The sequence below is a fragment of the Lathyrus oleraceus genome, chromosome 2 (assembly GCF_024323335.1).
Source record: "Lathyrus oleraceus cultivar Zhongwan6 chromosome 2, CAAS_Psat_ZW6_1.0, whole genome shotgun sequence".
Lineage (NCBI taxonomy): Eukaryota > Viridiplantae > Streptophyta > Magnoliopsida > Fabales > Fabaceae > Lathyrus > Lathyrus oleraceus.
The window spans coordinates 46,493,931-46,638,109 of NC_066580.1; positions in this window are offsets into that span (position 1 = coordinate 46,493,931).

Sequence of the window (144,179 nt, forward strand, 5' to 3'; positions counted from 1 at the left end):
CCGGTCGTTGCTTCAAAGTTAGAAGAGACATTGACTCAATTTATGCAAATGTCGATGGCTAATCAAAAGAGTAACGATGCGGCAATCAAAAATCTCGAGACTCAAGTCGGTCAACTTGCTAAGCAACTAGCGGAACAACAACCCGGACCATCTTTTTCGGCGAACACGCAAACGAATCCAAAGGAACATTGTAAAGTGATAACGACGAGAAATGGAAGGGAGTTGATTAGTGAGAGTGAAAAAAGAGAGGTTGAGAAAAATGATGAGGAGAAAAGAATAGAGGATACTATTGATGGTGAAGTTGGGGAGTGGAGTGAGGATAAAGTTGAAAAGAATGAAAAAAATGGTGAAGTTGAAAATAAAGAAAGTGTGGAAGTAGAAAATAAAAAGAGTGATGAAGTGATGGTGGAGGGAGTGAAAAAGCCTAGAGCAAGGAGTTCAAGAGTTGCTAAAGGAAAGGAGGTAGTGAGCGCTACTCCAATCCAAAACCTTCCGTATCCTCATGCTCTATCTAAGAGGGAGAATGAACGGCATTACGCCCGGTTCATGGATATTTTCAAACAACTTCAAGTGAACATTCCGTTTGCCGAAGCATTGGAGCAAATGCCTAAGTATGCCAAATTCATGAAAGACATACTTACTAAAAAGCGGAGGTATACGGAACTGGAGACCATTGTCCTAGATGCGAGTTGTAGTGCAATCATTCAACGGACGCTTCCGAAAAAAGAGGTTGATCCGGGACGAGTTACTTTGCCGGTTAAAATTGGTGATGTCTATGTCGGAAAGGGACTAATTGATTTGGGGTCAAGCATAAATCTAATACCATTGTCCATTGTGAAGAGGCTTGGCAACATTGAAATGAAGGCCATCCGGATGACTTTGCAATTGGCCGATAAGTCGACTACCCATCCTCATGGGTTAGCCCAAGATGTTTTGGTCAAAGTTGACAAATTTTTCTTCCCAGTTGACTTCATTGTAATTGATATGGAAGAGGACGATGATGCGCCGCTCATTCTTGGACGACCGTTCATGAAAACCGCACGCATGATGATAGACATGGACGACGGTTTGATGAAGGTGAGGGTCCAAAACGAAGAAGTTACTTTCGATCTATTCGAAGCCATGAAGCATTCAAAGGATAGAAGCGATAGCTTTCACATTGATGTGATCGAAGAGGCGACTTTTGAGGTTTCTAAGCATATTCATGAGATATCTCCTATGGAGTTAGCTCTTGATGACTCATTTAAAGTGTTCACAGTTGAAGAAGAGCAAGCTCTTGATGAATGTCTAAGGGAGCTTGATAGTCTAGAAGAGTTGAATCCGTGGGAAGTTGAGGAGGAAGACTTGAAGAAGGAGGTTAATGAAGAAAAATCGCCTATTGAATTGAAATTGTTACCTTCTACTTTAAAGTATGCATTCCTCGACGAGACCGAAGCAAAGCCGGTCATCATAAGCAACCTTTTGGCCAAGGATGAAGAAGCCCGTTTGATCAAAGTATTGAAAAAGAATCAAGAAGCCATGGGTTGGACTCTTTCCGATCTCAAAGGAATTAGTCCTTCCTATTGCATGCACAAGATCTTAATGGAAGAGGATTTTAAGCCGGTAGCTCAACCACAACGCCGCTTAAATCCTACTATGAAGGAGGTTGTTAGAAAGGAAGTTGTTAAGTTGTTGGACACGGGAATGATTTACCCGATTTCGGATAGTCCATGGGTTAGTCCTGTGCATGTGGTTTCGAAGAAAGGTGGAATTACCGTGATCCGAAATGACAAGGATGAGTTGATCCCTACAAAAGTTGCAACGGGGTGGCGAATGTGTATTGATTATAGGCGGTTGAATATCGCAACTCGAAAAGATCATTTTCCACTCCCGTTCATGGATCAAATGCTCGAAAGACTCTCGGGGCAACAATACTATTGTTTCTTGGATGGCTATTCCGGGTATAACAAAATTACGGTTGACCCGGCCGATCATGAAAAGACGGCTTTCACATGTCCGTTTGGAATTTTCGCATACCGAAAAATGCCCTTTGGGTTGTGCAATGCACCGGCGACTTTCCAAAGATGTGTGCATGCCATTTTTGCCGACCTTATCGAGAAAACAATGGAAGTCTTCATGGATGACTTCTCAGTATTTGGTGGTTCCTTTAGTTTATGCTTGGCAAACTTGGAAACGGTCCTTGAAAGATGTTGGAAGACCAATCTTGTGCTTAATTGGGAGAAGTGCCACTTCATGGTGACCGAGGGAATTGTGCTTGGCCATAAAGTCTCTTCAAGAGGGCTTGAGGTCGATCGTGATAAAGTCGAAGTGATTGAAAAGTTACCTCCTCCGGTGAATATGAAGGGAATCCGAAGCTTTTTGGGGCACGCCGGTTTCTATCGGCGCTTTATCAAAGACTTCTCAAAGGTAGCTAGGCCTTTGAGTAACTTGCTTGCTAAGGATCAGGTATTTCTTTTAACCGATGAATGTTTGCAAGCTTTCGAGATTTTAAAGGAAAAATTGGTTACCACTCCAATTATAGTCGCTCCAAACTGGAATTTAAATTTTGAGCTCATGTGCGATGCGAGCGACTATGCAATCGGAGCGGTATTAGGCCAAAGAAAAGAGAAAAACTTTCATGCGATGCACTACGCGAGTAAAGTTCTTAATGAGGCTCAAATTAACTATGCCACCACCGAAAAAGAATTACTTGCGATCGTGTATGCGCTTGAAAAGTTTAGGTCTTATCTTATAGGGTCCAAAGTCGTAGTGTATACCGACCACTCGGCGATTAAATTTCTGCTCACCAAACCGGATTCGAAGCAAAGGCTCATCCGTTGGATCCTCTTGTTGCAAGAATTTGATATTAAAATCAAAGACAAGAAAGGATCGGAAAATTTGGTCGCGGATCATTTATCTCGCCTAGTGAATGTGGAGGTTACCGCTTCTGAAAAGGAAATCCGGGAAGAGTTTCCTGATGAAAAACTTTTTAAAGTTCAAGTTAGGCCATGGTTTGCGGACTTTGCGAACCACAAGGCTAGTGGTTTTGTGCCTCACGACCTAACTTCGAACCAAAAAAGGAAATTCCTCTCGGATGCGAAGTATTACGTGTGGGACGACCCATACTTGTTTAAGTTGGGTGGTGACAACCTTTTGAGAAGGTGTGTTACCGGCGATGAAGCCCAAAGCATTCTTTGGCATTGTCACAACTCGCCTTACGGCGGACACTATAATGGGGTAAGAACGGCCACTAAAGTCCTTCAATCAGGATTTTATTGGCCCACTATTTTCAAAGACACACATGCCCATGCGCAAAGTTGTGATAGTTGTCAGAGAAGTGGTGGGATTGGGAAGAGAGACGAGATGCCTCTCCAAAACATCCAAGAGGTTGAGGTATTTGATTGTTGGGGTATCGATTTTGTAGGACCATTCCCACCCTCTTATGGTAACGAGTATATGCTTGTGGCAGTTGATTACGTTTCTAAGTGGGTTGAGGCGATTGCCTCACCTCGGGCGGATGCGAAAACGGTAATAAAATTCTTAAAGAAAAACATCTTTTCCCGTTGCGGAACCCCCCGAGTGTTGATTAGTGACGGAGGGTCACACTTTTGTAATGCACCGTTAGAAAACGTTTTAAAACATTACGGTGTATCACATAGAGTGACGACTCCATATCACCCACAAGCTAATGGTCAAGCCGAAGTCTCTAATCGCGAGATTAAGAGAATTCTGGAAAAAACCGTGTCAAATTCGAAAAAAGAGTGGTCACAAAAATTGGATGAAGCGTTATGGGCATACCGTACCGCTTTCAAAGCTCCAATTGGGCTAACTCTGTTTCAATTGGTGTTTGGTAAAACTTTCCATTTTCCGGTTGAATTGGAGCACAAAGCATTGTGGGCCCTGAAATTGTTAAACTTTGATAAGGATTTGGCTGGTGAGAAAAGGAAGGTGCAACTACTTGAGTTGGAAGAGATGCGCAATGCCGCATATCACTCAAGTTGGTTGTATAAAGAAAAAGTAAAAAAGTATCATGACAAAAAGCTGCGAAAAAAGGAATTTGTGCCCGGACAGTTGGTCCTATTGTTCAATTCCAGGTTGAAGCTATTCCCTGGAAAGTTGAAATCTAAATGGCCCGGGCCATTTCGGGTCAAGGAAGTCAAGGAATATGGAGCTATTGTCATTGAAGACTTAGAAATGAAAGAGAGTTGGACGGTGAATGGCCAACGATTGAAGGTTTATCTCGGCGGTCATGTGGATCGCGGGAGCTGTGCTATTCCCTTGGATGCTCCTCTGTGAGCATCGAACCGTCGAGCTTATCCGATGTTAAACAAGCGCTTGTTGGGAGGCACCCCAACATTGTAAGTATGTTAAAAGCTTTCTGTTATGTTGTATTGGTGTCCATTTTGAAAAACATTGCTGAATGTTCTTTACCTGCTGTTATGAAAAAAAAAACAAATTGCTGTCATGCTCGCTAGCTGCTCGCTAGGCGAAGGCAGTAGCGAGCTGATTCGCTATCTGCTCGCTAGGCGAAGCAGCAGCGAGCGCTGCATGGCAGCACTTTATTTCTGTTTCACAGGGCCACTCATTTGGGCCCAAACACTTGTTATTTCGTTTTTTCAATAGCACTCTCAAACACTCTCTCACTTTTCATCTCACTCAAACCCTAAACTGTTACATTGCTTAGAACAACCTCATTGTGCATTTCAATTTCGATCTATCTCTCTACTAAGGTTTGTCCTATCTCATTACTTTATGCTTTCACAATTGAAATTTCTGAATATGAGACATTTAGGGTGAATTTGGGGGAATGGGTACATTAAGTTTTGCATGTGGGTGTAGATTTGCATGTACCTTAGAACGATGCCTTTCATGATAAATCATTTTGTTCTGAAATAGATACCATGAGACCTTGGGTTTTTCTGAAATTTCAGTGTTAACAAGGAAGAACCCAAAAACCCGTAAGATTCGCTAGCATCTCGCTAGGAGAATCAGTGGCGAGCATTCGCTGCCACTTCGCTAGGCGAACCTGTAGCGAAGCTTCGCTAGGTTCTCGCTAGGTGAAGCAACAGCGAACATGACAGTAGTTGGAATTTCTGTTTTGCTTTCTAATATGTTTTGTGTTTGTGTTGTTTCTTTTCTTTGTCTTTACAGATGGCATCCAGATCTAGCGCGTCTAAAAAGAGAAAGGGGAGCACTTCCCGTCCCGTGCCCATACAATTCGACACCGACAAATTTGTCGGGCCAAAGCAAGCGGCTAGATACGTGGCTTTGGAGAAGAGAAAAATTTTGCCGGAGAAAAGGTTCATAATCAACCCCGAAGGCACCTACCGTACATTTGTCGGGTTGATTCACAGCAAAAAGTGGGACCGATTGATTTCTCCCCTTGAGCACTACGACATCGAAACAGTGCGTGAGTTCTACGCGAACGCACTACCTGACGACGACGAGCCGTTCACATGGACGACTAGAGTGTCCGGCCGTCCGGTGGCTTTCGATCGGGATACAATTAACCGTGTCTTGGGTGAACCGCTCCATCTGGGGGCAAATGAGAGAGACACTTACCATAGGGATTTAAGGCTTCACCGAGATACTGATTCAATTTCTGCTGCCCTATTATTGGAAGGGAAATCAGTTGAGTTGAACCCATCTGGGGTTCCGATGAGATATCATAGGGAAGACATGATTCCCATGGCTCAACTGATCCTTTTGTTGGTTCTAACAAATATAAAACCAAAGTCTCACACCTCAACAGTGCCGATCCCAGTGGCACACTTGGTTCACTGCATCCTCACGAACATTCAGATTGATGTGGCGAGGATTATTGCTTTAGAGTTGAAGTCCGTGATTGAGAGCGGACTAAAGTCGGGGGCACGAGTTAACTGTCCCCTTGCTTTCCCGTCTCTCATCATGGCTTTGTGCCAACATGCGAGGGTGAAGCTACCCTCCCGGAGTCAAGTAAGAATCCCGCCAGCCATCGATGACAGATACGTGGCCAAGTACTGCAAACCGAAGAATTTCAGGAGCAGTGCACCTGCTGATGTTACCGGGGCTTCTGATGGTCCTGGTACTTTTGCTCATGGATCCGATCCTTTCCAGCAGGCTGTCTGCAACTATAATTGGGATTGGATGGCGGCAACTCAGCGCGCCATGCTTGATATGCATGATTCTATGCAGTTGTTGCAATTGCAGGTGCGTGACCCCTCCGGTGAGCATTCAATGATGACACGTGAGCAGTTTCTGCAGAACGCGAGCTGGCCTGTGGACAGGCCTGTGTTTGGAGAGGGGGCGGGTGCCGACGCTTCTGGTGCCGGTGCTTCTGGTGCTGCTAATGATGGTGATGACGATGACGATGATGATGATGAGGCTACCGGTTCTGAAGACGGTAGTGATGAGGGTTCAGAGTCCTATATGGACTAAGTTTTTATTGTTGTTATGTTTTATTTTCTTTGTATTTTTAAGATATTGGTTATGTACTTTTGGGGTGTTTTGTCCCCCATGCACATTTTAAAACTTTGAAGTAATAGTTTTTATTTATGTTTTAAATTATTGTGTTTGGTTTAATTTCTTTTGTTTAATAAAATTGTGGTTGTGAGTGTCAAACCTTCTAGATTGGTTGCTCCTCAAAGAAGTATCCAATGAAGGTGCATCCGAACTTGGATGGCAATGATAAAAATAACAAGAGAATAATGCTAAGGTACATGGTTACCTTCGGTTAGAATTCTATAATGCATTAAGAACTTTACTCTTTTTGTAATTGAATATTGTTCTTTTTGCAACATAATGGAATGAATGATTCACTTAGGACTTAGAACCACAAATTGTGAAGAAACCTCCATTGTACACTTAAATGTTGGATTCTAATAAACTTTGTTGATTCATTTGATTCATGCTTGGTCTTTTATTATTGTGAATATCTGGAAGCAATTAGAAATGATCAAGGCGCTTGTTTTCTATCGAGCACAACCAATTCCAAATACAACTTACCCGTGAGCAGAGAGAGTATTCGTTAACCCCTTTGAGCTTAAACAGTTGAATCTCAGCTTGAAATAAAGCGAGATGTCAAAAATCTTTTTTCTTGAAACCCGGAAAATTTTGATAATTGTTCTTTTGCCGTAAAAAGTCAAGAGCATTCACTTAGGGTGAGTAAGAAATAAAGTTGGGGAGAACGAAAAAGAGAATCGGTAAGTGCCACAACTCTTGAAAAACCGAGCAAGCATTGAAAAAAAATAAAAGAAATTAAAAAAGAGAAACATCTGTTTTGTAAATATGATGTAAAAGAAAAGAAAAAAATAGAGAAAATGAAAATGAATGCTTGCTTGGATGAAAAATAGTGAAAAACAAAATTGAGTTGTGAAATAAGAGTTGTAAAGGTTTCAAATGAGAAACAAATGGAACGAAGTTGAGATGTGTGAATAGTGTACAGTAAATGTCTCTTTTGCATCGGCAATTTCGTTTTCAATGGCCTTAGAAATGACCCTTGTATATAAACCTAACCAAGCTACAATCGAAAAGTCCTTAGTGATCTTCGTGCTTCCGCATTTTCATTTATAATTGCTAGACATTGTATGAATTGAATTGATTTCTTCATTGTTTGTTGGAGAGAGAGATTGTCCCCGCGGTTGCAAACGCGTAATTTCTTCAATCCTTATTCGAAGAGGAGAGATAGGGTGATTCATTCAAGATAATATTGTTGTGGATAGATACATATTTCGCATTGCTATTAAGTTTTAGTTCTTGTGCATTATGTTATTCTAACCATTGGGAACTTGTACCTAGTTGATTCTCTTGTGTTTGAGCCGTGTTATCCGATTTCGGAGAAACCTTTTTCTTAAAGCAAATCCTCTTGTCCTTCAAGAGGCATACTTTGCTTGAGGACAAGCAAGAATCTAGTTGGGGAGAGTTGTTAGATGCCCAAAAGTGCTTATTTGAGCTATCATATGTGGGCATCTTTCACTCGTTTTTGTTGCTAAAGTGTTCGAAACCGCCTTTGTTTTAGATGAATTGCAATACAATGATAAACGATCTTGGTACCTTTAATGTGTGCGTTATTGTGCAGGAATTAGGCATGAAATAATAGGAAATGAAGGCACAAGAAAGTTGGCAAAGGGACCAAGAAAAGATTGTATTCTTCAGCCTGCTCGCTAGGCAAGTGTTGTGGCGAAGTGCTCGCTAGGCGAGCACCCAACGAGCTGCTAGCGAGCATTCCCAGGATTTTACAGTAGCAAACATCAACGTGCTCGCTAGGCGAGCACCCAGCGAAGGAGGTAGCGAACACTCCCAGACTTGGCCAAAAGAGCAGCCAACACTCACTCGCTAGGCGAGCCTCTAGCGAGGTTGCAGCGAGCATTCCAGTAGCAAAACCACCAAAACTCGCTGGAGCGAAGGTGGAAGCGTGGGCTTCGCCTAGCGAAGGTTTCTTCGCCTAGCGAACATGTGAAGTCTGAAGTTAGATATTTCTGGGCGCAGGTGCCTTTGGTGCCTGTTGATTGTAATTTTAAGTGTCGGGTTTTTGTTATCGTCTCCACAGGGATTGTGAGATATCACCGCCTTTCGACAGTTGTTTTAGTTCTTAGCTTAAGGTAACAATGGGGTTTTGGTAGTTGTCACGGTATCTTGCATAAAAGTGTAATAAAATGCGGTAAAAGTTTTGGTTTGAATATTTGAGAAATATTGCCAAAGTTAGGGTTTGACGATCACTTTGCATGTATATGTTCGATCAACAAATCTTATAAACTCCTTTAGATGATAAACTATTTCACAAAGTCCTCCCAATGTGTTTATCTCTAACACACATTGTGAGTTTTCCCATTTTGATCGATTGTTTATCTCTAACACAATCTATCAAAATGACAACTTTTTGGTTCAACCTTATGGTGAACAAAATCATTCATTACTATCTCTAGCTAACAAACAAGATTGGATGAAAACCTAGGTTAAGAGTTGGTAAACATCTCTCGATCATAAACCAACACAAAGAGTTTTGAATAAGAACAAAGTTTTCATCATATATTCACCATTAAAGAGTTTACAAATGAAGATCCTTACATTTACACACAAAGCTAATGATCATCTATATCTAACCTTGACAAAATGAAGGACTTAGCTACTCATTTTCATGGTAGCTTGGTCAACAAGTTTCGGAAGAAGGTTGATCAACATCCGAGTCGAATAATCGAGATTGGATGGGAATCCACCTTCTTTTTGTGAAAGATGGTTAAGAGATGAAGAGAAATGATTTCTAGGTCACAAAAGATCTCTAGAGCAAAAGCTGGAAAATATCTAAAAAAAGTACAAAAGTATGGAAGGTAAGGTATGGTTCCAAAAAGTAGCCTCTGCTACTTATAGTGCTGCTACTGAGCTGTCATGCTCGCTAGGCGAGCAGACTGGCTCGCCTAGCGATCCCCTAAATGAGGCACCTGAGGCACCTGCGCCCAGAGAAATAACCTTTGCCAGACTGTCATGTTCGCTGAGCGAACAAAACCTTCGCTAGGCGAAGGTCACGCTTCAACCTTCGCTCCAGCGAGCTTGAGAGGTTTTGCTACTGGAATGCTCGCTGGGAGCTCGCTAATGGCTCGCCTAGCGAGTGAGTGCTGGCTGCGCTTTTCACCAAGTCTGGACGTGTTCGCTACACACCTCGCTGGCAGCTCGCCTAGCGAGTTTGTTGATGTTTGCCACTGTAAAATACTGGAGCTTTTCGCTGAGTTCTCGCTGGGCGCTCGCCTAGCGAGCCCTTCGCCACAGCCCTCGCCTAGCGAGCAAGCTGATGAATGCATCTTTTCTTTGGTCCCTTTGCCAACTTTCTTGTGGCTTCATTTTCTATTATTTCATGCCTAATTCCGGCACAATAACACACAAATCAAAGGTACCAAGATCGTTTATCATTGTATTGCAATTCATCAAAAACAAAGGTTGTTTCGAACACTTTAGCAAGGAAACGGAGTGAAAGATACCCATATTTGATAGCTAAAAGGTTTCTTGCTTGTCCTCAAGCAAAGTATGCCTCTTGAAGGACAAGAGGATTTGCATTAAGAAAAAGGTTTCTCCGAAATCGGATAAAACGGCTCAAACACAAGTGAATCAGCAGATACAAATTTCCAACGGTTAGAATAAAATAATACACAAGAACTAAAACTTAGTAGCAATGCGAAATATGTATCTATCTACAACAATATTATCTTGAATGAATCACCCTATCTCTCCTCTTCGAATAAGGATTGAAGAAATTACGCGTTTGCAACCGCGGGAATAATCTCACTCTCCAACAATCAATGAAGAAATCAATTCAATTCATACAATGTCTAACAATTATAAATGGTAATGTGGAAGCACGAAGATCACTAAGGGCTTTTCGGTTGAAGCTTGGTTAGGTTAACAAACAAGGGTCATTTCTAAGGCCATTGAAAACGAAATTGCCGACGCAAAAGAGACATTCACTATACATTATTCACACATCTCAACTTCGTTCCATTTATTTCTCATTTGCAACCTTCACAACTCAATTTTTTTGTTTTTCACTATTTTTCTTCCAAGCAAGCATTCATTTTTATTTTCTCTATATATATATATATTTTTTTTTTCACATCATATTTACAAAACAGATGTTTCTCTTTTCTATGTTATATATATATATATATATATATATATATATATATATATATATATATATATATATATATATATATATATATATATATATATATATATATATATATATATATATATATATATATATATATATATATATATATATATATATATATATATATATATATATATATATATATATATATATATATATATATATATATATATTTGTTTTTTTTTTATGCTTGCTTGGTTTTTCAAGAGTTGTGGCACTTACCGATTCTCATTTTTGTTCTCCCCAACTTATTTCTTACTCACCCTAAGTGAATGCTCTTAACTTTTTACGGCAAAAGAACAATTATCAAAATTTTCCGGGTTTCAAGAAAAAGATTTTTGAAATCTCGCTTTATTTCAAGCTGAGATTCAATTGTTTAAGCTCAAAGGGGTTAACGAATACTCTCTCTGCTCACAGGTAAGTTGTATTTGGAACTGGTTGTGCTCGATAGAAAACAAGTGCCTTGATCATTTCTAATTGCTTCCACATATTCACAATAATAAAAGACAAAGCATGAATCAAATGAATCAACAAAGCTTATTAGAATCCAGCATTTAAGTGTAAAATGGAGGTTTCCTCACAATTTGTGGTTTTAAGTCCTAGATGAAACATTCATTCAATTATGTTGCAAAAAGACAATACTCAATTACAAAAAAGAGTAAAGTTCTTAGTGCATTCTAAAATTCCAGCCGGAGGTAACCATGTACCTTAGCATTGTTCACTTGTTTATTCTTATCATTGCCATCCAAGCTCGGATGCACCTTCATTGGATACTTCTTTGAGGAGCAACCAATCTAGAAGGTTTACACTCAACCAACCAAAAATTTATTAAAACAGAAGAAATTTAAAACATAAATAATAACATTACTTCAAAATTTAAATTTGTTCATGGGGGACAAAACACCCCAAAAGTACATAGCCAAAATCAAAATACAGAATTCTGAAAATACAATAGAAATAAAACAAAATATGAAAAATAAAATAACTTAGCCCTCCAAGGACTCAGAACCCTCCTCACTACCGGCTTCAGAACCGGTAGCCTCATCATCATCATCATCATCTCCATCAGCAGCACCAGAAGAAGCACCAGCACCCGCCCCCTCTCCAAACACAGGCCTGTCCACAGGCCAGCTAGCGTTAAGCAGAAACTGCTCACGCGTCATCAACGAGTGATTACCGGAGGGGTCACGTCCCTGCAGCTGTAACAGCTGCATAGAATCATGCATATCGAGCATGGCACGCTGAGTAGCCGCCATCCAATCCCAGTTGTAATTGCAGACAGCCTGCTGGTAAGGATCGGGTCCGAGAGTAGAAGTACCAGGACCATCAGAAGCCCGGGTACCCTCAGCAGCTGAACTACCTCTAACATTCTTCGCCCTGCAATACTTGGCTACGTAACGGTCATCAATGGGTGTCGGGATCCTTACTTGACCCCTAGAGGGTAGTCTCACCCTCGCTTGCAGGCACAAACTCATGATTAGGCAAGGGAAAGCCAGGGGACAATTCACTCGTGCCCCCGCCTTCAGCCCGCTTTCAATCACGGACTTTAATTCCAAAGCAATAATCCTCGCCACATCGATCTGGACGTTAGTGAGGATACAGTGTACCAAGTGTGCCACTGGGATCGGCACGGTAGAAGTGTGGGACTTAGGTTTGATGTTTGTAAGAACCAACAAAAGAATCAGTTGAGCCAAGGGAGTCATGTCCTCCCTATGGTATCTCATGGGAACCCCAGATGGGTTCAGCTCAACTGATTTCCCTCTCAAAAGCAGGGCAGCAGAAATTGCATCAGTATCCCTGTGAAGCCTTAATTCCTGGTGGTAGGTGTCTCTCTCCTCGGCTCCCAGTTGGAGCGGTTCACCAAGGACGCGGTTAATAGCATCCCGATCAAACGCAACAGGACGACCGGACACCCTAGACGTCCATGTGAATGGCTCGTCATCATCCGGAAGTGCGTTCGCATAGAACTCACGCACCGTTGCGATATCGTAATGCTCAAGGGGGGAAATTAACCGATCCCACTTTTTGGTGTCAATCAACCCGGCGAATGTTCGGTTCGTGCCTTCAGGGTTGATGATGAATCTCTTTTCCGGTAGAATTTTTCGCTTCTCCAAAGCAACGTATCTTGCGGCTTGCTTCGGCCCGACAAATTTGTCGGTGTCAAATTGTATTGGTACGGGACGGGAAGTGCTCCCGCCCTTTCTCTTCTTTGAAGCTCCGGATCTGGATTCCATCTGCAAAACATAGAGAGGAAACCAACACAACACAAAAACAGATTAGAAAGCAACACAGAATTTAAACTACTGCCATGCTCGCTGCTGCTTCGCCTAGCGAAGTGGCAGCGAATGCTCGCTACTGGTTCGCCTAGCGAGTTGCTAGCGAACCTTACGGGTTTTTGTTGATTGTAATGTTTACAGTGAAATTTTCGCAAAACCCACGTTCTCATGGTGTCAATTTCAGAACAAAATGATCTATCAAGAAAAGAATCGTTCTATGTTATATGTAATTACAAACCCACATGCAAAACCCTAAGTTCCCCACATGCAAAACCTAAAGTCTCCATTCCCCCAAATTCACCCCAAATGACATGCAAATCAGAAATATACAAAGTTCAAACATAAAGAAATGGTATTAGGGCAAACCTTAGTAAAATGGATTGATTGAATTTGAAGTGCAGTGAAGTTTGCAATGCTTCAGTTTAGGGTTTGAGTGTTTGTGAGAGAAATGAAAAATGAGAGAGTGTGGTAAGTGTTCATGCGATTGCCTCAGCAGAGTTGTAAAAAAAAGAAAATTGTGTTTGGGCCCAAAATGAGTGGCCTGCTGATAATTTAAATTAGTGCTGCCACGCAGCGCTCGCTGCTGCTTCGCCTAGCGAAGTGCTAGCGAATCTGCTCGCTACTGCTTCGCCTAGCGAGCATCAAGCGAGCATGACAACATTTGGCTTTTCAAAAACAGAATTCTTGGTACATTCAGCAAGGTTTTAACAATTGGAATCCCACTACAACAGAACAGAAAAACTGTAAATACTTACAATGTTGGGGTGCCTCCCAACAAGCGCTTGTTTAACGTCAGATAAGCTCGACGGTGCGATGCTCACAGAGGAGCATCCAAAGGAATAGCACAGCTCTCGCGATCCACATGACCGCCAAGATAAACCTTCAAACGTTGGCCATTAACGGTCCAACTGTCCTTCTTTTCCATGTCCTCAATGACAATAGCTCCGTACTCCTTAACTTCTTTGACCCGAAATGGCCCGGACCATTTTGATTTCAACTTTCCGGGGAATAACTTCAACCTGGAATTGAACAAGAGGACCAACTGTCCGGGCACAAATTCTTTATTTCGGAGCTTTTTGTCATGGTATTTTTTTACCTTCTCTTTGTACAACCAACTTGAGTGATATGCGGCATTGCGCATCTCTTCCAACTCAAGCAGTTGCACCTTCCTTTTCTCACCGGCCAAATCATTTTCAAAATTTAAAAATTTCAGAGCCCACAAGGCTTTGTGCTCCAATTCGACCGGCAAATGGCAAGTTTTACCAAACACCAATTGAAAAGGAGTTAGGCCAATTGGAGCTTTAAAGGCGGTACGGTATGCCCATAACGCTTCATCCAATTTTTGTGACCACTCTTTTTTCGAATTTGACACAGTTTTTTCGAGGATTCTCTTAATCTCACGATTAGAGACCTCAACTTGCCCATTAGCCTGTGGGTGATACGGAGTTGCCACTCTGTGTGATACACCGTAATGTTTTAAAATGCTTTCCAACGGTGCATTACAAAAGTGTGACCCTCCGTCACTTATCAACACTCGGGGGGTTCCGAAACGGGAAAATATGTTTTTCTTCAAAAAATTTATCACCGTTTTCGCATCCGCCCGAGGTGAGGCAATCGCCTCAACCCACTTAGAAACGTAATCAACTGCGACAAGCATATACTCGTTACCATAAGAGGGTGGGAATGGTCCTACAAAATCAATGCCCCAACAATCAAATACTTCGACCTCTTGGATGTTTTGGAGAGGCATCTCGTCTCTCTTACCAATCCCACCGCTTCTCTGGCGACTATCACAACTTTGCGCATGGGTATGTGCGTCTTTGAAAATAGTGGGCCAATAAAATCCTGACTGAAGGATTTTAGTGGCCGTTCTCACCCCATTATAGTGTCCGCCGTAAGGCGAGTTGTGACAATGCCAAAGGATGCTCTGCGCTTCATCGCCAGTAACGCATCTCCTTAAAAGGTTATCACTACCCAACTTAAACAAGTACGGGTCATCCCATACGTAATACTTGGCATCCGAAAGAAACTTCCTTTTTTGGTTCGAAGTTAGGTCGGGAGGCACAAAACCACTAGCCTTGTGGTTCGCAAAGTCTGCAAACCACGGCCTAACTTGAACTTTGAACAGTTTTTCATCAGGAAATTCTTCCCGGATTTCCTTCTCTGACGCGGTAACCTCCACATTAACTAAGCGGGATAAATGATCCGCCACCAAACTTTCCGATCCTTTCTTGTCTTTGATTTCAACATCAAATTCTTGCAACAAGAGGATCCAACGGATGAGCCTTTGCTTCGAATCCGGTTTGGTGAGCAAATATTTAATCGCCACGTGGTCGGTATACACTACGACTTTAGACCCTATAAGATAAGACCTAAACTTTTCAAGCGCATACACTATCGCAAGTAATTCTTTTTCAGTGGTGGCATAGTTAATTTGAGCCTCATTAAGAACTTTACTTGCGTAATGTATCGCACGAATTTTTTTTTCTTTTCTTTGGCCAAGTACCGCTCCGATTGCATAGTCGCTTGCATCATACATTAGCTCAAAATTTAAATTCCAATTTGGAGCGACTATAATTGGAGCGGTAACCAATTTTTCTTTCAAAGTTTCAAAAGCTTGCAAACATTCATCGGTTAAGAGAAATACCTGGTCCTTAGCTAGCAAATTACTCAAAGGCCTAGCCACCTTTGAGAAGTCTTTGATAAAGCGCCTATAGAACCCGGCGTGCCCCAAAAAGCTTCGGATTCCCTTCACATTCACCGGAGGAGGTAACTTTTCAATCACTTCAACCTTAGCACGATCAACTTCAAGCCCTCTTGAAGAGACTTTATGGCCAAGCACTATCCCCTCGGTCACCATGAAGTGGCACTTCTCCCAATTAAGCACAAGATTGGTCTTCACACATCTTTCAAGCACCGTTTTCAAGTTTGCCAAGCATAGACTAAAGGACCCACCAAATACCGAGAAGTCATCCATGAAGACTTCCATTGTTTTCTCAATAAGGTCGGCAAAAATGGCTTGCACACATCGTTGGAAAGTCGCCGGTGCATTGCACAACCCAAAGGGCATTTTTCGGTATGCGAAAACTCCAAACGGACATGTGAAAGCCGTCTTTTCATGATCGGCCGGGTCAACCGCAATTTGGTTATACCCGGAATAGCCATCCAAGAAACAATAGTATTGTTGCCCCGAGAGTCTTTCGAGCATTTGATCCATGAACGGGAGTGGAAAATGATCTTTTCGAGTTGCGGTATTCAACCGCCTATAATCAATACACATTCGCCACCCCGTTGCAACTTTAGTAGGGATCAACTCATCCTTGTCATTTCGGATCACGATAATTCCACCTTTCTTCGGAACAACATGCACGGGACTAACCCATGGACTATCCGAAATCGGGTAAATCATTCCCGCATCCAACAACTTTACAACTTCTTTTCTAACAACCTCCTTCATGGTAGGATTTAAGCGGCGTTGTGGTTGAGCTACCGGCTTAAAATCCTCTTCCATCAAGATCTTGTGCATGCAATAGGAAGGACTAATTCCTTTTAGATCAGAAAGAGTCCAACCCATGGCTTCTTGATTTTTTTTCAGCACATTGATCAAACGGGCTTCTTCATCATTTGACAAAAGGTTGCTTATGATGACCGGCTTTGCTTCGGTCTCATCTAGGAATACATACTTCAAAGTAGAAGGTAATATTTTCAATTCAATAGGCGCTTTTTCGTCATTAACCTCCTTCTTCAAGTCTTCCTCCTCAACTTCCCACGGTTGTAGTTCGTCTAAACCATCAAGTTCCCTTAAGCATTCCTCAAGGGCTTGCTCTTCTTCAACTGTGAAAACTTCCAATGAGTCGTCAAGAGCTAACTCCATAGGAGATATCTCATGAATATGCTTAGAGACCTCAAAAATTGCCTCTTCGATCACATCGATGCGAAAGCTATCAATTCTATCTTTTGAATGCTTCATTGCTTCGAATAGATCGAATGTAACTTCCTCATTTTGGACTCTCACCTTCATCAAACCGTCATCAACATCTATCATCATTCGCGCGGTTTTCATGAACGGTCGGCCCAGGATGAGCGGAGCATCATCATCTTCTTCCATATCAATAACAATAAAATCGACCGGGAAAAAGAATTTGTCGACTTTAACCAAAACATCTTGGGCTACGCCATGAGGATGGGTAGTCGACTTATCTGCCAATTGCAACGTCATTCGGATGGACTTAATTTCAATGTTGCCAAGCCTCTTTATAATAGACAAAGGTATAAGATTAATGCTTGACCCCAAGTCAATTAGTCCTTTCCCGACATAGATATCACCAATTTTAACCGGCAAAGTAACTCTTCCCGGATCAACCTCTTTTTTCGGAAGCGTCCTTTGAATAATTGCACTACAGCTCGCATCTAGGACAATGGTCTCCGGTTCCGTATACCTCCGCTTTTTTGTAAGTATGTCCTTCATGAATTTGGCATACTTGGGCATTTGCTCCAAGGCTTCGGCAAACGGAATGTTAATTTGCAGTTGTTTAAAAATATCCATGAACCGGGCGTAATGCCGTTCATTCTCCCTTTTGGATGGAGCATGAGGATAAGGAAGGTTTTGGATTGGAGTAGTGCTCACTACCTCCTTTCCCTTTGCAACTCTAGAACTCCTCCATCTAGGCTTTTTCACTTCCTCCTCCATTACTTCATCACTCGTATTTTTCTCAATCTCCACACTTTTTTTCTTTTCAACTTCACCATTCTTTTCGTTCTTTTCAACTTTTTCCTCCTCACTCCACTCCCCCACTTCACCATCAATATTTTCCTCCAATATTTCCTCCTCATTTTCTTTCTCATCTCTTTTTTTATTCTCACTGATCAGCTCCCTCCCACTTCTCGTCATGATCGCTTTACAATGTTCCTTAGGATTTGTTTGCGTGTTTGCCGAAAAGGAAGGACCGGGTTGTTGTTCCGCGAGTTGCTTAGCAAGTTGCCCAACTTGAGTCTCGAGATTTTTTATAGCCGCGTCGTTGCTCTTTTAATTTGCCATTGACATTTGCATGAATTATGTCAATGTCTCTTCCAACTTAGAAGTTACGACCGGCGGTTGTTGAGGTTGATAAGGATTTTGGGGAGGGTTTTGACGGCTAGAAGAACCACCTCCATAACCTTGGTTATGGTAATAGTTACTCCTAGGTTGGAACCCTTGGTAATGTTGTTGTTGATTTTGAGGGTGTGGTTGATAAGGTTGTTGTTGTTGTTGTCTCAGTTGGTAGTCCCGTTGATTTTCCATGTAGTTCACGTCTTCGAACCCCGGAGGTGGACAGAATCCAGTGTCATGCTCACCTTTGCAAAGCTCACAACAAGCTATTTGTTTAGCTTTAGAAGGTTCTCTCAACTCTTTTATTTGTTGCGTTAAGAGTTCCACTTGTTGTGAGATGAGTTTGTTTTGGGCAAGGATGGCATCGTTCGTCCCAAGTTCAAGCACTCCCGGCTTTTTCAAAGAGTTGCCTCGACTTTGACTCTGAAGATCATTTAGAGCCATTCGATTTATGATATTTGTAGCTTCTTCGGCACTTTTAGACAATAAAGAGCCACCCGAGGTAGCATCCAACAACGTCTTGCAATTTGGTTGAAGTCCATTTTTGAAAATATGGATTTGAGTCAATTCATCAAATCCATGCCCTTTACACTTCCGAAGCATGGATTTGAATCTTTCCCACGCTTCATTTAAGGATTCATTGATTCCTTGTGCAAACACTGAGATGGCCGTCTTGGATTCCATGAACCGGTTATGGGAGAAAAATCTCTCGATGAACTTCTCTTCTAACACGTTCCAGTCTGTCATGACGGCTGGTGTTTGATCTAAGTACCAATCTTTTGCTTTGCCGAGCAAAACGTGGGGAAATAATCTTCTGAACAACGGAAGTTCCTGAGCCTGATCCACTCCGGCCGCCAATGCCATCTCATAAAATTTTGTGAGAAAAGCAAAGGGATCTTCATGGTCCATTCCGGTGAATGGACTTCCATATAATAAATTGAGAGTTCCCGTTTTCATCTCAGCTTGCCTTCCCGTGTGGTTGGCAAACTGAGCAGTGTTTCTTGGACTGTTTATGCATGGAGTAGAAATAGGCGGTGGTGGTGGTGGCTCCATGTTAGGTATGAATGGTGGTGGATTTGTGGTAGAAGAACTTTCTCCTTGTTCTTGTCGATGTCTCGCTTGTTGCCTCCTTCGTCTCGTTTTGCTATTAAGCCTCCTTGCGGTTCTCTCGATCTCAGGATCAAAAAGAAGTTCGTCCACAGGGATTTGCCCTCGCATAAAAGGTAAGCTGCACACTAAACCAAACAAATTACAAGCACAAGTCAAAAATTCGAAAGCTAAAAATTAAGCAACCATTGCGATGCTCGCAATATCAATTCACAATCCCCGGCAACGGCGCCATTTTGTTGATTGTAATTTTAAGTGTCGGGTTTTTGTTATCGTCTCCACAGGGATTGTGAGATATCGCCGCCTTTCGACAGTTGTTTGAATTCTTAGCTTAAGGTAACAATGGGGTTTTGGTATTTGTCACGGTATCTTGCATAAAAGTGTAATAAAATGCGGTAAAAGTTTTGGTTTGAATATTTGAGAAATATTGCCAAAGTTAGGGTTCGACGATCACTTTGCATGTATATGTTCGATCAACAAATCTTATAAACTCCTTTAGATGATAAACTATTTCACAAAGTCCTCCCAATGTGTTTATCTCTAACACACATTGTGAGTTTTCCCATTTTGATCGATTGTTTATCTCTAACACAATCTATCAAAATGATAACTTTTTGGTTCAACCTTATGGTGAACAAAATCATTCATTACTATCTCTAGCTAACAAACAAGATTGGATGAAAACCTAGGTTAAGAGTTGGTAAACATCTCTCGATCATAAACCAACACAAAGAGTTTTGAATAAGAACAAAGTTTTCATCATATATTCACCATTAAAGAGTTTACAAATGAAGATCCTTACATTTACACACAAAGCTAATGATCATCTACATCTAACCTTGACAAAATGAAGGACTTAGCTACTCATTTTCATGGTAGCTTGGTCAACAAGTTTCGGAAGAAGGTTGATCAACATCCGAGTCGAATAATCGAGATTGGATGGGAATCCACCTTCTTTTTGTGAAAGATGGTTAAGAGATGAAGAGAAATGATTTCTAGGTCACAAAAGATCTCTAGAGCAAAAGCTGGAAAATATCTAAAAAAAGTACAAAAGTATGGAAGGTAAGGTATGGTTCCAAAAAGTAGCCTCTGCTACTTATAGTGCTGCTACTGAGCTGTCATGCTCGCTAGGCGAGCAGACTGGCTCGCCTAGCGAGCCCCTAAATGAGGCACCTGAGGCACCTGCGCCCAGAGAAATAACCTTTGCCAGACTGTCATGTTCGCTGAGCGAACAAAACCTTCGCTAGGCGAAGGTCACGCTTCAACCTTCGCTCCAGCGAGCTTGAGAGGTTTTGCTACTGGAATGCTCGCTGGGAGCTCGCTAATGGCTCGCCTAGCGAGTGAGTGTTGGCTGCGCTTTTCACCAAGTCTGGACGTGTTCGCTACACACCTCGCTGGCAGCTCGCCTAGCGAGTTTGTTGATGTTTGCCACTGTAAAATACTGGAGCTTTTCGCTGAGTTCTCGCTGGGCGCTCGCCTAGCGAGCCCTTCGCCACAGCCCTCGCCTAGCGAGCAAGCTGATGAATGCATCTTTTCTTTGGTCCCTTTGCCAACTTTCTTGTGGCTTCATTTTCTATTATTTCATGCCTAATTCCGGCACAATAACACACAAATCAAAGGTACCAAGATCGTTTATCATTGTATTGCAATTCATCAAAAACAAAGGTTGTTTCGAACACTTTAGCAAGGAAACGGAGTGAAAGATACCCATATTTGATAGCTCAAATAAGCACTTTTGGGTATCTAACAGTGCCTCATTTGGGGGCTCGCTAAGCAAACCATTCTGCTCGCCTAGCGAGCATGACAGCTCAGACCATAGTACTATAAGTAGCAAGGGCTACTTTTTGGACAAGATACTTAGATTTTCTTAGATATTTTTCTGCATTGCTCTTAGGATATTTTTGTGACCTAGAAACCCTTTTTCTCATATTTCTTCACCTCTTAACAATCTTTCACAAAAAGAAGGTGGATTCCCATCCAATCTCGATTCTTCGACTAGGATGTTCATCAACCTTCTTTCGAAACTTGTCGACCAAGCTACCATGAAAATGAGTAGCTAAGTTCTTCATTTTGTCAAGGTTAGATGTAGATAATCATAAGCTTTGTGTGTAAATGGGATGATCTTCATTTGTAAACTCTTTAATGGTGAATATATGATGAAAACTTTGTTTTATCGATAACTCTTTGTGTTGGTTTATGATCGAGAGATGTTTACCAACTCTTTACCTAGGTTTTCATCCAATCTTGTTTGTTAGCTAGAGATAGTAATGAATGATTTTGTTCACCATAAAGTTGAACCAAAAAGTTGTGATTTTGATATATTGTGTTAGAGATAAACAATGGATCAAAATGGGAAAACTCACAATGTGTGTTAGAGATAAACACATTGAGAGGACTTTATGAAATAGTTTATCATCTAAAGGAGTTTATAAGTTATGTTGATCGAACATATGCATGCAAAGTGATTGTCGAACCCTAACTTTGGCAATATTTCTCAAATATTAAAACCAAATCTTTTACCACATTTTCTTACACTTTTATGCAAGATACCGTGACTAAAACCAAAACCCATTGTTACCTTAAGCTAAGAATTAAAACAACTGTCGAAAGGCGGTGATATCTCACAATCCTTGTGGAGACGATAACTGTAGGTGTTTAATTGGCTGCATTGTATGGTAAAACACTAGCTGGATTCCAATGTCTTGACTGATGTCATGACATGCTGTGGAGGTGTTTGTGTGACTGCTTTGTAGGTTAGAATATCTAGCTGTACTCTGATGTCTTGACTGATGTCATGACATACTTGAGTAGTTTACTGCAGGATTAGCTAATACAGGATTTATTGAATGTCAAATTGGATGTTGTGACATTCATCCCTGTCAGCAGATACTGAGGAATAGAACAGTTGGTGTTCTGTTAGAACTCAGTATTTATTTTCAGTCTGGTTATCAAGGAAATACCAGACCTGGCATAAGGCCTACTGTCTGAATGTCAAACTGGATGTTATGACATTCATCATTGACAGTATATACTGAATAATAGACAGAGTGGTGTTCTGCTACACTTCAGTATGGTTCTCAGTCTGTTCTTCAGGAGGATAACAGAACTGACTTAAGGCTAAATGTGTAAATGACAAATTGGATGCTTTGACATTTATTAATGTAAGCTGTTGCTGTAGAATGGACAGATTGGTCCTGTACAGTTCAGCAAATTTGTACTGTCTGTTTTCAGGAAAAACAGACTTAGCATATGGTCCTGGACTTGGATGTCAAACTGAATGTTGTAACATTCATTCCTGACAGCGTATGCTATATTGTAGGTTGTTTAGTTTTTCTGTTTCAGCATTTTTCTCAGGCTATTCTTCAGGGATTCAACAGCTGGGAGAAAATCCAGGAAACCAACAACCAAGCTACAATTAATGAACCTAACAAATAGCCTATTTGTTAGTAACCTAGTTGTGGAATTTAGGTTAACTCGCTTGACCTTAAATTCAGGAAATACAAGTACAAGGCCCAAGTGCTGCAATATAAAAGGATGGCAATCCTTCATTCAGAACTAAGGGTTTTTGAGGCGTGAAGATTTAGTGTGTCCATCATACTTCACTGCTGTATTTTTGTGTGTCTTGTATTAGACGTATCTTGTAAGCCAAGCCATTATCACGTAGATAATTGCTTTGGCATAGGGTGTTCATTGAGTTGTAAGTGTTGTGTCACTCTAAGCTTTTAAGCGTGAGTGCTGTGTATCTTGATTAAAGCTGTTAAGCACAATCAAGAGTTGTTTGAAGTGTGACTTCATACTTGTCTTTAATATTGATTAAAGGTAGTAATCACTGAGGTGATTGAGGGGGAGTGAGTAGGAACTCTGATCTTAGTGTAAGATTGAAATTGCATTGGGTAGGTATTAAGTGATAGGGTTAAACAGTTGGTTTAAGGTCTGAATTAATACTACTAATAGTGGATTTCCTCCCTGGCTTGGTAGCCCCCAGACGTAGGTCATGTTGGACTGAACTGGGTGAACAATTACTTGTGTTATTTACTGCACTTACTTTTAAGTTCTGCATAATTCTTGTCTGCGCAGAATTGGATGTCATAACAATCCGTGTGACATCGAAAGTCTAATAACTAGAATTTCAATTGGCATCAGAGCAGGCACCCTGCCTGTTAATTTCTGGGTGAGATCTAGGGAAGTTACTTTCTAATACCATGGACAAGGATATAGGACACTCAAATAGACCACCCATGTTGGATGGCTCTAACTATGATGATTGGAAGCCTCGTATGATAGCCTTCTTAAGGTCTTTAGATAGCAAAGTCTGGAGAGCTGTCAACAAAGGATGGGAACATCCAACGAAGACAGGTGAAGATGGAGTCAATGTGCAAATTCCTGAAGAAGAGTGGAACAAGGAGCAAGAGGCATTAGCCCTTGGAAACTCTAAGGCCTTGAATGCATTGTTCAATGGAATCAGTAAGAACATCTTCAGGCTGGTGCACCACTGTGAGCTAGCTAAGGAAGTTTGGGATACCCTTAAGATAACTCATGAAGGTACCTCCAAGGTGAAGATGTCCAAACTTCAGATGCTGACCACCAAGTTTGAAAATCTGAGGATGAAAGAGGATGAGACTATTCATGACTTTCACATGAATATTCTTGAAATCGCAAACACCTCTGGTGGACTAGGTGAGAAAATGGCTGAAGAGAAACTTGTAAGAAAGATTCTCAGGTCCTTGCCTAAGAGATTTGCTATGAAGGTCACAGTCATAGAGGAGGCTCAAGACATATGCAATATGAAGGTGGATGAGCTCATTGGTTCTCTCCAAACCTTTGAAATGGGCTTGTGTGAGAATGTTGAAAAGAAGAACAAAAGCATAGCTTTTGTATCAAATACTGAAGAGAATTCAGAAGAAGGAAACATTGGGGGAAATGAAAGCATTTCAGAAGCCCTAGCCATGCTTGGAAGACAGTTCAACAAGTTCATAAAGAAGGTTGATCAACAGGGTAGACCTAATGTCAAGAACTCTTCATATGACATCAGTAGAAAGTCAAAATATGAAGAAAAGGTCACTCATGGCAAGGGAATCCAGTGCCATGGATGTGAAGGTTATGGTCATATTAGAGCTGAATGCCCTACATTCCTCAAGATGCAACAGAAAGGGCTAGCTGCCACCTGGTCTGAAGAAGACTCTGAGAGTGAATCTGAAGGAGAATCTGCTAAACATGTCACTGCTCTGACCAGTGTCTGTGCCTCAGAGGATAACTCAAACGGGGATGAGCTTACCTTGGATGAACTTGCTGCTTCATACAAAGAGTTATGTGTTAAAAGTGCAGAAGTATGTATCCAAGGAGAAAAGCAGAAGAAACTCATCAAAGAGCTGGAAGCTGAGAAACAGAAGCAGCTGAAAGTCATAGATGGTCTGAATGGTGAGATTTCTTTGCTGACAGCTAAGCTAGAACAAATGACAAAATCCATCAGAATGTTGAACAAAGGAACTGACACCTTGGAAGAGATTCTAAAGGTAGGACAGAAGTTAGGAACCATGTCTCGTTTAGGGTTTGCTAAGAAGTCTCCAGCTGAACTCAAAAGATCTAAGGCTGAAGTTCAGAAATTCAAGCAGAAGTCACAACCGATGTCTCAACATCAGAGAACCAGAATGAGTAACCATCAGAAGAAGAAATTTCAGAGATGGAGATGTCATTACTGTGGTAGATTTGGTCACATAAAACCCTTCTGCTACAGGCTGCATGGTTATCCCAACCAGAATACTCAAGTCAGACCTAAGCAGAAGGCGTCTAAGCTTAATGCCCCCATTAAGAAACAAAATTGGGCTGATAATCAGACATCTCATGTCAGACCTAAGCAGCAGGCATCTAAGCTTAATCGCTCCCTTGAGAATCAACAATGTGTTGCTAAACTAGCTCACACATCTCCAAGGGCACCTACCAGACAAGACTGGTACTTTGATAGTGGCTGCTCAAGACATATGACTGGGATGAGCAACTTATTGGTGGATCTACAACCCCATGTCACCAAGTATGTGACATTTGGTGATGGATCTAAAGGAAAAGTCAAGGTTGTTGGTAAGGTGGATTGCCCTGGAGTTCCAAAACTGAGTAATGTGCTGTTAGTAAGAGGACTAACTGCTAATCTCATCAGCATAAGCCAGCTATGTGACCAAGGATTCAATGTGAAATTTACTAGGGGAGGATGTGTGGTGTTGAATGGTTGCAATCAGGAAGTAATGAGAGGAGCCAGATCCAAAGATAACTGTTATCTATGGGAATCTAAAGACTCACTCTACTCCTCCAAGTGTCCCTTAGCTAAGGGAGAGCTGGAAGTGAAGCCGGGACATGGAAGACTTGGACAACTTTATTTAAAAGGAATGAAGAAGAGCATTTCCAAGGGAGCAATTAGAGGAATCCCATATCTGGCTTTGGATAAAAGAACAGACTGTGGAAAATGTCTGATTGAAAGCTGTGAGTCATTGGCACCTATTGGTCATCATACAAATGGTGTGGTAGAAAGGGATAAACAGATGTGTGTATCATTGTCGTCTGCAGAAGCCAAATACCTAGCTTCTGGTAGCAGGTGGTCATCACTGGTATGTATGAACCTGATGCAGACTGAGTACAATGTCACTCAGAATGTCATGACATTGAACGCTACTCAGGTTGACAAAGTTAGGGGCAAAGAGGGAATGTGCGCCTCTGAGAAATTATAGCAACTAATAATGTTAGTTAGCTACTGTTTAGTAAGGCAACTTATTAAACAATTAATAGTGCACTCTGAGTGGTCAACAAATAATAGACATTACTCGTGCAAAAAGCGTTTACTATTCCATCGCTTCAATCCTCAGTCTTGCAAACCTTCTTCCAAAGAAACGGTTCAACTCTCCTCCGAGACGTTAATCATGTCGCACAAATCCAACTCAACCTCCTACACGACCATGTCTGATTCCCCCAGCACTGAGTCTTGCAACCCTAACCGGGAGGATCCTGTTGCTGACGCTGCAACTTCGTCCCATGCAAGAAGACCTAAGGAAACGGTCTCCGGATTTTCCTCTGAAATCGCTCTTGATGAACAAAGAAGGGAAGGCTCGAGGTATGTGCATAACTCCATTGCAACTATTGTCACTCAGATACTATCTGGTAATCGGAATGTTCCTGGAGTTTCTGTTCCCCTGAACACTATCATACCTGATATTGCTGCATGTCAAGATAACGCAGTAGTGTTAAGAAAGAATGTCTCTGACAATGTTGAGCAACGTGAGGCTCATGAGGGGTCAAAGATTGACAAACCCTCAGGCAATGTGAGGGGTGAGAAGGTCGGTGTCACTCAAGATGTCAGTGACCACCCTAATATTGACACTGTGAATCTGGAAGAGCTCTCTGACAATGAACTGTTGACCTCAGTTGTCCCTAGCATAGCCAAAAGAGTTAGGACTAGGAGAGAGAAGAAGACTGTGGTGCAGAGGTCCCCAACTAGGGAGGTGGATGTGACAACTTCTCCCAAGCAAAAAGTGACACAGAGTCCCCTCAAAAGGAAAGGACATGGACCTGCAAAATCTTGGAGCAAGGAGGTGCCCAAGAAAATGAAGACCAATGCTGCTGTGGTGGAGTCTGATTCAGATGTCCCATGTGATGTCACAACATCTCTGTCTAAGAAGAAGCCAACCACTAGCAAGCTGGCTGCTAGTGTCCCAGAGGTACCTATTGACAATGTGTCATTTCATTTTGCCTCTAGTGTGAACAGGTGGAAGTATGTCTATCACAAGAGGCTGGCCTTGGAGAGGGAACTAGCTCAGAATGCCTTGGAGTGTAAGGAGATTGTGGACCTTATTAAAGAGGCAGGGCTAATGAAAACTGTGACTCAACTCCCAAAGTGCTATGAGACCTTGGTGAAGGAGTTCATTGTCAATGTGTCTGAGGAATGTGCAGATGGGAAGTCCAGAGAATTCAGAAAGGTCTATGTGCGTGGCAAGTGTGTGACCTTCTCTCCCTCAGTAATCAATCTGTATTTGGGAAGAGCTGATGTAGTGCAACCAGAGCTTGAAGTGACTGACAACAGAATCTGTCAAGTCATCACTGCAAATCAAGTTCGGAAGTGGCCTCTTAAAGGGAAGCTGGTGGCCAGCCAACTCAGTGTGAAGTATGCCATGCTACACAAAGTTGGAGCTGTCAACTGGGTGCCCACAAATCACAAGTCAACTGTGTCTGTGATGCTTGGAAAGTTCATCTATGCTGTTGGAACCAAGGCAAAGTTTGACTATGGTACCTACATCTTTGATCAGACCATGAAACATGCTGGGAGTTTCAGTGTGAAGGGACCTATAGCATTTCCTTCTCTCATATGTGGCATTATGCTGAATCAATTCCCAAACATCTTGACTGACAATGACTTTGTGAAAAGAAGAGAGAGTCCATTGGCCTTCAACTACAAACTGTTTCTGGGTAAGCATGTCCCCGACATTGTCATGACATCAGGAGAAACATCCAATGTTGGCAACCAACCAGATAAAGCTGCTGTCATTGCTGTGCTCAGAGAGACTTGCAAAGAGCTGGAGGTTAGGAAGCTCGCCCTGGAAAAGCTGATTTTTCAATTGGAGATGTCTGCTGAGGATACAGATGGAGCTGCAAGGCAAAGCTCAGAGGGTGAGGAGGAGACCAGTTCTAATGGTGACACTAATGATGAGGCTGATGAATAAATCAAGTCTGTAATTCTGTCATTTATGTAATTCTGTTTATGGTATGTGGATCTGTAATTTTAAGTGTTGCTTTGGCAACATTTTTGACAAAAAGGGGGAGTAACAAGTGATACCCCAGGACAACAGATTGTTTTGCTTATTGCTAAACAGATATTCAGGACAGATATTCAAGATCCTCTTATCCAGAGGTTGTGCTGCAGCAGATGTTCCACTTCTATGAGTGTGAGTGTGTTTATGTGTGCTGCAATTAGAAGTTTTTATTTAACTTCTATATGTGTGCTGCTATGTGAAGTTTTCATTTAACTTCCATGTGTGTGAGTGTGCTGCCACTCTGAGTGTATTAGCTAGGTCAATTTCCTGCTAGATGTGTGATTTCCGCTGCTATGGACTCTGTTGTGAGATCAAAGTGTTTTAGCCAAAAATTTGCCAAAGGGGGAGTTTGTAGGTGTTTAATTGGCTGCATTGTATGGTAAAACACTAGCTGGATTCCAATGTCTTGACTGATGTCATGACATGCTGTGGAGGTGTTTGTGTGACTGCTTTGTAGGTTAGAATATCTAGCTGTACTCTGATATCTTGACTGATGTCATGACATACTTGAGTAGTTTACTGCAGGATTAGCTAATACAGGATTTATTGAATGTCAAATTGGATGTTGTGACATTCATCCCTGTCAGCAGATACTGAGGAATAGAACAGTTGGTGTTCTGTTAGAACTCAGTATTTATTTTCAGTCTGGTTATCAAGGAAATACCAGACCTAGCATAAGGCATACTGTCTGAATGTCAAACTGGATGTTATGACATTCATCATTGACAGCATATACTGAACAATAGACAGAGTGGTGTTCTGCTACACTTCAGTATGGTTCTCAGTCTGTTCTTCAGGAGGATAACAGAACTGACTTAAGGCTAAATGTGTAAATGTCAAATTGGATGCTTTGACATTTATTAATGTAAGCTGTTGCTGTAGAATGGACAAATTGGTCCTGTACAGTTCAGCAAATTTGTATTGTCTGTTTTCAGGAAAAACAGACTTAGCATATGGTCCTGGACTTGGATGTCAAACTGAATGTTGTAACATTCATTCCTGACAGCGTATGCTATATTGTAGGTTGTTTAGTTTTTCTGTTTCAGCATTTTTCTCAGGCTATTCTTCAGGGATTCAACAGCTGGGAGAAAATCCAGGAAACCAACAACCAAGCTACAATTAATGAACCTAACAAATAGCCTATTTGTTAGTAACCTAGTTGTGGAATTTAGGTTAACTCGCTTGACCTTAAATTCAGGAAATACAAGTACAAGGCCCAAGTGCTGCAATATAAAAGGATGGCAATCCTTCATTCAGAACTAAGGGTTTTTGAGGCGTGAAGATTTAGTGTGTCCATCATACTTCACTGCTGTATTTTTGTGTGTCTTGTATTAGACGTATCTTGTAAGCCAAGCCATTATCACGTAGATGATTGCTTTGGCATAGGGTGTTCATTGAGTTGTAAGTGTTGTGTCACTCTAAGCTTTTAAGCGTGAGTGTTGTGTATCTTGATTAAAGCTGTTAAGCACAATCAAGAGTTGTTTGAAGTGTGACTTCATACATGTCTTTAATATTGATTAAAGGTAGTAATCACTGAGGTGATTGAGGGGGAGTGAGTAGGAACTCTGATCTTAGTGTAAGATTGAAATTGCATTGGGTAGGTATTAAGTGATAGGGTTAAACAGTTGGTTTAAGGTCTGAATTAATACTACTAATAGTGGATTTCCTCCCTGGCTTGGTAGCCCCCAGACGTAGGTCATGTTGGACTGAACTGGGTGAACAATTACTTGTGTTATTTACTGCACTTACTTTTAAGTTCTGCATAATTCTTGTCTGCGCAGAATTGGATGTCATAACAACCCGTGTGACATCGAAAGTCTGATAACTAGAATTTCAATAACAAAAACCCGACACTCAAAACTACTACTAACACTTCCCCTGCTGAGTCGTCTCTCTCGCGGATTATGGTTGCCAGAACCACTGTCGCTTTCCTCAGCAGCAAGTTTTCAGTGCCATTCTCTCCCCAATTAGAGCCTCGGTATTTTGCTATTTTCTAGAACACCGTGTGACGGGTCATTTCCCCACAGAGTTCTTTGTGTTGTGCATCTCCAACAGCCTTGCCAGGGTCCAGAAGATTGTGATCATTTCCCCAGCAAAATTCCTTGCCTCAGCTTGGCGTTCTCTCTAATCAAGCATTTCGCATCCTTGCATGTAGAATCATATTGCATTGCATCCTCCCAAATTGCGTAGCATTTCCATTTTCATGGAGCATTACGCCATTGAAAAATTCAAACATACGCATGTAAAGCATAAGGCATTCTCGGTATCCCAAGTGATAAGCCAGAAGTTGTTTCCAATACTCAGACTGAAGATTGTTCATGACTTATCTTTATTATTCCCAGCAGGGGTCGTTGGCCCACGCGCCGCCTCAATTATCATTTTCCCTATTTCTGGCGATGCTGACAGGCATGAAAGTTTCCGGTATTCAGACCGAAGTGGCATTCAGGCCAGTTTTCCGATGTTCAGATCGAAGAAGTTTCCGACGTTCAGGTCGACGCAACTTGTGGCATTCAGGCCAATTTTCCGGTATTCAGACCGAAGTGGCATTCAGGCCAGTTTTCCGATGTTCAGATCGAAGAAGTTTCCGACATTCAAGTCGATGCAACTTGTGGCATTCAGGCCAGTTTTCCGGTATTCAGACTGAAGTGGCACTCAGGTCAGTTTCCCGGTGTTCAGACCGATGTTTGATAATCTAATATCTTCCGATGTTCAGATCGAAGAAGTTTCCGACATTCAGGTCGATGCAACTTGTGGCATTCAGGTCAGTTTTCCGGTATTCATACCGAAGTGGCATTCATGCCAGTTTCCCGGTGTTCAGACCGATGTTTGATAATCTAATATCGTCTGATGCTCAGATCGAAGTCATTTCCAGTATTCAGATTGATGAGCGGCATTCAGGCCATGGTTATTTTTGTTTTACCATTTGTAATACTCCAAAATTTACCCTTTCATTTTTTCTTAGAAGCATGGGATTGTTTCACATTGCATTAACATCATACTAGGTCATACTCATTGCATACTGCATTAGTGACTTGGAAATCAGGGTTTGATTGATCACTCCTTAACAGAAGGAGCCCACACAAAGCAAGATTGAGATTTGGACTTCATTCTTTAGATATACAAGTCTCAAGGGTCTCAAGGGGGTCCAAGTACCTTATCATGGTCCTCAATTCATCAATGAAGGATTCAGAGCTATCAGAGTGTGCATCTGGATTTAATCAGGAAACTAGGGTTTCATGGCTATCTACAACAGGCAATGTTTGGTTAGAAGTAGAGGGGCTCATCCATATCATGATTAGAGAGGCATCTTGGCCTAGGAATATTCACAATTATCTCAGAAAGATCCATTGGCAGTCAGTGCAATCAGTTCCTGATCATTTTTGCCCTAAACTAGGGTTTGGTATAAAATCAGTCTATTTCTGATTCTTTGGGTAAAACTCTTTTCCATTGCCCTCCATATGTCCACAAGGGTCTACAAACAAAAAATCAGTTCTTCATTTGAGCCAGAGGTGCTTCAATTGATCAATGGAATCGGGAATCAGACAGTTTGGGAAAAGTCAACTGTGGGGCCAGAAAAGTCAACTCCTGACATTTTGAGAGTGGAATCTTAAAATCCATGCCTAAGGGATCCTACATGTGAAATTTTATCAAGGTTGGATCATGGATTCATCATTTAATCAGGAATTGAAAAAGTTACTTAATTTGGAAATGGTTGACTTTCCATTTAGGGCAAGTTTTCAGGATTGTTACACCCACTTTAAGCCCATTTTCCATCAAGATGCAAGCTCCATTTGAAAACTTCTCCAACGTGAAAGTTGTTCCTCTTGTTCCAAGCTTTCTAGAGATATAAAGTTTGCTCCATTTGGATTAAAAAATTGAGAAAGTTATGCTTGGTCAAAGTGGGACATTATTTTAGAACACTTAGAAAATTTTCTAAGTCCAAAATCTTCAAAGTTTATCAAGACTTCTTGGCCAGTTTTCTTGCATTTCAAGACATCTTTTGAAAATACTTTCTTCATAACAATTGTACCTTGCCATGTCCTCTTTCACATCCTTTTGGAATCATCCCATTTGGATCATTGGTTTGAGAGATGCACTCATCTAAAGTTGGCATCATGAACTGAATTTTTAGGTAGCATTTAGGCCAAACTGGCCCAACCATTTTGCAGATGGTGAGACACGATTTTATGGCCATTTTTCACCTCTTTCCACTCATCATTTCAATTTTTGCCCAACATGAAAAATGTTAAGCTCCATGGACTCTTCCAACTGTTTGCATTGCCTTGTCATTTTGTCATGTATTCATCAAGTTACATAGTCACAAAGTCACCATCTTTGACTTATTTCCATGCCATGCTGCACAAACCAACCAGCCCACATTCTTTTCCTCATTTGGCCATGTACCTTTGTTTCTACTCACTTAAACTTTGCCAAAATGAGCCATTTCCTAATACCACCTCACATTGCCACTTTTGCTCCAAATGCACATAACTAAATCAGATTGGATTTAAGCCCATTAAGGACACATTGAGCCAACATATATAAGCTTCTAAACCCTAATCTGAAGTAGTGGTGGCTGTGATATTTCGAGCTAAGCAAGGCAAGGAGAAAAAGATCAAGTTTCATTCCATTTCCATTTCTCAAGCTAAGGCATTGAAGCACCAAGAACAGCACATCTCTCCTTCCATTCCTCCACTATCAAGAAGCAGTGGACTGTTTTCCACTAGGTAAGCTTTTACTCTTTCTTCCATGGACATGTATAACTTCTTATGCTCACCATTATGCTATGCTTATTACTGTTTTTTATGCCATTATACCATGTTCATCATCATGTTGTTATTGTGCCCTACTTGCTTATGAAGTCCTCAACATGAGGCATTGTTTGTGTTGCTTAATTTATGACATTGATGTCCATATTTCTCTATGTACAAGTCACTATTTTTAATGAAATAAGACACCATGATGTTCCTCTCATTGCATACTTGAGTTTTGCTTTTTACTTCGTGCCATTTGGTGAACTGTGGTATGAGCATTATTGGTTGGAAGTTGAGGAAAATCCATTCGCGTTTTCGTGTTGCTGTTGCATGGTGTTAGGGTTCTTTGGAGAGGACGACCATGTGTCGTCACATGAGCCGGTTGATCTAAAACGCATGCTGCGATCCTGGCCGTGCGCGTGTTGTTTGTCTTTTTGTGACTTAAGATAGCTTGACCGGTTGATGAATGTTACATAACCTTTTTTTTAATAAAATGTTACTTAAATTAATGTCACACGCTGAGTTTTAATACCACTTGGGCCGGGCTTTGCTACGCGCTATCCACACCTCCCTGCCTGGCCCATCAACTAATACACTTTTACTTTCATTTCTTTTTTTAATTCATTTCATTTTCTGTTTTGTTTTAATTAATAAAAATATTTTATTTATTCATAAAAATATCAAAAAATATTTTCCACATCTCTTAATGTTTTATTTAATTTTATTTAATTTTTATTTTCATATTTATTTAATGTTAATATTTTATTTTAATTATTTATTTCAAGTGGATCATTTTAATACACATTCATTTCTTGATTTTATTTTCATGACCTAGAATTATTTTGAATTTCTGATTTTTGGGATGAGGGTTGACCAATGTCTCATGGTCAACCTGACCTTTTCTTGGAATTTTATTTCCCATTTTCAATTTATTTTGGATTTATTTTTGACCTAGTTTGTTTGGTTGACTTTTCATTTGACTTCTGTCTTATTTCAATTAATTTATACACTAATTCTCATTATTTTTTAAAATCTTTTTGGGGGATGATGATGTCCTGACCCCACCTTAGTTAGTTTAATTTTTCATAATTTTCTTGATTAATTTGCTATTTATTTCATATTTTTTAAGTTGAGTTGACTTTTCAGTTGACTTTTCTATGATTGATGTTTGATTTAGGGATTGCTTAGGGAAATTGAAGAGATCTTTTGATCCTCCCTTGTTAATCTCATATGCCATGTATTAGAGGCCTTTCATCTTGATTTTATTTGATCCTTACCTCATTTCCCGATTAAATTATTCAGTCATCCTTTGTGTGCATAGTTTCACCTGTCTGATTCATCTGATATTTTTTATACTTGTTTCTTTCATCCATGTTCACTATTGTTTGATTGTTTAACATGTTCATACTTCTCATACATTGTCTAATGCTTCATTATTTCATTCTTTGATTATTGGATTTGATCATGTACTTGTTGATATATCTTATTGTTTGATAACTGTTGCCTACTTGTATGATGTATGAGGCATATATTTTTTATTGTTTGATCGCCATGAACAATCCCCATTCATAACAAATGTACCCCTCTCCCATGAAGTGTATAATGTTTATTCTTTCATTCTTTATTCATCTGTTAATACAAGAATTAAAACGAACATTCGATAACCATTTCAAAATAAGATCAAAACCTCGATCCAACTTCGAGTAATCATTTTTAAAACTTAACAGAACCAACACGTGTTCATCCATCCTTTTGTAAGTCGATTGCTTCAGGCATCGCCATTTCTCTTGTAAGTCGATTGCTTCATGCATCGCCATCTACCTGTAAGTCGATTGCTTCATGCATCGCCATCTACCTGTAAGTCGATTGCTTCATGCATCGCCATCCACCCTTATCCCTGGTTCATCTCCTTGCTCCATCCGTCGACTCTTGTTCAGCTTAGGTAGCACCCACTAAGTAGAACCCTTTGTATGATAACATAGGTAGGATTCCCTTATTCTTTGCATGCTAACATTAGGTAGATGTTCCCTTTTGTAAATCCTAACACATAGGTCCACATTGCATGACAACTCTAGGGCAGAGCTTCCCCACTTTTTAGACCTTCCGTGCGTCTCCGATCTTGTGGCATGTCAATCCGTTCTATTGCAAAGAGGTAACCGCCTAAGACTCGATTCAGCGAGCTGTGACACCTACTGCTAGGATGTTGAACACATTGCCCACTCTCCTTTAACACAACTGGTGTCCTCCTTTGTAAGTCCATGTTCAGATGGCAAACCTTAACCCCTAGTTAGTCGAACTACGACAACTTTGATTCTCATGTTCAGATGAGATACGTAGGCACGAGATGTGATGTCTTGCCGAGTTTTTGACTGACAACTAACAACTAACCATTGCTTGCTTTTGCCCTTGCTGCGATTCTTTTCTTTCGCCCTCGTTGCGATCGAGACCTTCCCTTTCTCTTGCCCTAGTTGCAATCGAGACCCTTGTTCCCGTAGTTAGCTGAACTACGTTTTGCTCTGATTCTCATTCTAGATGAGATACGTAGGCATAAGACGCGATGTCTTAGCGAGCACACTTCTCTTTAACCCATAGGTAGTCGAGCTACAAAGACTCTGATTCTCATATTCATATGAGATACGTATGCAGTGGATGCGACATCCGTGCGAGTCATTTTCTTTTGACCCCTCTTTTAGTAAATAGTGCTTTAGATATACACACACCCTTTAGACAAGAACAACAAGAGTGGATCCCGTAGAGTACTACGGATGCGTAGGGGTGCTAATACCTTCCCTTCGCATAATCGACTCCCGAACCCAAGATTTGGTTGCGAGACCTTATCTTTTCCTTTCCTTTCTTCAGGTTTTCTTCGATCGTTTCCTTTCCCTCCTTTGGGATAAATAACGAACGGTGGCGACTCTTCTGTCATTTCTTTTTTCGCCGGTGTTTTTTTTCGCATCTTTTTTTAGGTTGCGACACCATTTATTTTGGTATTCAGGCTAACATTCTTTGTTTCGGTGTTCAGACCGACTCTCACCGTACCAGACGGATTCTTTTTCAAGACCACCTCTTTGCCGATTCTGACAGACATTGTTACTTCATTTTTTCACTTCAGTGTAAATTTTTGGGCTTTTATCGTATTCAATCACTTGATACCTCGAAAATGCGAAAGCCGTTGCTATCTTCATTTCGGGTTTCCAGTTGATTGAATAGGGGCAGCTGTAATACTCCAAAATTTACCCTTCATTTTTCTTGGAAGCATAGGATTATGTTTCACACTTCATTAGCATCATACTAGGTCATACTCATTGCATACTGCATTAGTGACTTAGAAATCAGGGTTTGATTGGTCACTCCTTAACAGAAGGAGCCCACACAAAGAAAGATTGAGATTTGGACTTCATTTTCTAAGTATACAAGTCTCAAGGGTCTCAGGGGGGTCCAGGTATCTTATTATGGTCCTCAGTTCATTAGTGAAGGATTCAAAGCTATCAGAGTGTTCATCTGGATTTAATCAGAAATTAGGGTTTCATGGCTACCTGTAACAGGCAATGTTTGGTTGGAAGTAGAGGAGCTCATCCATGTCATGATTAGAGAGGCATCTTGGCCTAGGAAGATTCACAATTATCTCAGAAAGATCCTTTGGCAATCAGTGCAATCAGTTCCTGATCATTTTGCCCTAAAATTAGGGTTTGGTATAAAATCACTTTATTTCTGATTCTTTGGGTGAAACTCTTTTCCATGGCCCTCCATATGTCCACAAGGGTCTACATACAAAAAACCAACTCTTTATTTGAGCTAGAAGTGCTTCAATTGATCAATGGAATCGGGAATCAGACAGTTTGGGAAAAGTCAACTGTGGGGCCAGAAAAGTCAACTCCTGACATTTTGAGAGTGGAATCTCAAAATCCATGCCTAGGGGATCCTACATGTGAAATTTGCTCAAGGTTGGATCATGGATTCATCATTTAATCAGGAATTGGAAAAGTTACTTAATTTGGAAATGGTTGACTTTCCATTTAGGGCAAGTTTTCATGATCGTTGCACTCACTTTAAGCCCATTTTGCATCAAGATAAAAGCTCCATTTGAAAATTTATCCAACATGAAAGTTGTTCCTATTGTTCCAAGCTTTCTAGAGATATAAAGTTTTCTCCATTTGGATTAGAATTGAGAAAGTTATGCTTAGTCAAATTGAGATAATTTTTTTAGGACACTTAGAAAAATTTCTAAGTCCAAAATCTTCAAAATTTGTCAAGACTTCTTGGCCAGTTTTCTTGCACTTCAAGGCATTATTTGAAAATACTTTCTTCATAACAATTGTAACTTGCCATGTCCTCTTTCACATCCTTTTGGAATCATCTCATTTGGATCCATGGTTTGAGAGATACATTCATTTAAAGTGGGCACCATGACTTGATTTTCTAGGCAGATTTTGGGCATGGCTGGCCCAATCAGATTTTCTAAGCATGCTGCACAAACCAGTCACGTTTTTTTACCTCTTTTGGCCATGCATTGGACATCCATTCACTTAAGTTTGGCCCAAAATAACAACATTTTACACCTCACTTCACACTTTTATTCTTATGGATAAATCACTTATTAAAAAGTCCATGAGAACACCTAATCCACCCTATTTAAGAAGCTGAAACCCTAACCCTAAAGGAGCATTGGAATTTTGTGGAAAGGAGGCAAAGCTTCATCATATATCAGATTCCATTCCACTTCTATTTTCCATTAGGTAATCATCTCTTCCATGGCCATGTTTTGATATATCTACGCTTGCTTACCATGTTCATCACCATTAATCCTTCCATTTTCATATTTCTTTTTCTTATTTAAAATATTTTCTTCGTCCATAAAATTACCCAAAAATATTTTTCACTTTTTTTAACGTTTTATTTAATTTTATATAATTTTTATTTTCGTATTTTTTTATTATTAATATTTTATTTTAATTATTTATTCTAAATGGTCCATTTCAACACACTTATTTCTATTGATTTTATTTTCATGACTTAAAATTATTTTTAGCTTTTGATTTTTGGGATGAAGGTTGACCACTGTCTCATGGTCAACCTGACATTTTCTTGTAATTTTATTTCACATTTTTAATTTATTTTGGATTTATTTTTGACCTAGTTTGGTTGGTTGACTTTTAATTTGACTTCTGTTTTATTTTAATTAATTCACTTACCAATTTTCATTATTTTAAAAATCTTTTTGGGGTATGATGATGTCCTGACCCCACCTTATTTAGTTTAATTTTTCATAATTTTCGTGATTAATTTACTATTTATTCTTGATTTATTTATAACCTAGTCTTATTAATTGACTTTTGGTTTGACCTATGTTTTGTTTTAATTAATTCACGTGCCAATTTTCATTATTTTAAAAATATTTTTGGGGGGATGATGATGTTCTGAACTCACCTTATTTAGTTTAATTTTTCATAATTTTCTTGATTAATTTGCTATTTATTTGTTATTTTTTAAGTTGACTTGAATTTTCTGTTGACTTCTGTATGATCGATGTTTGACTTAGGGATTGCTTATGGAAATTTAAGAGATCTTTTGATCCTCCCTTGTTCATCTCATATGCCATGTATTAGAGGCCTTTTACCTTGATTTTATTTGGTCCTTACCTCATTTCCTGATTAAATTATCCAGTGGACCCTTCGTGTGCATATTTTCATCTGTTTGATTCATCTGTTATCTTTTATACTTGTTTCTCTCATTCATGCTTTCTATTGCTTGATTATTTAACATGTTCATACTCTCATGCATTGTTTAAATGCTCCATTATTTGATTCTTTGGCTTGATTATATATTGTTTATTTATCCGATCTGATTGATAAATGTTGCCTACTCGTATGATGTATGAGGCATATATTCTTATTGTTTGTTTGCCATGAACAATCCCCATTCATAACAAATGTACCCCTCTCCCATAAAGTGTATAATATTTATTTCTTTATTTCTTTAGTCACCTGTTAATACAAGAATTAAAATGAACATCCGATAACCATTTCAAAATAAGATCAAAAGCTCGATCCAACGTCGAGTAATCATTTTCAAAACTTAACAGAACCAACACACATTCATCCATCCTCTTGTAAGTCGATTGCCTCAGGCATCGCCATCTACCTGTAAGTCGATTGCCTCCGGCATCGCCATCTACCCTTATCTGTAATTCCTCTCCGCGCTCCATCCGTCGACTCTTGTTCCGTTTAGGTAGAACCCTTTGTATGATAACATAGGTAGAATTCCCCTATTCTTTGCATGCTAACATTAGGTAGATGTTCCCCTTTGTAAATCCTAACACATAGGTCCATATTGCATGACAACTCTAGAGCAGATCTTCCCCGCTTTTAGACCTTCCGTGCATCTCCGATCTTGTGGCATGTCAGTTCGTCCTATTGCAAAGAGGTAACTGCCTAAGACTCGATTTAGCGAGCTGCGACACCTACTGCTAGGACGTTGAACACACTGCCCACCCTCCTTTAACACAACTGGTGTCCTCTTTTGTAAGTCCATGTTCAGATGGAAATCCTTAACCCCTAGTTAACCGAACTACGACAACTCTGATTCTCATGTTCAGATGAGATACGTAGGCACGAGACGCGATGTCTTGTCGAGTTTGACTGACGACTAACAACTAATCCTTGCTTGCTTTCGCCCTTGCTGCGATTCTTTTCTCTCGCCCTCGTTGCGATCGAGACCGTCCCTTTCCCTTGCCCTAGTTGCAATCAAAACCCTTGTTCCTGTAGTTAGCCGAACTACGTTTTACTCTGATTCTCATTCCAGATGAGATACGTAGGCATAAGACGCGACGTCTTACCGAGCACACTTCTCTTTAACCCATAGGTAGCCGAGCTACGAAGACTCTGATTCTCATACTCATATGAAATACGTAGGCAGTGGATGCGACATCCTTGCGAGTCATTTTCTTTTAACCTTCCTTTTAGTAAATAGTACTTTAGATATACCTACACCCTTTAGACTAGAACAACACTTATGAAAAGGGTTCCCTAGGAGTACCTAGGATGTTTTGGGTGCTTAAAACCTTCCCATTTCATAACCAACCCCCTTACCCAGATCTCTGACATTTTTACTAGTTTTTGATTCGATAAAACTTTTAGGTTTTTGTTCGCTTTCTAACCATTCCTTTGGATAAATAGAAGTGCGGTGGCGACTCGACTTGTATGGTTTACCTTAGATTTAGTCAATATCTCTAATGGTAACGAATACCCCGCTACAATAGGTTAGAAGTTAGTATTGTTTTGTTTTTGCTTTTCATTCTTAGACATTCTTTGGAGAACACTCAACCCACTTACCACAAGCATGGATCCTTGAACCAAGACATCTTCCAAAGGAAGGAAAAAAGGCCAAGTTTCCATATAATACCATGAAAGAGGGGAGACTTACAATCTCACTAACTAGAATGTTATGCCTTTTATGTCACAAATGTAGCGCTATGTTAAGCAACCGTAATTGGACTTATGTAGAAGTCACAACTATTTGAGGTCGGGCAATAGAATTTTGGTGTTAATGCATGTTAGAGACATAGTATTATGGACTATGCTCATGAAACATACCACACACAAAAAGAATATGCAAAAGGTGTGGCCTAATCTCATCCATACTCATGTTAATTTTTCAATCAACTAGCTTTAGGACTTTGAGATATCATAGGCCAAATGAGATGAATGCATAAAGAAATGGAATGAGATGAAGAGGGAGGGGAATAGATGAAAACTCAAATTGGTCAAAGGAGGACTTTTACCAAATTAATATCATCCATTCATTTTGGGAGATGGAATGTACATTCCATCAATCCCCTAAATCCAATGATATTACTTTGACAAAGTCATATCAACCTTGACCAAGGCCCAACAACAAGATTCAAACACAAACAAGTCATCACACTTGGTCAACAAAGTTATTTGGCATTTATTCAAATTAGAAATACTAAAATAACACATTTAAATTAAATATGGTTTGTCAAATTCCTAAAACCTCATCAAAATACCAAATAAATGGCCATGATATTTATCATAGGTCAAACAAGGTCAAAGGACTTTGGAGAAAAAATTTCAGAATTTTTAAAGACTTAAAAGTATTTTTAAACAATTAAAAACAAATGCAAAATCAATTAAATCATGAAAAATATTAATAATGACCCAAAAAATAATTTTAATTCAGAATATGAAAGAGGAAATTATTTGAATTTTTTTGGTGAAACTCTCATATTTTTTGGATCAATATTAAAATTAATATGAATTAATGAAAATAAAGCAATTAAGATGAAATTCAAATAATCAGAAAAATGTGGACCACTTGATCTCCCTCATTAATTGAGGTGGCAGATCAAGTGGCCACCAGCACGCGTTCCATGGTAGACTCGAGTCAACGCGACACAGGCATGGTAATTAAAAACAACGCACGAGATTAAAACAATTTAAAAGGGATCAATGGCTCTGAATCGTGCGAACACATCACCGACGTCCAAAGGTTGGTCATCTTCTCCGGTGACCCTGGTCGGGCTGGTTCACTCATCACCATCAAAAAAATGAAAAAGGAGGACATGATCTGAAAGAAAAAATGGCGTAGAGCACGAACCTGACCTCAATTTTAACTAACTCCTCACATATATAAAGATATGAGGATTTGAATTTTGAGGTATGTCAACTGAGTTGCTTTGATTTGACCTCTAAGCAACTCAATCTTCTTACCTATATTGGTAGGACTTCAGACAACCAAAGAATCAAGAGAATTGAGCAAGATTGAGAGAGAATCGAAGAGATGAAATTTTCTAGAAAATACCTTCAATGCAGGTCTGGATTCAACTGTTCTTGCCTTGGCTCATACTTGATCTCACTAAGAATTCTTGCAGAAGTATAATGAAATGCACAAAAGGTCTTGGATCCCTGGAGTTTTGAATCTCAAAATAGTGAGATTCAAACTCAATTACAAGATGAAATTCTCAGGATTATCCTCTCAAATGGAAGGGTTAAGGGTCTAGGACCAAAGCTGGAGCGAATGTGTCTTGAATTCTGAGCATATGTAGCTCTATTAATAGCTGGATCATGTGATATTTGCACCTTCCAAAGGACTTTCCAAAATTGGCAATGGATGATGCATGGGTGCATGGGCGTGTACAAGCCCATGAGATCATTGTTTTAGGTCTACAAATGAGTGTGAGAGAGTCTGAAATTAACTTGGATTGCAAGGCAAGTGTACATGGAAACTTGAAGTTTGATCTTTGCCAAATGATGATGCAATGTTCAAGCCATGTGCAACCTATTTAATTCTTGTCCAAAATGGATGAACTTAGACTTTTAGGAAAGGTGAGATCAAGAGGAATAATTTTCATGTTCAACACTTTTCCATTTGAAGCTTGTATCATGTTGAAATTTTTTCTAAGTGTCAAGCCATATATCTCAATATTCCACCCTGCTTAACTTTTTATGTGAGCTTCAAATGAGAAAAGTGTCTTCATAAAAGTTGTATCTCTTTCAAATACCTTCAAAATGGTCACCAATTTCATGTCATTTGGATTTGAAATGATAGAGTTATGCATTTTTGAAGTTTGGAAAAATCACTTGTTCAATGGTATAGGTCAAAAGTGACCTATAATGTAACCTCATATCACATGCTCATAAAAGTTGAATTAGCTCTCACTCCAAATATAAACGTTGAAGTAGACATCTCGGATTTGATTGTGCAACTTGGAAATATTTTATCTCATAAAAATTGAGCAAGTTATGGCCTTGGAAAGTTGACATTCAAATTAGGGTTTAGACAAAATGACCTATAATGTTTCAACATAGAAAATGATTTTCCAAGCAAAACTAGCTCTAGGTCTCAACATGAAAGTTGTTTGGAATGTCATTTAGAGTAAGTTTGATCTTGGAATCATTTTCATATGGTGAAAATTGTAGGAGATAGGGTCTAGGGAGACCCAGTTTTGATCAAATGAATTCATCTGGCCAACCATCATCAACCAACTTGCTAATCTTCAATTCTCTTTGACTTTATAGGCTCATGGTAGATCATATATGCATAAGATGATGAATTTTGAAGTGTCCCTTGAGAAATTTGATCAATTAGTGAGATAGCTTGTTGGAGAAGTTACTCAAGATACCCTGTCAAACTAGGGTTTCCAAGGCAAATCACCCTCAGACTCTTGAAGAAACTTGATCAATATATCATGTAGGAATCAATGGAACTCATATATGATGCTCATAGCCACTCTTGGATCAATTCATGGTTGTGCGCTTTGTCATGAGGGTCTTAAACCCTAGATATGAACTTGATAGATCAGTGAGGATCATGTCCTACCTACAAAGGGTTAGACAAATGCAAAGACATATTTTTGGTATTTTGGTTAGTAAAATGATGATATACAAGTATGATACAATTACATGGTGCTTGGTTATCTCTCCTAAAACAAACCCAATGAAAGAGGGGTAAGAAGGATGTCAAGGTATGATCCCAATGCTAATGCTTATGATGAAATTGCATGAGGGATCTTAAGGTCAAAATTGGGGTCTTACATGTTTTCTTAGGTCTGTAATGTACCTTATGTTTTGGTACTATGTTTTGTAACCCTTATATGGGAATTTTGTTATGGTGCAATGAAAGACATATTTTGCAAACATTACCGTTGTGGCCAAATATACAAATTATAATAGTTAGGTTACAAATTATACCAGTTAAGTTACAAATTATACCAGTTAGGTCATACCAGATTGGTAGACAAGTTAAACTAGTAACTATACCAGGTGATAAACAACATTGCACAATTCCATTTTATTAATCTCATAAAACAATATTGTAGAAATACAATTCATTCATCCCATAGAACAATTCAATTCCATTTCAGTGTATAATTACATTAACAAATTGTAGATTAATACACTTAAAGCAACAAAAAATGAAAAATTCCAAAATGTCTTCCACTTCATTGTGTTATTGAGAACCACCTCAAGTTCTTCAATTAATCCTTCAAATTTAAGAAATTTCTGATGTTGATCTTCATTCTCTTTTACTAAGATTTCCAACCTCTTTTTTTGATTCTTGATAAACATGTCTCTGTCATCTTTCACTTCAGCATAAAACCAGTCAAAATAATCACATCCATTACTTGTATTCCCCTGCACAGGTTACATACAACATTACACACTATGTAAATTCGAAATTGCAAACTTAACAAGATAAGTCATACCTTATAATGTGGATATCCCCAAATTTTTTGACTATTTTTGCCCTTCTATTATCAGGCGAAGACTTTAATATATCTTTGAATGATATGAAATCAAAATGATCCATAGGAATGCAAATCTCTTTGATCCTTGTAAGTTTCTAACAACCCATTACATTTAATTTGAACTTGTGCCGAGTGATTCTAAATGCATAGTCTTTGTGAGAAACTAACACATTTTCCAGGATGTAAGCAAAACCTTCTTGAATCATTCTTTGAACCATTGTCTATATGATTCACACTACTATGCACATTTTTGGAAATTTGAAATTGTATAATTTTAAATATACATCGTTAACAATGTTGGCCTAACTAATAGTTAGAAATCGTCCCATTACAAATAAATGAAAGTATACATCATATTTATTGTCAAACTCATCATTCCATTCAAAATTATTCAAAATTTTAACCTTAGATACAAAGTTGGAGTATTTTAACACGTTGAAACACAAATTATTATATAATTGATATATGATGAAACACATTCATAACAAAAAAATTACACACGACAAATACAGTGTTTTATGAGAGGGTTTAGAATGCATTAATATAAATAGACAAAAGTACAAAAAATTGTATAAGATAAAAATATTTAACATGACAACTACTGAGTGCACCAATCTTAATCACATTTCCTTCATTTTGTCACTGACCACCAAATATAACATGTGTTTCTTTGCCTAGATGAACTACAATAGTGCACAACCACTTGTTTCCATAATTATCAACCAAGTAGATATCGTGAACACTTGTTCCAATAACATATTTACTAAATCTAGCAAAAGTCATACCATGCAAACACATATGTCACTTAAATATATAAGGACAAAATGATATAGAAAAATATATACATTTAGATAGAAAACTATTATCATCAAGATAATAAAATATCAAAAATCCACATGTAACATTACCATAAGTCAACCAATTAACATATGAATATTGAAACACTAAATTGGATGGTTGATAAGAATATGTTTGTGGCATTATTTATGGACCAATTAAGAAACTATCTATTTTGTCAAGATTTGTTGGAAGGATGTATCTATGTGGAGGTATACAATTTTGTAAATAGACATCTTTTCTGAATCTGTCTTTCAAACACACATAGAATCTAGAAGGTTGTAGTTATACCAAAATAATTCAAATACCAAATCTCAATTTATAAAATTTATTCAGTTCACTCCAACCACATGTGAAGTACAAAGAATTCTCTTTACTTTCAACAAATACTTGAAACTAATTAAGGTTGTTGTCCACTAAAGTAAAGTAACCTGAAATTATATTTACAAAATATTTTGTAAAAAGATATAGAAGTTGTGCGATGTTCTTGCTAAAAAAATACTAAAAGGTTGACTTCCCCGTTATCCGTTGAGGAGAGCCCTAAATGATTAGTTATAAGTGTCTGTAATATATTTTCTCAGGCGATTCTGGCTTCTCATTTTCATCCAGGGAATCTCCTATTTATATGGCTTGACTCATCCCTCATCCATTAATCTTTGCTTTCTTATATCCCTTATCCATTAATGTTTGTCTCCGTATATCCCTTATAAAGGCAACCTCATATAACATATGTCGCCCCTATAATTGCCAGGTAACGTTTTTCCCATCAATATCTGTAACTCTCACATCATCATGGAACATTGTGTAATCGTCTATTGTGAATCTTCACATGATATCCTAGCATTGATATCGGGTCCGACTTGTATGTATGAAGTCGTCCCCGACGTACTTATTTTAGGGGCTCATAATCGGGCCCGACTTATATATATGGGTACGACCATCCGACCTACTTGCCTCATCATACTCGATCTTCTCACTAACTCGGTTTCAGGAAACTCTGGGATGTATTAGCAATGCTTAAATCTATTCGGATTTTACTTGCTATCGCTGCATATCATGATTATGAAATATGGCAGATGGATGTCAAAACTGCTTTCCTTAATGGGAATCTTCTTGAGGATGTGTACATGACACAGCCTGAAGGATTTGACATACCAGAAGAAGCCCATAAGATATGTAAGCTACAAAGATCAATCTATGGATTGAAGCAAGCTTCCAGAAGCTGGAATCTTCGTTTTGATGAAACGGTAAAACAATATGGATTCATCAAGAACGAAGATGAGCCTTGTGTCTACAAGAAGGTTAGTGGGAGCATGATCGTGTTCCTGGTGTTATATGTAGATGACATATTACTCATTGGAAACGATGTCCCTACCCTGCAACAAGTAAAGACTTGGTTGGGGAAATGCTTTTCTATGAAGGACCTAGGTGAAACAGCCTATATATTAGGAATCAGAATCTATAGAGATAGATCACAAAAACTGCTTGGCCTAAGTCAGAGTACATACATAGGCAAAGTGCTGAGACGCTTTAATATGCATGATTCCAAGAAAGGATTCATACCTATGCAACATGGCCTGTGTCTATCAAAAACACAATCCCCTTCAACTAAGGAAGAAAGGGATCACATGAATAAGATTCCATATGCATCTGCAATAGGATCTATCATGTATGCCATGTTATGTACTCGACCAGATGTCTCGTATGCTTTAAGTGCAACGAGTAGGTACCAATTTGATCCTAGTGATGCCCATTGGGTAGCTGTTAAGAATATCCTTAAGTACTTGAGAAGGACTAAGGAATCATTCTTGATATATGGAGGTCAGGAAGAGTTGGCTGTAATTGGTTACACTGATGCTAGCTTCCAGACAGATAAGGATGACTTTAGATCGCAATCTGGTTATGTGTTTTGCTTAAATGGTGGCACTGTGAGCTTGAAAAGTTCAACGCAAGATGCAGTCGCTGATTCTACAACTGAGGCCGAGTATATTGCTGCCTTGAGTGCAGCAAAGGAAGCTGTTTGGATCAATAAACTTGGCATAGTCCCTAGCATTGTGGATCCCATTGGTCTCTATTATGATAACAATGGTGTTATCGCACAAGCTAAGGAGCCTAGATCTCACCAACGATCCAAACACATACTTAGGCGTTGTGCGAAAATATGTAAAGTACCTACACTTGACAATATAGTTGACCCACTGACAAAGCCTCTTGCGCAGCAGAAGCATGATGGCCATACTAGATCAATGGGCATACGGGGTATGCCTGATTGGCTCTAGTGCTAGTGGGAGATTGTTGGTGTAAGCCCTAGAGGCCAATACTTTTGGTACTTGTATCGAAGTATTTATTAATAATAAAAGGCATTTTCTTTATTATGGTTGATTAATAAAGTCCCTAGAATAGATAGTCCGTTTAATGTATTAAGTGTGACTTAATCATGAGAACACATTAAACATAAGGGCACTGTTCTTAAAGTATCCGTAGTCGAGCTTTAATGTGAAGTGGGATAACATTAAAGCATTAAGACTATTATGTTTGTAGACTGATGATCACATCTCATGGATCATGGATAAAGAGTTATCAAGTCTTAAACATAGGTATGAATATTATGAGTAATATTTATACCGGATTGACCCGCTATGAGAATACTATATAGAAAGTTATGCAAAGTGTCATAAGTTATTCTCATGGTGATAATAGTGTATACCACTCTTCGACCTAAAACCACTATGGATCCTAGATGTAGAGTCGAGTGCTTTATTGCTGATCCAACGTTGTCCGTAACTGGATAACCATAAAGACAGTTGATGGGTACTCCACAAAGCATGCTGAGGGACATGAGTGTCCTAGATGGAATTTGCCAATCCTGCGTAACAGGATAAATGTCTATGGGCCCAATATTGAACTGGACAAGGGTGACACGGTCTAAACCTTGTGTTCAATATAGACATAAGGGCAAAGGGGTAATTATACACATAATTATTATCACAGGAGGTTTTGTCAGATCACATAACATTTTCGTGACTTGGGTAGCAGTGATGTTTTGCTAGATACCGCTCACTGTTTATTATGTTAAATGCGTGATTTAATATAATTGCCAACGTCGCGAAAACCTATAGGGTCACACACAAAGGACGGATTGATGAGAGATAGAATAATTAAGGAACATCGTAAGGTACGGTGTACTTAAGTAGAATACGAAATATGGTAAGGTACCAAATACTTAAGTGATTTTGGCATATTATGAGATATGGGCCAAAATGCACTTAAGTGGGCTTTTTGGCTTGAAGCCCACACAAGTGGTTCTATAAATAGAACCCCTTGGGTAAAAGCATTGCAACTCACTGAGACAGAAAACACAACTGAAGAGTTGGAATTTCGTATCTCTCTCTCACTCAAAGCCTTCATTCATAACAGCTAGCACTGCGATTGAAGGAAACCGTTCGTGTGGACATAGTAGAGACGTTGTCATCGTTCAACGTTCGTGATCGCCCCGTGGATCTGTATCAAAGGTTTTGATCATTATCAGAGATCTGCACCAAAGGTTTGAATCGCCACAAGAGGTAACGATTCTATCACTGATCATGCCCATTCGTAAGGATCACTAAATGGAGAAATTTTTAAATTCCGCTGCGCCTTGGATGGCAATTCTCCTTCAGTGGTATCAGAGCCACTTACGAAACCATGAATCTGATAACTATTTTTGTTCTGTAATAATATGATTAAAGACAGAATGAATCAAAGGTTAAATTGAGATCGATCAAGTTACATATATGTGATATATGTAATCCTGATGCAAAATACATTATATATGATATAGTGTTCTCGTTTCGTTCATTCAAACCCTCAATGATTGTTTTCCTTTGAGCGATCAATGGTCGTTTGCTTCTTGATCCGACATTAGTATGGTGAAGCAATGACGTGTTGATCAATCATACTGAATTAACAATCGAGATGTGTTTGACGGTATGAAATTGGTGCATCAGGGTTAGTGACGACACAAGGGTTGTGTTGTCAGAGAGTTATGCGATTGGGGTTTGACTGCACAAGAGTTGTGCGTTCTAAACACTTTTCCGAACAGTGTTAACCGGTTAACGCGTATGGTTAACCGGTTAACGCAATACGAAATAAACTTTTTTAATTTTCAAACAGTGTTAACCGGTTAACGTATTTGGTTAACCGGTTAACGCAAGGCGGAAAACAGTTTTCCAAGAAATTTTTCAACAGTGTTAACCGGTTAACGCATAGTGTTAACCGGTTAACGCAAGGCAGAAAAGAATTTTCTAAAAGTTTTCAAACAGTGTTAACCGGTTAACGCATATGGTTAACCGGTTAACGCAAGGAAAAATTCACCCGTTCGGCTAGAAAAAGTGCTTTGAAGTATCAAGTGTTGATACGAAAAACGACGTCAATTTTAAATGAATTGTTCATTAAAATTTTCGAGCAGGGGCGCTGCCCCTTCGACCCCGCAAGGGGCGCTGCCCCCTTGACCCCTGTCCACTGAACGGTCAGCGGAACACCCGTTCCCGCTGTCCGGGCAGCGAACCCCCGGCTAACTCTGCGTAGTGTGATCGGTCGTCGAAATTTAATTTGATTTTAATTAATTAAAGGAATTAATAATAATAATAAAGTGTTTATTATTGTCTTGTGGTGATCGGTTATGGCCTTAGTTTTCCTTTGTTTTGTTTTGGGTTTTTAAAATACGACCTGCGTGTCGTGCCTCTCTCTTAATCTCCCAAATGTAACTTCTTTTCTCATCTCACTCCCTCGTATGTAAAACGAGTTTCTTTAATGTAATGATTTGAAGAAAGCAAAGAAGTCAGTGCCAAAGGAGGACAACCTTGAAGATCTTGCTTGGAGAAGCTTAGATCGTTGTAGGTTAGCTTAGGTTCTCTCATTGGCTTGGGAGAACAATTGCGCTAGGGGCCATAACTGTTTCATTTTGTTTGTATGTATGTTGATGCATGTGAATGTATGTTGATGCATGTGAGAGACGGTTTATATGATAAACAAGCCGGTGAGATCAAAAAAATTTGCAATTCCCTCAAATTAAATATTAAGTTTATGCTTTCCAAGTTTTAACACTCATCAAGACTAGTAATGGATAATGTAGGTTTCGCCTACGCGAGGTGCATGATCTATATATTAGTAAGGTGCGATGGGATAATTGTAATATCCAACTGTTAAAACAATGGGTCAAACTTAACTAAACAAATTATAATAAGATTATATATATGTTTAGAAGCAAGAGTTGGGAATAATCCATATGATGGATTAGAATAAGGAGTTATTCACCCAACTGAAATTTTCGAGAGTTGTATGAGATACAATTGGAAGGAGTTCCTACCTAAAATAACCTAGTTTTGTGTAATCCGCCTACGCGGACTTAGAACGAAGTGAAATATGGATCTCGACCCACTAGAAAATCTTCCAACGGGATTTTCCGAATCAAATGATGAGGGTCATTTGTTTTGAATAAAATAGTGGGAGCATGTTTAATTAAAGGCCTAATTAAATATGTCAATGATACTTATATTTTCATTAATCCTTGTGTAGATTACCATGACAACAAACACCTCTAACAACATATTGCGATCAAACCTTGACAAGGAAAAATTGTCTGGGACAAATTTTCTGGATTGGTACCGAGACATGAGGATTGTCCTCAAACATGATAAAGGGAAAGGCAAGGAAGTTGCCAAACCCAAACCCACTAGTGCTGCTTTGAAGCCTAGTGGAAGCATAGAAAAGGAAGGCACCTGCTTCCATTGCGGTAAGACCGCACACTGAAGAGGAACTGCCCAAAGTACCTGGAAGATAGGAAGAATGGAGTAGAGACTCCAATTTCAGGTATTTTTGTTATTGAAATTAATTTATCTACTTCTGCATCATGGGTATTAGATACTGGATGCGGTTCTCACATTTGTACAAATGTGCAAGAACTAAAAAGGAGTAGAAAATTGGCAAAAGGTGAAGTCGACCTACGAGTTGGTAATGGAGCAAAGGTTGTTGCCTTAGCCGTAGGAACTTATGAATTGACTTTACCTAGTGGTTTAACAATTCAGTTAGAGAACTGTTATTATGTACCAGCAATTAGCAGGAATATTATTTCCGTTTCTTGTTTGGACAAGTTCGGTTTTTCATTCATAATAAAGAATAATTGTTGTTCAATTTATTTGAATGATATATTCTATGCAACTGCACAAATGAACAATGGACTATATGTCATTGATCTTGAAATGCCTATTTATAACATTAATACTAAAAGGATGAAACCTAATGAGTTAAATCCAACTTACCTTTGGCATTGTCGATTAGGCCACATAAATGAGAAACGCATTTCCAAACTCCATAAAGATGGACTATTGGACTCTTTTGATTATGAATCATATGAGACATGCAGATCTTGTTTAATTGGAAAGATGACAAAGTCTCCATTCACAGGAAAAGGTGAAAGAGCTAATGATCTTTTGGCCCTCATACATACTGATGTATGTGGTCCACTGAACATATCAGCCAGAGGAGGTTTTCAGTACTTCATCACATTCACTGATGATTTCAGTAGATATGGTTATGTGTATTTAATGAAACACAAATCAGAGTCCTTTGAAAAGTTCAAAGAATTCAAGAATGAAGTACAAAACCAACTAGGTAAGAATATTAAAGCTCTTCGATCAGATCGAGGTGGTGAATATTTAAGCCTAGAGTTTGATGACCATCTAAAAGAGTGTGGGATCCTATCCCAACTCACTCCTCCTGGAACACCCCAATGGAATGGTGTGTCTGAGAGAAGAAATCGAACCCTGTTGGACATGGTCCGATCCATGATAAGTCAAGCCGATCTTCCAAACTCCTTTTGGGGACATGCGCTGTTGACCGCAGCTTACACACTTAACCGTGTTCCATCCAAAAAGGTTGATAAGACACCATATGAGATATGGAGTGGTAAGAGACCACATATGTCTTACATGAAGATTTGGGGTTGCGAAGTTTATGTGAAACGACAAATTTCAACTAAGCTTGAGCCCAAATCTGACCAATGCTTATTTGTGGGGTATCCTAAAGAAACAAGAGGGTATTACTTCTACAATCCTTCAGAGGGCAAAGTGTTTGTCGCTCGAACTGGAATATTCCTGGAAAGGGATTTTATTTCCAAAGGAATTAGTGGGAGGAAAGTAGAGCTTGAAGAAATTCAAGAATCACAAAGCATTGATACACCTATGGAGGAATTAGAGCAGGAAACACAAGTAGTTGTGTAAGAGCAACCTGCTCAAGTAGAACAAGACCAGCGTAGGTCAGGCAGGATACGTCACCTACCTGAGATATATGGATATCTGATCTAGGTGATGTATTACTCATGGATCAAGATGAGCCTGTGACCTACTCATGGAATCTTCGTTTTGATGAAACAGTAAAACTGTACGGATTCATCAAGAACGAAGATGAGACTTGTGTCTATAAGAAGGTTAGTGGGAGCATGATCGTATTCCTGGTATTATATGTAGATGACATATTACTCATTGGAATCGATATCCCTACCCTGCAACAAGTAAAGTCTTGGTTGGGGAAATGCTTTTCTATGAAGGACCTAGGTGAAGCAGCCTATATATTAGGAATCAGAATCTATAGAGATAGATCACAAAGCTGCTTGGCCTAAGTCAGAGTACATACATAGACAAAGTGCTGAGACGCTTTAATATGAATGATTCCAATCTGGTTATGTGTTTTGCTTAAATGGTGTCACTGTGAGCTTGAAAAGTTCAATGCAAGATGCAGTTGCATATTCTACAACTGAGGCCGAGTATATTGCTGCCTTAAGTGCAGCAAAGGAAGCTGTTTGGATCAATAAACATGGCATAGTCCCTAGCATTGTGGATCCCATTGGTCTCTATTATGATAACAATGGTGTTATCGCACAAGCTAAGGAGCCTAGATCTCACCAACGATCCAAACACATACTTAGGCGTTGTGCGAAAATATGTAAAGTACCTACACTTGACAATATAGTTGACCCACTGACAAAGCCTCTTGCGCAGCAGAAGCATGATGGCCATACTAGATCAATGGGCATACGGGGTATGCCTGATTGGCTCTAGTGCTAGTGGGAGATTGTTGGTGTAAGCCCTAGAGGCCAATACTTTTGGTACTTGTATCGAATTATTTATTAATAATAAAAGGCATTTTCTTTATTATGGTTGATTAATAAAGTCCCTGGAATAGATAGTCCGTTTAATGTATTAAGTGTGACTTAATCATGAGAACACATTAAACATAAGGAAACTATTCTTAAAGTATCCGTAGTCGAGCTTTAATGTGAAGTGGGATAACATTAAAGCATTAAGACTATTATGTTTGTAGACTGATGATCACATCTCATGGATCATGGATAAAGAGTTATCAAGTCTTAAACATAGGTATGAATATTAGGAGTAATATTTATACCGGATTGACCCGCTATGAGAATACTATATAGAAAGTTATGCAAAGTGTCATAAGTTATTCTCATGGTGATAATAGTGTATACCACTCTTCGACCTGAAACCACTATGGATCCTAGATGTAGAGTCGAGTGCTTTGTTGCTGATCTAACGTTGTCCGTAACTGGATAACCATAAAGACAGTTGATGGGTACTCCACGAAGCATGCTGAGGGACATGAGTGTCCTAGATGGAATTTGCCAATCCTGCGTAACAGGATAAATGTCTATGGGCCCAATATTGAACTGGACAAGGATGACACGGTCTATACCTTGTGTTCAATATAGACATAAGGGCAAAGGGGTAATTATACACATAATTATTATCACAGGAGGTTTTGTCAGATCACATGACATTTTCGTGGCTTGGGTAGCAGTGATGTGTTGCTAGATACCGCTCACTGTTTATTATGTTAAATGTGTGATTTAATATAATTGCCAACGTCGCGAAAAGCTATAGGGTCACACACAAAGGACGGATTGATGAGAGATAGAATAATTAAGGAACATCGTAAGGTACGGTGTACTTAAGTAGAATACGAAATATGGTAAGGTACCAAATACTTAAGTGATTTTGGCATATTATGAGATATAGGCCAAAATGCACTTAAGTGGGCTTTTTGGCTTGAAGCCCACACAAGTGGTTCTATAAATAGAACCCCTTGGGTAGAAGCATTGCAACTCACTGAGACAGAAAACATAACTGAAGAGTTGGAATTTCGTATCTCTCTCTCACTCAAAGCCTTCATTCATAACAGCTAGCACTGCGATTGAAGGAATCCGTTCGTGTGGACTGAGTAGAGACGTTGTCATCGTTCAACGTTCGTGATCGCCCCGTGGATCTGTATCAAAGGTTTTGATCATTATCAGAAATCTGCACCAAAGGTTTGAATCGCCACAAGAGGTAACGATTCTATCACTGATCATGCCCATTCGTAAGGATCACTAAATGGAGAAAATTTTAAATTCCGCTGCGCCTTGGATGGCAATTCTCCTTCACTTCTCACTAACTCGGTTTCAGGAAACTCTGGGATGTATTAGTCCCTTTCATTATTGGGCCCTTATGACCTTTCATATTTCCAAACCTCTTCCAGAGGGTGGCCCTATGATCAATACCCCATGGTACGAGACTCATTCCTACGACCCTTTAGGACCCTCAACCCAAAAAGCTGATGCTTTCTTAGACCGGGTTATTTCTCAGATCCCCTGAGAAAATCCGTGTTCTAGTTTTTACTAATAGTCGGCTTCCATCCGAACCACTCCTACTTCATCACCGACTTCTTCCGATTTAACATATAGACCACTTAACATAAATTCTTGGGATGTACATAAGCCCCCCGAGTATGAAATATAAAAGAGAGAAATGCTCGGACAAAAAGAAGCCCGAAACATTTTTTGTCCATCCTAAGGTTGAGGTATAACCTAGACCTAGCATATTGTTGTCTAGTTTATAGACATAACCTAGTGATGTGGGAAATTATGGCACACACAAGGACATATTTTTGCAAGATTTTGTCTTTCTTCTGTAATGATGACTTTTATGGTGATTTGACTTTCTTCAAAGAATCTCAAACACCTCACATTTGAAAGTCATAAAAATGGGGCTTCCTTAAAATGACCTCTTCCTATTCTTGCTAATCTTCCACGAAAGTGATTTATTACTCTTTCAAGACGATTTCTCAACTTCCAAACATTCTTCAATCTCAGGTACTTTTGCTTTTATCTCTTTATCCATTTTTCATTCTCTTAATACATGACCTTTATACATGAATGTGCCGATGATGATGATGAAAATATGTTTAAAACCCTAGGTATCCAAGAAAAGAAAATCTATGGGACTTACGCATGAGAGAATGCAAGGATGCCCTAGGCCAAGCTGAATTTGATCGTATTGTAAAGGGTTTTTACGATAATAATGATTCCTCTTTAAGCGATATTGATTATGAAACTTCTTCATCAGGTTCATCAATATAAGTGTTGATGGAGATTGCCGACTCCTGTGACCCAAAGGTGATGAGCTATGATCATAGTTCCATTGATGAAGTAGAGATTGCTAAACTTCAATCTTTGAAGAACATTTCTTCTACGGAAATAAGGATGATGTTGTATTGGAACCATGCATCCTGGAGGAACGTGTTTGTATAGTCCGTTCTAGAGGAGTTAAAGATGAGTATTTCCATTTCTATGTCGATGTATTAGATGAATTTAAAATCCATTTACCTTTTACCAATTTTAAATTCGACCTATTAAGAACTCTAATAACCGAGGGTTTATCAAGGCTTTCGAAATAGTCTCTGAATCCATACACATAGAGCCCACCATAGGCTTATTTTTCTCTTCTTTTTTTAAAATCAAGGGGGTTGATAAAGGTGGTTGGGTCACAATTAGTGGTCTTCCCGGCAAGAGTTTTTTTTTCAAGCTTACACTACCAATTATAAAGGCTTTAAAGACTAGTTTCTCTGGGTCAAATGTGGCCCGAGATATCCTCAAGTATTATATGCATTAGATGGGTCTCACTAATTTCCTATCTATTGGACTGGAAACTCACTTCCGGAATCTGGTTTTGATTTTGGTAAGCTAAATGCTCTAGAAATCAAGTCTTTAGCCATATTAGATACCTTTCGTATGATGAAGATCCAGAACATATGGCCTTTACCCGATGAACAAGTCCTTCCTTTCTTGGGTAATATTCATCTATTTTTCTTTGGCATTATTTGTTACACTTCATTTTATTTTCCTAACTCTTTTCTTGTCCTTTTTGTAGGAAAAAATGACTGAATTATCTATGAAATTGCAAAAAAGGCTGATGTTGAAAGCCCGGGAAGAGAGAAGAGAGGCCACTTATAAATCGGACTTGTCCGGGTTAGAAATCCGGTCATTAAAGAAGAGAAAGGTAGCACCAAATAAAACAACCCCAAGCATTTCTGATACCCAAGTCACAACCATCCCGCCCCCAGTGGACTCTCACCTAACTCCCTAAAGAAGATGAAAACATTGATGAGCGATGAGATTTGCAGAGCCGACTAGGAAATTTCCTCTTTGATGCTAGAGGCTGGTGGAAGTGACCAAGCCAAACAATCCAATGAGTTTAAATTCTGGGGTAACAACTTTGATGTATTGAAATTCCGCTACGACCATCTGAATTCCACGACAGAGATGAACAAGGTGAAGAGAATAGGTCGGCAAAAACTGACCCAAAACATCAGTTCCTATCTGATGAGATATGTTGTCTTGACCGAAGGTTTGTTTGAATCCGATGATGATTATGAGCAGAATGAGATCAAACTCAATCACGGTATTGGTCAGCTGAAGGAACAACAAAAGACACATGCAGATCATATTTCTGACCTAGAAAAACATTTGTTGTAGGAGAAGATAAAGAGGGAAAAGTTAGAGGTTGGAATAGGGAATTATATATCACTGTCACCAAGCAGTATGCAGAGATGAAATCAACTTGGGAATCAAATGACCAATTGCAGAATGCCTTGCAAAAAGCTCAAATTTATGTTCTTGATACAGGTGATGATGCTTTTGACAAGGCAAATGCTCAAGTCTTATGTCTCCACCCTGGTCATGATTTATCAGAGATGGATGGCGGACGACCGCCTCTTGGACATCGAAGAAACCAAGTCTTCTCCCGCTGATGACCTAACCCAAGATGACCGTGCTGATGAGACCAACCTTGAAATTGTTGGTGAGGACAAAAATGAAGAATAATCTTTTTTATATTCCCGTTTTTGTTATTCATTCAATAGGATGTGTTTGTAATGTTTCTCAGAATGTTGTCCATTTTTCTTTTCTATTTTGTACTAAGATCCTGTTGTTATCTATAACATCTACGACAATCTCGTGTCAAGTTACTTGCTACTGGTGGTATTCTTTTTATAACATTTATCTTTATAATTGGTTTTCTGAAGTGTTTCCTTATATGAACCCCAAGTGCTAATGTTTTTAAAATGTAACTGACTCGGGTACCTCTATGAGGCAGGGTTACAATGATAATATAGTTTTTGAACCTTTATAGAAATTTGTTTAATTAACAGCTATAAGACCCTGGTCAAGATAAGCATGTTATGACCAAGGGTTTTTCTTTATGGTTTAGTCAGATCCAATTTCACCAGGGGTTTTTATTGGCCCAGACTTTAGCTGGGCCATCAATTCTATTAATGTTTCCCAGACTTTAATGGAAAGGTCAGAGAACTTTATTGGGCTCTCTATTTATGATCATTGTGGAACCCGATACATTCTTAACACATGAAGTTGGAGAGTCCCAATGGGTTCTCGACCCGTGGTTATTGTAGATCTTGGTGTGTTCTAGATGTTGGTGTAAGCCCTAGAGGCCAATACTTTTGGTACTTGTATCGAATTATTTATTAATAATAAAAGGATTTTTCTTTATTATGTTTGTTTAATAAAGTCCCTAGAATAGTTAGTCCATTTAATGTATCAAGTGTGACTTAACCATGAGATCCCATTAAACATAAGGACATTATTCTTAAAGTATCCGTAGTCGAGCTTTATTGTAAAGTTGGATAACATTAAAGCATTAAGAATATCATGTATATAGACTGATGATCACATCTCATGAATCATGAATAAGGAGTTATCAAGTCTTAAACATAGGTATGAATATTAAGAGTAATATTTATACTGGATTGACCCGCTATGAGAATATTATATAGAATGTTATGCAAAGTGTCATAAGTTATTCTCATGGTGATAGTTGTGTATACCACCCTTCGACCTGAAACCACTATGGACCCTAGATGTAGAGTCGAGTGCCTTATTGCTGATCAAACACTGTCCATAACTGGATGACCATAAAGACAGTTGATGGGTACTCCACGAAGCATGCTGAGGGACATGAGTGACCTAGATGGAATTTGCCCATCCTGCGTAATAGGATAAATGTCTACGGGCCAATGTTGAACTAGACAAGGATGACACGGTCTATGCCTTGTGTTCAATATAGACATAGGGGCAAAAGGATAATTATACACATAAGTATTATCACAAAAGGATTTTTCAGGTCACATGACATTTTCGTGTCTTGGGTAGTAGTGATGTGTTGCTAGATACCGCTCACTATTTATTATGTTAAATACGTGATTTAATATAATGGATAATGTTACGAAAACCTACAGGGTCACACACAAAATGATGGATTGAGGAGAGATAGAGTAAATAAGGAACACCTTAAGGTACGGTGCACTTAAGTGAATTGTAGAACATCGTAAGGTATAGTGTACTTAAGTAGAATACGAAATATGGTAAGGTACCATGCGCTTAAGTGATTTTGGCATATCATAAAATATGGGCCACATACACTTAAGTTGCCTTTTTAGCTTGCATCCCACACAAGTAGTTCTATGAATAAAACCCTTGTGCAGAAGCATTTGTTCAGTAGAAATTTCGTTTCTCTCTCACTCTCACTCAAAGCCTTCATTCGTAGCAGCTAGCACTGAGACTGAAGGAATCCGTTCGTGTGGACTGAGTAGAGGCGTTGTCACCATTCAACGTTCGTGATCACTCCTTAGATCTGCATCAAAGGTTTCAATCTCCATAAGAGGTAACGATTCTATCACTGATCATGCCCATCCGTAAGGATCACTAAAGGAGAAATTTTTTAATTTCCGCTGCATTTTGGATCGCTATTCTCCTTCACTAGAAAATATATATATATATATATATATATATATATATATATATATATATATATATATATATATATATATATATATATATATATATATATATATATATATATATATATATATATATATATATATATATATATATATATATATATATATATATATATATATATATATATATATATATATATATATATATATATATATATATATATATATATATATATATATATATATTAGTTGGAGAGCCCCAATGAGTCTCGACTAATTGCAGTTCTGCTTTAACTATGTCAATGCATTTCCTCGTCATTAGGGTTGTGATAGCCCATGTGTGTTTTTCAAATTAGCAGTAACCAAATCCTGATAGAATTTAGATGATCAACGATCTTGGAAAATCCGAGTATGTCTTGTTTTATTCTTTACATGACTGTTGGTTACGGTAAAGCAGCAAACAAAAGTAAGTATTTTGACTTTTATCGTCTCTACAAGGATTAGTGTGATGTCAATGTCGTTCAATAGTCACTACGATTTTAAGCTTGGGTTTGTAAAAATTGAATTTAAAAGCTATGCTATGTAAAACAAATGAATCAATAAATAAAGCTTCGGAGAGATTTGAGAGCTTTATATGATCGAATTTCATCCACCATATGAACATGTAATTTACCAATCAATTATGCACATTCTAAACATTCATCAATATCATCATGTATCGCTCATAATAGGGTTCATGTCTAAACTTCCGTCGAGAGTTCTACCGCATTGTTTAATCAACGATCTCTCAATCTATCAAACAATATGAAGGGTTAAGATTCGATACTCACACGAATGTTAGACCTAAACCTATGTCTAGAGTTTAGCATCTAACAAATGATTATCCTAGATCTAGATTCTAAGAGTATTTATCAATAACATTCAAATCAATAAATAAACAAGTAAATAAGGATAACATCGATATAGATTTGTAAATAAATTAGACATAACACCATGATTAATAAAAATACATACTATAAAAGTGGACTTACATGCAATCCCAACAAGAAAGAGATTACAAGGATAAGAATAAAGATGAACAAACATCCATCGTGGTTTCCCAACGGTAGAGGAAAATCCAACTCCGGATCTTCAAGAAGCACCCTAACTTGTTATTTTCTAAGTATTTATCTCTCCTAACTACAAAAATTGGTTTGACGGAATTGGGGTTAAAATTTCCCAAAACTATAACCTAAAAAACATGTTTTGGTCCTATTTATACAAAATTGTGAATTTACTTTCTCTCCTAGTGAGCTAGGTCTCACCCGGAGAAATTCACTTTATTGCCTATCTCTCACTCAGAAATGCATCAAATCGTCATTGGAAAAAATATATATCCTCGCACGACGACCAAGACCTTGCCTGGCAAACTCAAAATATCATATCCTCTCCCGACGACCATGACTTAGTTTTGCCTCTTCCCAAAGTCTGGAAGGCCTCTCCCTGAGCTCACAAATGCTCACTGGGCGAGCTTGCTTCTTGCTCGCTACTGCTTGCCCGACGACCATGCTTTATTTTCAACAAATTTGCTTTGCTTCTTGTTCTTGATTTTGTGCCTTTATTATTTGGTTTCCTGTACACTTAGCATACACATCAAGGATAACAAAGTCAAATTCAAAATATATAACATTCTATAAAAAATCGGGGAAATTAATCATTGAAATCGCAAGTTAGAGCTAAAATATGCCAAGTTTTTATGTACAAAAATAGTATAAATTTGAACTTACCAATGACCCAAGTGAGTTAGATTCTAATGCCTGAGAATCTTTGGTGTGATTAAAATCAAATATCTCTCGTCCGAGCATTGGTTCATAATCATTTTATTCATCCCCTACGGATGTATTTTGTAATGTTTGGACGCCTTCCTGATCTTCTGACAATAATATTCAAGCTGTTATGAGATTGTTTTAGCTGTGACTGTGTTAGTCTTTTTGGTTATGTATCCCTAGTACGTTTTAACTCCTTGATAACAACTTATTTGTTCAAATGGAAGTAAAATAAAATGGCTGGCTCCAAGCGAGTCAGCTTATCTTTTAGCTGAAGTTCGTATCGTATAGGTTTGAGGCCCCAGAAAACCGGGCCTTAATAATTTTATGGGTCTTGTTAATCTCGAATGTAGACCGACTAACTCTGAGTAGATCATGTTGGATATTTGGCCAGTGATAAGTTAACCAAACTGCTTAAAGTCAGAGGTATGTTAACTTTGCATGACCGACGTTCAGAGCCCCATGGGTGTTGATGTTAAATGGAGGTTAGATGCTTTTATTAAACATTACCTGGACGCAACTGATTATTACAGAGGCTTCAAGTTGCTTGGACTTCAGCTATGCCAAAGGTTTTATTAAACGTTACCCGGACACAACCAATTATGCCAGAGGCTTCAAGTTGCTTGGACTTCAGTTAGGCCAGAGGTTTTATTAAATGTTACCCAACCACAACCGATTATGCCAGAGGCTTCAAGTTTCTTAGACTTCAGTTAGGACAAAGGTTTTATTAAAGTTACCGGCCACAACCGATTATGCCAAAGGCTTTAAGTTACTTGGACTTTAGTTAGGCCATATGTTTTATTAAATATTACCCGTCCACAAACGATTATGCAAAGGCTTTAAGTTGATAGAACTTTACTTAGACCAGAGGTTTTATTAAACATTACCCGACCACAACCAATTATGCCAGAGGCTTCAAGTTGCTTGGACTTAAGTAATGCCAAATGTTTTATTAAGCGTTAACCGAACACAGAGGCTTCAAGTTTCTTGGACTTCATCCTGGATCGAGTCCTAGGACCTTTTACCTACTTTATACAATACATTTATTTTAACTATGGATGCCTCCTTAAAAACCCTTGCTCTTGCAAGGGAAAAAAGTGCATTCCCATAATCTTTATTTATGATGCTTATTACATAGTCTAGCTAAGATAAAACTTAAGACTATTTACATTCAAGTCCTAAGTATTTCAACACTTTCTAAGCCTTCTAACTTGTAAGTGAAGGAGAAGGGCGATCCAAAATGCAGCGGAATTTAAAATTTCTCCTTTAATGATCCTTACAAATGGGCATGATCAGTGATAGAATCATTATCTCTTGTGGAGATTGTAACCTTTGATGCAGATCTACGAAGCGATCACGAACGTTGAACAATGACAACGCCTCTACTCAGTCCACACGAACGGATTCCTTCAATCTCAGTGCTAGCTGCTACGAATGAAGGCTTTGAGTGTGTGTCTCTGTGTGTGTGTGTGTGTGTGTGTGTGTGTGTGTGTGTGTGAGGGAGAGAGAGAGAGAGAGAGAGAGAGAGAAACGAAGTTGCAACCGCAATAATGCTTCTACACAAGGGTTCTATTTATAGAACCACTTGTGTGGGCTGCAAGCTAAAAAGCCCACTCAAGTGTATATGGCCCATATCTTATAATATGCCAAAATCACTTAAGCGCGTGGTACCTTACCATATTTCGTATTCTACTTAAGTACATCGTACCTTACGATGTTCTATAATTCACTTAAGGGCACCATACATTACGGTATTCCTTAATTACTTTATCTCTCATCAATCCGTCCTTTATGTGTGACCCTATAGGTTTTCGCGGCATTGGAAATTATATTAAATCACATATTTAACATAATAAACACTGAGCGGTATCTAGCAACACATCACTGCTACCCGAGACACGAAAATGTCATGTGATTTGACAAATTCTTCTGTGATAATAATTATGTGTATAATTACCCTTTTGCCCTTATTTCTGTATTGAACACAAGGCATAGACCGTGTCATCCTTGTCCAGTTCAATATTGGGCCCATAGACATTTATCCTGTTACGCAGGATGGGAAAATTCCATCTAGGTCACTCATGTCCCTTAGCATGCTTCGTGGAGTACCCATCAACTGTCTTTATGGTCATCCAATTACGGACAACGTTTGATCAGCAATAAGACACTCGACTCTACATCTAGGGTCCATAGTGGTTTCAGGTCGAAGGGTGGTATACACCATTATCACCATGAGAATAACTTATGACACTTTGCATAACATTCTATATAGTATTCTCATAGCGGGTCAATCCAGTATAAATATTAGACTTGATAACTCTTTATCCATGATCCATGAGATGTGATCATCAGTCTATAAACATAATAGTCTTCATGCTTTAATGTTATCCCACTTCACAATAAAGCTTGACTACGGATACTTTAAGAATAGTGTCCTTATGTTTAATGTGATCTCATGATTAAGTCATACTTGATACATTAAACGGACTATCTATTCTAGGGACTTTATTAAACAAACATAATAAAGAAAAAGCCTTTTATTATTAATAAATAATTCGATACAAGTACCAAAAGTATTGGCCTCTAGGGCTTACACCAACAGTAAGCCCCGTTGTTCAACCTCTCACGGATACGGAAAGGTCCTTTCCAATTCAGAGCTAGCTTGGATTTATTCATGGGACCAGCCATCCGTTTCACCATCATTCATCCTTTATGAAAACCCATTTGCCTGACTTTTATATTAAACCTCCAAGCAATTCTTGTTCGGATGTGAACTCCCTTATGTGGGAAATTTCCCTGGCTTCACCTGATAAATCTATAGAATTATCCAAACCATATGAGTTGGTGTTCACAACAAAAGTAATACACCTCCAAGTCAGAGTGTTGATTTTGACCGGTATCATTGCATCGACTTCATAAACCATACTAAAAGGGGTTTCCCGAGTAATTTAATAGGGCATAGTATGAGAAGACCATAAAATTTCATGTAGGTACTCGGTCCATAATCCCTTGCTTTATCCAGCTTCTTTTTCTTGCCGGACAAATTGATCCTGTTTGTCGCCTCTACCTGATCGTTTGATTGTGAGTGTTACACTGAAATAAACTGATTTTCTACTCCCAAACCTTTGTAGAACTCTATAACTGATAAGCTAGAGAATTGTGTGTTGTTATCTGACACAACAACCCTGGGAAGGACAAACCTAGATATTATGTTTCTCAAGTATAATCGGTGTGTTCTTTCCGCTGTGATTCGTGCCACTACTTTTGCCTCCATCCATTTAGTGAAGTAATTGATAACCATTATTAAGATCTTCTGTTGTTATATGTCCATGGGAAACATGCATTGAATTCCCTAACCCCATTGATAAAATACCATGGTGAAACTACCGGATCAAGCACTAGATGACGACGAACTATGATTGGGTCGTCTCTGGGCACATCAACCGGTTTCCATGAAAACATGTATATGTTATATCTTAATATTCTAATAATCCCAACTTCCTTCTCTGAAGAAAAACTAAAATCATTCTAAGTTATATAGGGTTCCTGAATTCCAACCTGTATGTTCGCTATTTCATCAATGTTCGTTAGATTATCCTCTATCAGATCCTCTCCTGGACCAATATCATCTAGGTTCATATTTAAATGATCATTATTCATTGGTTCATTAGTTTGATATTTCCTTTTTAGTTTCATACTGTCTTTATAACATTTCTTTACTAACCCCTGATCATCCTTTACTACTCCTACTCGGCCATCTTTGAGATGATATTTCAGTGTGAGGTATAAAGTGGATAAAGTATCCTCCAAAGCATTGAATGATGGTCTACAGACAATAATATTGTAGGGAGATGCAACATTGACAATTAAATACCTCACCATGACACTTTTCACATTATCCCCAATGCCAGAAGTTGTTATCACGGGAAAATGTCCTAGTACCTGCACATGCTCTCCGAGAATCCAACCAAAGTACCTTTAAAAGGTAATAGTTCGATGGTATCAAAATTCACCCCCTTGAGTGCATCCCAATACAAAACATCTACTGAACTCCCCGAATCTACTAAGACTCGTTTCACACTCCAGTCTCAGATTTTCACTTTGATCACCATCGAGTCATTTTCGTGGGATAATATTCCTTCAATATCCCTTCTAGGGAAACTAATTATGGCCAGGTTTTCCTCTTCTTTTGAAGGTGGCTTCTGACTGACATGCATCACTATTCGGGAATACCTTTTTTTGGCTGAACTGGTTTCTCATCCCCCTGCGAATCCCCCAACAATGGTGTTCAACATGTGACGGGCTTCACAGACTTCCTTCGTGTTCTTACCCTTCTTCAGTGTTGGGTTATCTAAGTCGGTGTCTTGTTAGGGAGGACTTCTCTTTCCTGGTTGACCTCCGACGTCTTTAACATAGGACAACAATCATCCTCTCTGAATTAAGATCTCGATTCTTTCTTTAGCTGATGACAATTCTCTGTGTGATGTCCCCGAAGTCTGTGGTATGCACACCGTGCACTCTCGTGTTTTCCCATCACATCATGGACTCATTTTGGTTGCCCTGATATGATAAGTATTTTAAGATGATATACTTATCTCGAGATGTTCTCTCGTCTGGCATTCAACGGTGTGTACTCTGCCTCTTTCTCAAACGAGCGCCGAGATGACTTCATCGTTGTCCGGTCCCTGAGTCCAATCCTAAAGTACTCATTCTTATACTTGGTCACTTCCTCCTTAACTCGTATTTTTTCTTTGGCATCTCGAAATCTCTTTTCCATGTTACTTTCCTCCCCTTTGATGTAGCATTTCGCTTTGGTGATAACGTCATCCATGATAGATGTCGGCTTTTGTGCTAATAATTCGTTGAACTTTCCGACTTTAAGGCCGTGTTTAAATTCCCATACGAAAATTTCCCGATTCAGATGAGAGACTTTGATTGTTTCTTTATTGAACCTCGCCAAATACTCTTTGAGATATTTTGGGTGTCCTTGTCGGACATTAAACAAACCGGTAGTTGAGAACTTTCTATGTTTGCTTGCTTAAACGTGTTGTACCATCTTTTTAGTTAAGTCCTTGTAGCTAACGATCGAGAATCGAGGTAAGCTCATATACCATCACAGAGCTCCTTCTTTAGAGGTACCAACCATGAGTTTTCGTTTAAGGGAGTCAGAAGCCCCTATTATTTCCATCTGGTTATGGATCACAATAATATGCTCCTACGGGTCAGATTTACCATCAAAAGACGCCAGCGATAGTGGTGTGAAGTTATCTGGGACCTGATCATCCCAGATAGCTTCGTACAAAGGTTGGGAATTCAGAGGCTCTTCCTCCGCGTCCTCATCCTATTGACTTTATGTTTGCAAAACATGAACACTCTCTTGCAAGGTTTTATTTTGTTGACAGAGAGCCGCCATCACTGCGATCAATTGAGTTATATATGGTGGCGTAGGTGGATCACTATAATTGGAATATGATCCGGACATCATAATGTTGGGCTATTAGGAATTTTGATAATAGTTTTTTTTTTGTGGTCTGGGCAAGTTTTACCGAGGCCCCACGGTGGGCGCCAAAAGTTCTTGATAAAAAAACCCTAAAAGACTGACTTCCCTGTTATCCGTCGGGGAGAGTCCTAAATGATTGCTTATAAGTGTCTGTAATGTATTTTCTCAAGCGAGTCTTGCTTCTCATTTTCATCTAGGGAATCTACAATTTATATGACTTGACTCATCCCTCATCCATTAATGTTTTCCTCCTCATATCCCTCATCCATTAATACTTGCCTCCTCATATCCCTCATAAAGGCAGCCTCATATCTCGTCTGCCACCCCTATAATTTCCAAGTAACGTTTTTCCCATAAGTATCTGTAACTCTCATGTCATCATGGAACATTCTGTAACCGTCTCTTGTGACTCTTCATATGATATCCTAGCATTGATATTGGACCCGACTTTTATGTATAAAGTCGGCCTCGACATACTTGTTTTAAGGACTCCTAACCGGACTCCGACTTGTAGATATGGGTACGATCATCCGACCTACTTGCCTCACCATACTCGACCTTATCACAAACTCGGTTTCAGAAAAATTCGGGATGTATTCGTCCCTTTCATTATTGGGCCCTTATGACCTTTCATCTTTCGAAACCATTTCTAGAGGGTGGCCCTCCGGTCAATACCCCATAATACGAGACTCAGCACCTCGGCCCTTTAGGACCCTCAACCCGACAAGTTGATGCTTTCTTAGACCGGGTTATATCTCGTATCCCCTAAGCAAATATGTGTTCTAGTTTTGACTAATACTCGACTTCCATTTGAATCATTCCTACTTCATCACCGATTTCTTCTGATCTTACATATTGACCAGTCAACATTAATTTTCCGGAATGTACATGTAATTTTCTATTGAAATAAAAAAAAGCATTATACACATATCTTATAATATTTACGGTAAGAGTATCATGCAAAAAATATAATTACATGAAAAATCAGCAAATAGGACCAAAATATTGTGATACCTCATCTAAATCGAGAGATAAACAATATGTTTGAAATTTCAACTTTATAATAGTAGAGTACTTATATTCATCAATATTAATATGATCTAAAAAATAAGAAATAAAGTAATAGTTAGTTAAGTAGCAAAAATCCAACAATTGTTGAGAGATATAACTATGACAAGTAAAAACAAACTTTTTAAACTCACTACGGAGAGTTCGATGTCATCCATATTAAAGTGAGTTGCACAATTTTAATGGGTTGAATACGAGGATATGTTTTCAGCTTTATTGTGTAAGGAGGGGAGAGAGATGCAAAATCATCGAGGAGAGTATCGAAAGAAAAGTAATTTTGAAATTGAAGATAGAAATGTGATGTCTTACAAATTTATAGTAATAGATAGGTTTAATGAGAAATATGTATCATTGTAGAGATAAGGGGTTAGTGCGATTGAAATGTATAAAATGCGATTGAAATGTATAAAATGCGATTGAAGTTATATAGTGGCATTGATCGAAGAGAATCTCATTTACTATTGGCAGAGGTGATGTGGCAAAGGATTTTGGAAGAAAAACTTAGGATTAGAGTTAGTTTATAAATTTTATTAATAAGGGATCAATGAAAATATATGGTCCATATATATTTTTGTTAATAATAAATATTTTCTTTTAGGATTTAATTGAAATACACTCACAATGTAAAAGAATTTTACACTGTCAGTTAATCATAGCAGTTGTATAGTAATTAATCTCTTTATTTTATACATTCTTATATTATTGAAAAATATGTGTTGTATGTCTTTTATATTATTCAATAATAAATGTGTCCCGCGTATTTATGATTTTCATTAATATAAATAAATATATGGACACATATTTACTACTGAATAATATAAAAAATATGATATATATTTTTCATATATATATATATATATTTCATATATATATATATATATATATATATATATATATATATATATATATATATATATATATATATATATATATTAATGACAAATATTTATTATGTATTTTATTTTGATAAATCGAACACATCTAAGAGATGCTTGCTTGTAAAGTGTGGTTGACACAAGAAATACTAGATCAATAGCACACAACAATAAAGATATCACCGAGAATCCAACAAATACAAAAGATAGTCTAGTTTCACACAAACAATAATTAACAATTTAATCAAAAGGAGTTAGAAATATTAGATTTTTTAGGGTCACAAATGTAATTTTTTAGGGTCATGTTGCATGTGTTAGGGTCATTATTTAAATAGTCAAAATTACGATGGTTTAATTAATATTAAGTATGTGGCTAAAAACAAAAATGTAATGAAATATGAAATTATTGTGTAGATACCATAATTCAATATCTAATTTGATTAGGGATTAAATTAAAATATTGAAAATTAAGAAATAATCATAAGATTATTAATAGGGGTTATGATCCCATTTGTATACAACGTTAAAATAACTCATTATAAAATTCTCCATTCATCCTCATCAGAGGAGATCCGATGAGCATAATTCCAATGACAAATTCAAATATGTTTCCGTTTTTATTCTCCGATTAAATTCTGATATGAGTTTAAGAAATACAAATTCACGGATTATTGACTCATATGAATTATTAAAAAAATTGTTCTTGATTTCTATATCAATAAAAATTATAAAGTTACTGATAGATCTAACAAGTACCTCTCATATCTGATTCAATTTGAATTTTGATATCTTTGTAAATTAGGATTTAAAAAGAAATTAGCATATTTTTTATCTTCCAATTTAGGTAAAGAATATGATATAATAGTTACGAGAACGCATACCCAATATTTCTGTTCTTCTTTTTGACCGGCAATTACGGTATTTTTATTGATTGTTGTATCATGTATAACATATGAATGTTTTTAGCATAATTTGATTGAATGTAAGATAAAGTTAGTTTGAATGGATATGTCGATGTATACCCTATATAACATATGAATTGATCTAAAAGAAAGAAAATACCTCAGTTTAATATATTATCATCATGTTATGTCAATTGAATAAAAATGTTTATTTTAGTGATTTCAAGTGACAGTAAAATTGGTTTACCAACTGTATGAAAAGGCATCATGGCTTTGTTCATATTTTCTTTAAACCTGTTGCATTATTATGAGTTATATATCTTTGGTTTGGTTTCAGAAGGTTTGGTAGAGTAAATGCTTAAACATTTGTTGCAACAGTTTTTAATAATAAATATTAATTATATTGTTTATTATTATGATTAATAAATAATATATGTGAATTAATATTTTGGAATTAAACAATAAAGTGCGTGGTTGTTTTTGATTTGGATTTAATATTCAATTTTTTGAATCTTAATTTAATTTCAATTTTTCAGTAAAAGTGCATAAGGTGCACTAACATGCACTGATTTTTTTTATTTAATTTTAATTTTTTCTTTGGTATATTTATGTTTATATTTTGACTACGATTTGTAATTTTATACAAAGTTTAACATTTTGAGTGAGTCAATTAAAATAATATGTCACTAAAGTGACATCTTTTTTGGGGGGGAGATTGCTTATAAGAAATGTTAAATGTTTTGTGTGTGTTTATTCATGCGAGTATCAATTTACTCAAAGGACAATTGATGTTTAGCCGAATTTTATTCACACATGTGATGGTAAACATGTGATAATTATAAGGTTTCACATGTAAATGATAAATCAATTAAAAGACAGGTTTATTATTTGACATATTTTATTATCAATATTTGATCATTACAACAAGAGTATCACTAGCAATCAAAATTATTATCCAAAGACTTGATATTGATAGCGCACTAGGTATCTTGAGATGAGTTATGTCTTTATTTGAACAAATTGATAATTCAGTTTTTTTGTGAGTATATTTATAGTGTTTATTATGTTATATTTTTCAGCTACAATTGCTTCAATATCTGCTAATATGAATAATGTTCAGGTCCTTAATGTGACAAATGTTAAGGGTTGGAATGAGAACATGAAAATTGTTCTTGGTTGCATGGATCTTAACTTTGCATTAAGGATGGAGCGACCACTTTCTCCTACGGAATCTAGTACCTCTGAACAGAGGAAAGATTATGAGAAGTGGGATCGCTCCAATCGCATGAGTTACGCTTTGATTTGTTCTGAGGTCAATTTAGCTTCAGTACCTAGAAACACTTGGTGGTTAGACTCTGAAGCAACTACTAACATCAGTGTTTCAATGAAGGATTGCATGAACTATCGAAAGTCAAATGATGTTGAAAGATACATCTATGTGGGAGATGGCAAGTTGGTGGAAGTGGAAGCTATAGGGCATTTTAGATTATTGATGTGTATCGGATTTTATTTGGATTTGAAAGATACTTTTGTGATTCTGTCATTTAGACGGAATTTAATTTCAATTTCTTATTTGGACAAATCAGTTTATTTTTGTTCATTTAGAAATAATATTTTCAAGTTATCTTTCAATTCAGATATTGTTGGAACTAGTTCACTTATGGTTCATGATAATCTATATTTGTTTGACACAATAGCTATATATGGTGAATCATTAAATGTGGAATCCCGTTGTACTAAGCGTAAAATTGATGACAATAATTCAGGAGCACTATGGCACAAGCACCTAGGTCACATCTCTAAAAATAGAGTTGAACGACTAGTGTCTGATAGAATTTTGGATTCCATTGACTTAACGAACTTTGATGTTTGTGTTGAGTGCGTTAAAGGTAAACAAACCAAATCAAAGAAATATGTTGCATATAGAGATACAAATGTCTTAGAATTTATACATATGGACATTTGTGGACCATTTTCCACACCTTCTTGGAATGGTCAATAATATTGTATATCATTCATAGACTATTACTCTAGATATGCGTACATATTTCTTATACATGAAAAGTCGCAATCATTGGATGTGTTCAAATCGTTTAAGGATGAAGTTGAGAATCAACTCAACAAAATAATTAAGAAAGTCAAGTATGACCGTGGCGGTGAATATTACGGAAGATATGATGGTTCAGGTGAATAACGTCCAAGGCCTTTTGCAAAATACCTGGAGGAATATGGAATTGTCTCACAGTACACCATGCCAAGATCGCTTAGTATGAACGGTGCTACTGAAAGAAAAATTTGGACTCTTAAGGATGTGGTAAGAAGTATGATTTGCCATTCTATATTGCCATAGTCACTTTGGAGAGAGACACTAAAGACTACAACTTACATTCTAAATAGAGTACCAACAAAGAAAACTGCCAAAACACGGTACGAGCTTTGGACTGGGCGAAAGCCTGGTCTAAAACATTTTCATATGTGGGGATGTCCAACTGAGGTAAAGCCTTACAGGACAAATGAAAAGAAATTGGATTCTCGAACAGTGAGCATCTACTTTATTGGCTATTTTGAAAGATCTAGGGGCTACAAATTTTACGATCCCAAATTAAATTAAATTTTTGGGATGGGAACAACCACATTCTTTAAGGATATTGCGTTTGGGGAGAAGAATAAGGTTATAGACTTTATCTTAGAGGAAGAATCAGTAACAATTTCAGAACCGATTCATGTAGTTGGTTTTGATCAAGCAAGAACAAAACCTTCACAAGACAATGTTGAAATTCCTCCAACTCAAGATGATTTGGTAATTCATGAAGAACAAACTCATGATCCTCAAGAACAAGTGTTACAAGAACCAATACCTTTGCGGAGATCCACTAGACAAAGGAGAAATGCTATTTCAGATGATTACGTAGTCTTTCTACAAGAACGTGAAAAAAATAATGGTATGATGGAAGATGATTCAATCAACTTCCGTCAAGCCATGCAAGATTCAAAATTGGAAAAGTGGATTGAAGCAATGAAGGAGGAGTATAAGTCCATGCAAGACAAAATTGGAAAAGTGGATTGAAGCAATGAAGAAGGTATGAAACCCATTGGTTGCAAATGTATTTTTAAGACCAAACTGGATTCTAATGGTAATATGGAGAGGTATAAAGCTCGTCTTGTGGCTAAAGGTTATACCCAAACGGAAGGGATTGACTTTAAAGAGTCTTTCTCTCCAGTTTCATTGAAAGACTCTTTTAGGAAAATCATGGCCTTTTGTCTCACATTATGATTTAGAACTCCATCAAATGGATGTCAAGAAGACTTTACTCAATGGCAACACTGATGAAACGATCTATATGGTGCAACCAGAAAGCTGTGTCGAGAGACTAAAAAATTATAGTTTTCAAATTGAAAAAATATATTTATGGACTAAAGCATGCGTCTTGTAAGTGGTACCACAAGTTTCATGAAGTAATTATATCATTTGATTTTGAGGTGAATGTTGTTGATGATTGTGTGTATCAAAAATTTAGTGTGAGCAAGTACATTTTCCTAGTCTTGTATGTAGATAACATACTACTTGCCACAAATGATATAGGCATGATGCATGAAACTAAGAAATTTCTATCAAGAAATTTTTAAATAAAAGATCTTGGTGACGCCTCCTTTGTATTAGGAATTGAGATACATCGATACCGATCTCATGGTATTATAGGATTATCACAAATGAGTTATACCAAAAAGGTGCTTAAAAGGTTTGGCATGCAGGAATATAAATCAGGGGATACTCCAATCGTTAAGGGAGACAAATTTAGTCTTAATTAGTGCCCAAAAGGAAACTTGGAAATTCAAGAAATGCAAAATATTCCTTATGCGCCAGTACTAGGGAGTCTGATGTATGCCCAAATATGTATGCATCCGGATATTGTGTTCATAGTTGGGATGTTAGGAATATACTTGAGCAATCCAGGAATGGATCATTGAAAAGTATCCAAAAAGGTTATGAGATATTTAAAAAGAACAAAAGACTATATGCTCACATATATGAGGTTAGACTAGTTAGAGACCACTGGATACTCTGACTCAGATTTTTCCGGATACCAAGACAGTAAAAGATCCACTTCATACTATATCTACATGTTGGTTGGTGGTGTAGTTTCTTGACGTAGTGCCAAGAAAACTCTTGTGGCTTCATCCACCATGGCATTAGAGTTTATAGCATGTTATGAGGCATCCAACCATGAGATTTGGCTGAGAAATCTTGTCATTGGGCTACAAATTATGGAAGGAATTGAAAGACCACTTAATTTATACTGTGACAACAAATAATTCGTCATTTATTCCAACAATAATAGGAACTCGACCAAGTCAAAACATATTGACATCAAGTTCCTAGTTGTTAAGGAAAGGGTACAAAGTGAATAGATTTCCATAGAACACTTAGGGACAAACTCCATGATAGAAAATCTTCTTACAAAAGGCCTTCCACCTAAGGTCTTTCATGAGCACACTACTCGCATGCGTGTTTTACCGTTAGAGGAGTCTTTGGTTTAGTGGGAGCTAGTCAATTATGAATTTTATGTTATGTGTTTGGTATTATGTATGCATACTATGATTTTGGATATTTTCCGATTAATAAAGTTTGATATTCAATAGTTTATATTTTGTACAATAAAGTTATTGAATGATCTCACTAAAGTAAAGTAAGAACAGTTGAAAATCGACATACACAGACCAACTTCATGTGATTTTCATGTTGCACATTTCATAATGGATCTATGTCATTTAGTTATGTCACTATTAGTGATCATTGAAGGGTTCAGTTATGATTGATATAACAAAAATCACTTTGATTATGTATACTGACATGACTAATGAATGAGATACTTTGGATATGCTTAAAGAATATAATGACAAATTTTGAGGTCGTAAAGTCTAACACATGTATAAAGTTACATATGTGACCAGTGAGAGATTGTTAGATTTTTTTGGTTATTAATGTAATATTATATGTATTAGGGCTATTATTTAATTAGCCAAAACTGCAGTGGTCTAATTAATATTAAATATATGGCTAAAAGCATAAATATTATGAAATATGAGATTATTGTGTAGATACCATAAGTCAATATATAGTTTAACGAGCGACCAAATTAGAATATTGAAAACTAAGAAATAACTCTAAGGTTATTTATAGGGATTATGGTTCCCATTTGTAGACAACGTGAAAATGGCTCATCAGTAAAATTCTCTCTTCATCCTATCAGAGGAGATTCAAGAAGCCATAAGGAAACTCTACAAATCGTAAGATCAAATACCCACAAACCTTCAGTGATTCCCAATGACAAATTTTGATATGAGTTTAAGGGATACAAGTTCATGTGTTATCGACTCATAAGGACTAGTAAAGAATTATGCTCTTGATTACCATATCAATAGAAACCATAAGATTATGAACAAATCTAACAAGAAAGCCCAAACAAAACAAAAAAACACCCCAAGAGAGGTAAGGTTACATTCAAAAGAAATCATCATTGATAAAATATAATCCTTTAGAAAAATAACTAATAATAGTTCACCGCAAGGTCAAAGACACTCAATCCACTATTGACTCAAGTACATAATGGAGTTCTCATGTCAAGAAGAGAAAACACAAGAGTTTCTCGCAGATATACCAAGATATCTTTTCCAAGTCAGATAAATGCTCTTACTTTCAACATCCTTCACACTAATAGAAAATCCTTAAAAAAATATCATTGCGAGATTTACAAACAAATCACACTATTGAATATCAGATCATAGAGATACCATCCCTAATCATAAACCTACCTTTCAACGAACTAAATACGAGAAAATGAGTAACAAAATTCATAGAAAGAACAGAACATCACCTCCAACCACCTAAAAGTCTTATTTTAGACAAACGTTGTCATGTCGCATGTCGCAGACACTAAAAGACACTCGAATACACCATTGCCTAAGACACAAAATGAAGTTCTCATGTTAAGAAGATAAAGGACACGAGTTTCTCGTGGATCTGCCAATATATATTTTCCAAGTCAGATAAATGTTCCTACCTTTAACATCCTTCACACTAATAAAGAATTCTGAAGAAAAAAATGATTACGAGAATAACAAATAAATCAAACTTCTGAATGTCATATCATAGAGAAATCATTCTTAATCTTAGACCTACCTTTCAACAAACTATATATGAGAAAATGAGTCACAAAATCCATAGAAAGCAAGAACCTCCAACCACCTAAAAATCTTATTGTAGACGAACCTTGTCAAATCGCATGTCACAAATAAATATATGCCTTAATATTGACTTCTTAAATGACTTTAAAAAAACTAAAATGTGGAAAATTATGGTTAGTGTATTATAAGTGCTCTTATTTTTTATTTGATATATAAAAAACTATCAATTTTAATTAATTCATTAGTCACAAATATTTATGGTAGTTGTGCAGAAACATTAGATATAAAGGTGCGGGTTCGAATCTATTACATCCCACTTGTTTATTCTTAAAAGATGAATTTTAGTCATTATACTACTTGATAAAAAATAAATAGATTTTATAACAAACTTATATTATTATATTACAATTATTCTTATTTTTATTAAAAAAAATTAACTAGCAATTGATTTCAACAAAAGAAAATTGAATTAATGTGGTAAAGATATCTTAGTGTATTATAATTATTCTTGTATTCATTCTCACTTTTATGTCAAAAATGTAGAGTATTGGAATCAAACTAGCGTCCTAATTCTCACCAAAATAGTCTATATCACAATTCCCGTATATAATTCACAAATTTTATATATATTCTATTTAAATTAATATTTTTAATAAGGTCATCCTCTAATTTGATATGTGATGGGTCGATGTTATTATTAAATATTAATTCTAACTAATTTTCTATCACACATATTGTCAAATATCTTCTTTTTATTAAAATTATAATTAATATAATATAATAATTTTTCATTTATAAGAACAAAAAATAAACTTAACTAATTGACTAATGACAAAAACGGTCTCATTTAGGAAGTTTGATCTTTAACTATACTCTTTAATGACTCATTTAATTGAAAAGAAAATTGAAAAAATAATAAGGTGTGGGAATAAAGATTGTCGTCATTGTACGAAAAAAAATTGTTGTCATTAGTCAATTAGTATTTAGTGTCGTCATTAGTGTACTTTAAAAAAAACTAATGTATGCAATACAGTGTTAAATACAATAGAAAAATTAAAATCAGTAGAAAATTTTAATCTATACATTCTATTAACTATAAAGGAATTAAATTTTAATTTCTTAAAAATTTCAAGTAATTAATACTTTCCTTTTGTGGGCTCAACCCCCTTAACATCGTACTTATGTCACCGATTAATATGTTAACTGTATACATCATCTCACTTATATGTTCACCCAGGCATCTATACTGCACTATGTATGATGAATAAAGACTATGATAGTGTATAGTTAGCAATGCATGAGAACTATGAATGACATGCATGGTGTGTAATTAAGATAGCATAAGCTAAGCACAAATGAATTTCTATAAATATTAGGATATTGCTTGTGTAATGATTAATTCATTAGTGTATAGAACAATGGAGTTTAAAATTGTAATTATATTATGGTATCACTCATTTTGTCGGATCAATTTTGCTCTTTAACTAATATAACCAATTTTTTATTACAGTTATCACTATCTTCAAGAATTGAATCTTATTTTACAAGTTACTTTTAGGTGACATGTCTTTAATAAAGAGAATAGTTTTTGATGATGATAACTTTTAATAACAATTGAATGTCCAATAATGACAAGTAAAATATAAACGGTTAAAGATGCAAACTAAAATATTAGAGTTTGAAAATTTGACTCTTTGATGATGGCAACAAAAAAGAATCTAACTCAAGCCTCATCTCAAGTGAAATCAAGCAAGTGTCTACAAGAAAGAAACATCTAATAAGCCTTGAAGTATATGGAAGTTGTGAAAGTCTATCTCGACACGTCTGAGTGAACATATTGTAAAGCATAAGAGCATTTTCGTAAAAGCGCATGGCTAAATCACACACACACGAAAATATTTTTTAAACATACTTTTTTCTAGATTTTTTTTTGAAAAATATCTTGAAGTCGTGTCAGATGAGTTGGAAGTTGTCTGAATAGCTCTTGGTAAAGTTTTGTCTTTACCAATTAATTGGCACATTAAATCAATCGATTGGTTCAGTTCACAAATGTGTCCCAAGCAATTAAGACAACATCTTAATTAGGTACAACGATTTAAATATCTTTTATTTCCCATTTTAACTTGGTAATCAATTAAATTGGAGGCAATCAATCGATTGATATATGGTGTCAATCCATTGGCAAATCATAAAAAACCTTAAAAATATTTCCTTTTTTGTGTCAACCTTTAGCCAATAAATAGAAGTCCCTTCCCTCATTTCAAAACATCTATAATTGTGTTTCATTTTACACCTCTCTCTCTAAACTTTTTTTTTGTTTACTTTCTCTCACTAAGAATTTAGCCGAAGTGTTTTTCGAGAAAGTCTTTTTGCAAGTGAGGAAATTATAATTCTGGAAGGATAGATTTGTAAGTTCACCAAGGAAATTTTGTGTATACCTTGGTTGAAATTTTTTATCCAATTAGGAATTTTTTGTTTGTATTTGAAGTTAAACCCATAAAAAGCTTAGGTTTGAGATTTGTGTGATGAAGTCTCTTGGTTTGATTCGAGACCAGTCAGTGGTAAAATATCACATGTTCTTGGTTAGTTCGTGGAAAATCCAATATTAGGTTAAAGCTTAGCTCGACACTAAAAACTTGTTTCGATTCAAGATTAGTCAGATGGTAAAGTCTTACAGGTTATTGGTTAGCCCAGTATAAAACCAAGGTTTAGGTTCGAGAGCTCATCTCACTATTAAATTCTCTCAAAGTTTCTTTAGAAGCTTAAAGACTAACGCTCCAAGATTCTTGTGGAAATGCGATTAACCACTTCAATCTGCCGTGTGTTTAGAATGTTTAGAAACTCAAGAGAGAAATAAACTGTAGGAAAGGCGACTAACACTTCCTTTTTTAGAATGTTTCTTCAAAGTATAAATCATAAAATGTAGGAAACTATAATTAATGGCATGTTTATACCTACTTACCAAGTAGATGAAAAAGTAGTAGATAAACTCGATTTTCTTTGGACCAAAGAAGAAAAGAGAAGATATGAAATAGATTTCAAAAAAATCATCTTCATCATTGCAAAACCGTCAAGGAAATGTGGGATACTCTTGAAATAATATATGGAGTTTCTCCAAGTATCAAACAAGAAGAGATGAACACACGAGGTGAAGAAGATGAATATATCACTCTTAAATGTTTTTGAAAACTTAGAAACATTGGAAGTTATATTGGAATGTTTGTAACTAACCATTGTCTAAGAGTTAAGAATTGAAAGACTAATCCAATCCTTAAATCAAAAGATAGGAACCTTTATGAATTTCAGGAAAAATCCAAGAAGAATGAAATTATAGAGAAGTTGAAGGAACTAATTCAATTACTGAAAGATGAAAATACGAGTCTTTAAAATGAAGAATCACCAACTTTATCATACTTCTATCATATAACCCCGATGGAATCCTTCGAAAGAACGTACTCAGTTACTGAACGAAATTCGGAAGATTCAGCACCAAATGAAGAAATCTCATGTTTGAGAAAATGTGAAGAAGAAGAAGTATCTTCAAGTGAAATATTTGAAAGTAGAAAAGGATGAGAAACTTCAACCTTAGGGAGAAACATAAAAGAATCATCTTCCAATGAAGAAGATGAAGTTTTCTTAAAAGCAACTTGTGAGGTAGATACTGTTCAGGTAACCAGACCATCTTACAAACAACTGTTTAGAATGATTGCTCAACTAATAAAAGAAAATGATAAATTGAAAGAATGAAACTTACCACTTAAGGAGTCTTATAAGTCTCATGAGGAAATAAATAAATATTTCAAGATAGAAATAAATAAAAATAGAAACTCAAGAGAAACATGTGAGACATGTGTCTCTCTGAAAAAGGAAGTCAATGATTTACACGAAACCCTGGGTAAATTTACCCAAGGAAAATAAAAGTTTGACTTGATCTTATCAAGTCAAAGTCCTGCCTTAAACAAAAGTGGAGTAGAAAACGTAGTAAAGGTATATAATACAAGAAAAAGAACCGTCAAGTTTATAAATCTGCACACTGTAAAAGAGAAGGTCATTTAGAACCCTTTTTGTTTTGATAAATTGAAAATATCTAAAGTCGACAACCTTAGATCTTATTGAACTAATGTACCTGGACCCAAGAATATGTGAGTATCAAAGGTAAAACCTTAGTGTTTTGAAGGAATTCTTTGCAGTTCGAAGCTTTAATATAATTATCAATAGAGTTGCACAAAGCAAGAGTATGCTTCCAAGTATAAATAAATTTTATGAAGTGTCATATCCAAGAATGAAAAATGATGACAAATATCAATCACAATGATCAAGGAAAGTGTTCTTGAGAATATTAATCCTTAGTGATCAGTTGAGTGATATATTTGTAATGGACTTGTTCATCTCGTCGATTTTACCCTCACGCAACCAACGATTTGTAGAGAAGGACACGCCATAATATTCTTGGTGTTTCCCTTTAAGGGAAGTTTTTATCAATAATTCTTGATAAAAGAGGTATACAATATTTTGAGGTTGAAATAATAGGAAAAATCTAATTATACCCTTAAAATAGTGAATTTGTTTTTTTCTCATCTCAATAAATATTTCTCTAACCCAAAAGATGAGTTTTTCAAGTTTTTTTTAAGAAATAAGGTGCAAATAAGACTAACGGGGAGTACATAAAAGTAATTAAATCCAACACAAAGCCTAAAGATGCACCAATGAGGTTGAACAATGAAACCTCAATCGATTAGCACTGTAACAATCAACTGGAGAAGCTTGGTGTGCCTATTTTCAGATCATATCCAAGCTAAATTTGCCCTCCGAGCAAAATAATTATTAACATTAATGATGAATGAGTAAATATTGAGATATTTGATCTACCCATCGATTGAAGCCATTAGCCAATCGATAGGCACCACTATTTTGGAAAGATTTTGGTGCATAAGCTCATTGACTTTCTTCATGTAACCTTTACAATCAAGAAACTAAGGGCTCTTGAATACTTAATTCATATAGAGAGAAAATGAATTTCTAAAGGTGGTCTTCTTCTTACTTAGACAAAGTATATTGGTGGTTTCCTCTCTTGAGCTAAAATGTGGAATGCAAATAATGTTACTACTATCATGCTAACTAATTGTAGACTCGATAAACATGGAACTTCTGCTCTCTCATATCCTCATCTATATCGCTCCATAGTTGGCGTTATTCAGTATGTGTCTCTCACACGACCAGACACTGCCTTCAGGGTAAACAAAGCATGTTAATTTATGACATCTCCATTAGAGTTTCATCGGGTAGCAGTTAAGAAGATCTTGAAATATCTAAGTGACACCATCACTCATCGTCTTATTCTTCATCCAACATATGTGTCATAAAAGTTCTCCTTACATTTATATGGTGATTCTAATTAGGTAAGTGATCCGGATGAACATTGTTCTACATCTGGGTCTTGCATTTTCTTTGGTCTAAATATATTGTCTTAGAGCTCTAAGAAATAATTTCTTGTGGCACGATCAAGCACTGAAGCCAAATATTACGATCCTGCTCATACTACCTTTGAATTAATATGGTTGGAATCCCTTCTCGAGGAACTTATAATACCATTCTTACCTCCCGCTCTATTGTGTGATAATCTTGGTGCATTCTTGTTATCTTATAATCCAAATCTTCATGCGTACAAAAAGCATATTGAACTTGATATTCACTTTGTTCATGCGTGTGTTATCTCTAAGAGAAAGAAAATTCAACATGTACGAAGCTTTTTGCAACTTACAGACACCCCACGAAGCCCCTTGGCACAACTGCATTTCAGGACTTTAAGACTAAGCTTAAAGTCCAGACATTTGTCCCTCCTTGAGCTTATGGGAGAGTATTAGAAGTAGTAGTAGCTTGCGCACTAAAACACATATTATTACACTATGTATGATGAAAAAAATGATTATAATGTATAGTTAACAATGCATGAGAACCATGAATGACATGCACGATGTGCATGATAACATCAAGCTAAGCACGAATATGTTTTTATAAATACTAGGGCACTGCTTATGTAATGATTAACTCATTAGTGCATAATACAATATAGTTAAAAGTTGTAGTTCTATCACCCACTAATTTTAGTAACCAGACTTTAATGTCATTGTTGGGTCATGAGTCGCGTTAAATAGGTTCTTTATATTGATTTAAAATGAAACATACAAGTTTGCATAACATATTTTTATCCAAAATTTTAAATTGTTGAATTTATGAGTTTTTCACTTAGTTTCTATGTTTAATTTTGTGGCAATAAAAATAATTTTGAATGAACTTATTTTTGTAAATTAATTTTTCTCAAAACCAAACTGAATTTCAAATAGTTTATATTTGAGATATTCATGTAAAATTGATCTAAATGATAAATTTAATTGTATAAATCAAATTTGAATCAAAAAATAAATTATAATTTTGAATTAAAAAATTTAGAAACAAAATAAATTCTACTTAAGACTAGAGATGGGCTTGTTGAATTATAATTCCTTGTGTCGAAGTAGATTGCTCGACAGAATAATGATGTGTTGAATAACCTAGTGTGTCGAGTTGTATTAGTGTGTCGAAATGTCGAAGCATGTTGGTTCACACAGGATTTTGACTTAGGCCTATTTTTAGTAATGTTAATTATTTTGGACTTTTATAGTTTTGGGCTTTGGCTTAGGGAGTAAGCTAACCTAAATCTATAAATAAAGAGAGTAACCCCTATTCTTAAAAGAACTCAGAACATTGTATTCACAGAATTTTACAGTTGCAAAGTGAATAAAGAAGTTTTCCACATGTTGCGGGCAGGGAGAAAACTCTACATAAAATATTCTTCTTCTTCTCCAACGTTTTTTTCTTTCTTTCTCAATCGTTCTTTTCTTTTCATTGTCATTGTATGGTTGATAACAATCTTGTTCATCAATATTGATAGAAGTTCTCCAAAGGTTGTGGTGGATTTCCAACATCTGGTATCTAGAGCTCCGGTTTGAGCGATTTGTGGGAAGAAAATCACGATGGCAATGAATCATCCAAATAGGCATTTTCCAGCAAACCTTACGATTCTCAAGAACAATAATTATGAGAATTGGTGCTAGCAGATGAAGGTTATGCTCTATTATCAAGATCTTTGGGATCTTGTGAAAGAAGGAGTAACAATGCTTGCAGAAAATATGATGAATCAAGAAAGGGTTGTACATAAAAAATTGAAAAAGAAATATTATAAAGCTCTCTTTGTAATCCATCAATGTGTTGATCCAGATAACTTTGAAAAGGTTAGTGATGCAGAGTCAGTGAAAGAAGCATGGGAAATTCTGGAGAAGTCGTTTGGAGGCGCGGAGAAGGGGAAAAAGGTGAGGTTACAAACTCACAAAAGAAGTATGATTTGCTTTAGATGGAAGACAATGAAAACATAATTGATTTCTTCACTAAGGTTATGAAACTAGTGAATCAAATCAAGGTATGTGGAGAAGTGTTGACATCAAGATCTGTTGTTGGAAAGGTCTTGAGGTCGTTGGCTCCAAAGTTCGACCACGTGGTAGTAGCCATATAAGAGTCGAAATATTTTTCAAAATTGATAAAGTAAGAGCTTCAAGGGACACTTGAATATCATGAACAAAGAATGGATGAAAGAGCTGTAGGAAAGTCAAAGAGTGATGTGGCTATGCAGGCACAATTAGCAAAAGAAAGGAAAGGCAAAGGAAGCTGGAATGGCAACAAAGGCATAGGAGGCTACAACAATTCGACTGGTCGAAATCAACAAGAAGGAAATTGGTCAAATCAGAGAAAACCCTGGAACCAAGGCAACCAAAGAGGTGGTGTTACATGTATAGGAAAAGGTGGTGGTCGAAAGCCAGACAAGATTCACATTCAGTGTTACAATTGTCAGAATCATGGTCACTATTATAATGATTGTTCAGAAAAGTAGAAGAATCAAGAAATTGATGAAAAGCTGGCGAAAGATGTAGAAGAAGAGATGTTACTGGTGGTTACAATGAGAGACGTGTTGATAATGTATCAAGTGTGAGTAGTGTGGGTAATAGTCACACATTGGTTGGAAATATGGAGACTTGAGCATTTATAAGTGAGAGAACCCACCCACCTATCACCTTAAGGTTTTGGGTAAATATATAGTGTGTCTCTCACAAAGCGTTGCTCCAAAATAAGAAGTCCCACAATGTTCAATGCTCCCTAGTGAAAAACTCCCCCAACAATGGTATCAGAGCATGGTTCGAGAAAAGGACCGACTTACTTGTATCGAAAGTCAACGATGCCACAAGGTAGGTGAATAACAAACGTTATGTTGAAGAGTGTCAACGGCACCAGGGTGGTGAATAAGAAACATTCTGTGCGGTATAATAGTTTGTGGAAGTAAGAAGAGATTCCACTTGAGGGGGAGCATTATGGACTCACACTTGAGGGGGGAGTGTTGAGAATGTATCAAGTGTGAGTAGTATGGGTAATAGTCCCACATTGGTTAGAAATGTGGAGACTTGAGTATTTATAAGTGAGAGAACCCACCCACCTATCACCTTAAGGTTTCGGGTGAGTATGTGGTGTGTCTCTCACAAAGGTGTTGCTCTAAAAAAGAAGAAGTCCCACTATGTTCAATACTCCCTACTGAAAACTCCCCCAGCAAATGGTATCATGAGCATTTGGTTTGAGAAAGGGAACAACTTACTTGTATCGAAAGTCAACAGCGCCAAAAGGGTGGTGAGTAAGAAAAGTTATGTTGAAGAGTGTCAACATCGCCAGTATGGTGAATAATAAATGTTTCGTGCGGTACAAAAGTTTTTGAAAGTAAGAAGAGCTTTCACTTGAGGGGGAGCATTGTGGACTCACACTTGAGGGGGAGTGTTGAAATGTATCAAGTGTGAGTAGTGTAGGTAATTGTCCCACATTGGTTGAAAATATGGAGACTTAAACATTTATAAGTGAGAGAATCCACCCACCTATCATCTTAAGATTTTAGGTGAATATGTGGTGTGTCTCTCACAAAGGTGTTGCTCTAAAATAAGAAGTCCCACAATGTTCAATGCTCCCTAGTGAAAAACTCCCCCAACAAGATGAAGAGAGATTCAAGGACCAGTGATACTTGGACTCAGGATGCTCATCACACATGTTTGGAAGGAAATATTGGTTTGTGAACATAAAGCCCTCAATGAAGAACATGGTGAAATTTGCAAATGACAATACTCTAGCAGCTGAAGGTGTTGGTGATGTTCTGATTATGAGGAAAGATGGCAAGAGGTTAATAATTTCAAATGTGTTGTACATACCAGGCATGAAAAGCAATTTGCTCAGCATATGGGAGTTAGTAAAAAAGAACTACAAAGTGTCGATCAAAGACAAGATGATGAGAGTTCTTGACTCAAATGGAAGGTTGATCTTGAAGGATCCAATGTATCATAATAGAACCTTCAAGATTGCGCTTAATGTGATGGAGCATAAGTGCCTTGCAACAGCAGCCAGCAAAGATGAATGGATATGACATTATAGACTTGGCCATCTCAATTTCAAAGACATCAGTGATTTGATGAGAAGAAATATGGTTTTAGGATAACCAGAAATCGACATTCCAAATGAAATGTGTGTAGGCGAAGCAACACAAGAACAACTTTAGTAAGGATGCAGGAAGCAAGTCGAAGGCAATTCTTGAAATCATATACTCTGATGTATGTGGTCCTATCCAGGTGGATTGGATTGGAGGTGACAAATACTTAGTTACATTCATAGATGATTTCAGTCGAAAACTGTGGGCTTACCTGATCAAGAAGAAAAGTGAAGTGATCGAGGTATTTGCCAAGTTTAAGTTTGTGGTTGAAAGACAAAGTGGTCGAAAGCTCAAGATTCTGAGGACTGATGGTGGTGGAGAATATGTGACGAAAGACTTCGACGCATTATGTGTGAAAGAAGGGATTATGCATGAGGTGGTGCCACCCTGCACTCCATAACAAAATGGAGTCGCAGAAAGGAAGAATAGAACCATCATGAATATGGTGAGAAGTATGTTGAAAGGAAAGCATCTACCCAAAGAATTATAGGGAGAAACTGTGTCAATTGCAACATATATCCTGAATAAATATCCGACGAAGAAGCTAGAGGGAATCACGCCAGAAGAATGTTGGTCTGGTGTTAAGCCTTGCTTGAGTCATCTGAAGGTGTTTGGATCTATAGCACATAGACATGGTCCATATCAATTGATAAGAAAACTTGATGACAAGTCAAGTCAGATGATCCTGATAGGATATCATTCGACTAGAGGATACAAGTTGTTCGACCCAGTGAACAAGCAAGTGGTGATTAACAGGGACGTGATTATAGATGAGCTTAAGGAATGGGATTGGACTAAGAATGTTAAGAAGGATTCAGTGAGAATCTTATGTGATGAACCAACTAGTGAATTCAAAAGAGAAGTTCGACAAGAAGTCAGAGGTGAAGCAGGCCTCAAAGAATAAGACACATGCCTACAAGGTTGCAAGAATGTGTGATTACATCAAATGATATGGTCAATGAATAAGGTGAGACATTACACTATGCTTTCTATGCATATGTTGAACCAGTCAATGCAACTGAGGCCTTGAAATATTTGAAGTGGGTGAAAGAAATGAACGAAGAATTGAAGTCAATCGAAGTCAACAACACTTGGTCAATTGTCAAATTTGCCCAAGACAAGAAGGCAATCAATGTGAAGTGGGTATACAAGGTGAAGTTGAATCCCAAAGGAGAAGTGACTCAACACAAGGAGAGACTTGTGGCAAAAGGATTTCTTCAGAAAGAAGGAATCGACTTCAACGAAGTTTTTACACCTGTTGCTAGGATTGAAACAATCAGGTTGGTTGTTGGTCTAGCAAACATGAACAACTGGCATATGTGTCAGATGAATGTGAAATGTGCATTCCTGAATGGCCCCTTAGAAGAAGAAGTTTATGTTGCACAACCATCTGGGTTTGTGAAACAAGGCGAAGAAAGAAAGGTGTACAGGCTGCATAAAGCCCTGTACAGACTTAACAAGCTCCAAGAGCTTGGAGCAAGAAGATACATGGCTCTCTAAGGGAGAAGGAATTCAAAATGTCAAATCTGGGTGACATTTCATATTTCCTTGGCATCAAATTCTACAAGAGTGGTACAGGTTTCATGATGCATCAAAGAAGGTATGCAAGCGAAATACTCAAGAGATTTGAGATGCAAGATTGCAACCCAACTTCGACTCCAGTTGGCCCAGATTACAACCGTCGAAAGATTTAGATGAAAATGATGTCGACCCAAACCAATATAGAAGACTTATTGGGTCACTTCGATACCTTTGTCACACAAGGCCTGATTTAGCATACAGTGTAGGTATGGTGAGTAGATTCATGCAGAAGCCAAAGGTATCACATCTAGCAGCAACGAAGAGGATACTAAGGTATATAAAAGGAACTCTTAACTATGGAATTTTTTTTCCTACAGCTGATAAAGGAAAAGAATGCAAACTAGTGAAATACACAGACTCAACTTGGTGTTGTGATGTCGTGGATCGAAAATACATAACTTGATATGTGTTTATGCTAGGTGGTGCACCGGTTGCCTGGAGTTTGAGTAAAGAGCCAATAGTGGCATTATCTTCTTGCGAAGCAGAATACATAGATGCTTCCCTTTGTGCATGTCAAGCAACGTGGATGGTGAATCTGGTCGAAGAGATATCAGCGAAGAGTCATAAAGCACTTACCATGAAGATCGATATCATGTCAACTATCAATCTGGAAAAGAATTCGATAGCACATGGTTGAAGCAAGCACATTGAAATGAGGTTCCATTATCTTCGAGAGCAGGTAGCAGATGGGAAGATGAATTCGGAATACTGCAGAATTGAGAATCAGATTGCAGACATCATGATGAAGGAAATGCAGATCGAAGTATTCAAAAGACTAAGAGCTATCATGAATGTAGATATCTTAGACACAATGAATTAGGTGGTGTGTTAAATTGTAATTCCGAGTGTCGAAACAGGTTGCTCGACAAAACAAGGATGTGTCGAATAGTCTAATGTGTCTAGTTGTATTAGTGTATTAAAGTTTCGAAGCATGTTGCTTCACACAGAATTTCGACTTAGGCCTATTTTTAGCAGTGTTAACTATTTTGGACTTTGGCTTATGGAGTAAGTTAACCTAAATCTATAAATAGAGGGAGTAACCCCTATTCTTAAAAGAACTCATAACATTGTACTCACAGATTTTGATGTTGCAAAGTGAATAAAGAAGTTTTTCACAGGTTGTGGATAGAGAGAAAACTCTGCAGAAAATATTCTTCTTCTTCTCCAACATTTTTTTTTCTTTCTTTCCCAATCATTATTTTCTTTTCATTGTCATTACGTGGTTGATAACAATCTTGTTCATCAAGATTGATAAAAGTTCTCCATAGATTGTGGTGGATTTCCAACAGGACTTACATATCTAATATATTCCACTCCACATAAGTTCGCACATGTAACCGTTTAAACTATCTCGTCTACAATTATTAACAAATTTGATATGCTAACCTGAATCCAACCTACATTAGTTCATGAATAAACGGGTTAATCTACGGGCCTTAACACAATAAATAAACAATTTATTTATTTAAAAAAGTTTTTTAAATGGTATTATAAAAAATTAATTTTATTATAAGTCTAAAAAACTACTATCATTGATAATTTTAAACTTTTAATGATAAGTCGTAAATATTAAGTATAAAAACTTAAAACAATACAAAAAAATAGTTTGAATATATACTCCAAATCAACTTTTATATCATTTGTAGCATTTTGTATTTAGTAGCTACATTTTTAAAAAATAAAAATCTATCATAAACAAAATTATAAATAAATTAAATACAGACAATTTTAAGAATATATTTTACAGAATCATGGTCAAACTCGTGAATAAGTCGATTTAAACTCCATAACCAACAGTGCGATTCACAAGTTAAACAAATTCGTCTGCATATATCTTGAGACGCAAAAGCGGTCCAACAAAAATGATCTAATACAAGAGGTTCAATCCATACCATTGCATTTAAGACGCACGCACATTGAAGTTAAGTCGTTTGCTCATCTTAAGTTTTCGCATCCGATTCAACGACCTTTTGTGGTCGACGTCACACCTACCGGAAAATTTCAACCATCAATCATATATAAACCCACTTATGCAATATAACAAGTATAATTACATCACGTCTTTCAAATTTCACCTCTTTAACTTTACTAATTTGGACGTTGACTAATCTTAAAGATACACATCCATTCCATCGTACCGAAGACTAACATCATCGTACCGAAGATCTTCTACAACAACTTTCATTAATACAACACCATCATATGTTTGACACATGAATTGCCTGTTGAGAATGTAATTCATGGTGTCGAAGCATGTTGTTGTTGAAACACCTAGTTGTCGAAGAGTCGGTGATTTATCCTCGACATGAATTTTTACTTAGGCCTAATTTTGCAGTATTAGCAGAATTAGGTATTTGGGTTTTACTTAGGGAGCAAGCAAACCCAATCTATAAATAGGGAGTAACTCCTATTATTGTATACACTTGAATATTTTCAGCTTGCAAGAAAAGGAATAAAATCACAGTTTGTGAGCAGAGAGAAACTCTACAGAAATTCTTCTTCTTCCCCTATTTTATTTTAAATCACTAATTTCCTTTCTTCCCAATTCAATTTTTGTTTTCTTCTTATCCATTATTGTTGTGCTGCAGAATCATCTTGCAATCAAGGCGTGATTGATTCACTCAAGTGAAGAGTAAAGAACAAGAATAGAATTCAATCGGTTGATTGAATCTTGTGAAGGAGAATTGCGATCCAAAACGCAGCGGAAATTAAAATTTTCTCCTTTAGAGATCCTTACGAATGGTCATGATCAGTGATAGAATATTTACCTCTTGTGACGATTGAAACCTTTTGGTGCAGATCTCTTGTGACGATCAAAAACCTTTGATGCAGATCCACGAAGCGATCACGAACGTTGAACAATGACAACGTCTCTACTCAGTCCACACGAACGGATTCCTTCAATCTCAGTGCTAGTTGGTACGAATGAAGGCTTTGAGTGAGAGAGAGAGAGAGAGAGAAAACGAAAATAATGCAACCGCAATGAATGCTTCTGCACAAGGGTTCTATTTATAGAACCACTTGTGTGGGCTTCAAGCTAAAAGGCCCACTTAAGTGTATTTTGGCCCATATCTTATAATATGCCCAAAATCACTTAAGCCTATGGTACCTTACCATATTTCGTATTCTACTCAAGTACACCGTACCTTACTGTCGCATCCGCGAAAAACAACCGGCGGGAAAAACAAACAAACAGAGCCGCCACCGTGCGTTATTTATCCCAAAGGAGGGAAAGGAAACGCTCGAAGTAAACCTGGAAAGGAAATGGTCTTACGACCGGAGATTGCAAGGATCGGGAGTCGGTTACGCAAGGGGAAGGTATTAGCACCCCTCATGTCCGTAGTACTCGACGGGATCCACGCTCAGAAGAATAGAATAAGGTTGCCGAATAACTGCTCAAAGAATGCACACACACTGGAATCAAACACAGATGGAGGAAGAGGGGAACGGGCTCGCTAGGATATCGCATCCTATGCCTACGTATCTCATCTGGAATGAGAATCAGAGCTACCGTAGTTCGGCTAACGCACGCCGAAACAAAACACAACACAGAGACGCTGAGACGTCAGAGCAAACACACAACTGGAAACAGGCTGCCAATCGCTGGGCTTACGTCCGACTCCGAACAACAAGCACAAACAGGATACCGACTGCCAATCGTTGGACTTACGTCAGACTCCAAACAATCAAACACACACAGGAAACCGACTGCCAATCGCTGGACTTACGTCAGACTCCACACAAACACAAACAGGAAACCGACTGCCAATCGCTGGACTTACGTCAGACTCCACACAAACAAGAGGGTATCAAACAGACAAGCTAAGAGGGAGTCAGGAACTCGAGCCTAATAACTGTCAAGCAAACACACGCAAAAAAGGAAAAGGGTGCCCGGAGAGATCTCGCACGATCTCCTGCCTACGTACCTCATCTGGTATGAGGATCAGGGCGACGTAGTTCCCCTTAACAGGGGAGAAATTTCTTATCCTAACCAGAGACTGGGAAATAACAAACTAAAAGGGAGACTGACTCGAGCCTAATAGTTGTCATGTAATCCACAACAGTCCTAGGTTGAGGTTTCTAACAAGAGTTTGACTCACACAGGTAGTGAGTCAACTCAAGTCTATCTCTACGTACATTCAACTTCCTCGAAAGTTGATCATACGACTCCTACAGAAAGGAGATAAGAAGCAAAACAGATAAACATCAAAAGCAATCAGCACACACTATACGCAACCAAGGGGCTCAAGCAAGGTTAGGCTTTAGTCAAGGGGTCATATCGACCTTGACAAACAAGCCAACTGGAAAAGGGTGTTGTTTGCTCTTAACCCTAACATTGAGAGTTAGGGTGAAGCAGATGAAATGGAGATGAGGGTTATGCCTCATAGCTCTTATCCCTGGCCTGGGAGAGCTTATATCAATAGAAAGTGTGGGAGTTCAGAATGGAGGAAGTCTTCTCCACAATGACCTGACTCTATGTACAAGATTTTTGGTTTTTATTCAAAGTGCATCAACACATGGTGTGAGCAAGATGAATGACACAACAGAATAGCAGGGGATGGATTACACATCCCTTTTATCTGCCAATTGCCTCTTAAAAGGACTTAACCTGCTTGGCACAAAATTAAACAAACAAAAGCATGGCCTCTTAAGGAGGGCTTCAGACAGGTGCCTGCCAGTAACAGCAGGTCTTCCAGACTACATGAAGAATAGGGATTATACCTAAGTGGTATGCCAACCACAGCAAAGCAAAGCAAAGTTCAAATGAACTTAAAGCAACTTAGGTACCTGTGTAAACAACTAAACCAGTCAGTACAGAATTCAGACAAACAGACAACAGTCAATATCAAACAGACAATCCCAATGTACAACAAATAAACCATAAGGAAAACTCAAGTAAGCTATCATCAACCTACAAAACAACCAAATGTTAGCAATCAATAGCAAATATCAACATTCAAATGGTGAAGCACCATCAACCATGGAAATTGGAGGCTTGGTCCTGAAATTCAAAGCTCACATGTAAGTACATACCACTAGGTCAAAGCCTAGGGTCAAAGATGAAGAAAAAATTCAAAACAGGAACTGAAATTCAACACAATGCAACTTCAAACACATACTAACATGTCCTAAAAAGGACCAAAACAAAATCATCAAGCAAAGGCATTTCATGTGCAAGTGAAGTCAAAGACAATTTCAAAGCATACATTTGGACATTGAGAATGAAAATTCCAAATCAAAACATAAATGATTCAAATAATTCTGGAAACATTCATGAACATTCTACACATCCAACATGATCATCATACAAAAAATCAGAATCAACAGAGGTCATTTGATATGGAAATGAAATGGCACAAGTTAGACATCCAAAGGTGTGACACAAATTGTCACACCATGTTAACATGTACACAAAACAGAAATGGAGCACTGAAAAAATGTCAAACCAAAACCACAATGTCAATTAACATGTCAAGAATCATCATGCAAAATTTCATGTCCATTGGATTAATATTGAGCATTTTATGATAGAAAGAGTAAGGCAAGGTCACAAAAGCATACATGTTCACAAAGTCTAGCACAATCCAAAATCCATCCATGCACAACTTCAGAATTTATCATCATAAAATAGAGGACATTCTAAGGATCAATTTGCAAAAAGAATGGGATCAATTGGAGCATTTTTCAATTTATTATGGATTTTACAAGTTGGAGAAAAATTTGAAATAAAATGAAGCATGGCATAGGCAATTAGGAGGGAAAAGTGGAAATGAGAATTTATTCAAAAAAACGCTGCTACCAGGAATCGAACCTGGTAGCAATTTGAAATGAGCGCCTGGCCCTGAAACGCTGCCGTTTTGGCAGCGAAAGCCCTAGTTCACGTTAGCGTCGGACAGACGCGGACGCTAGGGCGTCGCTAGATGAAGATCTTCATCTTCTTCATGAAGATGATGATGAACATCATGAAGTTCATCCAAATTTTCTCCAGATTTTCCAGATTTCCTCAGATTTTTACAAATTATATATCGTTGGAAAACTCTTTCAATGTAGAATTCAAATATCATATTATCTAAGCCTAAATCTCCATGGATTTTCTGAATCGAAGCAAAGAAGTTTCTAGATCTAAACTTGAAATCATCATATCTCACTCAATTTTCATCCAAATTCCACAAAATTTATATCAAAATTCTCACCACAACAAGATCTACAAGATTATGTACATAAAACAGAGAATTAAGGTGATCAAAAATGTGACCTCTTGAAGGTCAGTTCTTAAATTCTGCAGATTCCAGGCCAGGCAAGCATGCAAATCCACTCCAAATCACTTGTTATGAAGTTTGATGATGAAATTGAGGCTTGGAAACCTGTAGATCTAGCTCAATTTGCATTTGCCATTTTTGAGTTCTTGAACTTCACATGCACAATTCTGGTCCAAACTTGATGATCCAAGGCTTGATCTCTGCTAAATCAACACTAGAGAACCAGAATATGGAAGAAAAATGCAAGGTTCTTTGAAGAAAATTCAAGTTTTGGTTGAGAAAAAAAATGGAGGGAAAAACTTCTAGATCTAAAAAATGGTGAATTGTGATTAACCTCCCCAAATTCTGTTACAATTATGTATATATACTCTGTCCTAATCTCATTTTAATTAAAATTAATCAAAGTTAATTAGAGATTAAGCAAAATAAGGGTGCATGGCAAAAATTGGAAATTTGGTGGTGCATGGCAATTCCAAACGTGAACAGTACCAAACCAATGATCAAATGCACTTAAAAACACTCCATGCACATATTAGCAATGGTAGAAAGTTCTCATAATGCACCATTATTAAATTTATGAATTTCCCTCCAAAATCTTCATGGATAAGCAAATGATCATGTGATGGAAATTCATGCAATGTGATGGATGTTTTGGAAACCTCATGTCATGACAAGCATTTTGCAAAAAGAACCACCAAATTTGGAGTTATGAATCAAAAGTTATGGCCATTTGAAGTTCCATGTGCACTTGGCAATGATTTGATCATATCTCTTCAACCATTCATCATAAATTCATGATCTTGGACTTTTTGGAAATGGGAGAAAGAGATATTCAACTTTCATGTTGGACAAAATTTCATTTGAAGCTTCTTTGATGATGCAAGATCAAGTTGAATTTGAACCAAAAACTTTCCATTTTGGGAAACTTTCAATTATAGGTTACTTTCCATTTTTGGAAAGTTTTGATCTGACCTCAAATTCTTCAAGATATGCATTTGACATGATGAGTAAGCCTCTTTTGAACATGAATGAGATGTTGAAACTCATTTCTCCACCTCCTAGCCCTTAGTTGACTTTCTGTTGACTTTCTAGGGCCCTAGATGACTTGAACATGCTCAGATGACTTTGAGCCTCAACCACTTGATGAAATGGCTTTAAAATGAACCTTGGCTCATATGAACTCAATAGGATGATCATGTGATCCCACTCTCCATAGAATACCTCATCTCCTTGAAAATCACTGATTGGAAGAATGCAACTGATTAGGGTTGACCAGAGGTCAAAACCCTAATCCTAAGGAACCTGAGCATGAACAATGAACCCCTTACAGATGACAATAACCATGATGAGATGATGTACCCTTGCAATCAAGATAATAATCAACCTCCTTGAGGAACCAATAAAACCCTAATTGAAGAGCAACCCTCAGATGATTGATCATCAATTCAAAGAAACCCTCAGGCTTGAATCTTTTAACTTCTCCTTCTTCTGAGAAAGACTCTAGAGGATGACTTGCTTATTATCACATGATATGCAATATGCAAATGCCTAATGTCCTAAAAAATGAAATGCAATATGCTAAACTAGTCCCAAGAAGAGGAGGGCAAATTTTGAGGTGTTACAGCTGCCCCTATTCAATCCACTGTGAACCTGTCGATATGAACAGCCTCGGCTTTCAGATGATCAGGGTGAAGAGTGATTGGATACTAAGAACAGACGAACAATTTGCGCTCCGCTGGGGATTATTATATCTTTTCTTTTCTTGAACCCCACAACTTTTCTTTTAATTCTCTCTTTCTTTTGTTTTTCTTGAACCCCAGAGTATATATCTTCTTGCGCGCGGATGATCCCGGATCACCGCATTTGAACCCCGATAACTTCATATTACTCTTGCTGCCAAACAATGAACCTCGTTCTCCATTTTCTTGTGATAATTCCGTTGGCAATGCCGAAAATAACACCAACCACCACTCTGATGGCGACATATCAGAGGGTATTCGACCAGACATTTACCAATGACTGGGAAGGAACTCAACGTTTACTGACATCGAACAATGATGTTTACTGACACCAAAGAAAGGATATTCGACCAGACATTTACTGATGACTGGGAAGGAACTCGACGTTTACTGACATCGAACAATGATGTTTACTGACACCAAAGAAAAGATACTCGACCAGACATTTACTGATGACTGGGAAGGAACTCGACGTTTACTGACATCGAACAATGATGTTTACTGACATCGAACAATAATGTTTACTGACACCAAAGAAAAGATACTCGACCAGACATTTACTGATGACTGGGAAAGAACTCGAGATTTACTGACATCGAACAATGATGTTTACTGACACCAAAGAAAAGATACTCGACCAGACATTTACTGATGACTGGGAAGGAACTCGACGTTTACTGACATCGAAAAATGATGTTTACTGACACCAAAGAAAAGATTCTCGACCAGACATTTACTGATGACTGGGAAATGCTGTTGATCCAAAATCACGATGCTGAACTCCTCAGAGTAACACCTTCCAACTTCCATCTCGCACGACAGAAATTCTTCCTCCAATATCGCACTACTGGGGGGAATGCTGTTGACCCAATGTCACGATGCTAAACTCCTCAGAGTAACACCTTCCAACTTCCATCTCGCACGACAGAAATCTCCTCCAATATTGCACTACTGGGGAATACCATTGACCCAACGTCACGATGCTAAACTCCTCAGAGTAACATCTTCAAACTTCCATCTCGCACGACAGAAATCTTCCTCCAATATCGCACTACTGGGGAATACCATTGACCCAACGTCACGATGCTAAGCTCCTCAGAGTAACATCTTCACCGACCGACAAAACCTATTCTCGGATGGTAATCACGGCTTGAGACTAGTTTATGCTTGCAATGCTGATGCATGATTTTTTACGGCGTAATGCTCCACAACCATGGAAATGCTACGCAATTTATGATGCAATATGCTATGCTTTTCTAAATGATGAATGCATAAACAAGTATCCCCCTCAAGGGACTCTTCTGGGGAGCTCGAGGCACTCTGCTGAGGAACTCGCTAACGCTCCAACCTCCACCCTGCTGGGGAATAGCACTGCTGCTGGGGAAAAATAACCCTCACTAGGGATAACCTCCTCTGCACCCGACCTGCTTGGGGACTTCGCTGAGGAAGAAACCACCAACGCGCTCTGCGGGGAAAACAGCAATCTTCGACTTGCTGGGGAATTTAACAATCTCAACCCTGCTAGGGGAAATAACAACCTTCCGGCCTGGCTGCTGAGGAACTACCGATCTTGAACCCGCTGGGGAAATAACCATCCCGACCCTGCTAGGGAATACACAGACCTTGAATCTGCTGGGGAAATAAGGAAAGTCTGGCACAGAACACCCGTCGACTCGTCGAACCCTGGTATTCAATCATCTAAATCCAGTGTCAGCTTTCCACTTTTGAGAGCCCCTAGACTTGTCTGGACTTTTTTGATTCATCACCTTGTATTCTTGAATTTTCCGTACTCTACGGAGATCGAACCCCTCAAATTGGTATCAACTTCCCAATTCTTCAGACTTTGAAGAGTCTTCGTGATTAATAATCCAGGATCGTCGTACGTCTTTCGTCGTCTTTTCACCATTCTTCAATTCATTGTCCCTGATTGGACTCCCCGGGGATCTTTTGTCAAAAAGCTTCACATCACAACCTGCAAGTGAGTGAAAATATCTAACAGCACCTGCAAAAGAGATCGTTAGATAAAAACGTGCCCCAGGCGTGCCAAAATTTCAACACCTAGGTCACTCAACCTTCCGAATAAGATTTCAGGCTTTCAATCTTATAAACATGCATTGGAAGGGACCTGTATGTCTCAAAATGCAAATATTCTTTATCAAAATAAACGGATGTTTTTGCAATCAAAGCGGTAATGAAAACAAAAACAAAAATATTTGACTGAATATGCATTTTATTAATTGAAAAAAGGTGTGGCTCAAAACCGAGCAATACAAAGGAAGCAATCCCTGAAAAGAGGTAATTGCGCACAAAAGGAAAAATCTATCCTAATGGCAATGAGAAACCGTGATCTCATCGAGTTCCAACTCGGTTACACCCCATATGTCCTCAGACTCTCTGTGCTTTCTGCCTTCTAAACAAGACGCTTCCGACCGATCCCTGCCGGGAATTATCCAGGTGTCTCAACCAAAGCACAAACGATCATGCTAGACGCAGTTGTTCGTTTCAATCCCTCTTTTGTCTGGACCGCCCTTTCGGGTTTTCAGTCCACCGGGATACCCTTTTTTGCCCAAGCCGCCCTTTCAGGGTTTTCGACTTGCCGGGTGTACAATTTTTTCATTTTTATCCCTAATTTTTGCCCGAACCCCTTTTATTTCTTTTTTCTTTGGTTCGTCGGGATGCCCATTTTTGCCTGGACTATTTTATTCTTTTTGTCCAGCGGGTCAATTTTTACGAAGTATTTTTTAACTACGTCCGCATTTACAGGGGATGGAAAATCTTTTCCATCCGTGGTCGTCAGCAACAAGGCTCTACCAGAGAAAACCTTCTTGACCACGAATGGACCTTCATAATTGGGTGTCCACTTGCCCCGACGATCGTTCTGAGGAGGAAGGATCCTTTTCAGCACCACATCTCCCACGTGGTACGCACGAGATCGCACCTCTCGGTCCAAAGCCCGTTTCATTCGTTGTTGGCACAACTGCCCATGACAACCGGTTGCCAGCCTCTTTTTCTCAATTTGGCTCAACTCTTCGCACCGAGTCCTTACCCGCTCCGTCTCTTTCAATCTCACGTCCATCAGGACTCTCAATGACGGAACCTGGACCTCGACTGGTAGCACGGCTTCCATACACAGCGAAAAAGGCTTTGCCCCAGTAGACGCACCGAGGTACGATACCCAGGATACAAGCTTCATACTTGCCACATTGTCGGTGCATTCAAATGTTAGCCTAGCAGCACAATGAATGTGGAGATCCCTTTGGCGTAACGAAAACAACACCAACTCCACTATCATTCTCATCAACGGCCCCATCAGACATCAGAATCCGTTCAGATTCAGGGTCGGGCCCCTCCTCCGGGATTGGTTCCTCACAATCTTTCGATTTGAGAACCTCGATGTCCTCATCAGGGAATTCAAACATCATCGGCTGATAGTCATCAATCGGTTGCTCGGCAAGGTGATCAGACAAAACACCCCCCTTGGTTGCTTTCTGAGAGGTATACTGTATATCAAAATCAGTCAAAAATCATTTGCCATCTCGCAACCCGTCCGGTCAATGCTGGCTTTTCAAACATATACTTGATCGGATCCATCTTGGAAATCCACAAAGTGGTATGAACCAGCATATACTGTCTTAGTCGGCGAGCAGCCTATGCCAAAGTACAGCAAGTTTTCTCGAGCAGTGAATATTTTGTTTCACAGTCGGTAAACTTTTTGCTAAGGTAAATTGCATGCTCTTTTCGACCAGACTCGTCATGCTGCCCCAGTACACACCTCATAGACTCCTCAAAGACCGTCAAGTATGGAATTAATAACCGTCCATGGGAGGCATCAGAATCGGAGGTTCCTGCAAATATTCTTTTATTTTTCAAATGCCATTTGGCAATCATTATTCCACCTGACCGTTTGATCTTTTTTCACAACAGCTTGAATGGGTTCGCACGTGGCTGTTGGATGAGATGTGAACCGTGAAATGCAGTTCAATCTACCTAAGAAACCACAAACCTCTTTTTCTGTTCTCGGTTCAGGCATTTTCTTGTATGGCTTTTTTATTTCTTCTTTTTTTTAGCAGGATCTACCTCGATTCCTCTTTCGCTCACAATAAGCCTCAGCAACTGACCGGACCGCACTCTGAAAGTGCACTTATTCGGATTCAACCTCCGTCTGAATTGTCTCAACTAGTCAAACAGCTTGGCCAGATCTACCAGGTGCCCCTCTTCTGTTTGGGACTTTGCTATCATGTCATCAACATAGCGTTCGATTTCATGATGAATCATATCATGAAACAAAGTCACCATAGCCCTCTGATAAGTAGCACCGGCATTCTTGAGACCGAATGGCATCGCCTCCACTCTTGACACTCGCCTCCAAGGCGGCCCTAACCTTTACTTCCTTTCAGACCTCCTCGGTGCCTTGATTAACAATCTTGACTCGCACCTCGTGCGGTTGAATCACCTTCTCCTCTTATCTCAACAACCTGGCTAATCTTCCAGCAGATCACGATCGCCTTCGCCTTCTTCTTCGGCATGATAGATCGGATTGTCGAAGTCATACAGAGGTGTAACCGAATTGTTATCAATGGGATCAGGAGAATTATTTTTTGAAGTCGGAACGAGACAAATCAAAAGGAAGGAAAAATGAAAATAAACATTGCCATTTTTATTTATTTTTAAACTGCAAAAATAAATGAAAAACAGGGAACACCGCTTTTAATGTGAAAAACATCCATTTATTACTGATGCAAAATGTTGCAAAATGAAACACATGAGGTGGCCCTTACAATGAACCATTACGTTTCGGGCAAAACGTATGGCTTTCATGCAGACAGTATTGAAAAACAGGAAATATTACTCTTCATGATGAGTGACAGTGATGACCTTTGAGGCCTTCCAGTTCCCTGGTACGCACGATTTTATCCAACCATCGAGCTCGCAGTCGCTGTCAATTTCTTCACCCACCGCACCGGCGTGACCTGGATCTAGCATTCCAGCACTGATGAACGTGAACGGTGGACGACGTCCTCTGTTTTGCTCAGACGAGTCTTGGCCTTCCTGATAGCCAACCCCGAACCTATCAGCTTTTACCATAATGTCTACTATTCTTCCCCAGCCTTGGGCCTCTCTGTTCTTCACCACTTCCATGGCCTGCTTGTAAGAAGAAATGGACAGCTTTTTCTCTTTCTCAGCAAGAATGACATTTTCTATCTTGACGGTCTCCACTGCCTGAAATGGTGTTTCAAATATTTTACCGTCCATTTCTACCTGCTTGAACGATGACAAGTGGCTGACAAAGATGTCCTCCTCCCCCCAATCAACTTTCTCAAATCGGAGACGTCCTTCATCCATCATTCTCTGAATCGTCTCCCTCAGCATTATGCACCCATTCATAGTAACGGTGCAAGCAGCGCAACGATTATCACAACCAGGGAAAACTCCACTCTTCATCAAATGTCTCTTGACCACAGACATTGGAGTCCTCAACTGTTTCACATCTGTCACCTCTATTTTTCTCTTATCCTCTGGCATCACGTTCACCCCCATAGGACCTTGTATCGGCATGGGGTTAGCATTAACATTCAGCGTCGGCACAAAATTGATGGCTTTAGAATCCACCAAATCTTGAACGACATGCTTAAAAGCTTTACAACCCTCAATGTGATGTCCGAGTGCCCCAGAATGGAACTCGCATCTGACGTTCTCATCATAACTTGCAAGCCTCTGATCCGGTCTCACTGGAACCAACGTCCTCGGCTGAACCAACCCAAGCTCCTTCAACCTCTTAAACAGAAAGGCATAAGTCACGGGTGGCCTATCGAACTGACGATCTGTCATCCTTCTTCTCACTTGGCCCCCTGCTCTCTGTGTTCTCTGTGGAGGTGGCGGTTGCTGCTGTTGTACAGGTGGATTACCAACAGGAGTGGTTGCTGTGGCAGCATAAGGGTGGTAACGATCCCTACCTTGTCCCTTTTTGGCATTCACATCACTTGATTCACCCTCCTTCTTGTGCTGGCCATTGCCAGAGGGCTTCTTTACTCCGGATGACGGAGCATTTCCCTGTGTTTTCTCCATTATCAGCCAATTTTCAATCCTCTCCAACCTCTCAGCAATTACTTTCTGCCCCAAGGCGAGCCCTTGCACGATAATGAACAACTCCCTCATCATCGCTTTCAATTCGAGAATGTCGGCGTTGGGTGGATCCATCAGTCTGGGTTTGTTGAGTCTGGCAGGGTATCCGTGCAGCGGAATGATTCGGTGTGCGTGAGCAGTGATTTCTGAGTCAACCCAACAGGTTAGATACTGGCACCTACAAAACAGAAAATAGGTTAATATGACTCACACATGCAATGTCTATCCGTACGAGGAAAATTCTGTCCTTTGATTCTGGCTTCATCGAGACGGATAATAATTCGGCAATAACATTCTGACATCAGGATATCTCTCAACCAGAATCTCAAGCAGTGATATATTCCCCATATGGATAGACATGGGTTGGATGCAGATGAATGCAAGATGGGAATGATGCGGATGCATGAATGCAAGTCACTGTGCATCCTCCAAGTCATCTGAAGATCAACTGTACTGAAGCCCTGGTCTCTGAACTGATCACAACCACCTGAGGTACTGAGTAACCACAAATCCAACTCAGGGTTCCGAAATAAACGGAACGGAGGATATATCATCATCATCACTAGAGAACCACTAATCTGATAGCAACACAATCATCTGTACCAACCCAGGGAATCCTGAAATAAACGGATCCCCACTGATAAATACCACGGACAGAACTCCGGCGTCTCAGAAATAAATCCATAAATCCGACTTATAAATAGGACCTCGATCAAGAACTGAACCACCAGTCACCATCAGAACATGCATCTGTAAGAATCAAACCATCCCCTCACAGGTGATATCTAATAAGGTCATCCTAAGGCGGATAATGGTCTCGACAATCGGGCAAAGATACTCAACGGGTTTGCCCTTTCGGGTGTGCCGTTACAGCTCTCTTAAGATCGTCTAAACCAAAAATCCGGGAAAGAACGGTCACCGAAGTCAATAGCTCAAATGAGATAACCCAACCTAAGCGGAATAACTCCACCCGGAAGGACTCTCTCAGATGAACCTCGTCCGGCTGTGGTATGTCACATCTCCGCATCATGTCGTACAACATGCGAAGAGACATGAGACCACGCTAATCCTAGGTGTACACTCGGGCCTGGGTATTGGGCCCCACTCAGAACACCCACCCCAAATTAGAGGAACCAACCTGTATAGAGTCCAGCATAATGGTAATATGATGCATGCAAACATATATGCAAATATATACAGTCACAGTATAATAATCATAAATGCAATAAATAAAACAGCAAAAGCAACCAAAACTACCCTAGAGAGCGCTAGGATTGACTCGCTTAGGGAAGATGGACCAGCAAAAGGTCAACTTCAGTTAGTCCCCAGCAGAGTCGCCAGCTGTCGCATCCGCGAAAAACAACCGGCGGGAAAAACAAACAAACAGAGCCGCCACCGTGCGTTATTTATCCCAAATGAGGGAAAGGAAACGCTCGAAGTAAACCTGGAAAGGAAATGGTCTTACGACCGGAGATTGCAAGGATCGGGAGTCGGTTACGCAAGGGGAAGGTATTAGCACCCCTCACGTCCGTCGTACTCGACGGGATCCACGCTCAGAAAAATAGAATAAGGTTGTCGAATAACTGCTCAAAGAATGCACACACACTGGAATCAAACACAGATGGAGGAAGAGGGGAACGGGCTCGCTAGGATATCGCATCCTATACCTACGTATCTCATCTGGAATGAGAATCAGAGCTACCGTAGTTCGGCTAACGCACGCCGAAACAAAACACAACACAGAGACGCTGAGACGTCAGAGCAAACACACAACTGGAAACAGACTGTCAATCGCTGGGCTTACGTCCGACTCCGAACAACAAGCACAAACAGGATACCGACTGCCAATCGCTGGACTTACGTCAGACTCCAAACAATCAAACACACACAGGAAACCAACTGCCAATCGCTGGACTTACGTCAGACTCCACACAAACACAAACAGGAAACCGACTGCCAATCGCTGGACTTACGTCAGACTCCACACAAACAAGAGGGTATCAAACAGACAAGCTAAGAGGGAGTCAGGAACTCGAGCCTAATAACTGTCAAGCAAACACACGCAAAAAAGGAAAAGGGTGCCCGGAGAGATCTCGCACGATCTCCTGCCTACGTACCTCATCTGGTATGAGGATCAGGGCGACGTAGTTCCCCTTAACAGGGGAGAAATTTCTTATCCTAACCAGAGACTGGGAAATAACAAACTAAAAGGGAGACTGACTCGAGCCTAATAGTTGTCATGTAATCCACAACAGTCCTAGGTTGAGGTTTCTAACAAGAGTTTGACTCACACAGGTAGTGAGTCAACTCAAGTCTATCTCTACGTACATTCAACTTCCTCGAAAGTTGATCATACGACTCCTACAGAAAGGATATAAGAAGCAAAACAGATAAACATCAAAAGCAATCAGCACACACTATACGCAACCAAGGGGCTCAAGCAAGGTTGGGCTTTAGTCAAGGGGTCATATCGACCTTGACAAACAAGCCAACTGGAAAAGGGTGTTGTTTGCTCTTAACCCTAACATTGAGAGTTAGGGTGAAGCAGATGAAATGGAGATGAGGGTTATGCCTCATAGCTCTTATCCCTGGCCTGGGAGAGCTTATATCAATAGAAAGTGTGGGAGTTCAGAATGGAGGAAGTCTTCTCCACAATGACCTGACTCTATGTACAAGATTTTTGGTTTTTATTCAAAGTGCATCAACACATGGTGTGAGCAAGATGAATGACACAACAGAATAGCAGGGGATGGATTACACATCCCTTTTATCTGCCAATTGCCTCTTAAAAGGACTTAACCTGCTTGGCACAAAATTAAACAAACAAAAGCATGGCCTCTTAAGGAGGGCTTCAGACAGGTGCCTGCCAGTAACAGCAGGTCTTCCAGACTACATGAAGAATAGGGATTATACCTAAGTGGTATGCCAACCACAGCAAAGCAAAGCAAAGTTCAAATGAACTTAAAGCAACTTAGGTACCTGTGTAAACAACTAAACCAGTCAGTACAGAATTCAGACAAACAGACAACAGTCAATATCAAACAGACAATCCCAATGTACAACAAATAAACCATAAGGAAAACTCAAGTAAGCTATCATCAACCTACAAAACAACCAAATGTTAGCAATCAATAGCAAATATCAACATTCAAATGGTGAAGCACCATCAACCATGGAAATTGGAGGCTTGGTCCTGAAATTCAAAGCTCACATGTAAGTACATACCACTAGGTCAAAGCCTAGGGTCAAAGATGAAGAAAAAATTCAAAACAGGAACTGAAATTCAACACAATGCAACTTCAAACACATACTAACATGTCCTAAAAAGGACCAAAACAAAATCATCAAGCAAAGGCATTTCATGTGCAAGTGAAGTCAAAGACAATTTCAAAGCATACATTTGGACATTGAGAATGAAAATTCCAAATCAAAACATAAATGATTCAAATAATTCTGGAAACATTCATGAACATTCTACACATCCAACATGATCATCATACAAAAAATCAGAATCAACAGAGGTCATTTGATATGGAAATGAAATGGCACAAGTTAGACATCCAAAGGTGTGACACAAATTGTCACACCATGTTAACATGTACACAAAACAGAAATGGAGCATTGAAAAAATGTCAAACCAAAACCACAATGTCAATTAACATGTCAAGAATCATCATGCAAAATTTCATGTCCATTGGATTAATATTGAGCATTTTATGATAGAAAGAGTAAGGCAAGGTCACAAAAGCATACATGTTCACAAAGTCTAGCACAATCCAAAATCCATCCATGCACAACTTCAGAATTTATCATCATAAAATAGAGGACATTCTAAGGATCAATTTGCAAAAAGAATGGGATCAATTGGAGCATTTTTCAATTTATTATGGATTTTACAAGTTGGAGAAAAATTTGAAATAAAATGAAGCATGGCTAGGCAATTAGGAGGGAAAAGTGGAAATGAGAATTTATTCAAAAAAACGCTGCTACCAGGAATCGAACCTGGTAGCAATTTGAAATGAGCGCCTGGCCCTGAAACGCTGCCGTTTTGGAAGCGAAAGCCCTAGTTCACGTTAGCGTCGGACAGACGCGGACGCTAGGGCGTCGCTAGATGAAGATCTTCATCTTCTTCATGAAGATGATGATGAACATCATGAAGTTCATCCAAATTTTTTTCCAGATTTTCCAGATTTCCTCAGATTTTTACAAATTATATATCGTTGGAAAGCTCTTTCAATGTAGAATTCAAATATCATATTATCTAAGCCTAAATCTCAATGGATTTTCTGAATCGAAGCAAAGAAGTTTCTAGATCTAAACTTGAAATCATCATATCTCACTCAATTTTCATCCAAATTCCACAAAATTTATATCAGAATTCTCACCACAACAAGATCTACAAGATTATGTACATAAAACAGAGAATTAAGGTGATCGAAAATGTGACCTCTTGAAGGTCAGTTCTTAAATTCTGCAGATTCCAGGCCAGGCAAGCATGCAAATCCACTCCAAATCACTTGTTATGAAGTTTGATGATGAAATTGAGGCTTGGAAACCTGTAGATCTAGCTCAATTTGCATTTGCCATTTTTGAGTTCTTGAACTTCACATGCACAATTCTGGTCCAAACTTGATGATCCAAGGCTTGATCTCTGCTAAATCAACACTAGAGAACCAGAATATGGAAGAAAAATGCAAGGTTCTTTGAAGAAAATTCAAGTTTTGGTTGAGAAAAAAAATGGAGGGAAAAACTTCTAGATCTAAAAAATGGTGAATTGTGATTAACCTCCCCAAATTCTGTTACAGTTATGTATATATACTCTGTCCTAATCTCATTTTAATTAAAATTAATCAAAGTTAATTAGAGATTAAGCAAAATAAGGGTGCATGGCAAAAATTGGAAATTTGGTGGTGCATGGCAATTCCAAACGTGAACAGTACCAAACCAATGATCAAATGCACTTAAAAACACTCCATGCACATATTAGCAATGGTAGAAAGTTCTCATAATGCACCATTTTTAAATTTATGAATTTCCCTCCAAAATCTTCATGGATAAGCAAATGATCATGTGATGGAAATTCATGCAATGTGATGGATGTTTTGGAAACTTCATGTCATGACAAGCATTTTGCAAAAAGAACCACCAAATTTGGAGTTATGAATCAAAAGTTATGGCCATTTGAAGTTCCATGTGCACTTGGCAATGATTTGATCATATCTCTTCAACCATTCATCATAAATTCATGATCTTGGACTTTTTGGAAATGGGAGAAAGAGATATTCAACTTTCATGTTGGACAAAATTTCATTTGAAGCTTCTTTGATAATGCAAGATCAAGTTGAATTTGAACCAAAAACTTTCCATTTTGGGAAACTTTCAATTATAGGTCACTTTCCATTTTTGGAAAGTTTTGATCTGACCTCAAATTCTTCAAGATATGCATTTGACATGATGAATAAGCCTCTTTTGAACATGAATGAGATGTTGAAACTCATTTCTCCACCTCCTAGCCCTCAATTGACTTTCTGTTGACTTTCTAGGGCCCTAGATGACTTGAACATGCTCAGATGACTTTGAGCCTCAACCACTTGATGAAATGGCTTCAAAATGAACCTTGGCTCATATAAACTCAATAGGATGATCATGTGATCCCACTCTCCATAGAATACCTCATCTCCTTTAAAATCACTGATTGGAAGAATGCAACTGATTAGGGTTGACCAGAGGTCAAAACCCTAATCCTAAGGAACCTGAGCATGAACAATGAACCCCTTACAGATGACAATAACCATGATGAGATGATGTACCCTTGCAATCAAGATAATAATCAACCTCCTTGAGGAACCAATAAAACCCTAATTGAAGAGCAACCCTCAGATGATTGATCATCAATTCAAAGAAACCCTCAGGCTTGAATCTTTTAACTTCTCCTTCTTCTGAGAAAGACTCTAGAGGATGACTTGCTTATTATCACATGATATGCAATATGCAAATGCCTAATGTCCTAAAAAATGAAATGCAATATGCTAAACTAGTCCCAAGAAGAGGAGGGCAAATTTTGAGGTGTTACAGCTGCCCCTATTGAATCCACTGTGAACCTGTCGATATGAACAACCTCGGCTTTCAGATGATCAGGGTGAAGAGTGATTGGATACTAAGAACAGACGAACAATTTGCGCTCCGCTGGGGATTATTATATCTTTTCTTTTCTTGAACCCCACAACTTTTCTTTTAATTCTCTCTTTCTTTTGTTTTTCTTGAACCCCAGAGTATATATCTTCTTGCGCGCGGATGATCCCGGATCACCGCATTTGAACCCCGATAACTTCATATTACTCTTGCTGCCAAACAATGAACCTCGTTCTCCATTTTCTTGTGATAATTCCGTTGGCAATGCCGAAAATAACACCAACCACCACTCTGATGGCGACATATCAGAGGGTATTCGACCAGACATTTACCAATGACTGGGAAGGAACTCGACGTTTACTGACATCGAACAATGATGTTTACTGACACCAAAGAAAGGATATTCGACCAGACATTTACTGATGACTGGGAAGGAACTCGACGTTTACTGACATCGAACAATGATGTTTACTGACACCAAAGAAAAGATACTCGACCAGACATTTACTGATGACTGGGAAGGAACTCGACGTTTACTGACATCGAACAATGATGTTTACTGACATCGAACAATGATGTTTACTGACATCGAACAATGATGTTTACTGACACCAAAGAAAAGATACTCGACCAGACATTTACTGATGACTGGGAAAGAACTCGACGTTTACTGACATCGAACAATGATGTTTACTGACACCAAAGAAAAGATACTCGACCAGACATTTACTGATGACTGGGAAGGAACTCGACGTTTACTGACATCGAACAATGATGTTTACTGACACCAAAGAAAAGATTCTCGACCAGACATTTACTGATGACTGGGAAATGCTGTTGATCCAAAATCACGATGCTGAACTCCTCAGAGTAACACCTTCCAACTTCCATCTCGCACGACAGAAATTCTTCCTCCAATATCGCACTACTGGGGGGAATGCTGTTGACCCAATGTCACGATGCTAAACTCCTTAGAGTAACACCTTCCAACTTCCATCTCGCACGACAGAAATCTCCTCCAATATCGCACTACTGGGGAATACCATTGACCCAACGTCACGATGCTAAACTCCTCAGAGTAACATCTTCAAACTTCCATCTCGCACGACAGAAATCTTCCTCCAATATCGCACTACTGGGGAATACCATTGACCCAACGTCACGATGCTAAGCTCCTCAGAGTAACATCTTCACCGACCGGCAAAACCCATTCTCGGATGGTAATCACGGCTTGAGACTAGTTTATGCTTGCAATGCTGATGCATGATTTTTTACGGCGTAATGCTCCACAACCATGGAAATGCTACGCAATTTATGATGCAATATGCTGTGCTTCTCTAAATGATGAATGCATAAACAAGTATCCCCCTCAAGGGACTCTTCTGGGGAGCTCGAGGCACTCTGCTGAGGAACTCGCTAACGCTCCAACCTCCACCCTGCTGGGGAATAGCACTGCTGCTGGGGAAAAATAACCCTCACTAGGGATAACCTCCTCTGCACCCGACCTGCTTGGGGACTTCGCTGGGGAAGAAACCACCAACGCGCTCTGCGGGGAAAACAGCAATCTTCGACTTGCTGGGGAATTTAACAATCTCAACCCTGCTAGGGGAAATAACAACCTTCCGGCCTGGCTGCTGAGGAACTACCGATCTTGAACCCGCTGGGGAAATAACCATCCCGACCCTGCTAGGGAATACACAGACCTTGAATCTGCTGGGGAAATAAGGAAAGTCTGGCACAGAACACCCGTCGACTCGTCGAACCCTGGTATTCAATCATCTAAATCCAGTGTCAGCTTTCCACTTTTGAGAGCTCTCAGACTTGTCTGTACTTTTCTGATTCATCACCTTGTATTCTTGAATTTTCCGTACTCTACGGAGATCGAACCCCTCAAATTGGTATCAACTTCCCAATTCTTCAGACTTTGAAGAGTCTTCGTGATTAATAATCCAGGATCGTCGTACGTCTTTCGTCGTCTTTTCACCATTCTTCAATTCATTGTCCCTGATTGGACTCCCCGGGGATCTTTTGTCAAAAAGCTTCACATCACAACCTGCAAGTGAGTGAAAATATCTAACAGCACCTGCAAAAGAGATCGTTAGATAAAAACGTGCCCCAGGCGTGCCAAAATTTCAACACCTAGGTCACTCAACCTTCCGAATAAGATTTCAGGCTTTCAATCTTATAAACATGCATTGGAAGGGACCTGTATGTCTCAAAATGCAAATATTCTTTATCAAAATAAACGGATGTTTTTGCAATCAAAGCGGTAATGAAAACAAAAACAAAAATATTTGACTGAATATGCATTTTATTAATTGAAAAAAGGTGTGGCTCAAAACCGAGCAATACAAAGGAAGCAATCCCTGAAAAGAGGTAATTGCGCACAAAAGGAAAAATCTATCCTAATGGCAATGAGAAACCGTGATCTCATCGAGTTCCAACTCGGTTACACCCCATATGTCCTCAGACTCTCCGTGCTTTCTGCCTTCTAAACAAGACGCTTCCGACCGATCCCTGCCGGGAATTATCCAGGTGTCTCAACCAAAGCACAAACGATCATGCTAGACGCAGTTGTTCGTTTCAATCCCTCTTTTGTCTGGACCGCCCTTTCGGGTTTTCAGTCCACCGGGATACCCTTTTTTGCCCAAGCCGCCCTTTCAGGGTTTTCGACTTGCCGGGTGTACAATTTTTTCATTTTTATCCCTAATTTTTGCCCGAACCCCTTTTATTTATTTTTTCTTTGGTCCGTCGGGATGCCCATTTTTGCCTGGACTATTTTATTCTTTTTGTCCAGCGGGTCAATTTTTACGAAGTATTTTTTAACTACGTCCGCATTTACAGGGGATGGAAAATCTTTGCCATCCGTGATCGTCAGCAACAAGGCTCTACCAGAGAAAACCTTCTTGACCACGAATGGACCTTCATAATTGGGTGTCCACTTGCCCCGACGATCGTTCTGAGGAGGAAGGATCCTTTTCAGCACCACATCTCCCACGTGGTACGCACGAGATCGCACCTCTCGGTCCAAAGCCCGTTTCATTCGTTGTTGGCACAACTGCCCATGACAACCGGTTGCCAGCCTCTTTTTCTCAATTTGGCTCAACTCTTCGCACCGAGTCCTTACCCGCTCCGTCTCTTTCAATCTCACGTCCATCAGGACTCTCAATGACGGAACCTGGACCTCGACTGGTAGCACGGCTTCCATACACAGCCAAAAAGGCTTTGCCCCAATAGACGCACCGAGGTACGATACCCAGGATACAAGCTTCATACTTGCCACATTGTCGGTGCATTCAAATGTTAGCCTAGCAGCACAATGAATGTGGAGATCCCTTTGGCGTAACAAAAACAACACCAACTCCACTATCATTCTCATCAACGGCCCCATCAGACATCAGAATCCGTTCAGATTCAGGGTCGGGCCCCTCCTCCGGGATTGGTTCCTCACAATCTTTCGATTTGAGAACCTCGATGTCCTTATCAGGGAATTCAAACATCATCGGCTGATAGTCATCAATCGGTTGCTCGGCAAGGTGATCAGACAAAACACCCCCCTTGGTTGCTTTCTGAGAGGTATACTGTATATCAAAATCAGTCAAAAATCATTTGCCATCTCGCAACCCGTCCGATCAATGCTGGCTTTTCAAACATATACTTGATCAGATCCATCTTGGAAATCCACAAAGTGGTATGAACCAGCATATACTGTCTTAGTCGGCGAGCAGCCTATGCCAAAGTACAGCAAGTTTTCTCGAGCAGTGAATATTTTGTTTCACAGTCGGTAAACTTTTTGCTAAGGTAAATTGCATGCTCTTTTCGACCAGACTCGTCATGCTGCCCCAGTACACACCTCATAGACTCCTCAAAGACCGTCAAGTATGGAATTAATAGCCGTCCATGGGAGGCATCAAAATCGGAGGTTCCTGCAAATATTCTTTTATTTTTCAAATGCCATTTGGCAATCATTATTCCACCTGACCGTTTGATCTTTTTTCACAACAGCTTGAATGGGTTCGCACGTGGCTGTTGGATGAGATGTGAACCGTGAAATGCAGTTCAATCTACCTAAGAAACCACAAACCTCTTTTTCTGTTCTCGGTTCAGGAATTTTCTTGTATGGCTTTTTTCTTTCTTCTTTTTTTTAGCAGGATCTACCTCGATTCCTCTTTCGCTCACAATAAGCCTCAGCAACTGACCGGACCGCACTCTGAAAGTGCACTTATTCGGATTCAACCTCCGTCTGAATTGTCTCAACTAGTCAAACAGCTTGGCCAGATCTACCAGGTGCCCCTCTTCTGTTTGGGACTTTGCTATCATGTCATCAACATAGCGTTCGATTTCATGATGAATCATATCATGAAACAAAGTCACCATAGCCCTCTGATAAGTAGCACCGGCATTCTTGAGACCGAATGGCATCGCCTCCACTCTTGACACTCGCCTCCAAGGCGGCCCTAACCTTTACTTCCTTTCAGACCTCCTCGGTGCCTTGATTAACAATCTTGACTCGCACCTCGTGCGGTTGAATCACCTTCTCCTCTTATCTCAACAACCTGGCTAATCTTCCAGCAGATCACGATCGCCTTCGCCTTCTTCTTCGGCATGATAGATCGGATTGTCGAAGTCATACAGAGGTGTAACCGAATTGTTATCAATGGGATCAGGAGAATTATTTTTTGAAGTCGGAACGAGACAAATCAAAAGGAAGGAAAAATGAAAATAAACATTGCCATTTTTATTTATTTTTAAACTGCAAAAATAAATGAAAAACAGGGAACACCGCTTTTAATGTGAAAAACATCCATTTATTACTGATGCAAAATGTTGCAAAATGAAACACATGAGGTGGCCCTTACAATGAACCATTACGTTTCGGGCAAAACGTATGGCTTTCATGCAGACAGTATTGAAAAACAGGAAATATTACTCTTCATGATGAGTGACAGTGATGACCTTTGAGGCCTTCCAGTTCCCTGGTACGCACGATTTTATCCAACCATCGAGCTCGCAGTCGCTGTTAATTTCTTCACCCACCGCACCGGCGTGACCTGGATCTAGCATTCCAGCACTGATGAACGTGAACGGTGGACGACGTCCTCTGTTTTGCTCAGACGAGTCTTGGCCTTCCTGATAGCCAACCCCGAACCTATCAGCTTTTACCACAATGTCTACTATTCTTCCCCAGCCTTGGGCCTCTCTGTTCTTCACCACTTCCATGGCCTGCTTGTAAGAAGAAATGGACAGCTTTTTCTCTTTCTCAGCAAGAATGGCATTTTCTATCTTGACGGTCTCCACTGCCTGAAATGGTGTTTCAAATATTTTACCGTCCATTTCTACCTGCTTGAACGATGACAAGTGGCTGACAAAGATGTCCTCCTCCCCCCAATCAACTTTCTCAAATCGGAGACGTCCTTCATCCATCATTCTCTGAATCGTCTCCCTCAGCATTATGCACCCATTCATAGTAACGGTGCAAGCAGCGCAACGATTATCACAACCAGGGAAAACTCCACTCTTCATCAAATGTCTCTTGACCACAGACATTGGAGTCCTCAACTGTTTCACATCTGTCACCTCTATTTTTCTCTTATCCTCTGGCATCACGTTCACCCCCATAGGACCTTGTATCGGCATGGGGTTAGCATTAACATTCAGCGTCGGCACAAAATTGATGGCTTTAGAATCCACCAAATCTTGAACGACATGCTTAAAAGCTTTACAACCCTCAATGTGATGTCCGAGTGCCCCAGAATGGAACTCGCATCTGACGTTCTCATCATAACTTGCAAGCCTCTGATCCGGTCTCACTGGAACCAACGTCCTCGGCTGAACCAACCCAAGCTCCTTCAACCTCTTAAACAGAAAGGCATAAGTCACGGGTGGCCTATCGAACTGACGATCTGTCATCCTTCTTCTCACTTGGCCCCCTGCTCTCTGTGTTCTCTGTGGAGGTGGCGGTTGCTGCTGTTGTACAGGTGGATTACCAACAGGAGTGGTTGCTGTGGCAGCATAAGGGTGGTAACGATCCCTACCTTGTCCCTTTTTGGCATTCACATCACTTGATTCACCCTCCTTCTTGTGCTGGCCATTGCCAGAGGGCTTCTTTACTCCGGATGGCGGAGCATTTCCCTGTGTTTTCTCCATTATCAGCCAATTTTCAATCCTCTCCAACCTCTCAGCAATTACTTTCTGCCCCAAGGCGAGCCCTTGCACGACAATGAACAACTCCCTCATCATCGCTTTCAATTCGAGAATGTCGGCGTTGGGTGGATCCATCAGTCTGGGTTTGTTGAGTCTGGCAGGGTATCCGTGCAGCGGAATGATTCGGTGTGCGTGAGCAGTGATTTCTGAGTCAACCCAACAGGTTAGATACTGGCACCTACAAAACAGAAAATAGGTTAATATGACTCACACATGCAATGTCTATCCGTACGAGGAAAATTTTGTCCTTTGATTCTGGCTTCATCGAGACGGATAATAATTCGGCAATAACATTCTGACATCAGGATATCTCTCAACCAGAATCTCAATCAGTGATATATTCCCCATATGGATAGACATGGGTTGGATGCAGATGAATGCAAGATGGGAATGATGCGGATGCATGAATGCAAGTCACTGTGCATCCTCCAAGTCATCTGAAGATCAACTGTACTGAAGCCCTGGTCTCTGAACTGATCACAACCACCTGAGGTACTGAGTAACCACAAATCCAACTCAGGGTTCCGAAATAAACGGAACGGAGGATATATCATCATCATCACTAGAGAACCACTAATCTGATAGCAACACAATCATCTGTACCAACCCAGGGAATCCTGAAATAAACGGATCCCCACTGATAAATACCACGGACAGAACTCCGGCGTCTCAGAAATAAATCCATAAATCCGACTTATAAATAGGACCTCGATCAAGAACTGAACCACCAGTCACCATCAGAACATGCATCTGTAAGAATCAAACCATCCCCTCACAGGTGATATCTAATAAGGTCATCCTAAGGCGGATAATGGTCTCGACAATCGGGCAAAGATACTCAACGGGTTTGCCCTTTCGGGTGTGCCGTTACAGCTCTCTTAAGATCGTCTAAACCAAAAATCCGGGAAAGAACGGTCACCGAAGTCAATAGCTCAAATGAGATAACCCAACCTAAGCGGAATAACTCCACCCGGAAGGACTCTCTCAGATGAACCTCGTCCGGCTGTGGTATGTCACATCTCCGCATCATGTCGTACAACATGCGAAGAGACATGAGACCACGCTAATCCTAGGTGTACACTCGGGCCTGGGTATTGGGCCCCACTCAGAACACCCACCCCAAATTAGAGGAACCAACCTGTATAGAGTCCAGCATAATGGTAATATGATGCATGCAAACATATATGCAAATATATACAGTCACAGTATAATAATCATAAATGCAATAAATAAAACAGCAAAAGCAACCAAAACTACCCTAGAGAGCGCTAGGATTGACTCGCTTAGGGAAGATGGACCAGCAAAAGGTCAACTTCAGTTAGTCCCCAGCAGAGTCGCCAGCTGTCGCATCCGCGAAAAACAACCGGCGGGAAAAACAAACAAACAGAGCCGCCACCGTGCGTTATTTATCCCAAATGAGGGAAAGGAAACGCTCGAAGTAAACCTGGAAAGGAAATGGTCTTACGACCGGAGATTGCAAGGATCGGGAGTCGGTTACGCAAGGGGAAGGTATTAGCACCCCTCACGTCCGTCGTACTCGACGGGATCCACGCTCAGAAAAATAGAATAAGGTTGTCGAATAACTGCTCAAAGAATGCACACACACTGGAATCAAACACAGATGGAGGAAGAGGGGAACGGGCTCGCTAGGATATCGCATCCTATACCTACGTATCTCATCTGGAATGAGAATCAGAGCTACCGTAGTTCGGCTAACGCACGCCGAAACAAAACACAACACAGAGACGCTGAGACGTCAGAGCAAACACACAACTGGAAACAGACTGTCAATCGCTGGGCTTACGTCCGACTCCGAACAACAAGCATAAACAGGATACCGACTGCCAATCGCTGGACTTACGTCAGACTCCAAACAATCAAACACACACAGGAAACCAACTGCCAATCGCTGGACTTACGTCAGACTCCACACAAACACAAACAGGAAACCGACTGCCAATCGCTGGACTTACGTCAGACTCCACACAAACAAGAGGGTATCAAACAGACAAGCTAAGAGGGAGTCAGGAACTCGAGCCTAATAACTGTCAAGCAAACACACGCAAAAAAGGAAAAGGGTGCCCGGAGAGATCTCGCACGATCTCCTGCCTACGTACCTCATCTGGTATGAGGATCAGGGCGACGTAGTTCCCCTTAACAGGGGAGAAATTTCTTATCCTAACCAGAGACTGGGAAATAACAAACTAAAAGGGAGACTGACTCGAGCCTAATAGTTGTCATGTAAAACACAACAGTCCTAGGTTGAGGTTTCTAACAAGAGTTTGACTCACACAGGTAGTGAGTCAACTCAAGTCTATCTCTACGTACATTCAACTTCCTCGAAAGTTGATCATACGACTCCTACAGAAAGGATATAAGAAGCAAAACAGATAAACATCAAAAGCAATCAGCACACACTATACGCAACCAAGGGGCTCAAGCAAGGTTGGGCTTTAGTCAAGGGGTCATATCGACCTTGACAAACAAGCCAACTGGAAAAGGGTGTTGTTTGCTCTTAACCTTAACATTGAGAGTTAGGGTGAAGCAGATGAAATGGAGATGAGGGTTATGCCTCATAGCTCTTATCCCTGGCCTGGGAGAGCTTATATCAATAGAAAGTGTGGGAGTTCAGAATGGAGGAAGTCTTCTCCACAATGACCTGACTCTATGTACAAGATTTTTGGTTTTTATTCAAAGTGCATCAACACATGGTGTGAGCAAGATGAATGACACAACAGAATAGCAGGGGATGGATTACACATCCCTTTTATCTGCCAATTGCCTCTTAAAAGGACTTAACCTGCTTGGCACAAAATTAAACAAACAAAAGCATGGCCTCTTAAGGAGGGCTTCAGACAGGTGCCTGCCAGTAACAGCAGGTCTTCCAGACTACATGAAGAATAGGGATTATACCTAAGTGGTATGCCAACCACAGCAAAGCAAAGCAAAGTTCAAATGAACTTAAAGCAACTTAGGTACCTATATAAACAACTAAACCAGTCAGTACAGAATTCAGACAAACAGACAACAGTTAATATCAAACAGACAATCCCAATGTACAACAAATAAACCATAAGGAAAACTCAAGTAAGCTATCATCAACCTACAAAACAACCAAATGTTAGCAATCAATAGCAAATATCAACATTCAACTGGTGAAGCACCATCAACCATGGAAATTGGAGGCTTGGTCCTGAAATTCAAAGCTCACATGTAAGTACATACCACTAGGTCAAAGCCTAGGGTCAAAGATGAAGAAAAAATTCAAAACAGGAACTGAAATTCAACACAATGCAACTTCAAACACATACTAACATGTCCTAAAAAGGACCAAAACAAAATCATCAAGCAAAGGCATTTCATGTGCAAGTGAAGTCAAAGACAATTTCAAAGCATACATTTGGACATTGAGAATGAAAATTCCAAATCAAAACATAAATGATTCAAATAATTCTGGAAACATTCATGAACATTCTACACATCCAACATGATCATCATACAAAAAATCAGAATCAACAGAGGTCATTTGATATGGAAATGAAATGGCACAAGTTAGACATCCAAAGGTGTGACACAAATTGTCACACCATGTTAACATGTACACAAAACAGAAATGGAGCATTGAAAAAATGTCAAACCAAAACCACAATGTCAATTAACATGTCAAGAATCATCATGCAAAATTTCATGTCCATTGGATTAATATTGAGCATTTTATGATAGAAAGAGTAAGGCAAGGTCACAAAAGCATACATGTTCACAAAGTCTAGCACAATCCAAAATCCATCCATGCACAACTTCAGAATTTATCATCATAAAATAGAGGACATTCTATGGATCAATTTGCAAAAAGAATGGGATCAATTGGAGCATTTTTCAATTTATTATGGATTTTACAAGTTGGAGAAAAATTTGAAATAGAATGAAGCATGGCATAGGCAATTAGGAGGGAAAAGTGGAAATGAGAATTTATTCAAAAAAACGCTGCTACCAGGAATCGAACCTGGTAGCAATTTGAAATGAGCGCCTGGCCCTGAAACGCTGCCGTTTTGGCAGCGAAAGCCCTAGTTCACGTTAGCGTCGGACAGACGCGGACGCTAGGGCGTCGCTAGATGAAGATCTTCATCTTCTTCATGAAGATGATGATGAACATCATGAAGTTCATCCAAATTTTTTCCAGATTTTCCAGATTTCCTCAGATTTTTACAAATTATATATCGTTGGAAAGCTCTTTCAATGTAGAATTCAAATATCATATTATCTAAGCCTAAATCTCCATGGATTTTCTGAATCGAAGCAAAGAAGTTTCTAGATCTAAACTTGAAATCATCATATCTCACTCAATTTTCATCCAAATTCCACAAAATTTATATCAGAATTCTCACCATAACAAGATCTACAAGATTATGTACATAAAACAGAGAATTAAGGTGATCGAAAATGTGACCTCTTGAAGGTCAGTTCTTAAATTCTGCAGATTCCAGGCCAGGCAAGCATGCAAATCCACTCCAAATCACTTGTTATGAAGTTTGATGATGAAATTGAGGCTTGGAAACGTGTAGATCTAGCTCAATTTGCATTTGCCATTTTTGAGTTCTTGAACTTCACATGCACAATTCTGGTCCAAACTTGATGATCCAAGGCTTGATCTCTGCTAAATCAACACTAGAGAACCAGAATATGGAAGAAAAATGCAAGGTTCTTTGAAGAAAATTCAAGTTTTGGTTGAGAAAAAAAATGGAGGGAAAAACTTCTAGATCTAAAAAATGGTGAATTGTGATTAACCTCCCCAAATTCTGTTACAGTTATGTATATATACTCTGTCCTAATCTCATTTTAATTAAAATTAATCAAAGTTAATTAGAGATTAAGCAAAATAAGGGTGCATGGCAAAAATTGGAAATTTGGTGGTGCATGGCAATTCCAAACGTGAACAGTACCAAACCAATGATCAAATGCACTTAAAAACACTCCATGCACATATTAGCAATGGTAGAAAGTTCTCATAATGCACCATTTTTAAATTTATGAATTTCCCTCCAAAATCTTCATGGATAAGCAAATGATCATGTGATGGAAATTCATGCAATGTGATGGATGTTTTGGAAACTTCATGTCATGACAAGCATTTTGCAAAAAGAACCACCAAATTTGGAGTTATGAATCAAAAGTTATGGCCATTTGAAGTTCCATGTGCACTTGGCAATGATTTGATCATATCTCTTCAACCATTCATCATAAATTCATGATCTTGGACTTTTTGGAAATGGGAGAAAGAGATATTCAACTTTCATGTTGGACAAAATTTCATTTGAAGCTTCTTTGATGATGCAAGATCAAGTTGAATTTGAACCAAAAACTTTCCATTTTGGGAAACTTTCAATTATAGGTCACTTTCCATTTTTGGAAAGTTTTGATCTGACCTCAAATTCTTCAAGATATGCATTTGACATGATGAATAAGCCTCTTTTGAACATGAATGAGATGTTGAAACTCATTTCTCCACCTCCTAGCCCTCAGTTGACTTTCTGTTGACTTTCTAGGGCCCTAGATGACTTGAACATGCTCAGATGACTTTGAGCCTCAACCACTTGATGAAATGGCTTCAAAATGAACCTTGGCTCATATAAACTCAATAGGATGATCATGTGATCCCACTCTCCATAGAATACCTCATCTCCTTGAAAATCACTGATTGGAAGAATGCAACTGATTAGGGTTGACCAATGGTCAAAACCCTAATCCTAAGGAACCTGAGCATGAACAATGAACCCCTTACAGATGACAATAACCATGATGAGATGATGTACCCTTGCAATCAAGATAATAATCAACCTCCTTGAGGAACCAATAAAACCCTAATTGAAGAGCAACCCTCAGATGATTGATCATCAATTCAAAGAAACCCTCAGGCTTGAATCTTTTAACTTCTCCTTCTTCTGAGAAAGACTCTAGAGGATGACTTGCTTATTATCACATGATATGCAATATGCAAATGCCTAATGTCCTAAAAAATGAAATGCAATATGCTAAACTAGTCCCAAGAAGAGGAGGGCAAATTTTGAGGTGTTACAGCTGCCCCTATTCAATCCACTGTGAACCTGTCGATATGAACAGCCTCGGCTTTCAGATGATCAGGGTGAAGAGTGATTGGATACTAAGAACAGACGAGCAATTTGCGCTCCGCTGGGGATTATTATATCTTTTCTTTTCTTGAACCCCACAACTTTTCTTTTAATTCTCTCTTTCTTTTGTTTTTCTTGAACCCTAGAGTATATATCTTCTTGCGCGCGGATGATCCCGGATCACCGCATTTGAACCCCGATAACTTCATATTACTCTTGCTGCCAAACAATGAACCTCGTTCTCCATTTTCTTGTGATAATTCCGTTGGCAATGCCGAAAATAACACCAACCACCACTCTGATGGCGACATATCAGAGGGTATTCGACCAGACATTTACCAATGACTGGGAAGGAACTCGACGTTTACTGACATCGAACAATGATGTTTACTGACACCAAAGAAAGGATATTCGACCAGACATTTACTGATGACTGGGAAGGAACTCGACGTTTACTGACATCGAACAATGATGTTTACTGACACCAAAGAAAAGATACTCGACCAGACATTTACTGATGACTGGGAAGGAACTCGACGTTTACTGACATCGAACAATGATGTTTACTGACATCGAACAATGATGTTTACTGACATCGAACAATGATGTTTATTGACACCAAAGAAAAGATACTCGACCAAACATTTACTGATGACTGGGAAAGAACTCGACGTTTACTGACATCGAACAATGATGTTTACTGACACCAAAGAAAAGATACTCGACCAGACATTTACTGATGACTGGGAAGGAACTCGACGTTTACTGACATCGAACAATGATGTTTACTGACACTAAAGAAAAGATTCTCGACCAGACATTTACTGATGACTGGGAAATGCTGTTGATCCAAAATCACGATGCTGAACTCCTCAGAGTAACACCTTCCAACTTCCATCTCGCACGACAGAAATTCTTCCTCCAATATCGCACTACTGGGGGGAATGCTGTTGACCCAATGTAACGATGCTAAACTCCTCAGAGTAACACCTTCCAACTTCCATCTCGCACGACAGAAATCTCCTCCAATATCGCACTACTGGGGAATACCATTGACCCAACGTCACGATGCTAAACTCCTCAGAGTAACATCTTCAAACTTCCATCTCGCACGACAGAAATCTTCCTCCAATATCACACTACTGGGGAATACCATTGACCCAACGTCACGATGCTAAGCTCCTCAGAGTAACATCTTCACCGACCGGCAAAACCCATTCTCGGATGGTAATCACGGCTTGAGACTAGTTTATGCTTGCAATGCTGATGCATGATTTTTTACGGCGTAATGCTCCACAACCATGGAAATGCTACGCAATTTATGATGCAATATGCTGTGCTTCTCTAAATGATGAATGCATAAACAAGTATCCCCCTCAAGGGACTCTTCTGGGGAGCTCGAGGCACTCTGCTGAGGAACTCGCTAACGCTCCAACCTCCACCCTGCTGGGGAATAGCACTGCTGCTGGGGAAAAATAACCCTCACTAGGGATAACCTCCTCTGCACCCGACCTGCTTGGGGACTTTGCTGGGGAAGAAACCACCAACGCGCTCTGCGGGGAAAACAACAATCTTCGACTTGCTGGGGAATTTAACAATCTCAACCCTGCTAGGGGAAATAACAACCTTCCGGCCTGGCTGCTGAGGAACTACCGATCTTGAACCCGCTGGGGAAATAACCATCCCGACCCTGCTAGGAAATAACCATCCTCAGCATGTGTCGCATCCGCGAAAAACAACCGGCGGGAAAAACAAAACAAACAGAGCCGCCACCGTGCGTTATTTATCCCAAAAGAGGGAAAGGAAACGCTCGAAGTAAACCTGGAAAAGACATGGTCTCGCGACCAAAGAGAGATGGGATCGGGAGTCGGTTATGCGAAGGGAAAGTATTAGCACCCCTACGCATCCGTCGTACTCGACGGGATCCACGCTCAAAAGAATAGGAGAAAGGTTGCTAAACACTGCTCAAAAGAATGCACACACACACTGGAAACAACACAGGTGGAAGAAGAGGGGAACGGGCTCGCTAGGATATCGCATCCTATGCCTACGTATCTCATCTGGAATGAGAATCAGAGCTACCGTAGTTCGGCTCACGCACGCCAAACAAAACACACGCAGAGACGCTGGGACGTCAAAACAAACACACAAATAGGCAAACATGGAAACCGAATGCCAATCGCTGGACTTATATCAGACTCCGAACCAACAAACACACACAGGAAACCAACTGCCAATCGCTGGACTTATGTCAGACTCCGCACAAATAAACACCAACAAACAAGTTAATAGGGAGTCGGGAACTCGAGCCTAATAATTGTCAAGCAAACACACACAAAAAAGGAAAAGGGTGAACACACAGACTAACAGGGAGTCGGGAACTCGAGCCTGATAGCTGTCAAGCAAAACACACGCAAAAAAGAAAAAGGGCGCCCGGAGAGATCTCGTACGATCTCCTGCCTACGTACCTCATCTGGTATGAGGATCAGGGCGACGTAGTTCCCCTGAACAGGGGAGAAACTTCTATCCTAACCAGAGACTGGGAAATGATAAACTAGAAGGGAGACTGACTCGAGCCTAATAGTTATCATGCAATCCACAATGGTCCTAGGTTGAGGTTTCTATCTAACTTGCACAGGCAGCAAGCTATCCTAAACAGCACCAGCAAAGCAAACATACACACAATTAGCACACACTATATACAAACAAAGTGGGCTCACACAAGGTTAGGCTGTGAAACACAAGCCAACTGGAATCGGGTGTAGTTAGCTCTTAACCCTAACATTGAGAGTTAGGGTGAAGCAGATGAAATGGGAAGTGAGGGTAAGACCTCACAGCTCTTATCCCTGGCCTGGGAGAGCTTCAGACAAATGAAAGTGTGGGAGTTCAGAAAGTAGGAACTCTTCTCCACATATGACTGACTCAACAAAGATCTTGGGTTAATATCCTCAATGCATCAACACAAGGTGTGTGAGCAAAGTGGATGACACACTGAATAGCAGGAGATGGACTACACATCTCTTTTATCTGCCAATTGCCTTATCAAAGGACTTTTCCTTCTTGGCACAAAAATAAACATACACAAGCATTGCCTCTTAAGGAGGGCTTCAGACAGGTGCCTGCCCAAGTAACAGGACAGGTCTTCCAGACTACATGAAGTCAGAGAGGTTATACCTAGGTGGTTAAGCAACCAAGCAAAAGCAAGTTCAAATTGAACTTAAGCAACTTATGTACCTGTTGAAACATCACACAAATCAGTTAAACTGTACAGACAAACAGACAACATGAATATCAACAGTCAAACCCAATGAGCAAAGGCATAAGCCGACGAGTCAAACTCAAATGAGCTAACAACCCTACAAAACACACAATGTTAGTAGTCAAAAGCAAGCATCAAATGCTCAAGTGAGGTTGCATCATGAACCATATAACCTGGATGTTCAACCTGAAATCAAAGCTCAAAGATGAGACAAACCACTAGGTCAAGGACTAGGGTCAAAGAGGGAGAAAAAATTCAAAACAGAACATGAAAATTGACATGAATCAACTTCAATCAATTAAGAACATCATCCAAAAGATCCCACATCAATATCATTCACCAATTTCATTTCATGAACAAAATATGGCAAGGTATGCAAGTTGAAAGCACATTGAGACAACAGAATGAACAAATGCACATTAATTCAAAAATGCTTCAATTAATTTTGGCAAAAATCATGGGTAAATAGAACACACAACATGATCAACACACAAAAAATTAGGGCAATTGGACATGATTAGGCATGGTAATCAAATTGTATAAGGCAAGGCAATCAAAACAAGCTTAAATATGACACCAAATGTTACACCAACTTAGCACAAGCCTAAAACAGAGATGAAACAGGGTAAAAACCTCAAACCAAATCCAAAACAACCTTCAACATGTCTAGAAAGAGTGTGCAAAATTTCACAATCATAGGATAAACCACAAGCATTTCACAATCACATGAAGATCAAGGCATTTCAAAAGTTCACATGTGACCATCCAGAATGAAAAATCTCAATCAAATCAGAAATCAATCCAAAAATTCCACAAAATATCATGATCATTCACAACATTCATATCAAGCACCATACAAAAAATCAGAACATTTGGAATTCATTTGATATGGAAAATTCATCAATCAAGTTGAACATCACAAGGTGTGACACAAATTGTCACACCTAACTTAGAAAAATCATAAATCAGCAATGGCAATTGATAAAAATGCAAACTCAACACCAAAATGTCCAGCAAGATGTCTAGTTTCTACATGTAAAATTTCATGAGCATTGGTTTAAAATTGAGCATTTCACAATTGAAGAAGCAAGGCAAGGTCAAGAAAGGACATGTATACACAAACCCTAGCACAAAAAGTAAACCAGCCAGGCACAATTTATGAAAAAATAATGATAAAAAACTAGACACAAAATGTGACACAATGAAAAAAACCACACAATTTTTGGATCATTATTCTATTTGTTATGAATTTTGGAAGTCAAAGAAAAAATAAAAAAAATGTGAAGCAAAGGCATATGAACACATGGAGGGAAAAGAAAAATAGGTGAAGACTTTTGAAATTGTGGAACCGCCTGGAATCGAACCAGGCGCGTTTTTGAATTTGGCTTTGGCGCCCAAGCCAAAACGACGACGTTTTGGGGCCCAAACCCTAGGCGCTGCATGGCATGGATTTCGTAGCTAATCCAGAAAATTCCTAGCTAATTTCGTAGCTAATTTCCTAGCAGATTCGTAGCAAATACTGGACAGCAAGGTTGAAGATGAAGATCATCTTCCAAATTTCCAGATTTTCAAAACATCACCAAAACTAAAAATCAAGCACAGCATCACGCATTATTTTTCACGTACATCATAAATCCATGAATCAATTACACAAAAACATCATCAAATGCACGGATCGAATGAAATAAAGTTTATCATCAAAACTTCAAATGACCATATCTCACTCGTTTCAACACCAAATCACTCCATTCAAAGCTCAGTTTCATCACCATTAAAAGATCTACATGATAGGCCTAATGAATTGAAGAATTAAAGAGGTCGAAAAACCTACCTCTTGATGAGCAGTCCCTTGATTCACGCGTTTCCAAGGTTCTTGATGCTTTAGATCTTCTCCAATATACTCCTTAAGATGAATGATGATGAATATGAGGCTCAAATGCTCTTGAATCTTGCTCAATCTTCACTTGCCATGGAAGCTTCACCTCTTGAACATGAACTTGAATGCAACAATTTCCTCTGTTTCCACGTGCAAATGTGTTCAAACATGATCCATGATGATGAATGAATCAAGAAAAAGTGTTTGTGTTTGAAGAATTTTGGAGAAAAAAGTGAGAGAGAATTTTGAGATTTTGAGAATTCTAGATCTAGATCTGAAATTATGAGTTGTTGTTAGTGAAAAACAGTTATGGTTATGCTTATATATGCTCCACTAATCATGCTTAATTAATCCTTAAACCAAATGCTAATGAAATGAATGAGGTAGGGAGTGTTTTGGCAAATTGAGTTTTCACCCTATGCATGAAAATGCATGGTGAATAGTGCACGAATTTCCCTTCAAATTCACTTCAAATGATGTTTTGGAGCCAAATGCAATGGTAGCATGTTCAAATAATTGACCAATTTTAAACTACATGTTTTCCCTCCAAAAATCAAATGAAAATGCAAATATTTTTGTGATGACAATTGGTGTAATGCCATGTATGTTTAGGAAACTAGAGGTTAAAAGGAGAATTTAGCAAAAAGAACCACTTGAATTGGAGTTTTGGTTGAGAAGTTATGCCCATTTGAAGTTCCATATTCACTTGGTCAAGATTGATCCATATCTCTTCAACCACACATGAGAAATTCTTGATCTTGGACTTTTTGGAAATGGGAGAGAAAGATCTACAACTTTCATGTTCAACAAAATTTCATTTGAAACTTTTTTGATGATGTAATTTGAAGTTGAAGCTAGGTTAAAAACTTTCCATTTTTAGCAAATTTGAATTATAGGTCACTTTCTATTTTTGGCAAGTTTTGACCTGACTTTAAATCCTTCAATGTTGATGTTTGAAATGTCAAATGAGACTTGTTTGAACATGAATGAAGTATTTCTAACCACTTCCCACCTTCAAATCCAACAGTTGACTTTTGGTTGACTTTTTCAGTTGATAGATGACTTGGTCATGCACAGATGAACTTGGGCCTCAATCTCTTGATGAAATGGCTCCAAGATGAAACCCTAGCTTATACAAGCTCATTGGAACACATATGATGATCCCCATCTCCATGAAGACCTCATCTCCTTGAAAAACCCTGATTGGCATAATGCAACTGATTAGGGTTGACCAGAGGTCAAAACCCTAATCCCAAGGAACATGACCAGGCACAATGAACCTCTTGGTGATGGTAAGACCATGATGATGGTGATGTACCATTTCAACCAAGATAATGATCAACCTCCTTGAGGAACCAAGAAACCCTAATTGAAACACAAACCCTCAGATGGCTAGTGATCCATTCATGAAACCCTCAAGCTTGAATCTCTTAACCTCTCTCTCTTCTGAGAAAGACTTAGGAGGATGACTTGCTCAATGTTTCCGCATGATATGCAAAGATGTAATGCCTAATATCCTACAAGATGAAATGCAATATGCTAAGCTAGTCCCAAGAGAGGAGGGCAAATTTTGAGGTGTTACAGCTGCCCCTATTCAATCCACTGCGAACCTGTCGATATGAATAGCCTCAGCTTTCAGATGATCAGGGTGAAGAGTGATTGAATACCAAGAACAGACGAACAAATTGCACTCTGATGGGAAATAATTAACACTGCCTGTCAGAATCGGCGAAGAAGCAATCTCAAAAAGAATCCGTCTGGTACGGAGAAAGTCGGCCTGGATACCGAACAGAATGTCGACCTGCATACCAAAATAAATGGTAACGCAGGAATAACCATGGCCTGAACACCACCTATCCGCTGGGGATTATTATCTCTTTTTTTTTTTTGCTTTTCTTGAACCCCGAAACTTTCTGATGATAATCTTTTTTCGTTTTTCTTGAACCCCGGACAAATTTTATTTCGCGCGAATGATCCCGGATCACCGCATTTGAACCCCGACAACTTCATAGTAGTCTTGTTTGCCAAATAATGAACCCCATTCTCCATTTTGAACCCCAGTCGCCTGACGATAGCTCGCGATCGCCATTGTGAACCCCGCTCTCCAGAAAACACCCCGTGTCTCCCTTTCTCCATTTGGACCCCGGTCGCCTGACGATAACTTGCGATCGCCATTGTGAACCCCGTTCTCCAGAAAACACCCTGTGTCTTCCTTTCTCCATTTGGACCCCGTTCTCCAGAAAATGCCGCAACACTTCCCTTTCTCCATTTGAACCCCGCTCTCCAGAAACTTGTGATAATTCCGCTGGCAACGTCGGAAATAACACCAAAATACCACCCTGATGGCGACATATCAGAGGGTACTCGACCGGACATTTACCAATGATTGGGAAGAAACTCGACATTTACTGACATCGAACAAGGATGTTTACTGACACCAAAGAAAACTCGACCAGACATTGACCAATGACTGGGAGGGAACTCGACATTTACTGACATCGAACAATGATGTTTACTGACACCAAAGAAAACTCGACCAGACATTGACCAATGACTGGGAGGGAACTCGACATTTACTGACATCGAACAATGATGTTTACTGACACCAAAGAAAACTCGACCAGATATTGACCAATGACTGGGAGGGAACTCAACATTTACTGACATCGAACAATGATGTTTACTGACACCAAAGAAAACTCGACCAGACATTGACCAATGACTGGGAGGGAACTCGACATTTACTGACATCGAACAATGATGTTTACTGACACCAAAGAAAGGATATTACAGGGATCGACACGACACTTACTGGTATCGCAAGGATGACATCCACATATGTCAAAACCAGGGAAATACTATTGCTCCAAAATCACGATGCTGAACTCCTCAGAGTAACACATTCCAACTTCCATCTCGCACGACAGAAATCTTCCTCCAATATCGCACTACCGGGGGGAATACCATTGACCCAACGTCACAATGCTAAACTCCTCAGAGTAACATCTTCAAACTTCCATCTCGCACGACAGAAATCTTCCTCCAGTATCGCACTACCGGGGGGAATACCATTGACCCAACGTCACGATGCTAAACTCCTCAGAGTAACATCTTCAAACTTCTATCTCGCACGACAGAAATCTTCCTCCAGTATCGCACTACCGGGGGGAATATCATTGACCCAACGTCACGATGCTAAACTCCTCAGAGTAACATCTTCACTGACCGGCAAAACCCATTCTCGGATGGTAACCACGGCTTGGGGTTAACTTATGCTTGCAATGCTGAGGCTGATCTTCCAACTAGCGAAACCACTTCTCAAACGATAACCACGGCTTGAGTAGTATCTTTACCCACTGGCGAAACCAAATCTCAAACGGTAACCACGGCTTGAGACTAGCTGATGCTTGCAATGATGATGCATGATGATTTTTTAGCGCAATGCTCCATAATTATGGAAATGCTACGCAATTTATTATGCAATATGCTATGATCTCCTAAATGATGCATGCATAAAAAGTATCCCCCTCAAGGGACTCTTCTGGGGAGCTCGAGGCACTCTGCTGAGGAACTCGACAACACTCCAATCTCCACCCTGCTGGGGACTAGCACTGCTGCTGGGAAATAAGCCACCCTCACCAGGGATAACCTCCACCGAACCCGATCCGCTTGGGGACTTCGCTGGGGAATAAACCACCAACGCACTCTGTGGGGAAAAACAACAATCTCCGACTCGCTGGGGAATTACAAGCTCCGCCATGCCAGGGGAAATAGCCACCCACAGACACCTATGCTGAGAAATAGCAACCTTCAGGCCTGGCTGCTGAGAAAACACCGATCTGCAACCTACTGGGGAGATAACCATCCCGACCCTGCTAGGGAAGACTCGGACCTTGAATCTGCTGGGGAGGTAACAATCCCAACCCTGCTTGGGGAAACAAAGAAATTCTGGCACAGAACACCCGTCGACTCGTCTAACCTTGGTATTCAACATCCACACCCAGTGTCAGCTTTCCACTTTTAAGAGCTCCCAGACTTGTCTGGACTTTTCTGATTCATCACCTTGTATTCTCGCCTCCTCCGTACTCGACGGAGATCGAACTCCGTGGATTTATACAACCTTTCCAGTCCTCAGACTTTGAAGAGTCTTCTTGATTAATATTCAGGATCGTCGTCATCCCTCGCCGTCTTTTCACCATTCTTCAATTCATTGTCCCTGATTGGACTCCACGGGGATCTTTTGTCAAAAAGCTTCACATCACAACCTGCAAGTGAGTGAAAATATCTAACAGTACCTGCAAAAGAGATTGTTAGATAAAAACGTGCCCCAGGCGTGCCAAAGTTTCAACACCTGAGTCACTCAACCTTCCGAATAAGATTTCAAGTTTTCAATCTTATAAACATGCATTGGAAGGGACCTGTATGTCTTAAAATGCAAAGATTCTTTATCAAAAATAACTGGATATTTTTGCAATCAAAGCGGTAATGAAAAACAAAAACAAAATTATTTGACTGAATATGCATTTTATTGATTGAAAAAGGTGTGGCTCAAACTGAGCAATACAAAGGAAGCAATTCCTGAAAAGAGGTAATTGCGCACAAAAGGAAAAATCTATCCTAATGGCAATGTGAACCCGCGATCTCATCGAGTTCCAACTCGGTTACACCCCATATGTCCTCAAGACTCTCCGTGCTTTCTGCCTTCTGAACAAGACGACTCCGACTGCTCCCTACCGGGGATTATCCATGTGTCATATCCAAAGTACAAACGATCATGCTAGACGCAGTTGTTCGTTTCAATCCCTCTTTTGCCTGGACCGCCCTTTCGGGTTTTCAGTCCACCGAGATACCCTTTTTTGCCCAAGTCGCCTTTTCAGGTTTTCGACTTGCCGGGTGTACAGTTTTTCTTTTTATCCCTAATTTTTGCCCGAACCTTTTCTTTTTTTTTTCGGTTCGCCGGGATGCCCATTTTTGCCTGGACTATTTTATTCTTCTCGTCCAGCGGGTCTCTTCATACGAAGTATTTTTTAACTGCATCCGCATTCACAGGGGATGGAAAATCTTCGCCATCCATGGTCGTTAACAACAAGGCTCTGCCAGAGAAAACCTTCTTGACCACGAATGGACATTCATGATTGGGTGTCCACTTGCCCCTACGATCGTTTTGAGGAGGAAGGATCCTTTTCAGCACCATATTTCCCACGTGATACACACGAGGTCGCACCTTTCGGTCAAAAGCACGCTTCATCCGCCGCTAGTACAACTGCCCATGACAGATGGCCGCCAACCTCTTTTCCTCAATCAGGCTTAACTCCTCATACCGAGTCCTTACCCATTCAGCCTCTTGCAATTTTACGTCCATCAGGACTCTCAAAGAGGGAATTTGAACCTTAACCGGTAGCACGGCTTCCATCCCATATACCAACGAGAAAGGTGTTGCCCCAGTAGACGTACGCACCGAAGATCGATATCCAGGCTACAAGCTTCGTTCTCAACCACCATTGTTGGTGCATTCAAATGTTATCTGGACAACAAAAGGAATGTGGAATCTTTTTCGGCGCCACCAGAACGGCACTAACTCCTCCACATTAACCTCCCCCCATCAGACATCAGAATCCGTTCGGATTCAGAATCAGGCCCCTCCTCCGGGATCGGTTCCTCACAATCTTTCGATTTGAGCACCTCGAGATGTCCTCATCAGGGAACTCAAACTTCCTTGGTTGATAATCCTCCACGGGTTGTTGGGCGAGGTAATCAGACAATACACTCCCCTTTATCGCCTTCTGAAAGGTATACTGAATATTGTATTCAGGCAGAATCATTTATCATCTCGCAACCCGTCCGGTCAATGCTGGCTTTTCAAACATTATACTTGATCAGATCCGTCTTGGAAATCCACAAAGTGGTATGAACCAGCATATACTGTCTCAGTCGGCGAGCAGCCTATGCCAAAGTACAGCAAGTTTTCCCGAGCAGTGAATGTATTGTTTCACAGTCGGTAAACTTTTTGCTAAGGTAAATTGCACGCTCTTTTCGACAAGACTCGTCATGCTGACACAATACGCACCTCATAGACCCCTTGAGGGCTGTCAAGTACCAGATTTAACGGTCGTCCCTCCACAGGAGGCATCAGAATCAGAGGTTCCTGCAACTTATTCTCTTATTTTTTCGATGCCCCTTGGCAATCATTATTCCACCTGACCGTTTGATTTTTTTTCTCAACTTGAATATAGGTTCGCACGTGGCTGTTAGGTGAGATATGAACCGTGACATGCAGTTCAATCTTCCTGAGAAACCACGAACCTCTTTCTTCGTTCTCGGTTCAGGCATTTCTTGTATGGCTTTTTTTCTTCTTCTTTTTTTTAGCAGGATCAACCTCGATTCCTCTCTTACAATGAACCCCAACAGCCTACCGGACCGCACTCCGAAAGTGCACTTATTTGAATTCAACCTCAGTTTGAACCGTCTCAATTGGTCAAACGACTTGCCCCGATCTGCCAGATGCCCCTCTTCTGTTTGGGACTTTGCTATCATGTCATCAACATAGCATCCAATTTCATGATGAATCATATCATGAAACAAAGTCACTCTGATACGTGGCACCGGCGTTCTGCTTCTCTAGAGGACAGTCTTCTCTCCATGGTAGCTTGTGCACCACGACATCGATATCCAACCCTGGCATATCCTGACACGACCAGGCGAAGGTATCCACATGCTCTTTCAACAGGGCTACCATTCTGCTCTCGACTCGCCTCTGAAGCGGCCCCAATTTTCACTTCCTTTCCGACCTCGGTGGTGCCTGGAATAACAATCTGGCATCGCTCCTCGTGCGGTTAAATCACCTTCTCCTCTTATTTCAACAACCTGGCTAATTTCAGCAGATCACAATCTTCTTCGCCTTCTTCTTCGGCATGATAGATCGGATTGTCGAAGTCATACAGAGGTGTACCCGAATTGTTATCAATGAGATCAGGAGAATTATTTTTTGAAGTCGGAACGAGACAAATCAAAAAGGGAAAAAAATGAAAACAAACATTGCCATTTTTATTTTATTTTTTTTAAAACTGCAAAAATAAATGAAAAACAGGGAACACCGCTTTTAATGTGAAAAACATCCATTTATTAATGATGCAAATGTTGCACAATGAAACACATGAGGTGGCCCTTACAATGAACCATTACGTTTCGGGCAAAACGTATGGCTTCCATGCAAATAAAATTGAAAACAGAAAATATTACTCTTTCGGATGAGTGACCGTGATGATCTTTGAGGCCTTCCAGTTCCCTGGTACGCACAATTTTATCCACGACTCAAGCTCGCGGTCACTGTCGGTCTCTTCACCCACTGTACAGGCGTGACCTGGATCCAGCACTCCAGCACTGATAAATGTGAACGGTGGACGACGTCCTCTGTTTTGTCTAGACGACTCTTGATCTGCCTGATAGCCAACCCCGAACATATCCGTCTTCACCACAATGTCTATGATCTTTCCCCAGCCTGGGATCCCTCCATTTCTCACCACTTCCATGGCCTGTTTGTAAGAAGAAATGGACGGCTTTTTCTCTTTCTCAGCAATAATGGCATTCTCCACCTTGACGGTTTCAACTGCCTGACATGGTGTTTCAAATTTTTCACCATCCATTTCCACCTCCATCATTCTCTGAGCCGTTTCCCTCATCATTACACACCCGTTTGGGGCGACAGCCGCACAACAATTATCACAACCAGGGAAATCTCCACTCTTCATCAGAGGTCTCTGGACCACAGACATTGGAGTTTTTAACTGATCCCCATTCATCAGCCCAATCGTCCTCCTATCCTCGGAAATTGCATTCATCCCCATCTGACCATGCGCGGGCATGTGATTAGCATTAACATTTGGAGATTGTGCAAAATTAATGGCCTTGGAATCCACCAGGTCCTGGACAATATGCTTAAAAGCTTTACAATTCTCCACATTGTGTCCAGGGGCACCAGAGTGGAATTCACATTTGGCATTCTCATCGTAACTTGCAACCCTCTGATCCGGTTTCCCTGGAACCAATGTCCTTGGCTGCACCAACCCAAGATCCTTCAACCTTTTAAACAGAGAGGCATAAGTCACGGGCGGCTTATTAAAATGACGATCGGTCGTCCTTCTTCTCACTTGGCACCCAGCTTTCCGTGTTCTCTGTTGAGGTGACTGCCGTTGCTGTAGTACAGATGAATTACCAGCAGGAATAGTCAATGCGGCAGCATACGGGTGATAACGATCTTTACCCCTTTTGGCATGCACATCACTTGATTCAACCTCCTTCTTGTGCTGAATACTGCCAGAGGGCTTCTTTACTCCAGACGATAGAGCATCTCCCCGGATTTTCCCCATTCTCAGCCACTTTTCAATCCTCTCCACCTTCTCGGTGATTGCTTTCTGCCCCAAGGCGAGCCCTCGTACAACATTGGACAACTCCCTTATCATCTCTTTTAATTCGAGAAGGTCGGCGTTGGGTGGATTCGTCATTCCTCAGTCAACCAAACAGGTTAGAAACTGACACCTACAAAACAGAAGACAAGTTAATATGATTCATGCATGAATGCAATGTCTATCCGTATGAGGAACACTCTGTCTTTCGATCCTGGCTTCATTGAGACAGATAATAATTCGGCAGCAATATTCTGACATTCATCGTCTGGTTTTGCCATACAGAGCAGGAAGTTATGATTTAGCAGAGATATCACCCAACCATGTGTGTGCTGTGTGAGTGCATACAGGAAAGCAAATAAAGCTTGAAGATCAATCACTGAATGATAATAACCACTGTATATCAAAAGCGCACTGCAAGTGCCAAAAGTCATACATCATGCTGATACAAGTCAAATTACAATTCTCCAGAATCAGAAAGAAAATACAAACAAGTGAATTCCGTCAACAGGCCTGACGATAATCCACACAAATAATACCAAGAGGCTATACTGAAGAAGGCCCCACAGAAGGCTCCGCATCATCTACCATCCTGGTAAACTTCACAGCAAACCTGAGTTCAGTGTTCTCCTGCTGCAATCTCCCTATCTCTTTCTGGTGAATCTTCATCTGTCTGAAGTAATGATCCCTCTCAGCAAGATAGTGATCTCTCTCAGCAATAATCTTCACATTTTCCGCTTCCTTACTCTTCAGCTTTGCCTCCCACTCGGCGATAAGGGTTCTGACTCTGTCGTCCCTCTGATCCCTCACAAGGATTTGTCTCCTCTTCTCATCCTCAATGACCTTCGAAGCTCTAGCCAACCTCTCCTTGGTGATGTCGTGCTCCTTTGTGGATGACTCCAGTGCTTGGCTGACCTTGCCATAATAAGCGGTGTCTATCTCAAATCGCTTCACCACAAAAGCATGCCTCTTATCCTGGTCTTCCATTCTCCCTCTGATCTCCTGATTAGCCATCTGAATCCTAGCAACACTCATCTCCAATTCAGTCTTTTCTGCTTGCAGCTGATCTCTGGCTTTCTTCATCTCAAGGAACTCTTCCATGCTGACAGAAGAAAGTGGCCCCTCAATCGTAGGACACCAAGGATCACCTCCAGGAAATGGTAGATGTGTGAGCTCAATCCTCTTCCTAAGCCAATCGTCAAATGGAGGAAGAGACCTGCTATTAATCTTGCCAAAAGGAACTTTTCCCTTTCTCTGAATATTTCGCCATGCCCCAGACACTTGCTTCAACCGTGTCAGATTACCCTCAGCCGGGAAATAGAAAAACTCCTGAATCTCGCGCTCGAGAGGAGGAACCTCCATAGCAAACCCCATCTGTCTCCTAAGAAGCGTCGGGTTGTGATTAATGCAACCCTGAACTCCTATGAGAGGCACATTGGGAAAACTCCCACAACTGTAGATGAAATCTCCTCCGGCCACACCATTGTGAGTCCAAGCTATGTCCTTGGCCCGCAAACCCATCAACTTGGTCGCCCAATTGACAGTATGGTCATGAAGAACAAAAGCAAAGGCACCTCTGGAAGGCAAATACCCCATAAACCATTTGTGCAACAGTTGAGCACAACATCTAATCAATCCCCCACGCCTCTTCTCGTTCCGATTATGGACCGAGTAATAGACATCTCCAACTAGGGTAGGAATAGGGTTCCTCTGAGCAAACAAACGGACGGCATTAATATCCACAAAGTTCTTCTGGTTAGGGAACAGGATAGTCCCATAAATGCTCACAGCAATCAAGGCACAGACGGTCCTCCAATTACCCACAATAGCATGCTCCTTGGCTTTAGCCTCTAGGAAACTCAGATGAAAACCAGGCAACTTTCCTTTCTCCTTCAAACCCCCCTTGGTCACCTCCGGGCTCAAATAAAGAGCACGAGAAATCTCAACAGCAGCAGGTTCCCCCTTAGTGGCATAGAATGGAATCTGGTCTCTGATCGGAATGCCCAGGATGCTAGCATAGTCCTCCATCAAAGGTCCCAACAGGTAATCCGGGAACACGAAGCATCTCAAGCCCGGGTCATAAAACTGGAGAAAAGTGTGGATGGCACTCTTATCGATGTCTGTGAGCCTGAAAACCAACTTCAGAATACCACCATAATACTCATGGAACATCCCCACATGGTCAGGTGTAATCAATGCTATCATATCTCTCAGTACATCGATCTCTGGGTCGAAGAAACTGTAGACAACATCGTCCTTCAAGCCGGTCCTCATGTCTGGAATCAAAGAAGTCTCTCAACCAGGATCTCGATCAAGAATGTCCCTGCATATGGATAAACATGAGTTAGATGCAGATAAATGCAAAATATGATGATGTAGATGCATGGATGCAATGCACTGTGCCATCCTCCAAGTCATCTGAACAACCACTGCACTGAGTTACGGCCTCTGAACTGATCACAACCATCTGAGGTACTGAGCAATCCTAAATCCAACTCAAGAGTTCCAAAATAAACGGACCCGAAGGATACATCACCATCATCATCAAGATCCACTGAACAGATAACCGCAAGACCCTCTGAACCAGCCCGGGGAATCCTGAAATAAACGGATCCCCACTGATAAATATCACGGACAGAACTCCGGCGTCTCGGAAATAAATATCCATAAATCCGACTCATAAATAGAACTCCGATCAACAGCTGAACCATTAGTCACCATCAAAGTCAACATCAGAACATGGATCTGTAAAAATCAAACCCTGCCCTCACAGGTGAATTCTAATCAGGTCATCCTAAGGCGGATAATGGTCTCGACAATCGGGCAAAGATACTCAACGGGTTTTCCCTTTCGGGTGTGCCGTTGCAGCTCTCTTAAGATCGTCTAAACCAAAGATCCGGGAAAGAACGGTCGCCGAAGTCAATAGCTCAAAAGAGGTAACTAGACCAAAGTGGAGTACTCCACAATGGAAGAGCTCTCTCAGATGAACCTCGTCTGGTTTGTGGTATGTCACGTCGCAACAACATGCTGATAGAGCAAGTGAGGAAACGTGAGACCACACTAATCCTAGGTGTATACTCGGGCCTGGGTTTTAGCCCCACTCAGAACACCCACCCCAAATCAGAGAAAACACCTGTACAGAAGACAGCACAATGATAGTATGATGCATGCAAACAGATATGCACATATATACAACATAATAATCATAAATGCAATAAATAGAGCAACACAAGCAACCTAAACTATCCTAGAGAGCGCTAGGAGAGACTCGCTTAGGGAAGATGGACCAGCAAGAGGTCAACTTCTAAGATCCCCAGCAGAGTCGCCAGCTGTCGCATCCGCGAAAAACAACCGGCGGGAAAAACAAAACAAACAGAGCCGCCACCGTGCATTATTTATCCCAAAAGAGGGAAAGGAAACGCTCGAAGTAAACCTAGAAAAGACATGGTCTCGCGACCAAAGAGAGATGGGATCGGGAGTCGGTTATGCGAAGGGAAGGTATTAGCACCCCTACGCATCCGTCGTACTCGACGGGATCCACGCTCAAAAGAATAGGAGAAAGGTTGCTAAACACTGCTCAAAAGAATGCACACACACACTGGAAACAACACAGGTGGAAGAAGAGGGGAACGGGCTCGCTAGGATATCGCATCCTATGCCTACGTATCTCATATGGAATGAGAATCAGAGCTACCGTAGTTCGGCTCACGCACGCCAAACAAAACACACGCAGAGACGCTGGGACGTCAAAACAAACACACAAACAGGCAAACATGGAAACCGAATGCCAATCGCTGGACTTATATCAGACTCCGAACCAACAAACACACACAGGAAACCAACTGCCAATCGCTGGACTTATGTCAGACTCCGCACAAACAAACACCAACAAACAAGTTAATAGGGAGTCGGGAACTCGAGCCTAATAACTGTCAAGCAAACACACACAAAAAAGGAAAAGGGTGAACACACAGACTAACAGGGAGTCGGGAACTCGAGCCTGATAGCTGTCAAGCAAAACACACGCAAAAAAGAAAAAGGGCGCCCGGAGAGATCTCGTACGATCTCCTGCCTACGTACCTCATCTGGTATGAGGATCAGGGCGACGTAGTTCCCCTGAACAGGGGAGAAACTTCTATCCTAACCAGAGACTGGGAAATGATAAACTAGAAGGGAGACTGACTCGAGCCTAATAGTTATCATGCAATCCACAATGGTCCTAGGTTGAGGTTTCTATCTAACTTGCACAGGCAGCAAGCTATCCTAAACAGCACCAGCAAAGCAAACATACACACAATTAGCACACACTATATACAAACAAAGTGGGCTCACACAAGGTTAGGCTGTGAAACACAAGCCAACTGGAATCGGGTGTAGTTAGCTCTTAACCCTAACATTGAGAGTTAGGGTGAAGCAGATGAAATGGGAAGTGAGGGTAAGACCTCACAGCTCTTATCCCTGGCCTGGGAGAGCTTCAGACAAATGAAAGTGTGGGAGTTCAGAAAGTAGGAACTCTTCTCCACATATGACTGACTCAACAAAGATCTTGGGTTAATATCCTCAATGCATCAACACAAGGTGTGTGAGCAAAGTGGATGACACACTGAATAGCAGGAGATGGACTACACATCTCTTTTATCTGCCAATTGCCTTATCAAAGGACTTTTCCTGCTTGGCACAAAAATAAATATACACAAGCATTGCCTCTTAAGGAGGGCTTCAGACAGGTGCCTGCCCAAGTAACAGGACAGGTCTTCCAGACTACATGAAGTCATAGAGGTTATACCTAGGTGGTTAAGCAACCAAGCAAAAGCAAGTTCAAATTGAACTTAAGCAACTTATGTACCTGTTGAAACATCACACAAATCAGTTAAACTGTACAGACAAACAGACAACATGAATATCAACAGTCAAACCCAATGAGCAAAGGCATAAGCCAACGAGTCAAACTCAAATGAGCCAACAACCCTACAAAACACACAATGTTAGTAGTCAAAAGCAAGCATCAAATGCTCAAGTGAGGTTGCATCATGAACCATATAACCTGGATGTTCAACCTGAAATCAAAGCTCAAAGATGAGACAAACCACTAGGTCAAGGCCTAGGGTCAAAGAGGGAGAAAAAATTCAAAACAGAACATGAAAATTGACATGAATCAACTTCAATCAATTAAGAACATCATCCAAAAGATCCCACATCAATATCATTCACCAATTTCATTTCATGAACAAAATATGGCAAGGTATGCAAGTTGAAAGCACATTGAGACAACAGAATGAACAAATGCACATTAATTCAAAAATGCTTCAATTAATTTTGGAAAAAATCATGGGTAAACAGAACACACAACATGATCAACACACAAAAAATTAGGGCAATTGGACATGATTAGGCATGGTAATCAAATTGTATAAGGCAAGGCAATCAAAACAAGCTCAAATATGACACCAAATGTTACACCAACTTAGCACAAGCCTAAAACAGAGATGAAACAGGATAAAAACCTCAAACCAAAGCCAAAACAACCTTCAACATGTCTATAAAGAGTGTGCAAAATTTCACATCCATAGGATAAACCACAAGCATTTCACAATCAGATGAAGATCAAGGCATTTCAAAAGTTCACATGTGACCATCCAGAATGAAAAATCTCAATCAAATCAGAAATCAATCCAAAAATTCCACAAAATATCATGAGCATTCACAACATTCATATCAAGCACCATACAAAAAATCAGAACATTTGGAATTCATTTGATATGAAAAATTCATCAATCAAGTTGAACATCACAAGGTGTGACACAAATTGTCACACCTAACTTAGAAAAATCATAAATCAGCAATGGCAATTGATAAAAATGCAAACTCAACACCAAAATGTCCAGCAAGATGTCTAGTTTCTACATGTAATCTTTCACGAGAATTGGATTAAAATTGAGCATTTCACAATTGAAGAAGCAAGGCAAGGTCAAGAAAGGACATGTATACACAAACCCTAGCACAAAAAATAAACCAGCCAGGCACAATTTATGAAAAAATAATGATAAAAAACTAGACACAAAATGTGACACAATGAAAAAAACCACACAATTTTTGGATCATTATTCTATTTGTTATGAATTTTGGAAGTCAAAGAAAAAATAAAAAAAATGTGAAGCAAAGGCATATGAACACATGGAGGGAAAAGAAAAATAGGTGAAGGCTTTTGAAATTGTGGAACCGCCTGGAATCGAACCAGGCGCGTTTTTGAATTTGGTTTTGGCGCCCAAGCCAAAACGACGACGTTTTGGCGCCCAAACCCTAGGCGCTGCATGGCATGGATTTCGTAGCTAATCCAGAAAATTCCTAGCTAATTTCGTAGCTAATTTCCTAGCAGATTCGTAGCAAATACTGGACAGCAAGGTTGAAGATGAAGATCATCTTCCAAATTTCCAGATTTTCAAAACATCACCAAAACTCAAAATCAAGCACAGCATCACGCATTATTTTTCACGTACATCATAAATCCATGAATCAATTACACAAAAACATCATCAAATGCACGGATCGAATGAAATAAAGTTTATCATCAAAATTTCAAATGACCATATCTCACTCGTTTCAACACCAAATCACTCCATTCAAAGCTCAGTTTCATCACCATTAAAAGATCTACATGATAGGCCTAATGAATTGAAGAATTAAAGAGGTCGAAAAACCTACCTCTTGATGAGCAGTCCCTTGATTCACGCGTTTCCAAGGTTCTTGATGCTTTAGATCTTCTCCAATATACTCCTTAAGATGAATGATGATGAATATGAGGCTCAAATGCTCTTGAATCTTTCTCAATCTTCACTTGCCATGGAAGCTTCACCTCTTGAACATGAACTTAAATGCAACAATTTCCTCTGTTTCCATGTGCAAATGTGTTCAAACATGATCCATGATGATGAATGAATCAAGAAAAAGTGTTTGTGTTTGAAGAATTTTGGAGAAAAAAGTGAGAGAGAATTTTGAGATTTTGAGAATTCTAGATCTAGATCTGAAATTATGAGTTGTTGTTAGTGAAAAACAGTTATGGTTATGCTTATATATGCTCCACTAATCATGCTTAATTAATCCTTAAACCAAATGCTAATGAAATGAATGAGGGAGTGTTTTGGCAAATTGAGTTTTCACCCTATGCATGAAAATGCATGGTGAATAGTGCACGAATTTCCCTTCAAATTCACTTCAAATGATGTTTTGGAGCCAAATGCAATGGTAGCATGTTCAAATAATTGACCAATTTTAAACTACATGTTTTCCCTCCAAAAATCAAATGAAAATGCAAATATTTTTGTGATGACAATTGGTGTAATGCCATGTATGTTTAGGAAACTAGAGGTTAAAAGGAGAATTTAGCAAAAAGAACCACTTGAATTGGAGTTTTGGTTGAGAAGTTATGCCCATTTGAAGTTCCATATTCACTTGGTCAAGATTGATCCATATCTCTTCAACCACACATGAGAAATTCTTGATCTTGGGCTTTTTGGAAATGGGAGAGAAAGATCTACAACTTTCATGTTCAACAAAATTTCATCTGAAACTTTTTTGATGATGTAATTTGAAGTTGAAGCTAGGTTAAAAACTTTCCATTTTTAGCAAATTTGAATTATAAGTCACTTTCTATTTTTGGCAAGTTTTGACCTGACTTTAAATCCTCCAATGCTGATGTTTGAAATGTCAAATGAGACTTGTTTGAACATGAATGAAGTATTTCTAACCACTTCCCACCTTCAAATCCAACAGTTGGCTTTTGGTTGACTTTTTCAGTTGATAGATGACTTGGTCATGCACAGATGAACTTGGGCCTCAATCTCTTGATGAAATGGCTCCAAGATGAAACCCTAGCTTATACAAGCTCATTGGAACACATATGATGATCCCCATCTCCATGAAGACCTCATCTCCTTGAAAAACCCTGATTGGCATAATGCAACTGATTAGGGTTGACCAGAGGTCAAAACCCTAATCCCAAGGAACATGACCAGGCACAATGAACCTCTTGGTGATGGTAAGACCATGATGATGGTGATGTACCATTTCAACCAAGATAATGATCAACCTCCTTGAGGAACCAAGAAACCCTAATTGAAACACAAACCCTCAGATGGCTAGTGATCCATTCATGAAACCCTCAAGCTTGAATCTCTTAACCTCTCTCTCTTCTGAGAAAGACTTAGGAGGATGACTTGCTCAATGTTTCCGCATGATATGAAAAGATGTAATGCCTAATATCCTACAAGATGAAATGCAATATGCTAAGCTAGTCCCAAGAGAGGAGGGCAAATTTTGAGGTGTTACAGCATGCTTCGTGGAGTACCCATCAACTGTCTTTATGGTTATCCAGTTACGGACAACGTTGGATCAGCAATAAAGCACTCGACTCTACATCTAGGGTTCATAGTGGTTTCAGGTCGAAGAGTGGTATACACCATTATCACCATGAGAATAACTTATGACACTTTGCATAACTTTCTATATAGCATTCTCATAGCGGGTCAATGTTGAGACAGTTTTTAAGTGTCGGGTTTTGTTATCGTATCCACAGAGATTGTAAGATATCACTGCCGTTCAATGGTTGAATTAATCTTAACTTAATGTAACACTAGGGTTTTGGTTTTAATCAAGTTATCTTGCATACAAAGTAATTAATTGCGGTAAAAGTTACGTTTTGATTAATATGAGAAATATTGTCAAAGTTAGGTTTCAATGATTACATTTGCTTTGCATGTATTTGCTCGGTCAATCATCTTATAAACTCCTTTAGATGATAAATTATTTCACAAGGTCCTCTCAATGCGTTTCTCTCGAACACCCATTGTGAGTTTTGCCATTTTGATCCATTGTTTCTCTCGAACACAATCTATCAAAATGACAACTTTTTGGTTCAACCTTATGGTGAACAAAATCATTCGTTACTATCTCTAGCTAACAAACAAGTTTGGATGAAAACCTAGGTCAAGAATCGGTAAACATCTCTCGATCAAATACCAACACAAAGAGTTTTAAATAGAAACAAAGTTTTCATCATATATTTACCGTTAAAGAGTTTACATATGAGGATCCTTACATTTACACACAAAGCTTGGAAATCACCTACATCTCACCTTGACAAATGGAAGACTTAGCTACTCATTTTCATGGTAGCTTGGTCGGCAAGTAAGGAAAGAGGGTTGATCAACATCCAAGTCGAATAATCGAAGTTGGATGGGAATCCACCTTCTTTTTGTGGAAGATGGTTGCTAGATGAAGAGAAATGAAATTAGGGCATAAAATCTCCCACAAAGCAATGCTGTAAAATATCTAGGAGAAAGTACAAAAAATGGAAAAGTTGGTAAAAATGAGGTATCGTGCCCAAAAGTGGCACCTGCTACTTATAGACAAGTGCAGAACTGTCATGTTCGCTAGGCGAGCATAATAGCTCGCCTAGCGAGGTCCTAAAATGGGCACAAAAAGCCCCTGCGCCCAGAGCAAACAGGGCCTGCTAAACTGTCATGTTCGCCTAGCGAACATACCTTCGCCTAGCGAAGGAAACGCTTCAAGCTCGCCCCCAGCGAGGTTGAGAGGTTTTGCTACTGGAATGCTCGCTGGGGACTCGCTAGAGCCTCGCCTAGCGAGTGAGTGCTGGCTGCACTTTTTCACCAAAACAGAATGAATTCGCTGCAGACTTCGCCATGAGCTCGCCTAGCGAATTAATTTGCTAATTTACTGGAGCTGTTCGCCAGGAGTTCGCCTAGCGAACCCATTCTTCGCCACAGCCTCGCCTAGCGAGCAGGCAGATGAAATGCTCCTTTGCTTTGGTTCCTTTGCCAATTCTCTTGTGTCTTTATTATCAATTAATTCATGCCTTTCCTGCACAATAACAAACACATCAAAGGCACCAAGCTTGTTTATCAATGTAACGCATTCCATGTAAAATAAATGTGATTTTGACAATTTTAGCAAGGCAAAAGAGTGAAAGATGCCCACATATGATAGCTTAAATAAGCACTTTTGGGCATCTAACAACTCTCCCCAACTAGATTCTTGCTTGTCCTCAAGCAAAGTATGCCTCTTGAAAGACAAGAGGATTTGCATAAAGAAACGGTTTCTCCGAAGTTGGATAAACGGCTCAAACACAAGCGAAATTCGCATATACAAGTTCCCAACGGTTTGAATAAAATAATACCTAGGAACTTAAACTTAAATAGCAATGCAAAATATTTATCTATCTACAACAATACTATTCTGAATGAATCATCCTATCTCTCCTCTTCGAATAAGGAATGAAGATTTTGCGCGTTTGCAACCGCGGGACTAATCTCACTCTCTAACAAATAATGAAGAAATCAAACAGATTCATACAATGTCTAATCAATTAAAAATGCTACTGTGGAAGCATAAAGATCACTAAGGGCTTTTCGGTTGAAGCTTGGTTAGGTTAACAAACAAGGGTCATTTCTAAGGCCATTGAAACGAAAGTGCCGATGCAAAAGAGACATTCACAGTATTATTCACACTACTCGACTTGTTTCATCTGTTTCTTATTTGTAACCTTCACAACACATATTCCACAACTCAACTCTTATTTTTCACTATTTTTCTTCCAAGCAAGCATTCATTTTCATTCTTTATATTTTTGTTCTTTTCTTTCACATCAAATGTACAAAACAGATGTTTCTTTTCTATATTTTCTATACATATATTTTTCTATGCTTGCTCGGTTTTTCTTTTCTTTTTCAAGAGTTGTGGTGCTTACCAATTCTTTTTCGTTCTCCCCAACTTATTTCTTCCACACCCTAAGTGAATGCTCTTACCTTTTTACGGCAAAAGAACAATAATCAATATTTTCCGGGTTGTAAAAAAAAAGATTTTTGAGATCTCGCTTTATTTCAAGCCGAGATTCAACTGTTTAGGCTCAAAGGGGTTAACAAATACTCTCTCTGCTCACAGGTAAGTTGTTTTTGGATGTAGTTGTGCTCGAAAGAAAACAAGTGCCTTGATCATTTCTAATTGCTTCCACAATTTCACAATAATAACAGACAAATAATGAATCACATGAATCAACAAAACTTATTAGAATCCAGCATTTAAGTGAACAATGGAGGTTTCCTCACACTTTGTGGTTTTAGGTTCTAGATGAAACATTCATTCAATTATGTTGCACAAAGACAATATTCAATTTACCAAAAAGAGTAAAGTTCCTAATGCATTCTAAAATTCTAGCCGACGGTAACCATGTACCTTAGCTTCATTCACTTGTTATTCTTATCATTGCCATCCAAGCTCGGATGCACCTTCATTGGGTACTTCTTGAGGAGCAACCAATCTAGAAGGGTTTGCCACTCATTCAACCAAAAATTTATTAAACACACAAAATTAACAACAAACATAAATAACATTAACTGAAAAATAAAATTTTGTTCGTGGGGGACAAAACACCCCAATAGTACAACCCATGGTCAAAATACAAAATTCGAAAGTACAAATAAAAATGACATAATAAAAACTGAAATACAAATACTCAAAAACTTAACCCACAAAGGGCTCAAGACTCCTCTTCACTACCGGCTTCAGAACCGGTAGCCTCATCATCAATATCCTCATCATCAGCTTCAGCTCCCTCCCCCTCACCATAGACTGGCCTGTCCACAGGCCAATTAGCGTTGAGCATAAACTGCTCACGCGCTAACAATGCTCGAGCACCGGAGGGGTCATTACCTTGCAGCTCC